The sequence below is a fragment of the Ictidomys tridecemlineatus genome, chromosome 1, assembly GCF_052094955.1.
Source record: "Ictidomys tridecemlineatus isolate mIctTri1 chromosome 1, mIctTri1.hap1, whole genome shotgun sequence".
Classification (NCBI taxonomy): Eukaryota; Metazoa; Chordata; class Mammalia; order Rodentia; family Sciuridae; genus Ictidomys; species Ictidomys tridecemlineatus.
This window is the reverse complement of record NC_135477.1, coordinates 107861350-108005528: the sequence shown is the minus strand read 5'-3', so window position 1 is coordinate 108005528 and position 144179 is coordinate 107861350. Positions and strand designations below refer to the sequence as shown.

General features: G+C 32.7%; 1 protein-coding gene across 1 annotated transcript; it reads left to right on the top strand.

Annotated features, from left to right (window-relative positions):
* Positions 1–37483: 37483 nt before the first annotated feature.
* St8sia4 (ST8 alpha-N-acetyl-neuraminide alpha-2,8-sialyltransferase 4) lies at positions 37484–132919 on the top strand. The gene is made up of 5 exons (XM_005326133.5): positions 37484–38032; positions 43909–44040; positions 50916–51173; positions 84650–84943; positions 128444–132919. Exons 1-5 carry the CDS (start codon positions 37920–37922, stop codon positions 128724–128726), a joined length of 1080 nt encoding a protein of 359 aa, XP_005326190.2. The 5' UTR covers positions 37484–37919; the 3' UTR covers positions 128727–132919.
* The last annotated feature ends 11260 nt before the right edge of the window (positions 132920–144179 follow it).

The following is a 144179-nucleotide window of genomic DNA, read 5'->3' as shown; positions in this document are numbered from 1 at the left end:
ATAAAAATTCCAGTCTGGCTGAGCCCCATGTGATTCCCTGGACCAGTTCTATTGGACTGGAGGGTGGGGGCTGGGGTGGGGATCTCAATAAAGCCTCTTTAGGCAGCTTTTAATCTGCCTCATTTTGGTCACTGATGCCTGACCTTATAGGAGGTAATTAAAGAAATTGGTGATGCACCAGAAAAGAATTCTCAATATTCTTTCACAATAAATGTATTTTGCCTAGTAATAAGGTTTGTAATTACAATAAAATATGCCATCTGGCACAATTGGTACTATGAATTTCCTTTGGGCTGTTTTTAGTACAGTCCCAAACTATAGTATGATATTATAATATGCATTATTATAACCCAAACAAATGCTAGCACTTTATTCAGAAATATTTTTCATATCAAGGTCTAATGTCATTAAATATATTCTATTTCAGTTAAGTGCCATGAACTTTTAAAGATGGCATAATTTTCAGAAAATCATGGCAGAAGTTTATAGATAAAGTAGCTTAAATTTTCAGAAATCAGTACCTGATTCATATAATACAATGAAAAATTAAATGTTATATTAAAATATAGTCTTAATCATAATTTAAGTTATGATTAAGATTATATTTTAATAAAACATTTATATTAAAGTGTTATATTAAAACATTCATTTAGCTTATTAAGGTACATGAAGGTATAATTTTAATATTAATATTCAGCAGAAGTATAGAAATTTTCCTCCCTGTATACTCTGAAAAGATGGGCAACATCTTAAAAGGCATGACCTATTCAATAAGCATGATCTTATTAATTAACTTGAGATTCAGAATGGTACTATAGCCTTAAATTTAAGGCACTAAAAGCAATGAAACAAATATCAAATATACATAATTTTTTCTTATAAGACATGTTACTAAGAGTATTAATTTTTCCAGCTCCCAAATATATTATAATGACTTTTGAACATACAGATGAAAATAAACATCACCAAAATTCTTGCAATCTTAAGATAAAATATAAATAAAATAATACTTAAAGTGTTGAAAAAGTTCAAAGAGTGCTGAATGAAGAAACTCTACTGGTGGTTGATGTAGAGTTTTCTAAATAATAGTAAAAATAGTAACAACACAGCTATGAATGTTTAACTTTGGACAAGCAATTGTTTTTGATCATAGAAAAGGTCATCATTTTATGTTAATAATATTAAAATCTTAAAGAGAAGAATATTTTTCTTGAAAAAGGAACTCAAGAATCAGTGGAAAATTATTGCAAGATTTTAAACGAAGATAAACTTGCAACTGAGATTAATAAATAATTTAAGAACCAATAAACACTTTTATTTTAAATAGTACCTAAAAAATAAAAATAAAACAAACATTGAACTAATTATTTCACTGTCAAGAGTAATAGATAACATTATTCTAAATCACTAATTGCTAAAAATTTTTTAAATGTTTATTATTTTAGAGCAAATACTGTGCTTAATTATATGGGTACAATGTAAATAAGAGAAACTTGATCTCTTTTCTCATGAAAATTACAATTGAATGAAACACATACAGCCTAGCCCTGTACTCTCCTATTGTCTAATATCCTATCCTCTGGCCATGTTTGGCCTCGGAGCACTTACTTTGTGGTGAATCCAAATTTGTATATAACTTTATTAGGTATAAAATGCACAGTGAATATTAAAGACAAAAAAAATAAAAAATCTCAGCAACTGTATGCTAACTCAATTTTTAAATGTACATATTTGGAATATTTTGAATTAAATAAAATATATTAAAATGTATTTTATCTCTTTCAATTTGCCTATTAAAATTAACATTACACATATGCCTTGAACATAAAATGTATACTATATTTCAGTTGGACAACATTGCTGTAGACTATTCATTTTTGTATTATAATGATGATATAACATATTTGTGATGTATAAAGAATAGAATATCCTACAAAGGAGCAACTAAAGAAAATGAGGACTACCAAGCAAATAGAATCCAAGAAGAGAACAAACACTGCAACTATTAATGAGTTAAGCAACACTAGTAACTAAAGATATTTTCTCTATTTTTCATCAGTTTTTAATTTTGTGAATAGGCAAAGTCCACAGGAAGGTTTTTGGAGACCAGTAAGTAAAAAGTAAATCTGGTATTATGGGTTAAACATGAGATGTCCTCCAAAAAGGACTTCCTGTTAATACAGGAAGTAAAATAACAAAAAGAGCTGTGACCTAATCAGTGGATTAGTTGATTTGATGGATTAATAAACTGAAAGGATTACTGTACTGGATGTTAACTGCAGGTAGATGGGGTTTGGAGGAGGTGGGTAACTGGGGGACATGCCTTTGGGGTTTATATTTTGTCCCTGAAGAGTGGAGCCCTTTTTCTCTCTTTTCCTCTCCTCTTCTCTCTTTTGCTGTCATCTCTCTGGCTATCTTGAGGTGAGAAATACCCTCACCCAGGCCCTTCTGCCAGGATGCTTCATTTCACCTAGGGTACAGAACAGCCTATCATGGACTGAACCTTTGAAACCATGATTCAAAAATAATGTTTTCTTCCTCTAAATAGTCACAGCAACTAAAAGCTAATACACCTCTTCAGCACAAAACGAGACATGAAGTCTTCCACCCTTTCAATTTTAAGGAGAAAGCACAGGATCTTTAAAAGCTTGGTACTCTGAAGAGAAATTTCTTCCAACTCTAACTATTAAGCAAAAATTTAAAAAATTAAATGAATACATATATACATACATACAAAAGAACGGACTAGAATCTGGTGTTCCTAAATTTCTGTAGGACATGAGGAAACACAATAAAATGGTAGCAAAGGCTGCAGTGAGATATATAGATGTATTGTTTTATTGTTTTGGTTGGTTGTTTGTTTTTGATACTGGGGATTTAGCCAGGGGAGTTCAACCACTGAGCTATATTCTCATCCCTTTAATTTTTTTTTTTTTTGAAACAAGATCTTGGTGGCTTGGCTACGTTGATAAGGCTGACCTGGAATTTGTGATTATCCTGTTTCAGACTCCCAAGTTACTGGGGCTACAGGCATGTGCCACAGAACCAAGCGAGATGTATTTTTCTTTCAAGTCAAGATCTCACACAGACTTTTTCATCCTTTTTATCAATTCTGTCCTATTCAAGTTTTGTTCTTGTTTTTAATTCCCTCAAAATTGGTATTTGTAAAGTAACAAATACCAATTTTAGCAAAATAAAATAAAAAGAGACGTTTGTTTGATATTGAATATTTCAAACGTCCACATTTCACAAGAGACCAGCAACTAGTATATGAAAAAAACTTTGAACCAAGAATTTCTAGGCTTCTAGAAAACAGATTTTTTTCATGCAATATTTCCCTTTCCAAGGGGCTGATGAATGGATGTTTTATATATAAATTATGTTCTTTTGTCTTTCAACTCCTGGTGAATTGCATTGATTCTTTTCCTTCTCATGTATCTAATACTTGCCATTTAATTTTGCAAGTCTTCTTACCTTCATGGAGTTAAGGAAATGCCCCATCTCTTTACTTTTGGTTTAATCTTTAGGATTTGTTTTGGCCAATGACAGTGAGAAGCATAGTAAATCAAATCCAAGAGTTCTTTTGCACCTCTAACATTGCTGTAAGACTAATTTATTCAAGCAAGCCTATTTTCTCAATAACAATGAGAGATAACAGGTAGCATGTCATTTCAGCTTGTCTCCAGACATACTATGACAAAAAGAACTCATGACAGTCTGCCTAGAAGGACTGACACCCTTAGTTCCTTTCAGGAAAAAAAAAAAAGATAGTATTAACATTTTATTATAAGAGATAAGGCTATTAAGTAATAAACAAAAATGACAATATTTTGCTGATACAATATGTAATGTGCAGAGCTTTTAGGAAGCATGTATATATAATCTTTAGAAAAACTTTAACACCTGACAAACTGTAGTGTTATCTGACTTTCTGAATAAAAACAATTTCCCAATGGATTATAATAATTAAATATGAAAATGCAAACAACAAGATTACTAGAAAAGGGCAGTAAATATTTGACAGACTTCTAGTGCAGTATTTTTCAAGGTTATTATAAGTACCTATGCTAAAATAATTTCAACTCCTCATATTGTAGGTATGTTTCTTTTAGCATTTCTTGTTGGATCAATTATAAGTTGCATATAATTTCTGCATATGTGTTATTTTAAATATATGTACATTATTAAGCATAAAACATTTCACAAAATCAAAAGTTGCTTAAGATGTCTTTAGAAAATATCTGATATTCAATTGTATTCAAGGACGCTATGTATCACAAACTCCCTAGGAGTAAATTTCTTAAAGTTAGATAGCTCATTTAAAAGGAAGGACATTTTAAGTTGGATATAAGTGGCTTAAAACATCATAACCAGAAAAAAGCAACACACTTGGCATTATGTAATTTACAACAACTTTATGTAAAAACCTTTAAACAAAATTAAGACTATAAGAAACAAGTACTAAATTATTAAAAGGAAATATTTCAGAATGTAGCTTGATAGAAGAACCCACATAAATCCATAAAATAATCAATAGAACCTCAATTGTTAAATGGAACCAAAAAATATAAATCAAATATTTAAATGTAGTCATTGTGTCCATTATATACAATTCCTAAGAATGTAGATTAAGGACATGAAATAGAGTCATCCTTCAATATCCTAATAAAACCTGCAGATACTTAATTACCTTGTATAAAATGATATGGTTTATTTATATATCCTACATACATCTCCTTATATACTTCAAATCATACCTAGATTACTCATAATGTAATGTAAAAACCATGTAAATAGTTATATTTTATTGTTTGAGAAATAATGACAAAAATAGTTTTATACATTCAGTACAGATGAAAATGGTTTTCTAAATATTTTCATCTAGACCCCATTAAATGTACCAGATGCATAACCTACAGGCATGGATAGCCAAATGTATAATACTGGCTGTCAAAGTAGCAATTCTAAAAATTGTAATATTAATAGAATTTAAATAGTGTAGTAAGATGAAATGAATAATCCTGCACATTACTAGTGGTGGTAATGTGCAAATTTGGCAAATATTTTTGTCAGGAAGTATTTTACATTCTTACCTACCAATTAAATTCTAAAGCTCTGTTAAGAGGAAACTTATATTTTATAAATTATGCAAAATAACAGCAACGCATAATTATATGTGTGTATTTATACAGTATTATATTACTCACTACTGTATTTTTTGTTGTAAGAAAACCAATACAAATATTAGAATTACAACATGGATGGACATATGTTTAAATGTGTATACTGCATAAGTATATAATTTGTGTGCATCTATATACATTTATATGCGTTCATGCATATATGCATACTGAACATATATATTAAGTAAATACATAAAATATTCCCATAATTATACTATTTGCTTTTTTAACAATACTTGAACATGCTAGGCATGATTATCATAGCTATTTAGGATACATCTTCTATTTATCACCTCATCTCTTTTTTGTTGTTGTTGTTGTCATATCTCTAGGTATACAGCTATTTTCCTACTTCTTATGTGTGTTTGGTGATTTTTGTGTTTTGCACGTCTGGAATCAAACTCAAGACCTTGCACATCCTAAGCAAGCCCTCTATCATTGAGCTACATTCCAAGCCTCTGGTGGTTTTTTATTTGATGAGATATATCATAAATTTCAAACAGTTGATTTCTAGATTGTTTCATATAACTTTTAACAATGTTGAACTTTGTTCTGACAGGCTGTTAACTTACATGAAAGTTCTTTGTTCAGGGCAAGCTAGCAGACAAATCAGAAAACTTTTTCTGTAAAGGACAAAACAGTATGTATTTTAAGCTTCACAGGTCCTATGACTCTTATCACCTACTAATCAACTCTAGTGTTGTAACAGAAAATGCTCCAAAGATAATATGCACACGAGTGAGAAGTGTCATTTGCCCAATGAAACTTTCTCTACTAACAGATTGTAAGTCAGATTTGTTCTTTAATTTTCTGACTCCTATTCTAGAGTAATCTAGTCTACAGGACTAGCTCAGCCCAATTACTTCAGCAAGACCTTTCTTGCATCTCTACTGAATTCCTATGTGTTTAAAGAATTTTCTCCACTTTGGTTGCTGGAATTTGGAAGCACCCATGACACTATTTGAGGTATAGAAATTATTTGTTTTCTGTGTGCCTGAAAATTATTCTGTCCTCTGAAACTGTTCTTTTTCATGAACATTCGCTTTAACAGGAGGATTTGTATTCAAAGACTCCATAGGAACCTTCTGCAGATTCCTACAGCTCTTTCTCTGTTTAACTCTCTCTTGACGGGGCAACCCACTTTTAGTGATTCTAGCTACTTCAACAGGTTCATGCTCTAAATTATGCCTCCTCTATCCTCTACTCAAAGTGTCTGCCATAACTCTTGTGCATTGGCCCTCTCTGCTCCAGGATTTCTACATTGCCTGTAGAAAGCAAGGAGATTGGGGACACCTTTTGATTATCCTATCTAGTGGTCCTGTGTTGACTATTATCCAGTATCTAAAAATTCCCTAGTTATTGATAAAGGGGAGTAAGATTTTACCTGGAAGACAAAGGCCTTTATGTAGTTATTACTTTTTGTGGTACTAGGGATTGAGCCCAGTGGCACTCTATCATTCTATATCTCTGATCCTTCTTATATTTTATTTTGAGGTAGTTTGCCCATACTAGCTGGAAGTTGTCATATCCTCCTGCCTCAGCCTCAACTGCCTGAGCTTCTGAGATTGTAGGATAGACCACCAAGACAAGCCATTTATATAGTTTAAAGGAGAAATTTTGTCATAAACTTTTCTTTACATATACACATTTTCTCTGTGGGGAAAAAAATTGAAATTCGGGGGAAAAATAGCAAAATATACAAACTGCTGTTCCCCTATATAATCTATAGAAGGCCAATGACCTATAAAAGTTCTTAGTATTCACAATACAAAATTTTACAAATGTCTGTGTTTTACAAATAACCTGGGATATAGTTTGCATAGCCAAAGTGTTTTATATGTTGTCTAAATATTGCTTGTCAGAGAATTAGAGCCCACAATTATGTAAAAACAAAAAAAAAAGAATTTAAAACCTGAAACCTTTACATTTGGCTTCTCCAGGTAGAAAGGTGTTAAGACAAAGAATTTAAAAAGCAAATCAAAGTGTTAGCAGTGTCTCTAGGAGATTTTTGCCTAATGCAGTCGTTCTATAGCTACATATTCTTATCTTTTTCTAAAACATGTGATATTAATATTTTTAATCATTTTCAGTTGTCCCTTTCTTTCTTTTCCATTTGTTGTTGTATTCTGGGATTTCAAATATGACATTGCTTTCCTTGTCTTGCTAATGCAATTCTGGAGCTATAATATTCCTTTAAACAATTTCTGCTATCTAAGCAGAGGATATTTAAGACTAGGATATAGGCATAGAGTCAAGCTAACAATCTATCACTGACAATTTCTCACTTAACTTGAACATTCAAGTTATATATGATAGCTACGTTAGTTTTCTCCAGAGAAACAAAACAAATTGTATGAATATACACAGGTGGATAGATAGATAATAGATATAAACATTGATATAGAGTTATTATAATAAATTGGCTTATTAATTACTGGTCAGTTATTGTAGTGTAGGCGGTAAAAGATCTAGAAGAGATAAAAGTGTAGTTCCTGTCCAAGGGATGGCATGATGGGGCTGGGGATGTGGCTCAATCGGTAGCGCGCTTGCCTGTCATGCGTGCGGCCCGGGTTCGATCCTCAGCACCACATACCAACAAAGATGTTGTGTCCACCGAGAACTAAAAAATAAATATTCAAAATTCTCTCTCTCTCTCCTCTCTCACTCTCTCTTTAAAAAAAAAAAAAAAAAAAAAAGGGATGGCATGATGGAGACCCTGTAAAGCCAGATAGATGTACAGGTAAAATATAAAAAGACAAACTGCTGAAGAACTCCCTTCTGCTCACAGAGGTAGGTTATTTGCTGTATTTAAGTATTCAAATGTTTGGATGAAGCCCACCCATATTTACAAGGACAATCTGCTCTATCAAAAGTTAATTAATATAAATGTTAATCTCATACAAAAGCACTCTTGAAATTAACACATAAAAAATAGCATTTATAATAATCTCTTAGGAATTATTAAAATACCCACAACAGGTGGAAAAATATAATTGATATGACTAGCAAACAAAGAAAAGCCTGTTTTATCTGATATAATGGAAAAATGGTGTGGGGAAGAGGAAGGAATATATTATAGAAAATGTGTTAGAATGGGAAACACCGAGAAAATAGAGATAATGGAAAGAAAGTGAATATTTTTGTAGTTTATTATTAAGCCTCTAGGGTTCCTACTATTGTCTCAAAGGAATAACATAAGTGAAATTGTAGAGGCTCATGAGCATTAATGACTTCAGATAGTTCAACGAATGATATCTGAAAGTCCTACAATTTATGTGATAATTAATTAATAGTTTCAACCACTGAAGGAATTAGAAAAATTCAACTTCAGACTTTGGTGTAAAAAAAAAGGCAATATTGCACAAAACAATAATTAAATAATTAAACTCATTAAAATATTTCTGTTCTGGTATCCAATCTATAGAAATCATATTTATTTACTTGTTTAATTTTTATCTTTTTCTGTAGTTCACTTAGTCATTATTAAAACAACAGCCAGAGAATTAGTTTTCCATTTTTTAAAGAAAAATTAGGGTTATTTAGTATTATGTTTTATGACTTTCTTATATATTTGGATATAAATCACTTGTCAGGTGTACTATTCACAAATATCTCCTTTCATTCTGTGGACTCTTTTCACTCCATTGATTTCCTGTGTTCTAAAGAAGCATCTTAGTTTGATGCAAACTCATTAATCTGTTTTTGTTTTTATTACTTGTGATTTTAGTAGAATATCATAAAAGAAAAAAAGAAAGAAAGACTTTTGCCTGAAACAATGTTTCGAAACTTGTCTCTATATTTTCTTTTAGGAGTTTTATAGTCTTTAATTTTATATTTAAGACTTAATCCATTTTGTGATGATTTTAATATATTCTGTGAGATAAATACCCAATCTTTCCACGTACAGATACACAGTTTTTCTAGCAGTATCTGTTGAAGAGACAATCCATTACCCACGTATTTATCAGGACCCTTATCAAAGATCAGTTGATCAGAGATATGTGGATTTATTTAGGACCATTCTGTTTTGTTTCATTGTTTTCTATTTCCTCTTTATTGCAGCACTATAATGTGCTGATTATTATAACCCATAACCTACTTAAAATCAGAAAATGTGATGCCATGGCTAAAAGACCTGAATAGACATTTCTCAAAAGAAGACATACAAATGGCCAGTAAGTGTATGGAAAGGTAATAAACATTACTAGTCTTTAGAGATACGCAAATCAAAACCACAGTGAGAGTATCACTTCACATCTGTTGGGATGGCTATTATCAAAAAGACAAGCAGTAACTAGTGTTAGTGAGGATATGGTTAAAAGGGAACCTTTGTATGCTGTTGACAGTAATATAAATTCACACAGCCATTATGGAAACAAGTGTGGAGGTTCCTAAAATCTACAGACAATCCAACAAACCCACTTCTGTGTATATACATATATGCATGCATTTGAAATGAAATTAGTGTGTCAAAAGAGATATATGTACTCTCACATTTATAAGGCCCATGGACAGAAAAATAGAAAAAGAAAATGTGATATATGTGTGTGTGTTTGTAATGTGTATGTGTATGCACACAGGATATTATTTATCCTTAAGGGAGAAATCCTGTCATTTGTGAAAATGTGAATGAATGTGGAAGCCATAATGCTGAGTAAAATAAGCCTGGCACATAAAGACAAATACTGTGTAATCTCTCTCATATGTGTAATCTAAAATAGACAAACTCAAATAAACAGAGTATAGAACTGTGGTTGTGGTTAAGGGGTACAAGGATATAGTTGCAAATGAATATGTTCTGAAGATCTAACTTGTAGCTCTTTAACCACAGCTAAAATCATATATTTGAAATTTTCTAAAATGGTAGATCTTAAGTATTTTTACACACACAAAAATTGATAACTCTGTGAGGTAATAAACATGTCAAACAGCTTGATTGTCAATTTCACAATTAATGTTTATATCAAAACACCATGTTGCACACCTTATATACACACAACTTTTTACCCTAATAAGGATGAAGGAAAGAATTGGTGTGGTTTTAAGGACTTCTCCTAAGTTACTGTGTTTCCTTTTTTTCTTTCCTCAGACTATCCAGAATGTATAAAATTGCTTGTCACTAATGCCAAACCTCAAAGCAGCTGAGTGTTATGCAGTCTACACTGGGTGAAACTCAGGGAACCAGGAAGCAAAATCCTATGCTTTTCTTGTTTCAAACACAGCTCATAAACAGCAAGGTCAAGGTATTCAAAGGTAAATAAGGCACATCCATTTGCACAGGCTTTCAAAATTCTCTTTAAAAAGTCTGTTATTACATTTCATTAAAATATTAAAAATACTGAAATGATCATAAATTGTTTGTATTTTTACTTTATACTTTTTTAACAATACCCTATAAAGCATTTTTCAAGCTCTCTGATCACATTTTATTTTTATATTTGAAGACAATACAAATATCTATACAAACATTAAAGAGAATAGATGATAGTAGAATAATATTCACTAGGTGTATTTTCATTAATCATACATTCAAATGCGTGCTTTCAGGCTTTGTATATGAATGTGTCTCATAGCAATATGAAAACATTCAGGTAAATGTTACTGAACATTATGTGCAACCATGTGATCATTCGTGAACATTTATATGAATTTTTCATTGCACATCCAAATAAATGCCACATTGAGCATTCAATATGTTTGAATGTGCAATCTCTCACTAAAAAAATACTTTTTTTCAAACCATAATGTTATACATTAACTTACTATGGAGCTTTTAAATATTTTATTAGTGTTTGATTCTGTACATACCATCTTTGGGATTTTGTGCTATGAGCCATATGATGCTTACACAGTGGTGACTGAATCAACAGGCCTGAGTTTTATTACCTAGCTTTCAAGAGATAGTAGAGCAGAGGTGCTTTCCTTTTCCGTGACTATGTCTTATTTGATTGTTTCATTTAGACAATAAATCTCAGTGGCATTAAAGGTGATCTGAAAGTTAAATAGTCCAAAAATAAATTCAAAATTTATGATGGGCTATTTCAAACAGCAAGATGAACAAAATCCATTTAAAACTATGTCGGTAACATTTATTTTTCCTTTACTTCATTTTGTCTTCCTGTAAGGCTCCAAGAATTAATTAAATTGCCCTATTTTTTTAAAATGTATAGAGATATTGTATGTACTGAAGGTAACCTTTGAAAAAGATGCCAGAAATGGACTATCTTTTTGCCATAAAATTCTGGGTTTCTTGAAACAAAGGTATTGTAATTCTCATAAAAATGTTAAATAAAATTCTAGCACATATCTCCTAAAATAGGCAGTACATATGTCAACACTAGTGCCAACAGAGGACTAACATAAAGCTGAATCAACATTCTTACTACTCCCAGAAGCTATTTTGAAAACATGGAAGGAAAAGGCCTGAATTCCTGATGAATATGAAATCATGAAGAGGCAAACACAGTACCACCTTCAATCAATTTATGTAATAGATAACAGAGTGTGTTACCCAGACTCTTCTTACTGAACCACAAAACTAATTTTCTCACCTTTTGGTAATGTCGGGAACTAATTCTTTCTCTAGAAATTTCCTTTAGCTGAAGTTTAGGTCTGTGCTGAGGTTTGGGCTCAGGTCACGCCCTGGTCACTGTCCCGGTAAAGGCCCCTCCCACAGTGGGAGTCTACCCATTGTAGTGTAGGAATATTAAGCTGTGGCTGACTAGTCTCAGTGCAAGACAACTGAAGGGCTATACCAGCTCAAACAAGTCTCATGAAACCATATGAGGCCATGTTTCTAACTGCTTCAAAGTTTAACTCTTTCTTTGCCCAATTCTATTGTTTTTATTTCTAAAACATTGAGGGTACTGAGTAACACATTTCCTATATGCAAATCTCTACTTCAGAGGCAGTTTTCCAGGGCTACAGACATCCTATACTTGCCATCAGTAGTCATCTGATGAAAGAGAATTTTAATATGGAATATGGCAATGCGCACACCATGATTGGCAGAAGGTGGAACACTGGTTTTGTAACAGTGTAATTGTTAAAACTCTCAACTTCTGGAAAATTGGAATGATATGTTGGTACAAGTAAATGCCCTCAAAAGTTCAATATCAGGCTTCTAAAGGGCTAAGGTAAGTATTTTTCAGAAAGAAATCAAATTAGATATTTTTACTGAGTGACACTGATACATTAGAAAAAAAATCAATTGAAGCTTATAGGTGATTAAGAAAACATTTCAAATCTGGCTCAGGAATCCCTTAAAATAGTAGCAGAGTCCAGTGAAGATGAAATTATCAGTATTTCCCAAAAAAGTTCTGCCAATGTCAGTGATAGTTTGGAACCCTTACCACTGAGATGGGGATATTCAAGATGAACTAAAAACCTTTAGATTCCCTGAATATTCTCAGTTTGAAGAAGATGCTCATGTATTCTTAGTAAAGAGTAGCATGCACCCACTGCTTAAAAACAAGGCAATTATTTCTGCCTTATGAGATATCATGAACATTCCCCAACATCTGAACTCAACTCTTTTACTAGCCTTCAGGCAGAGGAAGTGATTGTCATGCAAGGGGAGATAACAGACTACACCCAAAAGCACCTGAGGGAAAATCTCAATGAGCTTTTATTGGGGTCTGTAGAACTTAGTCAATGTATGCAGACACAGATGAGGGATTGTGACCAGCAGTTCTGTATCCTGAAGCTCCTTTATTAAAAAGTTATAGCCAGATTTTGGATAAAGACCAATCTATTGATTTTTAACAATCCCAGGATAAAAAATTTGGATAAAGACCAATCTATTGATTTTTAACAATCCCAGGATAAAAAATTTGGCATCCTGACCTGAATGTCAGTGAATATCGCCAATATACTGACAGAACTCTTGGAAGATTGGAGAAAATGATAGCCCATGGTAAGTAGAGTAGAAATGCAAAACTGACTTTGCATACATGGCAAAAAGAAATTTCAAAATCACAAAAGTGGCCAGACCCTTGGAAATAATACTTGAATCCAAACGTACTAACAATTTTAAAATGTTCTAAGAGAGTCTGAAAGATACCCCATTTACCAAAACAATAAGAAGTGATGAACTAACAAGAGAAATATCTGATGTCATGGCTTCTGACCCAGTTTCAATACTTGAGATAGCTTTCATACCTGGAGCCTATTAGGAGAAAGAAGGAAGGAAAGGAAGGAAGGGAAGGAGAGAGGAAAACCACACCTCCCAAACTTAAGAATTGTTGAATAAATGGCATTCGTGGCTGTCATCTGTGAGTAAAGTCAGGCCAGGAAAGAGCTTGAGAGTATATAAAAGAAAGAAAAAATAAAATTCACATCAACTTGGTAGACCCTATTGTCTTAGAATTTTGAATGATGAGAAAAAAGGGTTTTATGCAACAGTAAAAGAATTATATGATTTATTAAAAAAAAAAAACAACTTTGTTTCTGGTATTTTACCAGGCCCTTGTATAAGGAAAATACAAAAACAAAACACCTAACCAGCGTAAATTAAGTTACAGTATTACCAGACCTAAACTGAGTTGCATCATATTCTATAAGTCATAACCAATGCACGCCTATCAGAAACATATTGTAACATGGGAATGTTACATCAAAGATCAGAAAGGTACAGGACTGAAGGGAAAACATAAGCTGCAGGAATAAGTGGCCAGAGTGCTATAATACCACTGCGTCTGTACCAGCTTCTCCTCCTCTGCCTTCACTTATTATAATATGAGAATTTCTTTTGTCTCTCTGATGGAAGAGGAAAGAGACCTAACTTAGCGTGCCATTGTGTTACAGCCCCAATTAGGAGAGGCCTTGAAAGGTAAAAATGATGGGAATTCCTTCGCATAGTAAAGCTTCAGTTTTAAGACCAATTACAGAAGCAACATTGGTAACTCATCCCACTGTCCTTACACGTCTAAGTTTCTCTTGAATTACCAATGTACAAGAATCATAAAAAATGTTCGAAATAAGGATAGAAGTGGATTAAAGTAGTACAAAGATAGACAATATTAAATATTATAGTGCACACCCCAGAAATCCCTTTAGTTCTCTCAGCAGGTAATGATTTCCTGGTATGTTCTTCTGCAGAAATTGCCTTCCATCAGAGAGCTGCCTGACTGAAGGATATAGCTATTCTGAACTCACTTCTAACAACTGGTCATATAAGGATGTTAATGCCTGATTCACTTGCTTTAAAGCTGAATAATAGTTAAGGGCCTTCTCTGATTCAGAGTTCCCTAATGAACAGGCTGAGTCTTGTTAAGACTGAATGACAGTTCATGTTCTCTCTGCACAAACTCACTTTCTTCACACCAACACAGGTGTCAATTTCAAAGGCAATGACAACTTTTTCACATGCACCCATTCATCTAAGACTCTGTTTCTTCTACTAAATATAGTGTATACTCCTTAATGAAAATCTGAATGTCTTTATTAGCTAACATAAGAATGGAATGCTTATCTTTAGTTCAGCCTAATGCCTGGACCTTAACTGGTCAACAGGATAATTTAACTTGTTCACATCCAGGGAGGCTTGGAGGTTTCTAGCACAACATTAGGAATAGGGTTGAAGCTAGAGTTCTGACCCACTCTAGTGGCACTGCCTCAACCATGTTTCCTGGATACCTAGAGTCTTTCATTTCCAATGGCATATGGCGATCGTAACTAAATGTAAAGCCACATTTCAGGCACATTAATGTAGTTGGTAAGTTTTTATAGTTTCCCAGGATAATGCCTTTTCCTTCCTACTACCCAATTTAGTGACCTATTTCTTACATTTAACTCCAATCATGTATTCACAGCCCATCAAGAACAATAAAGAATTTCTGGTTGTATCATTGTCCATGCTATTCAAATAAAAAGACCATGAACTCTGGATTAATTGATAATATAGTCCTGGGGGCTGGAGATTTCAAGATCAAAGCATTGACACATTCAGTGTAGGGCAGGAAGGGTAAGAGAGCTGTATGGGTCTTTATGTTAGGGCACTGATCTCATTCATGAGGGGCTCACCCTGATGACCAAATCCTCTCCTAAAGTCCCCACCTCCCAATATTATCATATTAGGAGCTGGAATTTCAGCATATGAAATTGCAGGGAACACACACATTTAAACCATAACCACTTCAAAGAAATGTTTGCCACTCTGTAGTTCATTCATAATATTATTCATGGTGATTGTCACTTCTATATTGTTATACCAGATGAATCTTGCTTCTTTTTTTTTTTTAGAGGTAATGGGGATTGAACCCCAGGGGCACTTTACAACTGAGCTAATCTCCAGCCATTTTTATTTTTTTATTTTGAGATAATCTCACTAATTTGCTTAGGACATCACTAAGTTGCTGAGACTGGCCAGGAACTTGCAATCCTCTTGCCTTACCCTTCCAAGTTGCTGGGATAACAAGCATGCATCACTGTGCCTGGCACTTATTTTTTTATTCATATTGTCCTAGCTGAAGATATTAGGATAAGATAGATGAATAAGAAATTTATTGAGAAAAGACTATTAACAAAAAAAAAGGAAAATATTAAAGAGAAGTAGGATGACCTTTTCAATCCTCACTGTGGCCTCTCTGAAGGAGAAATAACTGAATAATTCTAGCTTTGGTTATTAGAAGAATGAGAGAAAAGAAGAGTATGATTTATTACAAATACATATCAGTTCCACAGTAATTATGCTTAGTCAGTTTTCTTGCCGCTGTTACTACAAGATCCACAAGAACAATTGTAGAGAGGGAAAAGTATTTGAGGGTTCAGGGTTTCACAGGTCTCAATCCATAGGAAGCAGGCTACATTCCTTGGGGCTTGAGGTGAGGCAGGACATCATGGTTGAAGAATGTGGAAGAGGGAACCTGTTCACATGCTGATCAGGAAGCAGAGACTCCACTTACCAGATACAAAATATATACCCAAAAGCCACTGCTCCAATGCCCCACTTCCTCCAGCTACACCCTACCAGCCTTCAGTTACCACTCAGTTAATTCCTATCAGGGGATTAATTCACTGATTGGGTTAAGGTTCTTACAACCCAATCATTTCTTCTTTGAACTTTCTTGCATTGTCTCACATGTGAACTTTTGGGGGATACCTCACATCCAAACCACAACAACAACAACCATGGAAATTGTGATTTCCCAGAGTCATGCTAGAACATACATTTGAAGTATCACAAAAGAATATGCACACAAACACTGGAAGATTCCAGTTTCAAGCCATGATGGAGGAACTGGTATCAGAATTGCTTTCCCAAAGGATATATCAATAGAAGTTATTAACAAAACATAAAGCAATCATATTCTGGCATTATAACTAGGCAGAAAAGCACTGTTGCAGCAGCCACAATAATGCACAACTGAGATCTCCTGCTGTAGGAATTATAATTGACTGACAGTCCCAGCTGCTGCATGCAAAGATCAATGTCATATCCACACCGAGGTCATGTTTCTCCAAAGCTGCTCCATAAAAATGACTGGACCTTCACTGTATGTCAAAAGACTTGTCAGACAACAATGGCTGAAGGACTCATCATTATCCTTACCAGAAGTTTATCAGAATGTGTTTCTCCTGAAACACTTACTACCAAACTCTCCATTTTGCTTTTCTCATTCACAGGAGTCCCCCATCAGTCCTGGCTCTTTTTCCATTTCTTCATGACAATCTTTTCTCATTTACAAAAAGAAATCTCATCCTGTCTTGGTGTCTGCCTCTTGAACAATATGAAATAATGCAAATGATTACAAGTTTAGTTCAAAAGCTGGCTTTCTCACCACCCAGCAGGAAAAAAAGAAGTGATCTTGAATAGAAGGTGAGATACCAGTATAAAGAGATTCCACACTTCTGAATGTTTCACCAGTTATATCCCTCAAAAATGTCCTAGTAGAAGAGAATACCATTGCAGGCACAATGATACACATATTATAAAGATAGTGGGAGCAGAAAGGAATGCATGTGGACTCCTGTTACTTGGACACCTCCTGTTACTCTCTCCTCTAACACAATTGGGGATAGATGCATTCAGCAACTCTGTCTTAAGAAGTTTATAATTACTATGGGGTCAGAATTCTCATCAATGAAGGTTTGAGTCACTCCATCAAGGTAAGCTACCAAGCCTACAGAGGTGACAGCTGAGGGTGAAGGAAAAGAGAGGTGATGACTATAGGAAGGCACAGCTCCATTATAAACAATAGTGGCAGGGGCCCTATTTGCTCATTCAACTACTTAGTTTGCTCTCACACATATAGGCATATGGGACTCATATAAAAGCTGCTATTGAATACATATAGCATGGCAGATCTTATAGAGGGGCAAGTGGCAAGGCCATAGTAACAGACCACTCAGATGTCCTGCTACAGAAACAGCATAATTGACAGAGGGTCCTGGAGATATACTCTTCTACTCTCCTTTCCCATCAATGCCAAACTTCATATGGACTGCTCCCACCTATGATGGATCATGGCTTAAAGACTTCTTTCTTGTTATGAGCCATTTTGATTCAAAAGCTCTCTAAATGCTTGAATGAAACATAGAATTGGACTGAAATCTATGATTAAATTTGCCATAATCTCCTTCCTTTCCTCTATCTTTACAGGAATATGACTTGCGTTCCAATCTGATGGTTTTCCCCACATTCTCTGGTTGCTTCCTCTTATTCCTCACAATCATTCCCCCTGAAGCTTATTTTGTATGTGTAAATCTACCTTGGATTTTCTTCTCAGAGGTTATGAACTATCACTTGTGTAAATCCAATAGAAAGGCAATGCTTGAAGTAAGCTTCATGTTCATACAGGTTTCTGAATGCATACACTTAATGGATTGAAATTCTGGAAGTTATAGTCCAAACACAATAAATCTCCTGAGTTTCAAGGCAGATACTGTAATTCTAGACCCATAGATTTGCAGGATACAAAGGAAAAAAGAGAAATATATACAGATTTGCTCCCGAATTCTGTATGGCTCCATACACCTTAGGGATTGAGGGCAGAAGTGCACATGTGCAGTGAGTCTTAACAAGACCTAATAGAGAGAAACTGCTGTAGAGTGAATGCTAATGAAGACACCATAGATCATGTGAGGGTGGTGGCTTGTGGAGTCACAACATATCCAAGACTTTCTTTTTTTTAAGAGGAGGGGTAGGCTACAGGGTATTGAACTCAAAAGCACCAGACCACTAAGTCACATCTCCAGCACTATTTTGTATTTTAATTAGAGACAGGGTTTCACTGAGTTGCTTAGCACCTCACTTTTGCTGAGACTGGTTTTGAACTCACCATCCTCCTGCCTCAGCCTCCAGAGCTGCTGGGATTATAGGTGAGTGCCACATTGCCCTGCATATCCAAGACTTTCTAAAGTGTATTATCTCCAATGGTCAGCATACAAGAAAAAAAAGGGGGAGCCATGAAAAGAATGTGATTTATAATCAAATAAAGTACATTGGAATGTCTCCAAGGTAATCCAGACTTAAGAATTATCCAAAATGACTATAAAACAGCAATAATAAATATAGTAAAATTATTTCAGGGAAAGTTGGACATAAGGAACAAGCAGATGGGAATACTAAAAAGTGATGAAAACATCTGTAAAAGTGAATCAGTGGAGATGCAATGATACAAATTATGGTTTCCAAAGTAAAAATTTTACTGGACAAGATTAATGGGAGACAAGACATGGTATGAGAAAGTGCTACTGATGTTGAACACTACCCAGTATAAATTACTAATTCTAAGGAGTAGAGAGGAAACACATTGATTAGGGAAAAGAAAAAAGAAAAAGCTCAGTGACCAATGTTACTGTGTCAAGTGACATGATTAATGTCATTGAAATTTTGTAGAAAAGGAAAGAAAATAACAGACAAAAAATTTCAAGAGTTATTCCACTAGCTATTCTAGATTTTGTGAAAAATAAAATCTACTTTCCAGAAAGATGATTGAGCATCATTTATATACCTAATAACTAAACTGTTCAAAACAAAAAAAAAAAAAAAGAATATTTAAGAAAGCCAGATTAAAAGGCACAGAGAACAGATGGGGCTGTTGCTCAGAGGTAGAGTATTCACCTTGGATGCATGAGGCACTGGGTTTAATCCTGAGCACCACATAAAATAAAATAAAGTTATGGTGTCCACTTATGATTAAAAAATAAATATTTTTTAAAACACAGAGGAATAAATCTGTGAACCACAGCTGACTTCACATAAAAGATTAAAAATTGAAAAGGGAATAAAGGTATGAAATAAAATCTATGAAGTGATAGAAAAGAAACAACAAATACCATCTAGTCAGTGTTCTATGTCAAGTGAGAATATTTTTCAAAACATAGGGTGAAATGAAGAATATATTACCAGCACAGCTGCATTGTACAATATGTTAAAGCATGTATTTAAAGTAGAAGGAAAATGATCCACCTGAAAATTCAGATCTATACACATAAAGTTGATGCCTGGAGATGGCAAAGATATAAGGGTCAATGTAAGCAAGAACTTTTATTTTGTATTATCCTAAAATTTTAAAAGGCAACTAATGAAAGCAAAACCAATAGTATTATTTTGTGGATTGTCGCGACCCCCTTGCCCGCAAGGAAGACGCGACTCAGGAATCTTCTTTCAGCAGTTTATTCAGGCCCTTGATATTCTTCTAATAATTCTTCTAATCTCCTCGGATGCCCCTCCCAGCCTTAATAAAGCACCGCGAACCCCAATGCGAAGCTGCCACGTGGACCCTTCTCACAGGGTGCTAGAAAACGACACGCCAGCTTTCTCTGATAAGGAGTTGACAATACGCCAACTCTCTCTGATATGGAGTTGTCCTTCACAGACCACAGCGGAGCCAGCGCCATCATGTAATGGCGACCACAGTCCGCAGGAACGGCTCACCACAGTGGATTTATTATGTATACAAAGGACAAATATATGACAACAATGCAAAGCACAAAGCTAATAAGTGAAATTGTATACTTGTAACTTAATTGTATTTTGCATGGAATTTCAAAGCCTTAATTTTTTTAAGTTAAGAATGACTTTTCAAACACATATAGATATCACCGTATAAAAGTAAAATATATAAATATATCTAAAATATGAGAAAAATAAATTGAAATGATTAAAAATTATTGTGCTAGTTCAAAAACAAAAAAAGGATAGGAAAAGCAGGAAAGGAAAAAATTGCAAAAATACTCGATCAGGTAGAAAAGTTATATTAACTTTGTATGCTTAAACAAAAATATAATAATTGCATTAAAACTAAACAGACTAAAGAAATTAAATAAACTTTAAATTCAAATTAAAGTAAAAAATTTATAAAATATGAATTTAAAAAAATCAACACCCAATTATATGCTGTTAAAAAAATTCTCCTAAAGTAGGGAGTGGTAGCACACTCCCAGTGGCTCAGGAGGCTGAGGCAGGAGGATCTTCAGTTCAAAAACAGCCTCAGCAATTTAGTAAGACCCTAAGCAAGTTAATATAACCGTGTCTCAAAATGAAAAAAATATATATAAAGGGCTGGGGATGTGGTTAAGTGGTCAGCCATCCCTGGATTCAATACCTGGTACCAAGAAAAAAAGAAAATCTTCTTAAAGGAAAAGTTAAGTTGAAAATAAAAGAAGAAAAAGGGAATGCTCTGTAAATAGTAATAATAAAAATGCTGGCATTATATATTACATAACAAACTTCAAAAAAAGGAATGTTATCAAAGATGAAAAGAAACGTTTCCAAATGTTAAGGAGACAACTCAATAGAAATATGTAAAAATTGTATATTATGCACCTAATAATTAAGCTGTTAAAATATGTGAAACAAAATTTTAACCTAAATTGAAAAAAAATAAACCTAAATTTGACAGACTTAAAGGAAGAAAGATCAAATTCACAATCATAATTGGATGCTCTAATTCTATTCTTTCAGAACATTTTATTCTTTCACAACAAAACAACAAAAAATATAAGAGACTTGCACAAGCTATTAGTTTGACCTAAATTACATTTATAGAACATTACACAAAATGATTAAAGAAAGCACAATTTTTTTTCAAGTAAACATTAAATGTTAATCATATCATACTACATGTTAGGGAATAAAGTAATTCTCAAATATATTTAAAATCAATACATTATGGAGTATATCATGTATCTGTGATGGAATTGATACGAAAATTAAAAACTATGTATAAAAATGTGTGAGATGTAACTTATAAAGTATTTAACAGGAATTTTATAGTTTTGCCTGCTTATATTAGCAAAAGAAGAAAATCATAAGAATCTATGACTTAAGAATCCATCTTAGCAAGCTGGAAAGAAAAAAATAAACCTAAAAAATATGTGTGTGCCAAAAGTGATCAAAAAAAGAGTAATTATGAATGTTTAATATTAGAGGTGAAATTTTATGCCACTAATACACCCATAGACATTAAGAGCATAATAAAAGAACATCATATATAATTTTGTGCCAATACATTTGGCAGTGTCGAGGGAAAGAGCAAATTCTTTAAAAAAACAAAATTTACCAAATTCATGCAAGAAGAGATAGAAATTTGGAATAACTCCATATTCATTATATCACTGAATGTGTAATGTTAAACACTTCTACAAAGGAAACAAGTGAACTGTATCTACCACATAAGGAAGAAATATCATCAATCTTGCACAAATTCTGTTTAACAAACAGAATTAAAAAAACTCTCTATCCTTTTTATCCAAAACAATCTTAATATCAAAACCTAACAAAAATAGTCCAAAAAATAAAATTTAAAACTAATAATCCTCAAGAATACAGATGTAAAAAATTGAATGAAATTATTAGCAAATCACGCCCAGCAATATATTAAAAGAAAAATATTTCTTAAATAACTAGGATTCTCCAGAAGTTCATAGTTTGACAGCTAAAAATCAATCACCTAATTTACTACATAAATTGAACAAAGAAGACCCAGATGATCTTCTCAGTAAAGGCCAAAAAGCATGTGTTAGAATCAAACATCTGTTCATAATTATTAAAGAAAATAGTTTTCAGCACACTTGGAACAGAAGGAATATCCCTGATGAAATAAGGCTGTTTATAAAACAGAGTAGAATGTAACGGTCCACATGCAATGGTGGACCATTGAATGATTTTTCTGTAGCATTGACAATCAGGCTAGGATATCTAGGGTGTCCATTCTCAGGTCTTTAACACTGTGCATTAGGTCCTAGTCAGTGATACAAAGGGAGTTACAAAAAAAATGTAGATTTGAAATAATGTAGTTAAACAATCTTCACCCATGGACTATAGAATTTTTTTTATGTAGAAATCACAAAAGATGTGTGAAACAATTTCTAAAAATGATTAAGTAATTTTAACAATATTGCCAGTACAAGGTTCATATTTTAAAAGCTTAATTGTATTTCCATATAATAAAGACAAAAAATTTAAAAATAAAAAAGTGGGATTCATTGTTTTAATTTAAAAGTAAAGCATTTAGTCATAATTTAACATAAAATGTGGAAGAACGTTTCATTAAAAATGTCAAAGCATAGTTTAGATAAAGTTTACAAGACCTAAGAGAAAAATGTCATGTTTATGGCTTATAAAATGGGATATTGTTAAGATGTTGCTGTGCGTGAGATAAGAGGTATATTCTGAAGCTCATGTATGAGACTATGTAGCAGTGGTTAAGAAGTGAACATTTTATATTATGAGACTCTAATCTAATCCATGGATTAATCTATTAACAGATTAATAATTTGAGTGGACTATTGGGTTATAACTGCAGACAGGCAGGCTGTGGCTGGAGGAAGTAGTTTACTGGGGCATGCCTTGGGGTGCATATTTTTCCCTGTGCCTCTTTGCATCTCTGCTTCCCCCAGCTGAGCAGCTTTGCTGCACCATGCCTTTCTGCCATTGTGTTCTGCTTCACCTCTGGTTCAGAAATGCAGTCATGGGAACACATAGTGAGACTCTGAAATGTGTCCAAGCAAACCTTTTTGCCTCTAAGTTCTGATGGTTAGGCATTGGTGTCTTTTCTTCTGAAACGAATTTATACATGCAATGTAATCCCAATCAAAATATTTTTAAAATTTTTTTAAGAAACTGACAAACTGATCTAAAATGTATATGTAAATACAAAGAACCTAGGTGGAAAAAATTCTGAAAACAAAACAAAAATAAATAATTTAAGGATTTATTCTACTTACTTAAGTACTTATTATTAAGTTATAGTAATTTAAAAAGTATTTAGTCATAGAATAATAGAAAAAACTATATGAAATAAAATACATATTAGAATATAGTCTCTCTAGAGATCAACTAGATTTTGATAAAAGTGCAAGACAATTCAATGGAGAACAAATTATTGACAAGTTATTGTCAACCAGTCCTGGTGAAATAGCTGGATGTTCATATGGACAAAGTTTGTCTCAATCAACGACTCAGTGAATATCCCCAAATTAATTATATCTTAATACTAAAACTAACACTCTAAAATTTTGGAAAGTAATACTTAAAATTTATGTACAACTGTGCAGAAGTATTTCTAAGGAGGGCCCAAGGAGCAATAAGTATAGAAGGATAATTAATAAATTGCTGTTGTTCAAATTTAAAATGCCTGCTCATCCTTAAGCAGCTCTAACAAAATGACATGAAAAGCTATAGGCTAGGATAAATTACTTATAATATACCAAACAATATTTTTAAATAATGTACTGCCAGTAAGTACAACATTGAACATTCTCAAAACAAGTCATGAAAGAATAGATATGGCATAAGTCCATTTTTATGGAGCTCGTGAATAGGATAAACTGACCAATAGTGAGAAAAAAATAAACAATCATTGCCAGTTACAAACAGGGTTTGACTATAGAGTGGAGCAAAGGACATTTCTGTGATGGTGGAAATATTCTATGCCCTAATCAGAGGGCTAGTTACTGCTTATGGATTTTACCAAACTTATCACACTGTACCCTTAGGAAAAGTGCATTTCACTGAATATAAATTATTGACCCAATGAAAGTAAAAATGACTCTGGCTAAACTTCAGATTGGACAATGAGAAAGGATAGACAAATTGCTCATTATGGCTTCGTGAACCTCTATGCTCATAGCTGCTTGTTCTTTGTTTAAGTTTTTCTAGTTTTATCAGTGAAATATTTTGGATTGTTGACTGGGTATTCAAATTTTTTTAAGTTTATCTTTCAAATATAAACATTATTAATTTGTCGAAGATCTAGGAAAAGTCTTTTTCCAAGTTTAAGATTCAGGAATATGTATACATAATATTTGTTCTCAGGAACTAAAATGAGATAATCCCAAACATTTTAGGAAGGAGTAGGGATAATGGTTGCCTTTATTGAGGGGAATTTTAAAATTAAAGAACTGAGATGCAATATTATATGAAGGATGCAATATAGCTGCAGACTATGAAAACATAAATGCTATTTGAGTGTATAGATTAAGAAAGATAAAGAATAAAAGTGATGGTCATCAAGAGTTAAGATTAAACCAGAAGTCCTAGGCAAAAGAAACTTGAAGATAAAAGTTTTGGCAGCACCTAGATCAGTATAGTCCTGTAGAAAGAGAGATTTGGCCACCAGCTTTCAAATACACTTAGGTTGTTTGTGGAACCTCCCAGGCTGAGAGGAAGAAAATAAGGTATTTGCTTCATGAGTTTAAAGTCTGCCCTTTGACATATTGAACACTTATAGTGATATGAGAAAATCATATTTTCGAGTCAATAAATTTGGTTGCCAGACATTGCTCCACAAAGTTTTACCAAAGAATTACACTTTTTGTTCTAGAGACATGAACTAGCTGACATTACTTTTCTGACAGTGTGGTTGTCATTGTCATTGTACTTGATTTCTATTTTTAAAAGATTTTTGCAAAATAATACTATTGCATGTCTTCTCTCCTTCATTCTTCTATTCTAATAGACCCTAAAGAATATGTCAGCATTTGAAATTTTAGTAATGACAGACTACTGTGAATTTATTCCCTGAGAAGTTGCTTCCTAAAGATTTGTCCATCATGTTTTTCTATCTAGTTGGCAGTATCAGAGTCACCTTCCACACACACACACCCAAACACACACACACACACACACGTTGTGTGTGTCTCTCTCTCTCTCTCTCTCTCTCTCTCTCTCTCTCTCTCTCTGTATGTGTGTGTGTGTGTTTCTATACTCCTCTTTTAAATAAGGGTATTAACATGTGGCATGCAGGAACCTCCTGAGGGAGGCACAACATTGCTGTTGAGGTGATTTCAGGCTTGATAACATTATGAGCTTTGGTCAATGGAGTGTGAGAGAATACAACATAGAGAAACATCGGAGAAGAAAAAACAAAATCAGAAGGCCTTAAATATTACTCAGCTATAAAAAAAGAAAGGCATTATGGCATTTGCAGGTAAATGGATAAAACTGGAGACAATCATGCTAAGTGAAATAAGCCAGACTTCAAAAAGTTAAAGACCAAAATGTTTTTTCTAATATGAAAAAGCTAATCCAAAATGGGGTGGGAGGTACAAAATAAAAGAAAGATCAGTGAAGTAGATGAAAGGGAAGGAGGGTTGGGGAAAGAGAATAGGAAAGCACAGTAGAAAGAATCTGACCTAACTTTTCTATACACACATATGAATATACCACAGAGAATCTTGCCATCATGTACATACATAAGACACTAAGTTTAAAACAAACAAACGAACAAAAAAACCTATAAGTAAATTTCAGAAAGATCAATAGAGTAGAGCAAAGAGAGCAGGAGGAGGGAGGAGGGGAAGAAAAGGGGAAGTTCTGGGGACTGAATTAGAACAAATTATATTCTATGCTTTTATAATTATGCCAAAAGAATTCTATTGTCATGTATAACTAAAAAAAATAAAATATAAAAAGAGATTCTGCTAGTTTTGTGGGGTCTTTTTGTTTGTTTGCTTGCTTGCTTGAATTTGGAATCCAACCCAGCGGAACTTCACTTGTAAGCTACATCCCCAGACTTATTTATTTATTTTCATGAAAGGGTCTCATTAAATTGCTGAGGCTGACCTCCAACTCATGATCCTTCTGTCTCAGCCTCCTGAGTTGCTGTAATTACAGGTATGTGACACCACACCTGGCTTTTTCGATCTTTTTCTGGATATCACAAATGCTTGTTCCTTGAAGCTAAAACCAGGAGAGTGAAGACACATGGAGCAGAGCTACAGAGCTTGATCAACAGCCAGTGACTCTTATCATATTTGTGAATATGAAATTGATGTGTTTTTCAGTAACTACTGTGATATGGGGGATTCTTTATTATTAATTAAGTCATGTAATACCACCCACATTGTAATATTAGAAATAATCAAAATGAAACATATAAACATATGTAAACTGCAAATTTGAATCCCTCTTAGATGATGTGTCAAGAATGAATAAACATGAAAGTACTAAACAAAAAATAAATATAAGAGCAGAGTTGTTAAAAAGTCACATTAAATCAAAAGAAGAAAACAATACCCTGAAATCCCAGGGTACCAAAAAGTCTGAGTTCTTTCCCTTTTTGTTGTAATAATTCGAGATTAAGTAAATAGCTTTCTAGAAAACGTAATTACCACCTCTGAGCATCTAAGGAGAGAGCTCTTGTTCCCAGCAGACTCTCCCAGATGAGGGCCATTTTTTCTTTGATGTGTCAGGTCAGTTATAAAAAGGACATACTTTTGGGTTTCACAACATATAAAATGTCTCTGTCTCCTTTAGCAGTTATGCTCACAATGACATCTCCCCCTACCTCTGCTGCTGTCCTCTATTCACCTGTTCATGCTCAAGAATTCAAAGAGGGTGCATAGGCAAAGGAAAGACAGTGGAAAAAATTTGATATAATTTTCCCATGTACATATATGAAAATAACACAGTGAATACCACCATCGTGTACATTCATAAGAATGGCACTATACCTAGAAAAAGATATATTCCATGTTTGTATAATTATATCAGAATGGATTCTGCTGTTATATATAATCAAAAAGAACCAATCAACTTAAAAAAAGAAAAGATTTCAGGATATGGTCTCTCATGTAATATACACTTGCCCCTGTCATCATTCTTGATGACTTAAAATAATCATATACACTCAGCATCAAAAAAATTACCAAGCTCTTCTTGCTGCTGTACTTCCTCACCTGTAGCATAGTGTTTCATTTAAATTTCTTCTCCCATTCCCACTGAGACACTTTTGCACCATTGTAACTTATATTCACCATAAATTCAAATTGCAAAGCCCCCACTGAGTACCATCTCTCATCTTTTCATCTTAATTGAGATTTTTTTACCCCATTGAGTGGTAAACCTTATGCATTAGTCTTTCTGTTTTCACTCTCCTTTTTACAATCTTACATTTTGATAATTCATCTTTATAATAAGTAGTTTTTTAAGCACTTTCAGTGATGTATTCTCTCCCTTTGCCATACTTGTATGGAAAATTTCAATTGTGGATAAACTTAAGGATATACATTCTTGTCTAAAATCTATATAACTGAATGCTAACTGTAAATAGTCATATATCCTTAAATCTACGAGCTCAGACCTCAAAGAGACAGCATCCCTGCCCCAAAATAATATCTTGTGTCCTAAGTTTTCTTTTCTGGGATTTGATATAAATATTTCATAGCTCTGCTTTCAACAAATCCCTTTTTTACATAGTCTCCTATTTTTCTTAATTTCTTGTGCTGAGTATAATGTCTTCCACTTTGTTCTTAATTTTCTTTTCTTTTTTGGCAGGGTTATTGGAGATTTAACCCAGGATGTTTAAGCACAGAGCCACGTCCCCAACCCTTTTCATTTTTTTTTTTTATTTTGAGACAGGGTCTTGCTCAGTTGCTTAGGGCCTTGACAAATTACTGAGGCTAGCTTCAAACTTGCAATCATTTTGTCTACCTAGTTATTGGGATTACAGGTGTGCATCATCACTCCTGGCTTATTCTAAAATTTCTGGCACTTCTGCCCAGCCATTCCCCACTTCCTGATCTTCTCATTTGCTATCTTCGTGGACAGTAATGCTCATACCCTGGTCATTTCTTCCTTATGCTCTAGATCTAAATTCAGATTACCACCCCTTCAGAGAGCCCTAGCCTGGCCATCTTGCTCAAAGAATTCCTTTATTACTCTGTTAAAATGTTCTGTTGAATCCTTTACAGAATTAATTACAGTGTGTACTTTCATCCTTCTTTCTCTTTTATACCTTTCTTTGTCTAATCAAATTTTTGAAGAAGAAGACACAGCTAGGATTGTAACTCCAAGGCAGACCACTTGCCTGGCATTTATGTGACCCCAAGTTTGATCCCCAGCATTGCAAAACAAACCAACAACAACTAAAAAGAGGAGGTGTTTGCTGTTTTGTGTTCAGCTATTTGCTTATTACCTTGTGCAGTGCCTGCCAAGCACTAAAATATGATTCTGATCATAAAATGATGAACTATAGATGAAAAATTCTTGATAATATTTTAGTCATTTTTATCTGTAAACTAAGAGGATAAAATTGGATGGTTTTCAAATTATTCTTTGGGATTGTGGTCCATTCCTTAACCCAAGTTGTGAATAACCATACCATGAGATCAGGTGGGTAGTTGGATCAACTGGTAACTTGAAAGAATTGTCAATATAAGGCTACATTTGATGCTCACTATAGGTTACTGCATCTTCAAGGAAACTTCAGCATCCTCAACAAGAATCCTCAGTTTACCAAACATTTAAGCTCCCCTTAGAAGAAAATGTTGGGTGGAATAACACTGAAGACACATACTCAAATGTTTTGGAATTCTGGGTCAGTCTCCACATAATTTTACACATAATAAAAATTCTCATAATCCATTTATTCCTGAGAACTAACTGTAAATGTATTCTTTTATCCAAAAGATTAAAGTGAATAAATCCACTCTACTTTCTTCTTCATGTTTCCATGTAAGACATGGGGCCAAGAAGTAAATAATTTGACATTTAGATTATATAATGCTTGTAATAATTCCAATATCTAGTGTCTTTCTGGTAGAATTTTAAAATATATTTATTTGATTTTCTAATGATAGGATTACAATTTCAACTAGCAGGAACTGTCAGAATTTGTAAAAACTATGTTTGTGAACATGCTGTATTTAACCACAATGTATAGCTACCCATACGAATTGATATAAAAATTTCTGTTAGAATGTAGGCATTTATGATCCTGGTAATGCAGTGGACAGATCAATTATTTACATTATGCTGGAAAGACAAAGGTCAGATGTGAATTAAGACAATTTTTTTTCATATTCCCACTGGCTCCCACCAATAAGTGTCATTGATTCATTCTCTCAGAGAAGCTTTCTCCTACTGACAGATCAGGTAGATCTTGAAGTTCAGTGTTCAAAGTTTTAGTTCATAAGGAGTTTGTTCAATTATTCTTTCAATTATTCACTTTATAATAGTTGAGATTAGTATAAAACTAATCCATTAAACAGACATCATAAAGTTTTTACCCCCAAGTATTACTTGGCAATTACAAACTCAAATTAATGTAGGAACCAAGTAGATAAAAGCAATAAATAAAACTTCTGGAATTAACAAAAATTATGTAGAAAATAACATGACTCATCCATACTCAACTTCACCAATACTGCTGTCAGAATAAGTGAATCTGATGTTAATCAGTCTTATGATGTTTTTGAAAGTAAACTTGGATTATTGCTGTATGTATATACATGACTGCATGACCAATGTGATTCTGCAACCTGTACACTCAGAAAAATGAGAAATTATACCCCATCAGATTCAAATGTATGATATTTCAAGATCATTGTACTGTCATGTGTAACTAATTAAAACAAATTTTAAAAAAAGAAAAAAATTAAATTTGGAATACTAGCAACTACATATGTATGTGTTTATATGTATGCATGTGTATATTTTGTTTACACGTGAATTCATTTACCTTTAATCTACTGTTCAGGAAAACATGTCTTCTGATAGCTATATTCATCACTAGTATACTAGCTAATAATGACCATGGCAATTTTTAGTGTCTTCCAATAATAAATACCAAAAAATCATTAGAAATGTTATGTGGTTTATAAAATTCAATTTACAAAAAATTATTTTATATAATAATATGTATATGAACTCTACATATTAAATGTAAAAACTGAAGCAACATGTTTCATATATTAATTGTATGATGCAAGAATTAGATCTCAAAAGATATAAATTAACACAAATGAATTTTAGCCTTGAAAACTCTATGCATTTATTTCTTTTGCTTTGAATATGATGGATTAAAAAGTATAAAAAGAAGGTGGATTGCATTAAATAAATTAAGTTGATGATTAAACTGGGCTATGTGAGAAAAGAAATATAGTAAAAGAGGAAAGAGAAGTAGGCTACACCAGAAACAAGCAAATTCTAGAAAGTCCAAAACATGAAAGAAATTGCAGCCTCGAAAAATGTACTCCCTATTGTTAGCGATACAGAAAATCACCCAGTAAACAACTACTATTCAACGGAAAAACAGGAGGAACAAGTAGAGTGAAGGCTGCTCTGTTCCTACCAGACTGTTCCCCTTATGATGTTTAGTCAGAACATAAAAAGATCTCAGTAGGTAATGAGGAAAGACTTCCCAAAACATGTGTGGAACAGCACATCTGTGTATTTTTAACATTTCGGGGTAGTGCAGTGGAAGATAATGAATAAAAGCTAAGACTATAGAACTAAAGGACATGACGGTTTATAGGCAATTAAAATGCAGACATTGAATAACTAAAATGTATATTACAAACTGGGGTATAAATTATCAGCAGTAGTTAAAAAGAGTCTCTTAAAGAACATTCCAAATGGATATTAGAATTTGAGGAATATTTAACCAATGGTACTTAAGGTACTTATGTCTACTATAAGGGCATTTACATTTAAATAGAAATAATAGGACTAAACTGCAAATAACAATATTTTAAGGGAAATGGGCCAAATAATAGGGGGAAATTGAGACTAGCAATGATGGTATTTTTCTATTGTTTCCAAAATTATACTAAGTTTAGGATTGTGTCTTCTCTGTAGAGTCAAGGCCAATCTTCTATTGAAAATTTATTACATTTGATACTTATAAATGAAAGTGTAACAGAAGTCCAATAAATTCTCATAATGGAAAAAATCTATTAATATTATATGATATTCATATGAGAAAAAATAAATTAACTTAGAAAAAAGTAGATAACTAAATTTTGTCTAGTAAAGGGTAAAAGAGAAAATAAAATTGCCTGGGGTAAAAAGTAGAATTTTCTCATTATTATGATTCTTGCCTTTTCTGGTCATTCGACTTAGAGGTAAAAGGCCAATCGTGAATAATCCTCACTAGGATAAGACCATCTATAAGAACTTCAACCTTCCCATTTGTGATGGGTAACTTTATGTGTCAATTTACCATGGTACCATGATATGTGGTCAAATACTAGTCTGAATATTTCCATGAAGGTATTATTTTTAGTGAAAATAAATTTTAAATCTGTAAATCTCGAATAAAGTATATCACCCTCCAAAATGTTGGTGGAAACTATCAAATCAGTTGAAAGCCTTAATTAAATATAGAATGAAATATCCCAAAGAAGACAAAATCCTGCTCACAAACAATGTTACACTTAATTTTAATATCAAATATTTGCTATGCCCCTATCTGCCAGCCTACCCTCCAGATTTTGGAGCTGCAACTTACACACTTGTGTTTATTCCTTTAAAAAAAAAATCCTTATTTTCCGTCTATACAATTTTCTATTGATTTTTGTATTCTGTTTTTTTTTTTAAAGAGAATTCTAGGTAATACACAATGTAACATTACTGAAACATTTAAACATATACATCATTAGTATAAATGTCATCAGTACAAGTGGATAACAATTGAAATATAAAATTAAATCATTTATATTAGCTTGCAAAGCATTGATATGCTTAAAATGTATAAATCTAACTAGATATTTATAAAATCTACATTAGGTGAGGACAAAACTGTAATTAAAGAAATCAAAGATGAATTAAATGAAGATAGACATTTTTCATGTACAGAAAGATTCAGTATTATCAAGATATTAGTTCTTCCCAACTTGATCTATAGGCTCATTGTAAGCTCAATAAAAATCAAAAAAATCATTTTGTAGGTAAACTTATTACATAGTTTATTCAGAGTCAAAAGACCCTCAGAATTGTGAAAACAACGTAAAAAGAGAAAAAAATATTGGATAAATGATGATACCCTAATTATAGACTTAATATAAAATATAAAAATAAGACAGTGAGGTATTGGTGACAGTACAGAAAAGTAGACCAATAAAGCAAAATATAGAACACTCATCTAAATATATTCAACATACCTTTGACAAAGGAGCAAAGGCACTACTACAAAGAAAAGACAGTGTTTTCAACAAATAGTGTTAGCACACTGGACATAGACAAGTAAAATAGGAAAAAAAAAGGGGGGGGACAAAAAGCCACACAATGTCACACAAAATTGATCCTAGACCTAAATGTAAAATATGAAACAATACAATTTCTAGAAGACAAGAAAATTTGGATGACATTAGGATTGGATTTTGAATGCAACAATAAAGGCACATCAATGAAAAATTAGTTGATTAGCTGAACTTCATTGAAATTAAAACTTTTGCTCTGTGAAGTAAATTGTTAGGAAATGGGAAGACAAACTACAAACTTGGAGAAAATATTTCCAAAAGGTGTATGTGATAAAGGAATACTATCGAAACCTTACAAAGAAATCTTAATTAACAGGAAAAATATGAAAAACTTCTTCAAAAACCTAAGGGAAAAATATCTCAGAAATACTTCTCCAAAGATGATCAGCATAAGAAAGATGTTCAGATTTATATGTTATAGGTAATTGCAAATTAAAACAGCAATGACATAACACCACATGCATCGTCAAAAGCCAAAACACTGACAATCCCAAATGCTGCCAAGGAAGTGGTGAAGCAAGAACTTTCATTTGTTGCCTGTGAAAATGTAAATTTCACAGTCACTTTGGAATGCACTTTGGTAGTTTCTTACAAAACTAAAATTATTTTTATATAATACAAGAATCATGTGTCTTGCTATGTACTCAAATAAGTTGAAGGTTTTATAAACACAAAAAATTTTTTTAAATGTCTTTGTTTTAATTAAGTATATATGACAGCAGAATGCATTATGATTCATTGTAATAGCTTTATTCATGACTGCTGAAATTTGGAAGCAACAAAGATGTCTTTCAGTAATTAAAGCTATATATAAACTGTGGTATGTCCATACAATGTACAGTGTTAAGAAAAAAATGAGTTTTTAAAAATCTATCTATCTATCTATTTATTTATTTATTTCACCATGAGTAAATGACTAATTCAAACCAACCAATCTGGACTCCAATAACATAGCACTCTGGAAAAATCAAAACAATGGACACAATAAAAAAGGTTAGTGGTAGCCAGGGACGGGGGACACAGCACAAGGAATTATTATTGTTATCAATAATTAATATATTATTAATAGTATATTATTAATATATTAATGCATTGATTAACATCTTATTGATATATTATATTATTAATATGATATAATAATATTAATGATATGACAATATTATTGATAAATGCCCTTATTCATTTGTCAATCTGTAGAATGTACATCAAGAATGAAACCTAATGTAAACTGTAGAGTATGGGTGATAATAACATGTCAATCTAGGTTAATTGTTTGTAAAAAAAATAGTACTGCTGTGATGAAGAATGTTAATAGTGAGAGAAGCTCTGAGTGGGCAAGGCACTGGGGTCTAGGGAAGGAATGCTATATTTTCTCCCCAATTTTTCTGTAAACTCGAAATGCTTTAAATGCCATTGGTCATTAAAAGTTCCACTTACGAGACTACAAGTATCTATGTAGTTCTTACCAGCTAAAGTTGAGGACCAAATCAGCAATTAAAATATGAATTTCCATTAAGTTAAAGGAAAAAGTTAGCATCTTAAAGCCAACTGTCATTGCTTGCATTATTTATTCATAGATTAATGTGTAATTGGAGATTTTTGCTGAATAAAGACAAATGCATTTCTTTATTGAAGAACTTACTGTCCAAAGACAGAATGGAAATTTAGAAAAAAAACTGTTTGCTCAGAGACATCAAAATGATCATTATTATAGAATGAGATGATTCCACAAATCTTACCATGTGGACAATACTTCTTATTCAGAGTTATTATACCCAGTTATATATTGAGATGAACCACACTGGCTTAATCGTTGGCTTATCTGCTTTTTTAATTTGAAAATTGGGATGAACACATATCTCATCAATATGATGATATTAAACACATGACATTATATTATACTCCAAATATTAAATTGTTTAAATATGGGAAGCAAATTTCTTGAATCTCAAGGAACCCTTGGTAGTCTTCCCAAATTGTTTAACTCCATATAAAAGCTCTATTCTTTACTTTTTTCCTAAATTTTTATTGGTGCATTATAGTTGTACATAATGATGTGAATTGTTGTTACATATTCATATATGCATGCAATATAACAATATAATTTGTCCAATATCACTCCTAGCACTTTCCCCCTCCCTCCCTATTTCCCACCCCTTTCCTCTCCAGATCTGCACTAACCTTTTTCTTTTTTCCTCTCTAGCTTTTCCATATAAGAGAAAACAAATTAACCTTGACCTTCTGAGTTTGACTTATTTTGCTTAATAGTCTTTAGTTCAACCATTTTCCTAAAAATGACATAATTTCCTTTTTTTTTGTGGCTAAATAAAACTTTATTTTGTATATATCCCACATTTTTTTTAGCTACTCATCTGTCAATGAGCACCTAGGCTGGTTCCATAGTTTGGCTACTATGAATTGTGCTGCTATAAACAGGGGTATGCATGTATCACTGTATTATGATGACTTTGATTCTTCAGGATGAAACTGAGGAGTGGTATAGCTAGTCAAATTCAGAAACAAAATTTCAAAGATCTCGCTGTCTCTTCTTGACATTTAAATTTGTTTCAAGTATTCTCTTAACTAGTTCATAGAGTTCTTTAGTTTTGCTGTTGGGTTTGGTTTGGTTTTCTATTTAGGCCAGGTAAATAGTTTCTCTCAATGTGGTTTAAAGATAAATAGATGTATTAAATCTACTTTTCTCTTTTTTTGTGTGTGTGGTTTTCCATTAGAGAAGACATTTCCTTGTTGGGGAAATGCAGGATATTAAGATCACACTGAAAACTTATGGCTCACCACTCTCCATTCCTACTTCATGTTTCAAAAGTATGGAACTGTTTCAAAGTTCCCTAAGATACTAGCATCTTATTCCTGTCTGAAGTTATGCATACATTTCTTCTTCCCCTTGTAATGTTCTATCCTCTCTTCCTGGGTTACTTCTTAACTTTGAAATCTTCAGTCTGTGTCTCCTCCATCAGGAAGCTCACCTTCCTTATGCTGAAGACCTCCACTGTTTTTACGTGGGAGCTTCCCAGATAACAGATATATATTTCAAATGACACTTCTAGTTCATGGTACCATATTGAAAATTATTTTAAAAGCTATACTCTTCCTAGTGAGTAAACTTCATGTCTGTCTGGTTAGAGGATACTCTTTCTTTCTTTCTTTCTTTCTTTCTTTCTTTCTTTCTTTCTTTCTTTCTTTCTTTCTTCCTTTCTTTCTTTCTTTCTTCCTTTCTACCACTGTGTTCCCATGACCTCATACATTCCCTGACCCATAGTAGTTGTTTAGAAAATATTGGATGAATTTAAAAATTAATTGATGGATATTGCTTCATCTCAATGAAAGAATTATAGTTTTATTTAAAATCCAAAATATATTTATTAACAATCACAATGTAACAGAGAATTTAATGTCCTAACCATGATTCCCTCTCCATCTTTCCAGTTCTCTTTAACTTAAATAAGAACCTGGTTTATGCATGCAGTTTCTACTAGCTGAGGAGTCAGTGTAATAGAAATGCATTAATGCAAGCGGGATTTGCCTAGACATCAATAAACTCAAAAGGCTCCCTGTGGGCTACTTGTAGTGTCAATAAAGGCTAGTAATTACTTGCTCCTTTGAGCATTTTAGATCCAACCCCTTAGTTCATTCTATTGCACAGAAGCAGCTGTAGAACGCAGAGATAATCTTAACTTCCTAAACCCTGGGTGGAGAATGGCAAGCACTGGCTGAAACTTCCTCAGGTTTTAAGAGTTCCCTGCCCCCATCTTACTTCTTCCACCTCACTGCCCTCCCCCACTTGCTAAGCAAGAGCTCTACCACAGATCCATATCACTAAGACCTGGGAATTTTAAATAAGGTGATGGTTATTGTTATTTCAAGCTGCCTGGGAAGGAGTAACTTAGAACATCCTCTCTTACCCCTTGCTGGTAAAGGAGTGGTGGTGGGCCTCACAATTTCCAGTCAGGGAAACATGTAAATTCCAATGACCAAGAATGACCTGCATCTGCCTGACAATACAATAGAATAAGGAAAATGCTAGGAAGGAGAACAGAGTGAAAACCGGAGATCAAATAAGTACCAATGAGACCTTCAGAGAGGATCTTGCCCTTCCTTCTTTCCTTCCTAGCTTTCCTGTTTCCAGAGACTGTGAATGTGTTTGTAGGTGTGCTTGATTTTAAGATAGGTCCGTGGTAGCTACTTTTTCTCATATATCTGTTTCTCCGCAGTGAAGTTTAAGTGGTATTGGAGTTTCCTTGACTTCTTCGTGAGGAGTTTCCAAATGACAATAGGAGAGTCACATAAATATCTGTAAAGTTTCTAATGACAGCTCTGTCATCACTTGTTTCTTGAAGATCTTGAACAGGGTCTTCTTCGTCCACCACTTATTCTGAGTGATCTAATTGAGTCGTTTGTATTTGTGATTTCTACATCGAGCTGTGCATGGAATAATAAGCGTCCGTCCTCCTTGTTCCTCTTTACTGCTGAGTTTCACACTACCTCAAAGGGCGTGTATTGCCAGTGCGAGTGTGTTTAGCAAAGACGCTTGGAAGAAGCTATCCCTCTGGCAAATTCCCCCTCCCCGCCCCCAGCCCAGCTCTATTCACAGCATTCTTGGGCCGGACGATTTCCTAATCTCTTCTCGGTAAAGGTGCTCTCTCCATGTAAATGCCAACACACTAGCATCCGGATCCAGAGAGCTGACGCTTTGGTGTCCTAGGATATAGTGCGCGTATGTGTGTGTGTGTGTGTGTGTGTGTGTGTGTGTGTGTGTGTGTGTGTGTGTGTGTACGAGAGCGCGCGCGCAGACGACAGTGAGCTTCCTCTCCAGGCACAGTGCAGACAGAGCCCGCGACATTACTATCCAAGCAGCCTCCAGCAACGCGAGGCAACTGCAGCCTCCGCCCACTCAGCCCAGTGATTGGCTGGTTTTGCTCATCATTTCCCTGCTTGCAAGAGGGAAGGGCCAGTGACGCCCTCGAACCCAGCTGCAGAAGCGGCCGCCACCTCCAATGCACAAGGTGTCACATCTGAAAAGAAACCTGAGCCCCAGGGAAGCGGGCGCAGAGCGACCCAGGCCGGGCTGGCGCTAACCGCGCGGGAGGGCTCCTGGCAGCGCTGGAGGACCAGAGGCAGCTCCGTCGCAGAGGACCTTAGCGACCTGATCCTAGGATCCCGGCTCCACGCTCTCCTCGCATTTTTCAGACCCCCCCACCACCGGTCTAATTCTCCAAAACGGAGCCTTTATATCGAGAGAAGGTGCGGGAGCTGGGGCAACCAGGACTTTCGCGGGCACCCAAGATGCGCTCCATTAGGAAGAGGTGGACGATCTGCACTATAAGTCTGCTCCTGATCTTTTATAAGACAAAAGAAATAGCAAGAACTGAGGAGCACCAGGAGACGCAACTCATTGGGTAAATTCAAAGCTTCATTTCAGGATATGACTCAAAGTCAAGCCATAAATGAAATGTGCATAGAGTGATGGTTGTGATACTGTGAGTATTTGAGCTTGTGTGTGGCTTCTCTCGTGATTTAAATAACAAAGGCTGTTGTTGAGGTGTGTGTGTGTGCTTCTCTACGCTGTTCCCAGTAGGAGTTCAACTTGCCCTGTGCGGTAGTGACAATTGTTATCCAGTGCCGGTTGTTCGCACGCCAAAGGAGAAGTCACTGCAGAAGTGTCAACAAAGAACGTGCCCTTGTCCTTTTAATCCGTGGGCAAAACTCAAGCGAGATATCTTTATTCACCAAACGGAAGGTTGCCCTTCCTTCTTTCTCTGCCCTGTCACTCTAGGGAGATACTAGAGAAAGCTGGTTTCCTGAAAAGATGAAGTTTAAAGCCCACTAAGGAGGAAATCCGTCTTTTCTTTTTTTTCTTTTTCTTTCTTTTTTTTTTTTTTGACATTGGACAGATTTGTGCATTTTAATTTGAATTAGTAAATCCAGCACCACCATGTAAAACGCATAAGCGTCCTGGATAGAGTTTTAGAAGGAAACTGGGTACTTCATCTTAACAGGCAATATTTCTGTTATTTCTTTAGTTTGTCTCTAATTGAGTTCAGAATCTCCCCACCCCATTAAGTTCTCTAAATATCACACTTCCTTCCTCCCTCCTTCTGGGCTCTGTGCCTTTGAAGTTAACCCAGGGGGTGGTGCAACTTTGTGTTGGGGACATAGCTTGGAAGCGATTTTCTGAGGATGTGAACCTGGTTGTCAACTCTGTTCAAAGTCTTGTTTCGGAAATCCTCCCTAGTCCGGAGGCGTCCACTGTGGGAAACTCTACTCTAGCAGAGATTCCCTTCTGGTTTTTATTTTCTCTGACACTATTGAAACGAAGAATGAGAACTTGCGTGTGTGTGTGTGTGTGTGTGTGTGTGTGTGTGTGTGTGTGTTTATAGCACTGCCAAAATATACTTTTAAACTTCATGCAGCCCATTTAATATTCCTGTTCCTCCCTAATTAACGAGTATTTAAGTGCAAAACGCACATTTATCCTTACAGAAGGCATTGCTATTCCATAAAAACCGGGATAACAGTAGTACAGCCAAAAGAGACTGGAAAAAAAGAAAAGCAAATAAAGAATGGGCTGAATGGTAGTTATACATCAACAAATCTGTTCAGGATCTGTTCATTCGGGGAAAGAAAAAAAATTAAATAAAAGAAACCTCTGAGATCCTTTACACAAGAGTGGGGGGTTTGAAAATTCAGTCATGACAGTTGTCAGAAAGGAGGACTTTGGTGTCTTAGGACTGGGCGGCAGGGTGAGCAATCTCTGGTGACCTGTGCTTGCCAGGCAAACAAAGAGGTCTTTAGCAAGGTGGTGATCCCGCGCGTGGGGGCTCTGATAATAGGCGGAGGCTGGAGTGTGAAGGTCGAGGCTCTTTGTTCGTTTCCACGTTGGTGGGCTCTGAAGATAAGTCTGTGTGGAGACAAAGCGGCCAAGCCCAGCAAGGATTCTGAGGGTTTGGGACCTTGGATGGCAACCCTGGAGAGCAGGAGTGGGAGGGGTGGATGTGGGAAGCGGGGCGCCAGATCCTAAGGAAGCATCCTTTCTGAGCCGCCCTAAACTGCCGGCGGGAAGAAGGAACGCGCTATCAGTCCTTTTAGGGGAATTGATAGACCCATTACCGTTCATATGACACAGGAGACGTTTCTTCTGTGGCACTTTACTGGATGCTGAGGGCAGTGGACGCAGCCCTGGGCGCAGCGGTTGGGCTAGCCGGACTGAGCTCTTCTCCGCACCCTTTCCAAGCAGAGCTGAGGGTTCAGTTCTTTGCGAAGGCATGGGGCGGGCACTTGAGTTAACCAAACAGGAAGAGTGGTGCGCACTGGATCTATCCCCAGTGAGCTAGCAGCCAGGGTAGGAGAATGAGCGAGAAAACGGGGAAATCTGTTTTTTGCAGGGATCAGACTCCCTTCGTTTAAAACAACAACAACAAAATCACTTTCAGTACTTGGCGGCAACCCATTCGGTCCTCCTTTATTAAAACCTGCAATTTCAGTCCCTCGGGGCAAGGCAAAAAGCTGGCCCGCAGGCGTCACTCTCATACCCCAGCCCCTAAGTGTCCCGGCTGCTGTGCCGCCTCGGCTTCCTGCCCCAGACGTAGCTCTGAGCAAGTCCAGAACGGTAGTTAGTGTCCCTGAGCGCCCATTGCCTTTTCCCCAGAATGAAACGTTCAGTAGAAAAGCTCGTGATACAAACTCGTGGTTTTCTTTCAAATCCCAAAGAGTGCTTCTGGTAGCGGAGCTGACTCATCAGACTATCTAATAATGTCTTTGACTCTTTCTACTCAAGCCTTGAGGGGAGGCCGGGCTTTATTTTATTTGATTTTTTTTTTAAATGAGTTTAAACTAAACTGGATGTTGGTGCCAAAAGCTCAGATCCGTACTTAATTTGAAAGTAAAGTAACAGTCAGTTTCTGGCCTTTGGGGGGCACTGCGTCCCTTGCAGGTGGGCAGTAGTTGCAGTTACAGGACTCCCATAGCCCTTTAATATTACAACATCCCACCAAATATATATTTAGGTTTCCTGCTTCCATTCCCCGGCCCCGCCACCCACAGGCAAGCATCTATTTGACCCCTTTCCTCTTTTAACGGAGTCCCATCTAGAGATAACGTAGCATTACTCTCCTTGAGCAGTCATTCTCTGCAGAGGGAAAAAGAAGACCAGCACAACTTTTCGATTAAACATCCACGTTTTCATATGTCCAAAGGAACACTAGGAGTATGTTTTTAATAAGGAATTATTCTAGAATAGGTCAAATGATAAAAGAACTTATGTGATTGATTAACTCAAAGAATTGCAAAGAACTCATGTGATTGTTATAACTTAATAAAGTTTTAAGTCAAAAGGAATTGGTTATATTAGTATTCTAATCTTGACAGGCTTCTATCCCGCCCTCCCCCCACACACACCTTAATGGTACTGAAAGTTGTGGGGTAATATGACTCCCACAGGTAAAATACATGATATGCTCCTTTAATGTGACAAAAACTGTAACAAACTTTAATGTGATATAGATGTTTGATTGTTATACTTACAACTTGCTACACATTATTTTCCTGGTTGACCACAAATGACACTTTAACATGTTTCTTATCTGGAGATTTCCTTTATAATAGGCTTATTACTGAGGTTATATTACTAAGTTATCAAACATATTGTGAAATTGGTGATAAAATTGATGGTGAAGATAAGTATTCAGAGTATTACTATTGTCAGCCAAGGTAGTTTCAATTTATTCTAGGGTAGAATATACTCTTATAAATTAGGAATTCCAGAATTTGCACTTACTTCCCATGTTACATTTGCAATTCTGCCCAAACCCATAAGCAATAAGTTAAAGTAGAACATCTTATCTTTATTTTCAGTTGTTTGGTACCTATGTAATAAATAAAAACCCCAAATTGTCTGCTGTTTGTGTTCAACCTTAGTTTGATGTGAGTTCTTTTCTTTTAAATGACTTTTAAAACTTTAAATTAGGGAGGAAGTTTAGCCTAGCCCTAAGGGAAAATATTCATTTTGAAACCAAGTTATGAAGAGTTTCATCAGGCTTGAATGTAGGGCTTTGGGGATCAAGTTTCCAGAAAAGAATTAAATCATATTTGTTATGAACTGCAGAACGAAAATGGATAAATTGTGGTAAAGCCTGGAAATTCATATCAAAAGAGAAAAAATATTTTAGATCCTAGGTAACAAAATAATGATTAGTTTAATCTTAGACATGACTGTCTTCCTGGGTTTTTTTTCAGTTATAAGCAAGAATAATGTATAATATATTGCTTTATGAGTGATTTATCTGATATGTTTTCTATTTTGCCTTTAAAAGCACATATTAAATATTTTGGTAGATAGTCCTATGCAAAACATGTTTGTGGTGCAGCTGTTCAAAAGTCATGTCCAATCTGGAATACGAAATAAGCAGTGGGTGGTGACATCCTTCATGCCTTACATTCACAGGAAGGAAGTCTTTTCTAAGACAGAATGCTACCAAGGCCACATGTGAAAAATCTCTTGGGACTTATTGAACTTTATACACAAAAAATTTGCCCTAGAATCTCAGACTACACTGAGCTTGGCCATCTCTCACATGAATTCTGTTGACTATAAGGGAAAAGTGTCACTAATTGTAGATAATCCCATTCAAATTTCTTTCCCAGTCACTAACATCTGATGTTTGGCCTATCATTAGTTAAATATACACAATTCAAACAGAGCAAGATGATAACATTTTATTCATATACAACTAATCTGAACTTTTAAAATTGCTCCTGAAATTTTGGTGGTCCTGAAAAGGCTCCATGTAAGTAAGTACCTCCTAACAATCATTGTACAGATAAAAATACATCCACATGTCAATGCAACAGTCTCCTCCTATAGATGTAAAAAGTGCAACCATGTGTATCTGTACTTCTATGAAGATAAGTTAGTATCAGAAATAATTATTATAATCATAGCAAACTATGTAGCATTATTCTTCTTGAGCAGTCATTCTCTGCAGAGGGCAACTGAGAAAGATGATATCGACAGGGTAATTGTTAATGAGGAAGACTGGAAAGATCCCTCCTTCCACAAAAAAAAAAAAATGATAATTTATGCTTATGCTCTTAAAGGCACATCTTCAAAAATGTAAAAGTTAACTTCTGTACATGTTCACATTATCATTTACATGCAATTATTATCATTAAACATGCAATATGAAGACTGACTTCTGGGCGACGGAGTAGTGAAGAAAACACTCCTGTTTCCTTGCATCCTAAATGACCTCTGTAAAATGATTATTATTAGCCATGCTCAGGCATGCAAATGTATCATTTTCATCAGTAGGAGAGTTTAAATATTAATTTTTATAGAGTTCCAAATTTCACAAGGAGTGGCTTTATCTGATGCTTTGAGATGCTTCAAATTTAAACTACATGTTTAAAAAAGAATGCAAACCAAAATACCAAACTATCAGCATCCAATTATGGAATTCATCCAACAGCTGTTACACAAGCAATGTTTCCATTGATAGTAGGAGAGGATTGCCTACATAATAAACACAAATTTAGACTTTGTAATTGAACAAATAGTCATGTTACTTTTTAACTCTGCTTTTGAGATTCTAAGAAATTTTAAAAGTGATATGTAAATAAATAAATTTACATACTGAGTTGGCTATGTCTTTTTTTATGTTCCATAATAATTGGCTTTTTCTCTGAATCTGATACATATATAAAGTGCCAAGAGAATAGCATATTGAAAAATAAGTTGTTTAGCTATGTCTAAATGATATAACTGATAACAGTGCTGTCTCTCACCATTATCATTACCTCCAGATAATCAACACACCATGCCCCATGTGATACTAGCTGACAATACTGATTGAAAGGAGATAGTTTTGGGGTTTTTTTTTTTTTTTGACACAGCAGAAATTATCAAAACTTATGCTTACTGATGGGTTTCTTCCTACTACAATCCCTGTCTTTCATCCATTACCTACTATTAGGAAATTATCTTATTGTTGAGAAAATGTTTTGATACCAATTTTTTAAATTAGCATTTCAATAATGCTTTATAAATTACTTTTTAATACAGAAAACCACATGTTTCTCAGTTATTCTTGTAACATCTTTCATCATGCTTATACTTTCCTTCAAAACTGCAGAAAAAATTATATCTAATTTTTCACCACTATGATTAATCAAATTAAGTACTGTTCGACTTAGACAAAATTCTAACTTTAAATTAGGTATTGTGCAACTTAGACAAAATTCTAACTTTCATAAAACTGTCATTTTTGTTTTGTTTCAGGGATGGTGAATTGTGTTTGAGCCGATCACTTGTGAATAGTTCTGATAAAATCATTCGAAAGGCTGGAACGACAATCTTCCAGCACTCTGTGGAAGGTTGGAAAATCAATTCCTCTTTGGTCCTGGAGATAAGGTGAGTTTCTTTAATAAGGCACAATTTCATATCATGTTCTCAAATAGGTTGGGCTTGCAAACTAATATGAACACTTGATTTATAGTGTAAGTATGACTACTTTAACAAAAGAGTGATACAGCTATATTTAATGCTGTTCATTGAAGAACTTGAAACCATAAAATAAAATAATTAGTCATAAATTTAAAGGTAAATATGTAAGTTTCAAATATATATGTCTTTATATTAATGGAACAAAATAGTCAATAAGGTACAAGTACTTAATATGCTTAATTACTGAGGATGGACATATATTTTGAGAATACTGATCTCTATTTAGACCTCATTTGATCCTGTGTTTTCTCATCAAGATGTGAAAATAGAGACTACTCAATTCCTATTTTGGTGATCATTAAAAATAGATCTGACTTTATCTTTTAAATGGTTACATCTGTATGAGTATAAAATGGATAAAAACCAGAAAATAAACTTATAGATTCTGTTTTTTTTTTAATACATGGTATTTTAGCCAAAATAGACTTGAAATCAAGCTTAGTGCCTACATGTATCCATTAAGTTATTTTATTCTATTATAATCCTGTTACTAGTAAGAAATCTCCTAATTATGGATATTACTTCTCTTTATCTTTTCATTATATTTCTGTTAGATGAAGTCTAAATTAGAGTATTTCAGTAAATCATAACTCTAAAATTTCTAAAGGATGTATCCTTTACATAATAAAACCACTGAATTTTTCTAGTATCAAATGTTTATTACACAATGGCTGAATATTAATGCAAATACTTTGTAAGTGTAGCTTCTTCATTAGAAGAAAATGGGTTGGTTTATCTACCCAGGTTTCTGCCTACTCACTTCTTGGTTCCTAACTACACACAAGGTGGACCGTAAACAAGATTAGGGGAGAGTCTATTACAACTGTCTTGAGAGTATGTATAGCCATTCATATAATGCATTTCAGCAAAGACACTCACTGTACATTGAAATATACTTGAAAGATGTCTGGAAGTTTAAAAAATGATGGCAGGGAAATGCAGAAAAAGTTAGGCAACTTTGTGTTAAAGGTTTGGAAGTGACTGGAAAGGAAATAGGAATCAATCTACAGTACTGCCCAGTGATATAAGTTTGGTTGCTTTTAGTTTAGGGGGAGCTTTGTATATTTTCTTGATCTACTATAAAATGAGGAGATGTATAGAGACTAATGACTTTATTAATTGATGCCCCCTGGTGAGATCATGGCTTTTAAGGACAATTTGTTTTCACTTGGATAGGGAAAGTAATTTCAAGCCAATATTAAAGATTAAGAGATTCCAAGCACCTGCATTCTTCCTGAGAGCTGTTTTGTTGAAGTGGTGAGGAACACGATGCCTACAGCTTGACATATTTATGTCCTTGGCTCTGTTCTCTCGTGATCCCTGCATACTGTTTTCCTTTCTGCCTCAGACCGCCAGGTCCTCTTTGAATTTAGATATTCTGCAACAAGTGAGATATAAATTATGAGAAATGAGGTAGCAGAAGACCATAAGACCAGATATAATAAAAACATTCATATTTCTTGGAGGCACATTGGGAAAAAAACAGAAATATGGTTAAATGAAAAGGAAGAAAACTGATAAATAAGCATATCTGGAAAGAGAACTTTCATTGAACGGTTTAGCAACAAGAAAGCCAACTAGGTTAGACTATACAAATCAGGTAAAGCAAAATAGTGAAAGAAAGTTAAGTAAAATAAGAAAATTATAATAGTTTAATTAACATATATAGCCAAGCTAAATAATGTTGGGTAAATTAAAATCTAGCAAGTGAATTAAAGAGTTGACACTAGTTTGATTAGTACATTCAGCTATGCCTTCCTAATATCTATAAAAAGTGAATCTTATAAATGTTCATATGACACTATAGATTTTGTTCTTATTAAGATATTCAAGGTAAAGGTGTTAAACATAAACTGACCTAAGAAATACACTTATTGCAACTCGACAAATTCATGAGAGTTACATTTATATTTTTGAGTTGCGTTAGATGTTGTGAATGCATCTGTGAACTTTGTACTGAGAGATGATTTATTTGATTATATCCAATTCTTGTGGTTTGACTTTTTTCATATTTTTCTCATTTTTATATATCAAATAAACTCTAAAGAAATACAAATGCCAAATATAGATATGTAGAAATGTATGAGTTTAGTTAATTATGAGAAGAGCTTAGGACTTCAACAATTTATAGAATATTTTAAATTCTTAGTATAATATATATCAAGTTTTCCAAACAGGTAAGGCATATGGGTTAACTAAACATGATAGCAAATTTATATTCGCTTACCTGTCAAAAATAATTTGGAAGTGCATGCATATATTTGCTTTAGGAAAAGGATTATACCATCTTTTTTCTAGTTTTCATATTAAGTGATCTGTATAGGTCATTGTAAGTCATGAAGCATATTAGTAACAAAGTAAAGACTCAAATTCTATCTTGTCTGACAGGTTCATATTGAACCAGTCTTGTTATAAAACATATTTCTAGGAAGTTTATGTTTTGATACTAAAAATATGAACAATTAGCATGCATATTTATGGACAACATCATGGCACTTTTTGTGCTGAAATAATAGAATATTATTTACCCAATATTCTGTGTCAAGTGTAAAAACATGGTCTAGTGTATAAATTAAATAAAAATGCTTTTCTTCAAGGTTTTGGGGACAATTTTACATTTTATTTGCTTGTAATTGTTTATAATATTTCTTTTTATACTGGAATATCTTCCCTATAGCAGCTAGACCTTAAATTCAGAAGTATCAACTATTAACAGAATGTTCTTTTAGACCTCTGAGGCAAATTTTCTTGTAGAAATAATCCTTTGAAAAATGTGTGTTCTAATTATCTTTGTAGGCATAATAAACCATTAATCCTTTTTTAAGTTTTTTTTTTCTTTTTACTGAACTGTTGCATTACCGATTGAATTCATTCAGTGATTTTTATTTCGGGGGCTGGTATGCATGGAGTCACTGGCTAGAGTATACAAAAACTGATTCTTGATATATGTATTATGATATATAATATATATTATTTTCAACTTGTGATGTGTTCCATCTGAAAATTTTGTCAAAAAATACTTTCTGATGGGGTTTATGCCATTTATTCTAAATTTTACATGCTAGAGCATGCATGGTTGTTGACAAGAAACCTACAGAAAAAAAAAAGAATGGCATCTGGTGATAGGTTAGCTATATTTAACATTTCAAAAGTGAAAACAAGGTTTAGTAAATTAATGCTCCAGAACTCTGCAGCTGCTATTTCAATGATGGGTAATGCTGAAAGGGAAGTTCTAGTTGAAAATTCAGTTGAAAAGTTTCAGTATAGAATCTATTCCTGTCAGTTTAACAGTCTAAACCAACCCTTCATCTTTAGCCAACATAGCCTAACGAAAGATACTTTTTATGACTAAGATTTTTAGTCCCACTGAAAGTGAAACATGGTTTCAGATTTTTTTCAGTTATCTTTAACATTAAAACAGTTGCTGAATCTAGATGTTTACTTATCTAAAGAAGTTTCAAAAGTTTCATAAGGATCACCAAATGACCACAGAAGACCTAAGAGGAATCTCCTGTTGTTCTTTGAAGGCCTCCACAGAAAGCACAACCCATGCTTTGAATACCTGATAGTAACTTGACCACATATTAGGAAAACTTGTACTGGTACAGCCTATTAAACATTTTCTTTTCTTTCTTTCTTTTTTTTTTTTTGATTCATGTTTCTTTAATGCTCAGATGTTAATTGAGTTTTCTTTTTTCTTTGCTCTGAAGTAATTTTTGTTTACCCTGCTGTTAAACTCATATCAATTTTGTCTGAACAAAAGCATATATATCTCCTTGGTGATACTTAGAGTGCTGCTTCATTTACCTTAATACAAGAACTTTTAATGCTTCCAATGACATTTAGCTAATACATGTAAATACAAGTTTTATATATTTATTTTTATTTGTCTTTTTTTCTTCTCACATATTTATAGTCTGAACCACAACTCGACTTAGCAAATCCACATAGCTTGTTATGGTCCATTGCATCTATAATCTAAAAAATGCCTTCAGCCTGCTACAGGGAAGAAATAAACTAACCTCTCCTGTTTCTGAAGAGTATTAAGCACTTAAGTCATGATATTACTCAATCCTAGTGATTACTTTAGTCTCTCATACAGTTATATCAGGAATCTATATCAATTTTTTTCTCTGCATTGCTTAAAGCCCTAAAATAAAAAAAGTTAAAAGTGTGGGTCAGTATAAGAACAAGCTGCAGTTATTTAAGGTTTCCTTTCCTTTTTTTTTTTTTTTTTTTGGTTTAAAAAGGTCAATTCTATACCCTTCAAAAATTGTTTTGAATTTTATCTAAGTAACTTTTACATGTTTATTCTTTGATTAATCTATATGAATTGAGTTTTCATTGCTTTGAAAAGCACTTTTACTATTTTTACTGCTATCATTAAGGGAATAAAACACTGCTGACCCTATGATACAAATTGGAAGGATATATTACCACTTGCACTTAATATTTTTTATATCATTAAACACTCTTTTCCTCCAATTGTGAGTTAAAATAATATTTTAACTTTGCTCAACTCTTATAGTCTGATTTTTGTAAAATTTTTTCCAAGATGTTTTATGTTTCCAATAAAACAAAGATGTTTAATTATACTTAATAATTTAAAAGATGTGTACAGTTTTTTTTTTGCTAATATTTTATTTCATGGAAAATGTACCAATATTGGAAAGTCCCTCTTTCTACTACTTGATAGGTATGTGTCAACTTTTTTGATGCAATAAAAAGAATTTTCCCTTTTGGATTTCCATGATAAAGAATTTCTTGTCTGAACTTTTAACCTACTCAACTCAAGCTTGCAAACATGTCAGTACTTGTGCGAATACATCTCCAAATACATCTACAGCAACCTACTTAAGTATCTTCAAAGGAAAATGATAGCATCACCTAGTTAGATGATTTCCCCACATCCGTGTAGTCTTTATTTTAGAGGCTGCCCTGTCGTTTTCACAGGAAATGAGAACATTTTTGTTGAAATCCAGGTGTCAAAGTATTTACTTACTTTTCCAAAAAGACAAATAAATGTTATTTAATAAGTATGTATAAAAGCTTCTTTGTGATTTCACTTTTGGTGTTAGGTGCTAGTTGTTAACATATTTTTTTATCACTTTGAAAATGCAAATTTATAATACTCTCCAATATGCAACATAGGAGTGAAATTTTCTGATACTTTCTTGTTAGTATATGCTTTGTAGTCCATGGATCAAATAATGTCAAATTATTGAAGACCAGGTTCATAATTGTTTTTGACAATAGAATTTTCTAAAAAATTTACTAGAGTCCTATAGTGATTTCTTCTAGTTAGTTTCAGGTATAAATAACTCCAAATATCAGTAGAGTCTGGTTCTTATGCTTTTACTCTCCTCTAATTCTTCTGAACTCTCTCTCCTTTTTCTCAATTTAATGATAGCCATCCTTACTTCATTTGAGTCTATAGTCTTACATGGAAAGGCAATACCCTTTGTGTTGTTGAGATGTCTACAATTTATAGTCACGTCTCTCACTAATTGGGATACAGAAACATTTGGGAGGTCCAAATTACTATACTCTCATATATTTCAGAATACACACCCAGATACATTCCCTTTCATCTCAGCTTCCAACTTAGCTATGACTTAGCCTGACTTTATCTCTTTTAATGCTTTTCTAAAAGCAGAAACCAGCACAGTGCAACAAATAGAGTCTTTTTAATCAGTTTTCCCAGGATAACAAATTTATTAGATATAAAGCACAACTTTCAAATTATGACAGGCAGATGATGCACTGTCTGCTCATGCCAAGGTTTGCCAATTTCTAGGAAGTGATCTGTATGCATTTTTTTCATTTTCTATCTTCTAAATATTTAGCATATACATATAATTTATGTTTGTATAATATCTCACATTGTGACTAATTTATAGATTAGGTATTGGATAAGCTAAGCTTCCAAAAAAAAAAGATTTCCTCAAAATTCAGTGGCCAAACAAATTGGAAGGGAAGTCTCTTTCTCTCTTATATGATCATTTCCATGATCCACTCATATCCTCCTTCTAGGAAACTTAACTCTTAAGACCAAACCAAGCTGTACTTGGATTTAAAAACTTGTAGATGTTCTGGATGACCATCCATGACATGTGAAAGTTTGAAGGTTCAATACTAAAAGGCAGATGGGAGGAAAGGTCAATAAGGAAAAATAAGCTACCTCTGCCATATATAATCCAGTGCTATGTCAATTCATCATCTCCTTTACCCATTTTACTTCTGGGGTCCTGAGCTTAGAAGAAACTTTTCATATAAATTTAGTGCTATAGTTTTAATTTTTCTTCAAATATTGTAAAATATAATTGTCTTGGATAACTACATGTTTACTGTAAAGTTTATTCTTCTTAAGTATGACCTATGATCGCAATAAAAGTACATTCAAGTTATTTCTATTCTTCATAGCCAAACAACATTAAACAAAATAAATTAGTATTTAGAAAAAACTAGTAGAATATCTCATTTTGTAAAATCAAGTGACAGCCATATTTAATAGTTTGTTTTTTTAGCATATTTTGATGAATGAAGTATTTTTTTTTGCTCCACAAATGTGTATAAACCATTGTAAATTTCTGCATGAAGGATTTTAAGAAATGTACTCCACTTCCTATAAAATCTACTTAATTGGTTGGTTTGATTACCACTAATAATTTAAGGTTAGTAGTATACCTTTTGACATTTTCATATGTTACTTTGCAAATGATATAACTAGTTCTTGGATCTGTTGTCATTAATGTTAAATCTTGCTTGCATTTCACATACAGGAAGAATATTCTTCGTTTCTTAGATGCTGAACGAGATGTCTCAGTAGTCAAGAGCAGTTTTAAGCCTGGTGATGTCATTCACTACGTGCTTGACAGGCGCCGGACATTAAATATTTCTCACGATCTACATAGCCTCCTACCTGAAGTTTCGCCAATGAAAAACCGCAGGTTTAAGACTTGTGCAGTTGTTGGAAATTCTGGCATTCTGCTAGACAGTGAATGTGGAAAGGAGATTGACAGTCATGATTTTGTAATAAGGTGAGCATCTTCATTTTACTTAAGAATAAAAAAATGATGAAAAGTTGGAATTTAATATTAAGTATAACTGAGAACTCAAACATTTATCTAAAATATTATTTTGTGTATTGTATCCTAACCTATATTTACCTTGGATAGAATATTAAAATGACTGTACTCATTTTAATATTCAATGAGGTGATCTCATTGTAGCAATGATTCACAACAGCTTGGGGAGACAGGAAGCAAGTAACCATTTTATTAAATTTAAAACTAACATAACAATAATTTCTTAATCACTCATATTTGTATTCATTAGTTTTGTATAAGTTCACTTATTGTATAAAGATTATGAACATTGCTCTGCAGTGATAAGATAGATGTAAGCTGTTTTTACTTTTTTATTTAGCGGATTCTAGGGATATAGTCATTATCAGGTTTATATTTGATATCCAAGTGAAATTGCTTCTTATTCATTATTTGCAGTATTTGTGTATGTTAGCATATTTTAGCTTTTGAGATTTCTCACATAATTGAACATGTCTGTTTGGTCTTCATTGCTGTTTATTAAATATTGGATGAATTATGGTTTACTTTTTATTAGCTGAAAAAGATTAACAGTAGAAAAGTAATTATAATACATCATAACTATTAGTAATTTTTAATTTTCAGTTGTTATATCTGTATGGGTTTTGACTTGTTTTAGTTGTTCATAAAAATTATTGAGGGGCTGAGGTTTTGGCTCAGTGGTACAGTGCTCACCTAGCACATGCAAGGTCCTAGGTTCAATCCTCAGCACCACATAAAAATAAGTAAATAAAATAAAAGTATTGTGTCCAACTACAACTAAAAAATAAATACTTTAAAAAAATTATTTAGTGAAACATATACATATATACAAGAGTGTGGTATAAAGATATATAGTAAAATATGCTGAGCTAACAAATGACAAATATTTGAATCCCTTTAGAAATATGATGTGAAAATATAACTCTTAAAAATTGTATTTTTTTTACTTAAAAATATAGTTATTAATTACATATGCATTGACCATAATTAGGCTACTACTTAAAAAATAAAACAGTAGTAGCTGTGAAACAATCCCATTGAGCATTATCAGGTGAGCACAATTTACAATAACAAACATGGCTGTGAACATTTTATTTTATTGTCTTCTCTGTCAATTGCCTGGTCAGATACTGATTTGTAATGAGTGCAACCTTTAAACATATAGACTCTTAAACTGAGTAGACTCTGAGAAAAATTCCATCAACATGTAAATATGCAAAAAGAAATTGTATACAAAAAGGAGAAAGAATATTAGATGAGGAAATGAAAATGGAAGTAGAACAAATGAGTTTCAAACATACATGTCTTTGTGGTAAGTGACAAAAATGTAAGACTTCTAGATTTCTGAAATGAAGAAAATATCAGGGCAGCTAGAATAAATAAGCAAAATTTTAAGGTACATTAGAAATTGTTGTAAAATAAAGAATGGTATTTTAAAATGTGATTATTACTGGATAAAAATGCTCAAAATGTGGCTCACTTCTTGCTCCTGTGTCTGTTTAAGCTTTGACAATGAGGCCTAGCTAAGCTTTTAGATTCAGCCCTACTTCTGACTCTAGAATGAAGACTCTTATTATCTGTGGGCAATGAGAAGGGCCTGATGGAAGTTATCCTTTAATATCAGTTTATTAATATTATTTTCTACTCAGACTCCTTTACTTCAATTTCTATTGGCTGGGTTCTTTGCATTATTCCAATTCAAAAATTACTGAGTTACCTGTGGTTTTTTTTTTTTTTTTGAGAGAGAGAGAGAAAGAGAGAGAGAATTTTTTAATATTTAGTTTTTAGTTTTTAGTTTTCAGCGGACACAACATCTTTGTTTGTATGTGGTGCTGAGGATCGAACCCGGGCTGCACGCATGCCAGGCGAGCGTGCTACCACTTGAGCCACATCCCCAGCCCAGTTACCTATCTTTCATTTCATTTAAATGTCTAGTGAATGGATTCCTATATTCTTTCTGGAATGCCCTAAGAATCACCAGTAACTGTCCTTAGTTTGTAAGACAGTCTTTCATATTCATTTTTCCTGCATCTGTTTCCTAGAAACTATACATTCTGCACTGTAGCTCACTCTCCTGTAGTTAGCTTTGACCAACTGTAGGTTTGGAGATTCTTGGGCCCTCATCCATCTGTAAATAAAATTCTGATTCCCTGAATCATACAGGCCACTTCTTTTATTCTAAAATTAAGGATTTTTTTTTCTCTTTTGCTGGTAAACAGGAACAGCAGACTACCTGTTATCAAGGTCCTCTATTGTGGACAACTGCAGATTTATATGACTATTAAGCTACTCTAGGGGCTCCTCCAGCAAAATACTGAGGTTCTAGGCACTGGGATAATACAAACATATATATGTGTTCTTCCTTTAATTATCTAGTGTCTTTCTAGGATTAAAAAACCCTATATTCTGCTTTAAATTAATAAACTCCACTCTAATTTTGAAATACTCTTTAATTATTCCTACAGCAATCATGCTCCAGTAAATACTCACTAAACTGATCTACTTATTTTAACTCTACACTCTGTGGCTCCTGTGTCTTTAATCTGCTAACTAGTGGGTTGATGTGAGGGTGTGTTGTTGATACCTGGGTAACTGGTCTCCGTCAACACAGGACACAAGACGAATGCTTTAGAAGGACAAGGTGAAGAATACCTTTACCACTTCCTTTGTGGTAACCTCATTGAATCCACAGTGACATTTCAACACCACACTTTGTATGAAATATATATGCTTTGCCTTCTTTCAGACTCCATGAGTCTACTACTTATATAATCAAACTTTTAAAGGTAAAAATCTTTGCTTGCATAACTAACAAAAATAAAGTAGTATGAAAAAAAACACTTTGAAAACTTCAAGAATAATATTGAAATAGTTGATCAGCTAGTGTCTTTTCTTGCTAGGGGTTTCCAAAAGATTTCTCTTCCAAGAGAAAAAAAAGGCCTACCATGGACTAAAATGATAGTTACTATATATGAATATATGTCACAGGAAATACTTATAGTCTCAATTGATAGTAAACTTATTTTTGTAATTTGTAATAAGAGTTATGAAACCACAGTTTATAAATAAAACATAGCTTTCTTAGAGTTTTAATATATACTTATGGCTTTGGAATATTTTTGTACATTTTCATATGTATTTCTACAAATCTACACTGTACTAGAACCTATATTACATTGTTAATGATTTTGTTGTATAAATCTTAGCTTTACATGAAACTAGAAACTTTAGATCAGAGTAAAAGGTCAAGTGTAAAAAGGCATATTTGGGGGAAGTTAGCACTTAAATTATTATGATGTGGGAAATATCTTATATGGATTTCTTTCATGGTTTATATTAATATACACACCTGCACATCCCAGGCACATATAATATCTTTAGTTATTTTTATGTTAAATATGTATAGAAGAAATTATAATTATCATTAAGATAGACTTGATCCTTTTCTCTGCTGAGTGTCATTGACAATATGTTAGCCAATTGTACAGATGTTACCTTCAAAATATATCCTGAATCCAATGATTTCTCATGAATTCTACTACTGCCCTAACACAACTCTTGCTTGGAACCTTGAAGTAGTCCATTGATCAACCTGGTTGCATACTTGCCTGAAGCCAAAGTTTTCCTTGCCTGCATTATATGAAACAGTCTGCCACCATCACCATCTGTGACCTTCCACTTGATTTTTGGAACTTTTCCATTCCACGATTACCACTTCATTGCTTGCCTCCTCAACTAAAATATAAGAGAAAAAAAAAAAACATTATTTGCATGGCTTCATTTTAGATTCAGTACCTGGAAAAGTACACGACACATTTGTATGTTTTATACCATTTCTTTCTTCTTTATTTTTTTTTTTACTTTTTCACCATTCTTCAAAAATAGAATTTGAGATTTTCTAGAAAAAAGCGTACACTAAGGATATGTAGCCCAAGTTTTGCTGAGTTTTCTTTTATTGGTTCTTTTAGTTATACATGAAAGTAGATTCCATTTTAATGTGATTGTACAAGCATAGCATATATCTTATTTTAATAGGACCCCATTCTTATAGGTGTACACAATGGTGAGATTCACTGTAATGTATTTATATATGTACGTAGGAAAATTTTCAGATTAATTCCACTGTCTTTCCTATTCCCCTCTCCCTTCACCTCATCCCACTTTCTTAAAATATTGAACTTCTGTTCTTCCTCTCCTTACCCTTATTGTGGGTTAGCTTCCACATATCAGTGAAAACATTCAACCTTTGTTTTTTAGGGATTATCTTATTTCAGTTGGCATGGTAATATCCAGATCCATCCATTTACTGGCAAATGTCATAAAAATCACACACACACATACACACACACACATATACACATACTATATTCATTCATTTATTGAAGGGCACCTAGGTTGGAACCACAGCTTAGCTTTGTGAATTGTTCAGCTATAAACATTGATGTGATAGCATCAAAGTAGTATGCTGATTTGAAAATCTTTGGATACATACCGAGGAGTGGTAGAGCATGTTCAAATTGTGGTTCTACACCTAGGTTTTTGAGGAATTTCTGTACTTCTTTGGGGACTACAAATTGGTGCTGATTTTTACCAAGAAAAAAAAATGTGACTTTCTAGAAAATATTTTTGAAAAAATGTTCATTTTTTGAAAAAAAAAAATCTCTGCAGAAATACCATCCTCACTTTTAATAGCTAGTTGGGGAAATCACTCCTTTGGGTTTAATTTTATTATTTGTATTTTGGATCTGTATGATTATTTATTATATCCTATAGTACTAAGTAGTGGACATATTTGGTAGCTTTTCTCAGTATTCATGCCCTGAAAAATTTGTACCTCTTTCCACTGAATGATGTAATAAGCAAAGTCTTAACATTTGGTTATCAATTGGTGTTTTTGGGCAAAATTTAACTAGTACTTAAGAGTTATCATTCTACATGGGGAAAAAATTGAGAAAAAATGCATATCAATCAAAACTTTGTCACCTCTTAATAAAGATTGTCACTTCTTGCCAAAGAGAATGTGACACCACTTCTTTCATTTTATTAATTAGAACACTCCTGTGAATGTAACATCTTTCAAACTAGTGAACCAGAAAATTTGCTGCTGTGTCTGGTAATCTTAATGATAAGCCAAATTCTCCCACTGCCTAAACTAGTTGTTAGTTATATCCTTTGAAAAGATTCATTAACAGACATATGAATATCTGAATTATAATAGGGAAAGACTAAAATAGAATTCAATGTTACCCACATTTTTCCAAGAGAAAAATTAAGCTGATTTCATCCCAGAAATACTAATTTGTAATTGAAAAGTAGGAATCAAGACCATGAGTTATTTAAATATGAGCATGTAAGCAGAGACCAAAGATCCAGTTAGCAATATTTTAATAATAGATAATCCTTCAGATATGTATATGTGTTCAATATATAGATTTTTTTCTTATTTATAACTTTTTCCCTAGTACGATTATTTTCTATTAACCTGGTTCTATTGTGCTCTATTTTAATGATCTGAGGGTTCTGCTAACCCTTGAAAAAATAAAATTCTAATCTTCTTTATGAATATCAACAAATACATCACTAGATTATGGACACAGGTTCTTCGATAACTTATAATCATGCCAGTCTCCCATCCCTCCTAACAATTTTTGCCCTTTCCATTACATTCTGGCTCATAATTTGTGTACCCAATAGTTTTTCCTTGCCTAAATGCATGTGGACTTTGTTGTTTGTTAATTGTTATTTTGGCATATGTCTCCTAGAGACTCAACAGTCCAGAAAGTATTTGCTTTAAAATTTAATCAAAACGTCATGTCATTCTTACTTGAAAAAGTTTCTTATCCACATTGAGCACATTAAAATTATCACATGCTCTTAGTAATAACATTTATAATATTTCAAATATCTTACCTTCTTGGAAATATATTGTTTGTGTTTCTGCTTGGCAATACACAGAGTTGGTTTTCTCAATATTTGTTTATTGTTTGTTCATTGTGTTCCCAGTTTGTTTACTTGTTTCCTACTTTTTCTATTAGAAAAAAAATTTTTTTGATTAAATTGTGTTGGGAGATATAAATTGTGTTGGGTCTGCTTACAGTGACTCCTCTAGGATCAGATTTATCCAGAGACTATGTTCAAGCTAACCTCTAACTTGACAAATGTAATGACTATTTTTAGATAAAATCTTTATTCAACATTAGTTAAATTTTTAGCTTGATTTTTTTGGGGGGGAGATTTAAATAAACACAATGTAATCTTCTTTATAAATATACCAGAATACATTGTTGTTTGTGAATGGGAGTCTCTTGCTCCAAACATTTTTTTTTTCTATTGGGAAAAGGGACATGGGGCATAAGAATTGCACTATTATCTTTTTAAGTGTAGTTTTGAAAACTATTTTTAATATCTTGAAAAAAATATTAAAGATAAGCCTGTGAAAATTGCTTGGATGTTTTTGTAGATGTTCAGACAGCATATGGAAATGCAATTAATTTCCTATAAAAGGAACTCTTTCCGTGATTGCTTGTGTCATTAATGAGTTACATTAAATTGTTGTTTCAGTGGGATATTAAACAAAAGGTATTCCTTATCATATAATTACTTGATTCTTAAAGTTAAAACTGTGAAACAAATCATGAAAATAGGAAAATAAATTAAAACCTAATTTTGACTGTGTAATGACTAACTAAATATTTAACTGGTTTCCAAAATCTAAATCTAATGTATACTGGTACTCAGTAATAAAGAAAGAAGAAATACATATTTCTTAGTAAAAATTTCCAAAATCATAATGCACACAGCAGTATTAAGGAAACAGTGATCAATGTTTTTTAAATATATGCAAACCTCAAGACATCTACATGTGTTTCCTCAGTAAAAAAAAAAAAAAAAAAAAAAAAAAATGCCCTGCAGCATCTAAGGAAGCTCAGATAGGAGAAAAATCAATGACTCAAGTTGAATATATCTTATTTCTTGGCCTGAAATCTTCTCTGATGAGGGTAGTTTACAAAGGATGGTAAAGTTTTTAAGAAGTCAATGATTCTGTGGTATACCTCCAAGAGAAGCAAAATTTTGGCTTAATCTAGCATTAATGTATCAGTTGTATGTAATATCCCACCTGCTTGAGAAAAAGAGGAAATGGAATCATGAGAGGAAATATTATCTTGATTTTATTTCCCTGATCCATTTCTTCAAAAATTGATGAAAATTTTGAATGCTGCAGTTGCACTTCATTGTAACTGTGGGAAACCATGATTTCCTTCTACAAGATGAGATTCCTCATCATGAGAGTAGGCACAGATCATGATCTTTACAGAAGAAGTCAGTGCCATGCACAATTTCATCTTCAATCTTCTCTTTTACCTCTCAGGGATAATCTCTTCTATTCTAAAACAAAATCTGTGTATCTGATATAGTTAAGTACAGAAAAGTGAATTTTAGGCCTGTTAGTTCTTTTTATTTTTAAAAGAAACAAAAATCCATATATTTGGTTGACTGATGTTATACTTCTAACATTAATAAAAATGATGTGTATAGACAAAATAAGCTAAAATATGAATTGTTAAAATTTTAAATGACCAAACACTAACTTTTGTTACTCCTTACATTAGTAAATTTGGCAGTCCCCAGAAACGATTCCATAGTATTTATCTTCCACCCAAGTTCCACATTAACTGAAATTATAAGGACTAAAACACATCACTTTTTTTATTCTTGTAATCATTTAAAGTTAATCTGTTTAAAGATAAATGCTAAATAATTTCATCAAATGCATTAATAGCTTTTTACATTCTACTATTAATACAATAAAACTTCTTGTGTGACAACCAGAATCATGAGAAGGGCCTGAATTCATACCTGAATATCTTTACATTCCTTTTTAAAGGGAGAATGGAGCTGAGTGGGATCTGGAATAATCACTAAAATAATATCTCTGAAAACACACATCGAACTTAAAATATTTGTCTGTGAACAGTTCTGTTACTTCAAATAATGCTGAAGGATTTATAAAATGTTAGGAAAAGAAAGTAAATATGATTTCAGTACAGCACAGGAATCCTGAAAGTCAGAATTTTACCTAGTCTTTTAAGATATTCCAGGATAGCTCTAGATAGATTACTAATTTTTGGATATTACAAGTAATGCATTTCAAGAAGATATCATTGATAACTTTAAAATATTATGATAGTGCCAAAACTGTCCAGCCACATACCAAGCAGAACACAGCATACATATACACAGCTTATAGGAATAGTCAACTACTAACTGTTTAACTTTTAAAATGTACTAAGTAATATTCAATAGAGCCCCAAGTTTATGGTTATTTCTACTCTAGTGGTACTTTAGAATAATTGAGTGTACTTTTAGATTTTTTTAAATTTAGTTTTAGTTTTTTTGAACATTTTATTTTATTTATTTTTAAAAAAATGATTTTATTTTTTTAAATACATGACAATGGGGCTGGGGATGTGGCTCAAGCGGTAGCGCGCTCGCCTGGCATGCGTGCGGCCCGGGTTCGATCCTCAGCACCACATACCAACAAAGATGTTGTGTCCGCCGAGAACTAAGAAATAAATATTAAAAATTCTCTCTCTCCCTCTCCCTCTCTCTCTCTCTCTCTCTCTCTCTCTCTCTCTCTCTCTCTCTCTCTCTCTCTCTCTCTCTCTCTCGTCTCTTAAAAAAAATAAATAAATAAATACATGACAATGGAATGCATTACAATTCTTATTACACATATAGATACACAAAGATTTTCAAATCTTTGTATATAAAGTATGTTCACGCCAATTCATGTCTTTACAGATGTACTTTGTTTTTTGTTTTTTTGCATTATAATTCTTATTACACATATATATGACAATTTTCACATTTCTGTATATAAAGTATGTTGACACTCAATTTGTGTCTTTATACATTACTTCGTTTTTATTGGTTTTATTTTTTAAATACATGACAGCAGAATGAATCACAATTCTTATTACATATATAGAACAAATTTTTTATACAATTTTTGAAAAACTCTGAAGCGTGCCATTTTTGAGCCAAATTTAACTTAAAAATATTTTTAGTGTCATATAAACAAAACTAAAGATAACACTAGAGTGTCATTAAGTTAATAGAAATTAGCAATTTTTAGAAAAATTGTCCAATCAATATTTTTTCCTAAACTTTGTATTTGGATTATCTGATTTGTAAAATATTAGAGTTACATATATGGAGGCAGATAGATGATAGAAGATAAAACATAGTAATAGAAGTAATAGAGAGACAGACAGACAGTATGAGTATCAATGCTGTGCTTGCATAGAAAAATCTTCACTCATTATAAACTCCTGGAGTCTAATCAGGTTTATTTTAGGTGATAATGATGGTGTTTAGTCTTTCTATAGTTTATTTTCTGAATTAGAAACTGAGATGACTGTATGCACTCTTTCTCTTTACTTACATTATTACAATATTCACAGAGATCACAGAATGATAGAATTACACCCCAAAGCCTGATGAATGTTCACCCCATCATGTATACTTATTTATCCAAAAATGTGCTGTGACATTTCACTAATTTGGAGTTTGCAAGGCAGCATATATCATTTATATATCTTGATGGGTAAAGGAAAACAGACTTAGAAGCTTTGTAATCTGTTCAAAGTGCCACTGAGTCCTTTCTTTGGTTATTTTTTCACTTTGTAACACTGTACAACTTCCATGAAAGAATTAATTTCTTTAATTGTAATAAATGTTTTGAATTCTGCAAAAAAAACCTTTAAAATATTTAAAATTTTTCTGTAGCTATTTTTCAAGTTTTTCATATAATTAACTCCAATCTGTATCCACAAAAATGTTATTCTAGTATTTCTGTCTATATTCCAGATTCCACAAGTTTAATAATAATGGTTTTCTGATGAGAAAAAATTATTCATATATTTGCTAATATAGATCCCTGAGAAATGGTAGATAATAAATTTTCATTCTATTTCCCTATTACCTCTTTACAAGAGTTTTTCACAAAGTTATAAATTTTTTATTTTGATATAAAATTATCATTTTTTTCCAAAAGATAATCAATCAAAATACCACTATAAATTATAAAGAATGTTCTTTGCACCACTGAAATGTAATGATTTTGGTCATAAATCAGTAGTCCACACTAATGTACATTTCTTTCTTGATTTTCTTCTGTTTCCTTGTGTATTGTTTTACTAATACCACAATTTAAACTTTGAACCGATAATAAGGATAGTACCCATTTTCACATTGTTATCTTTAAGAATGTGACCAGGAACAGGAACAAATATAGTATTAGCCCTCAGAATTCCCTGCCTTGCTCCCTTTCTTTCATTATATACTTTCCCAAGCAGTGTAATTTACATTTGTTGGTATTTTTACTTTATGCAAGTGAAATCATTCTAGTCTGATTTCACCCACTTTTTTGTTTTTTTGAAAGTGTAGTGTGGGTTCTTTCCCATCTAGGGACTAACTGGAGATTATAGGAAATATCAAGCAGCATTTCAATGCTGGCTTTTCATAAAAAATAAATGTCTAGACTCTGTCACAAGTGAATCTAGTCCTGCAGTGTGCTGATTTTGCATCATGTGGTGTATTCTGGGGTAGAGGATAATTAACTATTGCAGTTAGTAACTAATATTCTGTGGCCATCAAATATCACTTCTCACACTCCTCATGTTGTCTTAACAGATATTTTAAAAATAGTGAGTCTGATGTAATTAACTCAGAAATTGTCAATGAAAAGCTTCAGAACACTTTCATGTATCTATTCTGGATAATTAGTCAGATTTTTCTATTTAGTTTTATTAACTTCTTTTTATTTCTTCTTCCATCATTCTACCTTTTCTGCATCTTCCCTCTGTCCTAAAACACTTTCTTTCTTCTACTCATTCATTTTTTTAATTGTTTAGGATTTTTACTGAGGGCCATATATGTGCTAGGCTAGCTCTCTACTACTGAATTACCTCCCCATCTTTCCCTTTTTCATTTCATAGTATGTCTGATTTACTTACCCTGTAACTTTAGGACTGAACAAGATTGATACACTGAAGTATATAGCATTTATAAGTTGAATGAATAAATGACTGAAGGAATTAACGTAGGATTTGATACAAATTGGATTGTGTTCATGTATTTCTTGTCTTAGACTTTATAGTTTACTGAATTCCAAAATTAAAATGTAAAAGGAGTCAGATATAAATGTAATTCAAACCCTTGCCAGAAAATACACAAATTTAAATACTAATATAGTAAAATGTTTCAGATATTGGGAATCAAAACTTGGATTCCTAACAATGACTAGAAATATAATATTAAATAAATATGATTTTTCCTTTAAAATGAGGTTAATATTAACAATCCTATCAATAACATAGTGTATTCATAAGGTATCAAGTAGAATATATAAAGGATATAAATATAAATCATATAGCACATACTCATATAAACACATAAAGCGTAAACTATAAATCTAAGCGAATGATGAATCATATTAAAACATATATTTTCATTGACTATATTTAGCTATACATAACAGTAGGATTCATTTTGACATAAGTTTAAAATCATGAAATATAATTTGTTCTTATTCAGACCCAGAACTTCTTTTGTCCCTCCTTTCCTGTCTCTCCCTCTCCCCCCACCCCACTCTACTGACATTTGTGCTACTTATAGTTTCTTTTTCTTTCTTTTTTTTAATTAGTGTCTTGTGGATGTACAAGCTCGTGAGATTCACAGTGGTATATTCATATATTTCATATATCCACAGGAAAGTTAGGTCAGATGGATTCATTTCTTCCCTCTTCCCTTCATTTCCCTTTGTCTACTCCACTATTCTTGCTTCTATTCTTTTCTTTAATCCATCCTTTGTTTTGGATTAATTTCTGCCTCTCAGAGAAAACATTTGACTAAAGCATATATTTTTTGAATTAATTATAGGTGAAAATGAAATTCAATGCTACATTGCCCAGTAGTCATGGCAAAAGGGAAGTCCATTGATAAGATATGCAAATCCTCATCTAATACAAATAAAAAAGAAAAACTTTCCCCAAATTTATGACATGTGTATCAACTTCTTGCAAAATGACTGAATATATGTAAATCTGAATAACATATGAAGCAACATGATACACAAAGACAAAAACAATGTTGCTCAAATGATAGCGGTATCTATAAAATCTGAGTATATAAAATTAGATATAAATGTAGTGAAGATATATATGTCTTTGGAAACTAAAGTAATATGGTAAAGATGTATTATTTTATGATGATCTATAGTCCTATGATAAGGGATGATATGTTTCACAAAAGAAAAAGATGGAGGAATCGACTATCCTTGACTGATACAACACATTTTTATAACTCAAATAAAATTTTTATTCTACACAGGTGGATAATTTATGCCAAACTTTAAATCATAATTTTGACTTATGAATGCTAGCTGTTTTACAACAAAACAGATTCTTTTCTGGGAGATGGTGAAAATAACCTTTTTCCTATGTGTTCTTAAGATTGTCTTTAATTCTTTCCCTTATGCTTTCACAGAGAATATATATATATATATATATATATATATATATATATATATTAAATTTGAATAGTAGATAACAAACAATGAAGTTTTTTCATAGAGAGATAGGCACCAGACATGAGAAATATTTTTCATTTTTTTATTAATTTTAATACCAACTTTATATTTTAGGAATAGTAATATTACTTATAATATATGTTGTGCACGGTTTTGCTTAACAGTTTGTTCATTATTTTGATCTATGAAATTCTGTAAGCTTTAAAAAATTAATTATATTGTTATTGTCTATTGACTTTAACAATAAAACTTATGTCCTATGTACAAACCAGAATTTAAATTTTATTCTGATAATTCTTGGCTACTAAAATTTAACTTGAAGATAAATACAAAAAATTATTATGAATTTTGATGTTATACACAGCTAGTATTTTTTCTGACATGTCATTCCTTAGATAAGAAAAGTTTTTATCTATGAGATAACTATAAAAATGGCCAAAAAGGACTAAACTATTTAAAAATTTAAAATATTGTTCTCTCATTTCCAAATAAATATAAATAGACAATTTTTCCATTTGTCAATCCAGCAAGAAGTTTTAAAAATTTTTAATGTCCAGCACAGAGTTGAATTGATATCCACACATCAGTGAAATGCTTTAAAATGCAGATTAATAAACTTTTTCTAAAAATCAAGTTGATGCTACCTATTAAGAACATTAACAATCAATAATTCTGTTGGTTTACTCATAATTTCCAGTTATATATGTGGTATATATATATATAACTTGACTGAATAATATTGTGTATATATATGTATATATGTATATATATATATATATCCATTTGTATGCACATGTATAAAAGCATTGCACAACAAGAAAGTGACAGTTTACTGATGTTCTTCAGAGTGATTATTCAATATAAGAAGAATAGAAATATGAGGCATTGTAACCAGTAAACACAAAGACAAATTTTAATGCAAATGGTTTCCATGGTCTTAGGATAAGACAAAGTTTGGGACCACATTACTATTTGGGTCCTATGAAAGAACAACCTGGGAAAGGAAATGGCAAGTTATGGTGAATATGGAAGATGAAGAATTATTATGGATGTTAAGAATTTGTATGGCATTTGTAGTAATCATCTATCTATCTATCTATATACATATATATATTTTTTTCCAAGTGCGCTCGTGAGCATGCTCTCTTTCTCTCTCTCCCTGTGTGTGTGTGTGTATGTGTGTGTTTGTGTGTGTACATAGCTTGGAAGATATATATACATACATATATGTATATATACATGTGTGTGTATATATATATATGTATATGTATATGCACATGTATTGAATATGTGTGTATGCTTTTATTTTTTTTAGAATTTTCTTGCATTTCAATGTACCAAGAAGTAGTGATACAATTATAGAGAGCAAGTCTCTTCTTTTGAGGTGCTCATATCCAGGGAAGGAGAAAAACTAATGAACAGAGAATATACAAATTGCAATATTAGAGACATTTATAGAACTAGTACTGTGTGATGAGGCAAAGAGGAAACCTAACCTGTATAGCAAGGATGGTTTCTTTGGGAGAAGCAGTGCTTGAATTATACAATGAAGACTGAGAAGATGAATGTAGAAAGGAAAGAAGAATTAAGTGAAGCATATTAAAAATTGTAGTTATGATGTGTGCAGGGACCAGGGCATGGGTACAAGTAGTTTTTCTAGGTCCAAAGACATGAAGAATAGTTTCAGCATGCTAGAATAGAAGAGTACATGGGTTAGTGGAAGCAAGTGAGTTTGTAGAGGTAGGTCAATCCATTGTGCTTACTATTTGTTTCTTATATTCAAATGCTCCAACTGCTCACTAAAAGTTCTATGAACATCATCAATGTGTTACATAACAGTTTATGTTGTGATTTTCTTGGTAACTAACATTAAAGTGTTAATTATTAATCACAAAAAGAAGGCTGCATTTAATTTTTCAATTACTGTGGGTGCCATTAAGTAGAGAACTGGTATGATTAAACTTGAATTTCCAGGCAATCTTTGAGGCAATAGATTAAAGAGAGGGAGACTAGGTGGTACAGATTGAATATCTATTATGCAAAACATGTGGGATTTGAAGTGTTTGGGATTTTTTATTGGGTTTTGGAGGTTTGCATATTCATAATGACATACTTTTGGGATGGGACCCAAGTCTAAGCAAGACATTCACTCATGTTTCATATACACCTTACAGACATGGTCTGAAAGGAATTAATGTTAGACAATATTTTCATACACCTGCATTTTGATTGTGACTCATCACTTGGGGCATCATGTTGGCACTCAAAAATCTGCAGACTTCGGAATGTTTCAGATTTGTGTTTGCATTTGTATTACGATTGACCAACCTATATTACCTAAAACAGCTGAAATGTGATGATAATGAAGGGTAAACTAAGATAGTGATGGTGGGAATGGGACTTGAAAGACAAGTAGAAGTCAAGAAGGCAGAAGTGATATGATTTAGTATGGTACATGGAACATGCAAATGGCCATGTGTATGATATGCTGCTTTGAAAAACACTGACATATTGTTTTACAGACAATAAACAGAAAATTACTTTTGAATAATCCACATTGGTTCTACTTGTTTTCTCTAAGGTAGCTATGCTTAGGCAAATCTAATGCATTGTTCCACAGAACAGGATTTCGTATGCGCTCCTTCAGTGTACCCAGTAATCTGGTGAAAGAATGACAAAACAGTGTTCTTCTCCCCAACTGAAAATCCAATATTTTATTTTCAAATAAAAATTAAAAAGCACTTATGTCTTTCATTTATAAAGAAAAAAGTTTTGTTTTTTTTTCAATTGAGAGGCTTTTTGTTGTACAATGACTCTGAAACAGAAAATAAAGCAAGAATTTTCTCAGGCTATATTTCAAATTTGTTTTTTAAAAAATTTTTTAAATTGTAGATGGACACAATACCTTTATTTTTATATTTATGTGATGTTGAAGATGAACATCACATAACTATAAAACCCAGTACCTCAACCCAATACCTCCCATGTGCAAGGCAAGCACTCTACCACTGAGCTACAACCTCAGCCCTATTCCAAATTTTAATAGCTTATCATGAAAGAAGAGGCAATACCAATGTAACATCTGATAATTTAAGGAGGTACCAGTAATTCTCCAAAGTGTAGGCTAATAAACCAAATGTGAAAGAATCAAAGGAAGATAAAGTCCAAAAACCACGCTGAAAGTTATAATGTTGAACAATTTCTCCAGTTGTGGTCTCTGGACTATTATATGTGAACTTCTTTTGTCCAGCGAGTTTGTACTGTGCATCAAAAACACATCAGAACATCCTAAAGATGAATAAGAAGGAAATTTATGACCTTTACCTTATCACATCATACCTTAATCAAAAGGTATGATAAAAAATTAAATCTGTTGTTTAAGTGCTAGCTATTTCATTTAATATGAATTCAATCTTAAATGGATAACACTTGCTCTAAGCCCCAAATTCATCTCTTATAATATGATGAAAGTGATGGATATCTTCTATTTGTGTTTGTGTGTTTGTGTGTGTGTGTGTGTGTGCGTTTGTGTAGTTTGTAGTGTTAAAAACGAGATAATATGAGTGAAGGAGTCTAATAAAAACAGCAGAATTTTATTATTCAGTAAAAACAAATCTCCCTTCTGCTATTTAGGATTAACTTTCAGTATATTCAGAGTGTGGCAATTATATTTCTAATTTGAGCACAGAGGAGATGCAAATAACTAAATGGCCGTCATCCCCATGATGTATAGTCAAAAAACAGTAGTCATTTGATAGTTAAGGAACCTTATTCTCCTGTTAGTATTGCAGGTAAGTATAGTTATCTTTGAACAAAAGATGTAAAGCACTTTGGATTTCAGTTTCCCAGTCTGATCTCCCAAATAAGGCAGTTGAACTAAATGGTCTTATAAATAAATACCTTTTTGACTCTGAAACTCTATGATTCTATTTTCTTATAATTTCATAAATGCCTTTGGACTGGGTACTGTCAGCTTCAATTGCTATTTGATATATTTTCCCTTTTGGTTGCCATATTTTATGAATAAATTTCCTTCTCATCAGTGAACTTGTGGAAATAACATTTTCCACTTAGTTCTATGTCCTGTAGCCTGGCCTTTTGTTTCCTTTGGTCCAGGAGTATTTCCCTTCCTCCTAATGAGAGTAAGCAAGTGTTAAGATGTAAATCAGGCCAAGAGTATCAATGCTTAGCCAAAGAAAAGCAAACCTATTTTTAAGTGAGTCATAGAGTTGCCTGGAAATATGATAAGGCCAGAGCCTTGTGAAGTCACAGGATGTACAAGAGATTTAAAGGAGAAACAGTAAGTGCAAATATCAAAAGAGAGAAACTGTTTTACATCAACCTCATTCAGTATAGCTTTGGAGGAAAGACCCTGACATTTTTCTGGGAGTTAAGACCTCCCAGTTCCTATATCTACTTTACTGGTAACCCCGCAAATTCCTGGAAGTACAGAATATGATCTTTAAATATTATATGACTGATGTTATTACAGGAAACATATGTATGTATTTATGTTATTATGTGTAATGTGTTATATATGTATATATACATATATATATATAAATTTGCTTTATATATGTGTATATAGCTCCACATACACCACATGCACACATACACACATAAAAAACCTGAAAGTACACACATATGCAGTCTCATGGTGCCAAGTATTAACAGTGATTATCTTATCCTTCAAAAGAATATTACAAGAGTTTTATATTTAAAAAATTAACTTATCTTGTTTTGGGGATAGGCTTCTTTTCAACGTGTGTGTGAGTGTGTGTGCGTGTGTGTGCGCGCACACACACACACATCTGCACACCCACGTGACTCTTATAGAGTGAATACTCAGAGTGTTTTAAGATAGAGGATGAAAGCAAATTAATTAACTTTTTAAATTTAAAAATATGAAGAATGGGGAGTGTGACATTATTCTGACTATAAAGAGAATTTTGTTTATCTTCCAGCTACAAGACTGAGTGAAATTTAGCATGTCATTCTAAAACACAAAAACACTTAATTTGTGAGATTTTGTAACCTGTAGGTTTCCATAGTCCCTCCTAAGTGCTGACATTGGAGTTGCTGCTACTGTTTTTATTTTATTTTAATTTTATGAGGGAAAATCTATATCTTGAATACTCAATAATTTGAAAAGGCAATTGTGCCTGATCAGTTTTGGGTTCAGTATTTTGATTCAAAGTATGTTTCAATCCCAGCTCTAAAGATTTGTAATCTGAAGGGGTTTTCTTCTTCATTAGTGAAATGTGACTACTAATATTTGATTATACAAATATTCCTTAAAATTTGAATAATTCAGACATGTGTAGTACCTGGCACAAGGTAGTGATTAAGTAATAATCCTCATACTTACTAAGTTACACGAATTATAAGAATAAGCATCATAGTCAAGTAAAAATGTGGTGACTGTATAGGGATTTGAGGTTAAATGTTGTACTAGGATTCATAAATTTTTTGGAAAAATATTCAAAATTATTTTATAATTACTTTTTAAGTAGTGATCTCACATTTGACATAAATGTTTAGCCTCTAAATAAGGAATTGTAAAACATTAAAAATCATTTACTTGAAGTTTTAAAATAGAATCATAAGTTCTATTAATTATTTATTACATTAATTCAACAAGTATTTCATCCATTCAATGAACAGTCATGAACAGCCAGCAGGGAAGCAACTTCTGGCCAACGTCAGTAGGTAATAGGGATAGAAAGGTAAATTATATGTTCTATTTACTTGTAGTTTGTAGCTTGAAGGAGGAAACAGACATATAAAGAAGAATAACAATATAGTATAGTGACAGTAGTAATAGAAATAGGAGAAAACATTGTTGGCAGTGACACAGAAGGAATTCATTACAAAACTGAATTAAACTAAGTGCAAAGGTAGTTCTATTACGGAAGAGAAAAGTCATTCCCTTTCAAGAATGTTCTCGATTTATGCTGGTCCCTGCCTTCATTTTTTATGCATATCATCTTAACCCAATATTGTGGGCATGTGCATTTCAAGAATTTTAACCTCAAAGATTAAGATCATTAGCAATATATCAAAACTGTTAGGGTTTAACTCACTTTATTTTTAAACACATGGCTTGCCCTTTACTTTCTCGGATTCTTCAGACCTGATCATCTACAAGTAAATTAAAAAATATATTAATATTAGAACATTTAATTTTGCACTTTTTATATTAAAGCTATTTTTGTTCTACTCTTTAATTATCTGATGAGAAGTTTTCCAAATCTCAGGCAATTTTATTATATAATAAACATTTAAGCATATCTCCAGATTTTATGTGATATTTGACATAAAAAAGAATACTACATTGATTAAGTAAAAATTCAGTTTTTTAATATGAATTTCAAGTTAAAGCTGTTAGAGTTTGATGAATAGTGGACAGTCATTCTAACAATTGGAGGAGATTTTAATATCATAGTTTCTTTTGCCCATTTATCATCCTTACGTGCCAATTCTTATGAGTAAATTTTATATTACGGTTGTTTGTGAAAAACAGAGTAATTTTCTTCAAAATTTCTTTAGTCTCTAGCTTGTTATGAATGGTCCTGTGCCTGCTTAAGGAAAACACCATTTGTCTAAAATGTTTACATCAGTTCAAGCAATTACATTGTATATTTAAATTTAAATAATTCCATCATCACATACTTGTTTTTTTTTTAATTTTAGTCCATTTTAGTTAGTGTAACTTCTGAAGCAGTTTAAAAGCTATTTTCAGCTTAAGACCCATTTATTTACCTTTGGTGGTTTTCTTAGCTTACCTCCTCAAACACACAATACAATAGTGGTTTTCCTAAAGAAATACCTTTAACATTTTTTAAAGAACCAACATGTTAAAAATAAAAATAAAAATTGAAGCAATTGTACATAGAACCAGAAGACAGTTCAAAGCTTACCAGATTCAGCCTTGGGACCCAGTCCTGGTGATAGCTTTGTTTTCTTTGGTATTTTTTTTTTTTTATCACAAACCCAAAAAAGACTGGTGTTTCTTTAAAATCGGGCCCATCCATGCAAAATTATACATTTTGTATAGTTGTGTTACCCTCTGGTCCAGGGACCTGAGTATTTCTAAGACTTGGTTAGGAGCATCAGTAGTACTCCTGAAAGACTGAGAGATCAAATTACTATGAACAGATTTCCAATTCACACACCCACACACATACAGAAACACAGGATAACTCCAAATCTGGTTATATTTAACTCTTAATTTTTTACAGATATCAAGTCTATCCATGTAACTAAATTTGCCAGTATGTTTTACTTTGTAGAATAAAGATATAAGTAAGTATTTTACACTAGAGCAATGTAAGCAATTAGATCTTCCTGAGAATAAATAAAAAGTGTAGTAATAATAGATTTTAATTTTTGATGTTTAAAAACAAATATTTTTCAGGTTAATGGTTACAGTATATTAGGTCATTTCAGACACACACAATGGAATAGATTTTTAAAAATTCATGGAATAGGGGCTGGGGATGTGGCTCAAGCGGTAGCGCGCTCGCCTAGCATGCGTGCGGCCCGGGTTCGATCCTCAGCAGCACCACATACCAACAAAGATGTTGTGTCCGCCAAGAACTAAGAAAAAATAAATAAATGTTAAAATTCTCTCTCTCTCTCTCTCTCTGTCCCCCTCTCTCTCTCACTCTCTCTTTAAAAAAAAAAAATTCATGGAATAATCTAATGTCATTTGAATTTAAGATAAGCAATGGATGTATAGAGAAGAAATTATGGGATGGACAGGGACAAGTTATGAGTTTTGATTAGGAGTCTTAACTGAAGCTGCTTAAGATTTTTGGTAAGAATAACATGATCAACTGTAAATTTTAACAACCCAATGCCATCTCTGAAATAGAGAATTGATAAAGGGTTCTTGAGATAATGAACTGAAAACTCAATGTCTTTAAATGTTTGAACAAAGATACATAGTAAAAATGTATTTTTATATCATTATCAACCTCTGTTACTGCTTCCACTACTATTATTACTCTCTTCAGAAACACACATAGACAGGTGAAGCAAATTTTCTTAAAATTATATGAAGAGAATATTGCCATTTTCTATTCTTTTTCATCCTTTCAAAATCGGACCTATGAGTCCCCAAATAATCCATAGTCCATCAATGGGTCTAGCTAATTGTTGGAAAATTAATTAGGGAAATATTGTAAGAATATTTCAAAGAAATATGGGTACATTTCAAGTCAGCAGAGAAAATAGAAAGAGAGAGAATATATACAGGTGAATTCCTAAAATAATTTTTCAGTAGAGAAAATAGAAAGAGAGAGAATATATACAGGTGAATTCCTAAAATAATTTTTCAGATGTCTCTAATAAGTCAGTGTGGAGGATAGACAGTTCTGGGAATCAAGGCCTTTCAACCAGGTTAATGTGTGACAGTTTAAAACAGAGATTGAGGATGATCTCATTAGAATAAGTTCAAGGCAATTAATTTGAAGTTGCCATGGCCTACCTTGTGATATCAGAAATTGAAGTCTTCATTTTTATACACTTATGATAATTTTCTGAAAGCTTGATTGGTATCAGAATGCCAAATCTTCTGAGCAGTGTACTTTCTTTGCAAGACTCATTGTTAAACAAATCACACATACTAAGTTAGACAACATTTCTTAACTTTGATTTGTACTTTCAAAAAGAATAAAAGTTTATTTTTAAGAATGGCAAACCAAAACAGTTTTATGTTTTTAAAAATTTTCTTAAATAAGAAAATTAAATGGCAAAACAATGTTGCTGTGACATCATTGAAGGTATAATTGCTATAAATTATAGAACTCAAAAATATCTTTCTTATAAGCCCTGCAATGACCCCATTACATAATTTCTTAATATCATGATTTACAAAAGGAAAAATTACAGATTTTCTGCCTTTTTTTCTAGCATGGGTGATTAAAGTACCAATCATAATATCGTATTCATTTTGTTTCTTGCTTTTTAATGTAAAATATATTTTAAAATACATATATTTAGTTGTAGATGAACACAGTACCTTTATTCATTTATTTATTTTTTAGGTGGTGCTGAGGTTTGAACACAGTGCCTCATATGTGCTAGGCAAGTGCACTACCACTGAGCTACAACCCCAGCCCTTAATGTACAACATAATTTTTAAGGATATAAATTTTGTACTGAATCAGTTCTTCCTTTTGTGAAACAGTAGTAACTGCTCAGAAAGGACAGATCAAGGAGTGGTCCAGTTAAACGACACAATTATTGCAAAAGTATATCAAAATATATCCTGAGAATCCCTAGTTTTCTATATCCCAATCATGAAACATTGCCTGAGACAATAAACAAGGATTTCTCAAAAACTTCCATAGTTTTCTCTTGCACCTCTTCAGAAAAATAAAAATGATTCTAATTTGTGATTACCAAGGAAGAATTCACTCGATTCAATTGATATTAATACTATATGCTATTTCAAGGAACATGATACATGTAATGATTCAAATAAATATTGGTCTTGCTACCATATATATCCATATTGACTTTTGTGGAAAAGAAGACAGTCAACCACATTTTAGTTTTTAATGGCCTGAGGTAAATGGTGAATTTAATAGATCATAGTTAATTATTTTTAGAATAAATTATTTTATGTTTTTAGCTACATTTGCAAATAATTTTGTTATTATATGTATTAACTTATGTTAATTGTACAAATTAATGGTTTTCACTGATAGTTCAAAATGTGCATATATTATGCTTTATTCATGTCATATTCCCTACTACCCTCCTATCCCTTTCATCTTATCCAGCCCCAGTCCACTTTCTCTTCCCTAAAACTTACTCTTCTAGTACTAGATCATCTTCACCCTTCCCTGTCCCAAGTGTGATACTTGTTTTTCTATGTCTCGTTTATCTTGCTTAATATGATGACTTCCAGTTTCATTCATTTTTATGTGAATACATGATTTTGTTCTTTTTAAATTGCTATATAGTATCCCATTGTGTTTATAGACTGTAGTTTTTTTGATAACTCATTCAGCATAGTGAAAAATTTCTGACAATGCTTAGGAAAATTATGAAGTTCAAGACATACAAAATAAAACACGTTTTGTTTATATCTACATATTTATTTGGTTATTTATTCCAGGTGTTAAAAATGCTTGAGTGTAGAATCATGAATTAGACTGCTTGGTTTTGAGCTCCAGCTATGTCGCACATGTGTACAACATTTTTAACACATTGGTTTGTACCAAATGACCTTGGACTCTCATCCATCCTGCATATATTGAGCCTTAATTTACTCATTTGTAAAATATTGATGATGGTTTTACTCTATTGTGGTGACATGAGGATTAAATAATTTTGTGTGTGTGGGTGTGTGTGTGTGTGGTGTGCATGTATGTCCTTGTGAGTATACACAATCATCCCTCAGCATCTATGAGGTGTTGACTCTGGGACTGTCTGTGGATACCAAACTCTCTACTTTCTCATTTCCCTTATATAAAGTAACATGGCATTTGCATGAAAACCGTGTACATTTTCCTATATGCTTTAAATCATTTCTATATTATTTATAGTATGTAATACAATGGAATTCCAGATAAATAGTTATAATGTGATATTTTAGAAATAGTAATGATGAGAAGTCTGTACATGTTCAATACAGATTTAACTTTTAAAAAATATATTATACCTGAAGTTGACTGAATAATTGATATTGGGGGCAACTCTGTATATATATTCGTGTGTGTGTATGCATGTGTTTGTACAAATTTTTTAAAATATATAGTTCATTTTCATGTTCTGCAGATGTAGTTCAGTGATAAATTGCTTGTCTGGTATGCACAAAGCCCTAGGTTTGATCTCCCAGCCACATACAAAAGATGCATTTCATATTCATTAATTTAAACTATGCCAATATTTTTCAGTTACTCCTTTTTTGTTGTTGTTGTACAGGAGATTGAACTTGGGAGAAATCAACCACTGAGCTACATGCCTAGCCCTTGTTTGTATTTTATTTAGAGTCAGGGTATCACTGAGTTGCTTAGTTCCTCACTAAGTTGCTAAGGTTGGCTTTGAACTTGCAATCATCCTGACTCAGCCTCCTGAGCCCAAAGGATTACAGGTGTGTGCCACTGCACCAGGCTCAGTTTACTCTTTAAAAGTAAATTTAGGTGCAATATATGATAGAAATTGTGAAAAATTAACCCTAAATTAATAAAAAAACATTCATTTTGACAAATATTTTAATTACCTTAATGTTTTAGTCAGCTTTTTTGCTTCTATGACTAAAAAGCCCAACCAGAACACTTATAGAGGAGGAAAGTTTATTTTGGGGCTCAGAGTTTCAGAGGTCTTGGTTCATAGATAGACAGCTTGCGATTCCTTGTGGCCTGAGGTGAAGCTGAACATTATGGCTAAAGAGTGTGGCAGAGGGAAGAAGCTCACATGATAGGCAGCAGAGTGAGAGAATCCACTTGCCAGATACAAAATATATACCTCAAAACCACATCTCCAATGCTCACCTCCTTCAGCCAAAACCCTACCCACCTTCTGTTACCACTCAGTTAATCCTCATTGGGGGATGAATTCACTGATTGGGTTAAGAGCTTCATAACCCAGTCATTTCTCCTCTACACCTTCTTGCATTGTCTCACACATGAGCTTTTAAGGGACACCTCACAACCAAACATAACATTACTAGTATACACTAGATCTGAACGGTCAGGGATTGGAGACATGAAAAGAAAGTAGATATGGTCTAAGGAAACTGCAGTCTATTAGGAGAAACTGACATACCATGTAACTAATATACAATGTGATAAATGCAATGGCAGAGATAAATATACATTGTGTTATCATTGTGTCAATGAAGGCAAGACAGCATCTTGTAAAAAAAGAGCTGTGTTTACATTCTGTATTCTGAGATTGGGTACTTGGCTCTGAAGGTCCAAAGAATTACTGTTGACCATGCTAGGGGATGTTCAACCTTAAAACATGCATATATTACAAAGCAGACTGAGGTATATCCTGAAATATCAGATTTAAAATTTCATTATCTTTCAATCTTATGGACCATAATGCTCATAAGCAGCAATGTTCATGACTGAATAGAGGACTATGTGATTACAGATTGTAAAACAATTTAGATTATAGAAAAATGTAGGTAAGATGTTATTAAAATGAAACAATGTCAATGAGACCAAGTAAAATGGCTCCTATTTGAGTGGAGGGAAGGGGAACATGAGACAGAATGTGGTGACCAGTAGGTATGAGGAATAAAAGGTGAAGTATAAGAAATCTCGCAAATGTTTCAATTCTGTTGACAGCAGAGATGACAGTTGACACAGAGTTAGAAAATAAAAAATAAATAGGGGATTTATGGAAGAGAACAGAGAACACTACAGATATTGTTTCTAGTGTGGACTTGCTGTTTTGAAATATCTTTGGAGCAATTATTGAGTTCAGTAACTTACTGGATCTAAGGTAAAAGAGCACAGTTGGAGACAGAGGGTTTCTTAACCATGATGACTGAAGGCAAGGGAGTAGGTGAACTTGCCAAGAGGCAAGGTATGGACTGAGAGAGAAGGAATGGCTGCTAACTGAAACTCAAGCAAACATCAGCATCTTAAAATCGAGGATAACTAATGATTAACTGAACATTTCTGCCTTTTTTGGCTATTTGACAACTGACTGATCAATCATAATTGTTATTTGAGCAGAATCCACAAACACTGGGAAGGAACACTTTTGCCCATTGCAAAAGAAAAAAAAATGGAACAGATATTTTCTCCTTCTTGTCTAGGCAACAAGGGAATGGAATGTGGCTAATTGTAGTCCAACAAGATGTTCCTGTTTATGGCCTTAGATAGTGAGAGAAAGGTTCAGGGACAGCAAGACCTAACAGCGTCCTAGACATAGGGAAATGACAGAGTCAACCACATCCACACCTAAAAATGGTTTGTTAGTGTGATCACTTTAGTGATTTCTTTTGTGCAACCACCCTTACAACAAATCACTTTTCTTTCAAACTAGCCAGAGTTGATTTTTGACTATTGGTTACAAGCATACAGAAGAGCTAAGAATAGAAACAGGAGAAATATACAGCACTGAAATTTAAGAAAGAGAATACAAATTAAATAAAGAACAGTTTAATAATTGATCAATTTTGGAATAAAAATTTGACATTGAAGCTTTCAGGTTTTACTTATTAGGTTTCATTGATATTGCTGATTATGATTTTTTTTGTACTGGAGATTGAACCCACAGATATATAACCACTGATACACATTCCCATCCCTTTTTTTTGTTTTTTAATTTTAAGATAGACTTTCACTAATTTGCATAGAGTCTCACTAAGTTGCTGAGGCTGACCTCGTACTTGCAATCCTTCTGTCTCAGCCTCCCCAGCTGCTAGGAATCCACATATGAGTCACTACCCTCAGGGGCTTATGGAATTTAATAAACAAGGAAGTTAACTCACTCAAAATTATTATTGAATAATTGCATAATGTTCTTGGGCAATGAGACTACAATAGTGAATTAGAAAAAGTAGCTGCCTGCACTATTAGGACCTTCATTTTGTTGTCATTTCAGAATTTTCTGTTATCTTCTATGTTGTCTGAGAACAAAAGTTAGAGCTCTATTTTCTACATTGCTTAGTGCATGTAATCATGTGTTGATTGCCAGAGGCTGTTAAACTCTACTTTTAATTGAGAGGAAAAATACTTTGTGAATTGTTGTCTTTATGATGTCTTACATTTTCCACATTCACTCCTCCGGTGTTTCCTTTTGCCTAGTCCTCTATTTTTTTTTTTTATCCTTTCCTGAAAAATAAGTCCTGACTTGTAATTAGTCAACCAATCAAAACTAAGTAGGCTCCAAGGAGAAAGCTGATAAAAGTGAAGCTTGAGCTTGATTAAAAATGTGAATTAGCAATGAAACAATCCAACTGTAATGATTTTCCCTCATCCCCAGATTCTTGTCTGTTGGTGTGCTGGAGTTAGTAGTGATCATATAGGAAAGAAGGTTTTGTTGTTTTTGGAAAACTGATAAATTTAGACCTTACTTAATCCCTTGCTTTATATAATAGAAGATACTTGTATTCGATATTACATTGAAGTTAATTAAAACTACTAATGATCTTCTAGCATCCTTTTATCAAGATAAAACTTACAGTAGCCTCATTGTTTTTAGAAATATCTGAGTTCCAATAGTAAAGGAATTACCCTCCAGCAGTAACATTTGCTCATCTGTAGTTTTTCATGATGGACACACTTTTAATAACAGAAATCTTAAGAAGACAAAGAAAAAGGAGGACATATTCCAATCTGTTTGCTTTAATATTAAACTTAATGGGCAGTCTTCTCTCCTCAGTCTTACTTAACATATTTCCCATCCAACACCCCAACTTTGGGGATGCGTGCTTATAGGAAAGTGAGGAAGGATAACCTTCACCTTTACCAACCAGGCTTTCAAAGCAGATGTTAGAATCCATAAGGTGATAGAATTTATAGCCACATATTTGGGGCCATATTCTGTATATTTTTGCTCTGGCACTTCCTCTTCATTCCCATTGATTGATACACAAGGCTTAAAAATATGGACTTAAAAATCATCCTGTAGTACTTACAAGCTATGTAATCTTGTGTAATTTTCCTGCAACTCAGCTTTCTCATCAGTTGTAAAGTATAACAACAATACTTCTCTCATGGGTTTTGTAAGAAGTATATGTGATGCTGCTTGCAAAGGCACATAATAAGGGCTCAAGAAAACTTGGCTACAATTCTTTTTGCAATCATAACAAAACATTTTAGTTGTTTTATATGTGAATCATTACATTGTGAAGATTTAATTGTATGGCTTTATTCTCCTGAACACTTGAGCCACATTCTTCTTTTTTAAATGCAGTTTACCATGTCAAAGAATTATTAAAATTTCCATACTGCCTATGGAGTAAAATTTGCCTTGTTTAATAATTAAGATATTTGCAGTTAAGCTCCATCACCTACTAAAGTCCCAATTTCTAGGAGACTGAAACTAAATTCCACTAAAATGGCTTACTAAATGTCATAAAGGCTGGGCTTTCTCATACTGTATCTCAAAATGATCTTCTTTGACATGCGTTTTAACATTCCTTCATGCATTTCAAAGATTTACAATCAAGATAGATTATAAAAGAAAAAGCATGATGTAAAAAGGATCACTTTATTCTAGCAAGCACTATTAACACAGGGAAAGGAAATTTGAGGGGAAATTCACTATTACATTTAAATTTTTTTTTCTATAGCATTTCAGTGTTAGTCTCACTTAAAGCAAAAAAAATTCCAAGAAATATTTTATTTTTCAATTATATCCCAATAAACAGAAAAGAAGAATTATAATCTCAGGTAAGAAATTTACCTGATGTCACAAATATATGGATGGCAACATAGGTGACCCAAATGTTGCTACTAGAGATGACTAAGGACAGAAATGTAATCGGACACTTTTTATTCCTAAAAGTTGTACTCAAGGTTGGATAAAATTCTAAGTGTATATTTAACACTTTTATTTAATTTAAACACCTTATACCACTCATTGGTATACTTCCCCCCATTTCCCACTCCCCTGAAATCTAAGTAACTTTGCTGCTGTAGTGTATTTGACCATTAATTCCACTTCTGTTTTGACCTAAGTCTGTAATGACATAGTCTGACATATTTCTCAGCACAAGATCTGTTTTGTAAAATGAGTTTGACTGTTTTTCATTCTGTGGATTTCCCTAGAAATTATCTCACAGTATTCTTCCCACCCTTGCCTGTAATGTAAACAAACCTGGGTTTGTGGAAAAATTTCCTCTTCTGTTAAGTCACATCATTATTTTCACAAAATGTGGTGTTTGTATTCAATTATAACACTGAGGATTTTATCAATGTTTAAGCAGTCATAATATATGGGGTGTGTGTGTGTGTGTGTGTGTGTGTGTGTGTGTGTGTGTGTCCTTGTTCATCTGGTATACTGAGAATGTAAATCTTCAACATGATTCGCATCTTTATTTCTTGTAATTTGTTTACTACCTAATGCCAGACTACATGTAAATCAACTTCTATTCCTGTTCTTTATGTGTCAAACAGTCTTATCAAGTAGTTAGTTAACATTTTGGTAACCTATTCCATCAAAAGATCTGATGTACAGACATTAATCTAATATTGTAGGTATTTAAAACCCTTTTGTTTAGTAACTGTTTAGAATTGGGGACAGTCATGACAGAATGGCTTAGTATAACCTGGCCTTGCTTTAATGTGGGGTGTTTGAGACTAAAACCTAGGTAAGAAAGACAAAGCAGACTTTCTTCTATATGAAGGTTTGTGTGAAGATGACTATATAGACATTTTCCCTCATTTCTAAAGAAATCAAATGTACAAACAAAGCCAGTTAAAACTCCAGTCCTAGAGCCATTCCAAACCTGATTGTCCTTTTCTTTCATAATCTCCATGCCCTTGGGCATGTTTCCTAATCACCTTTACTGCGGTTCATCTTTAAATATATAGATAATTCTATTCCAAAAATGGTTGGTTTCAGGATGATTGGAGCCCTACTACCTTTCACCTCAAGAAGTCAGAGATGAACAGATCGCATATTCCAGCTTCTTTTCTGAGCGTGTAACCATAAAGCTTTAAAAAAAAAAAAAAGTAACAGAGCTTATTCTCTTGGCTCTTGAAGCCAAGAAGCAAGAAGAGAGTAAGCTTCCAGAAGTTTCCTCTGTGAATAGAAGAGACTCTCCTATTTTTCAGTGTACTGGCAAATGTGGTCCCATTGATAATAATAGTTTAGGTTGAAAGATTTCAGTTTTAGTACAAGGAAAGACACAGTGGATTGGCCAAAAGAGGAAAAAGGAAATATGATAATTATGTGGTTAGGACTTGTCTGAATATTAACCAAAAAGTGGGTGTAACCCACTTAGAATTGTTTTCTTCTAATTTAATTTAATCTACATTGAATATGTAAGAATGTACAAATTGCAAAATTTTCAGTGTACCATCTATACTTTACATCAGAAACTTGGTAACTAGTTCAAAAATATGTGAAACATACCATAGAATGAATAAGCAGATGGCTAAATGAATGAGCCTTATCTCATCAATATTATTAGGAATATCTGTGATTACACTTGGGACAGATTTCTGTCACTGTAAGGTAGCATGAATTACAAAATAACTAGAAAAGACATTCTATCCACTAGTGTCATGCACAATGAACTGTGCATGGCTGTTATGTAAATAATAGGGAGACCTCCTACTTGCTTCGACCTTGGAATTATAACTTAAGAGAAATGCAGAGAACATTGACAAATCCTAGAAATGTTTTTTTGTAAGGAACTTCTGTGATCTTGTAGTATCCATACATGAAGTAAACATTACTTTCCACATGAATTTTAAAATAAGTGTTGTATATTGCCTTAAATTTAAAGGAAATGTCTTCATTTCTGCATGTAAAGAATGCTGAGAAGTGATGATATGCAGTGTGATATTCTATGGTGTGTGCAGAAGAAAATTCGGAGGTCTAGAATACAAGGGGACCTAGCTTTGTTCTTGTGAGCAATCAATCAACATTGAGAAATCAACCTCAATAAATAGAGTCCTGAACAGTTTAGAATAAGTAGAAGGTTTGCTCACCACATCTAATTTTGCATGTACATTATCCTGATTCTGATTTGTCAAATAGTTTGACAGTACAAAAAACAATTGATTTGGCTGAAAACAATAGAGCTTGAGTCTATTAAATGCACTCAGCAGCTCTGGATCACAAAAATCCACCATTTAAAAACTGGACACTCATCTATTTTATGAGGTTAACATTAATATGAGTAATCATGTATCACTTCATAAATCCTTGAAACATTTCAGTTACTTTTGAATATTACAACCTCTAAAATTTTTAAAAAGATGAAAGCGTTGAGATTGAGAATGCATTTAGAATCTTACTGAATCAGCAATATTGCTCCAAGTAATGTTCTCTAGTTCTTGAGTTTACTGAGTACAGCACAGCTGGTTGTTTATTTTGGCTTTCTTGAGTTCTATTCCTTGATTATGTGACATTCAGCTAATTATATGACAAAATATCTGACTCAACCACAGAGCAATTTACTGACCACATGTGCACCAGGGTATTACTCTTTCTTTCCAGTGAGAAATTACACGTACTCCTTCCCACGAACATGACAAGTGGACTCCCAGAGCTGGCACAGTGTATATTGTATGATTTGTCACTGTCTTTCAGTTTTCCCTACCTCAGTTACCATAACTCACAAGACCTGATTTGGCTTGCTCAAATCCCCTCTGCTCCATGTCCTATGTATATAAGCATGGATTTAATACCATTTGATATCCAGTTTCTCCTCCTTGTCATTAAACTCATTTATCATTGTTTAGTTGCATCAAATGTGCTTGTCTCCTAGATCGATCCTGTTCACCAAAAATATTTGATAAACTTCCTTTTGTTTCCAAAGTGAAAAGCACCCGAGTTTAGCCCTCAGCTCTAACTGATGAACATTTTGTCATTTCTTAGAAGATGAATGCCCAGACAAACATGTGTCGGAAATATATGTAATCAATCTTGAAAGAGTAGGTGTTGACAAACATGACATAAGACAGGATGTTTAAGCATGAGGTGAGGAAAAACAACTAAAAATATAATGTACTTAAGTAAGGTTTTTCTTAACAATATTCAACAGAATATAATTTTCATTCTCTTCAAGAGGGTTGCTCTAATTACTTTTATGTTATGGAGAAAGTAGAGTTTAGATACTGTTTTTCTACAGTGAGCACCCTCTGAAAGCAATTGCTAAGCATTGCTGTGTAGCAGAAAAATATGTATGCTTTCATCTCCCCTGGCAGGAACATGCTAACTGCAATGTTAACAAGGGTTCTTGACATTTTACATCAAAAAGGAGAAGTGACTGAAATAATGATATTCAGAATTTATCTCCTTACACAGTATCCAAATTCATGTTATAATCAGTTTGATTAAAATTTTAGATTTTTTAACTTTTGTGTGCAACACATTTTTAGAATTTCAAAAATACAAAATCTTAATCTCCTATGAAATTCACAATAGAATGTTCACTTTGGTATCTGTTCATGGGTAACAACTATTTTTCTGGGCAGTCCTGTTTCTAATATCATTATCAGGATGGAAATGAACAATATCCAATCTCAAGTAGTGGTGAAAGCAAATACTCTGTCATACAATATAGTGGGTATAAAGACATATAAACTGAAAGATAATCATTAATCTATAATTTACAGATAATATCTTGACATTAACATTTTTTTCTCTTTTAATAGCTCACTGTAGAATTTTCTTAACAGTGTGAGATGAAAGAGATTTGTTCAATAGCTAAGTGTTATACAAGATCTGGGAAGAAATAAAATGTATTAATTAAGAGATATAAGAACAATATACAATACAATGTTTTTAATAAAACATATGCTTATTTTTTAATTAAAATTTAGCTGTTGGCAAAATGTAATTAACGCAGTGCAATATATGAGAAAGAGAAATGTGAGATGCTTTCATAAATGAAATCAAATCTGTAAAAATACTGAAAAAGAAAATCTATTAATGTTTCTTTCCCTTAAAAGGTTGATAAAAGGAAAGGGGGTGGGGGAGAGAAGGGGTGGGGGAAAGAAGTTCTATTTATGTGTGTGTATGCATGTGGATGTGTGTGTGTGAGGGGTATATTTATATTTTGTGATGATTTAGATTGCATAAATTCAAATGAATTTTTTCTTAGTAAATTCATGTTTGTTAAAAATCTAGTTTTTCATTCATCATTTGATTTTAGCCTTCTTTTTTAGCAGATTAAACATAGTGAGTCTTTAAAAGGCTATAGTTTACATCAAATACCCCCAAATTAATATGATGGAATCAAGAAAGCATCACAAATGAATTATAGACATTCAAGGTGCTTTCCAAAGTTGTCTTATAATACAAGAATAGAATCTAGTTACATGAATAAAATCAGGTCAGGCACTTTTCAAGACCTTTTGGCTCAGAACCACAAGTTCTTTCTCTTTCTAACTTGAACATTTCCTAGGGATGAAGAAGTCCTAACAGGGAAAGAAGGTACCTTTAAGGTGTCCTCAAAAGAAACCTAATGGAGGATACTTGACCCTTACATCAAAGGGTTTTTTGTTTGTTTGTTTGTTTGTTGTTGTTGTTTGCTTTTTGTTTTTACTTCAAATCTCAGAAAGACTTAATAAATATTATGTCTACATTTTTCTTTCTTTTCTTCCCTACTTGACCCACAGATGAAAAAATATGTTTGTGCAAAATGCTGTAAGGAAATGTACAATTCCCTTTAACTCAGAGCATACAGAAGTTGAATTCATTCGGTTATATATATGAAGTTGTTGAAAAGATGTAAGCTTGACAACACGTATAAATTGAGATACCAAGTCCAATGTGTTTTACATACTTACACAAACAGCATATGGATTATATTGCCTACTGCATGGCAACAGAGCCATAGTGAATTTGTCATCATAAATTCACTTACTGTGAATTCTATCATATAGTTTAATGAAAATAACAGTAAAAATATTCTTAGACAACAGATTGAATACAAGTGGCAATTTGAGTCTTATAATGGTAGTGTACATGCTTATTGGTAGCAATATTTTTGAAAGTATGGTGACTTACTGAAAACATAATTTTACCACCTTCACCTGTTGAAAAAAGAAGAGGAAAAGAAAAAAAATAACAAAAAATAACATTCTTGTTCCTCATTCTTCTTTTCATGTATGTCATTTTATGAGTGAATGTTTCATATTTATTTGTCATTTGTCCATTATTTTTTTTTCCTCTTCAGGTGTAACCTAGCTCCTGTGGTGGAGTTTGCTGCAGATGTGGGAACTAAATCAGATTTTATTACCATGAATCCATCAGTTGTGCAAAGAGCATTTGGAGGCTTTCGGAATGAGAGTGACAGAGAAAAATTTGTACATAGACTTTCCATGCTGAATGACAGTGTCCTTTGGATTCCTGCTTTCATGGTCAAAGGAGGAGAGAAGCATGTGGAATGGGTTAATGCATTAATCCTTAAGAATAAACTGAAAGTGCGAACTGCCTATCCATCATTGAGACTTATTCACGCTGTCAGAGGGTAAGTGACTGGAAAGGACTAGTCTGTCCTTGGCACAATGAAACACATAACTAAACATTTTTGCTAGACAGGAAGGAGACTCAGTAAAATCTCCAAATTAATATATGTTTCCATTATTTTATAACGGTTACCCTGTTCACACTCATGAATTTTTGTTTGTGTACTTACTATTTTAACTCATTCTTTTCTCATAAAAGCAAGCTGTTGAACCTGGCACTTATTTATGTCTACTCATGAATAAACTACAGATTTTTATATTTTTCTGAGCTAGAGTAATAAGAATTCATAGTAAAATTGATGACTTTAGGATAACAAAGCTACAACAGAAGTGCTAAATGACTAGTGGATAATATCATCGAAATATAAATGTTAAACATATTTAAGGAGCAATTAAGTCCCATCTGTAGACCAACAGGCCTACTACTAAGAGAAAAGACTGACTGAGGTAATACGGCTTAACACTTTACCCCAAAGTCACAGATGCCAACTTCATGAATTAAGTCAACATTTCCCTTTTATTATCATAGGCTTTTTATTCTCAAGGAAAAAGTATAAGAAAGGATCTCTTGCTTAGAAGTGACAAGTGACCAGAAGGCCAAATTCAGTCATAAAACCCACAAGCAGATAAGCAGTTCTGTTTATTTACTGAATGTATGTATGCTGAGTGTCAGATACTGTCAGCACAAAAGTGAAAATCTCACTACTTAGATGCATAGGCTTCATGGTAGAAACAGAGGTGTATACAATTCTAGCAGTAAAGTAAAGGGGTGAATTGTCCCTCTAGTGGGCTTAGCATTTTGAACTGAACTTAAAAACAGCATAGCATTGTTGGGCAAAAAAAGGAGAAAGTGAAAGTGAGAGAGGGAACCAAACAGAAGGAAATATTATTGCCTCATTAGGGGAAATTGACACAAGGAAATGATTAGGTGCACAGTAAAGGTATGGAAAAATGGAGTCCATTGTGGAGAATTGGAATATGAAGTTGGAAAACTAAGTGGGAATATGGTTGGGCAGGGAATTAGTTTTATCCTATATAAACACAGTATCAATTTGAGAAGTTACACTTTTAACTGCAGATTCTTTTAAGAGAAGTAAAACACTAAAATTGCAAAGGCAAACTAACCTTTTTGATTAATTTACTCATAGGTTAATGGAGAGGTAGTGCAGAAGCACTGAGCATGACAGGTTCAGGGGATCAATTAAATATAATAGAAAGAATTCCTTAAAAAAGACAGTGTTCCAAGCCTAGAGTTAAAAATAACTTCCTTTATGTACTGTAATACAGGAGGCTAAGGTGTTTTGTTTCATTTGTTTTGGTATTGAGATCCTTTCCTGCAAGGATTTTCCCTTTCCTGATTAAACCTGCAGATAATTTTTTGTGTTGTATTATACTTCACACAATCAAAGTCCATTTTTATAATAAGATCATGGTTATTCAACATTTATCTCTTTGTGTTTGAAAATTTCAACAAAATAAGAATGTGTACATTTGGAGGACAAGTAACTGTCATTTTTTAAATTAAAATGTTTTATATTTAAATTTTGACTCTAAATATGATATATTCAAAGAACAACTTTACAAGTGCATGTATTAAGAACACTTTTTTGAGATGACAAAGTTGAGTATTATTTGGTTCTGAAAACAAACTTGGAGAAATTACTTTTCAATTTTAGAAACACACATTACAGAGATAGATGCATAAGTTTAAAAACAAATGCTATGAGTAAGTAACCCCTAACCATGGAAAACCAAAGAAATACTTTAACAGTATGCTGAATTAATATTTTAGTTTGCTAGATTCTGGTTAATGTTTCACAATTCAAAAATAAAAATAAAAAAGCAATTAAGCATGAAATCAGAGTCATGGTTGAAATAGTGTACTTTCAATAAGGTAAGATCCAGGTAGAATTAATAATGATGAACAGTGGATTTATATAGGCTTTTACAGATGTTTTGTTTTGCTTTGCTTGGCTTTGCTTTTTTGAGAGCCTATGTTGCCCAAGCTCCCCTTGAACTCCTATGCCCAAGCAGTTCTTCAGCTTCAGCCAATGGAGTACCTGGCATACAGGCACATCCCACCACACCTGGCTTAGACATTTTGAACAGTAAAACTTGGGGATTCTTTGAGTAATTTTCCAATACTCTTCTCTTATGCTTTATGTTATCTGCTTTTCTTCCATAATCATTTACATATAAAGTACAGTGCTGATCCTTTAGTGTTGTATCCCAGAGAAAAATAGTGTCAGACTCTGACTACTGGTGAAGTTAATAGCATGCTTTGTTTTGGTTAGTTTGTTTAGTTTTTTTGAACAGACTACTACTATTACTACTACTACTACTACTACTACTTCTTCTTCTTCTTCTTCTTCTTCTTCTTCTTCTTCTCATTATTATTATTATTATTGTCTTTAATGTGGTGCTGGGGATCAAACCCAGTGCCTCATGTGTGCTAGGCAAGCACTTTACCACTGAGCCACAACCCCACCTCTGACCAGACTTATTTTGAATTCTCCAGAAAAAAAACATTTGTAGGTAAATGGATGGAGTTAGAGAAGATAATGCTAAGTGAAGTTAGCCAATCCCAAAAAAACAAATGCCAAATGTTTTCTTTGATATGAGGGGATTGATTCATAATGGGATAAAGAGAGGGAATATTGGAGGAATAGATTAACTCTAGATAGGGCAGAGGTGTTGCAAGGGAAGGGAGGAGGCATGGAGTCATATATGATGATGGAATGTGATAATTATTATTCAAAGTACAGGTATGAAGACACGAATTGGTGTGAATATACTTTGTATACAACCAGAGATATGAAAAACTGTGCTCTATATGTGTAATAAGAATCATAATGCATTCCACTGTCATATATAACTAAAAAAGAACTCATTCCACTACTTTCTTCCTTTTATATATACATACCCTTCCTTGAAGTGAAGGGATAGAGTTCTGAAGTATAGCCTAATGTATAAAAGTAGCTCCAGAGTGGCCTATCCCTTTTCAAATGAGATAGAATTAAGTACTTATGTGCATGTGAGAGGCTATTTTATTTATGAAATTATTGAAACTAATACTTTTATGCATACAAGGTAGTATTTCAATGTAATATGTGTATGCTAAAAAGCTATTAGAACTCTAAAAAATCATAGGATGTGTGAACACCAATGTAAAAGAAAATTTAGATGAAACGAAAGCAAGGGCGAACTCCCATTAGACTGTTTTTTAAGTATTTGTTTCATATCTCTTGATTTATCACTCTGAAGCCTTGTGGTTAATACTGTTAAGAAAAAGTTTCATATCCTCTGTTGATTACTGGGAGTTTTTTTGATTCTCATGAAAGGTTAGAATACCAACTCACGCATTTCAGGGTGGGCATGATGACAGTGCTTGAATGTCAAGACCTTTCCAAGTACTGCAACTGCAAGTGGAAAGTTTAGGTGATAATGAACATCAAGATTCCCAAACACCACAAGGATCATTTAGGTTATTATCACATGGTCCAGTTTCATTATTTCAACTTTTTCCTCTTAGAATTGCAAATGCTTACTAACTTTAAACACTCATTTTATTTTTTTAAAGCTCTAAAAATGAAACCATAAAGTGTAATGCATTATTGGATTAAGATTAAATGTATAATTCTTTGAAAGTCATATTAAGGGAAATAGGAGGAAAACTATATAGATAATTTGTGATTTAAGAACAGTCTTGCAAAATGGTGAAAATGTAATTTAATGGACACAAATAAAATATATATTCACGAGTTTAAGAGAACACATTAAATCCATGATGGCATGGGACCTTTTTATAGTTTCTTCTTTGAAAGCCCCCTGTGGTTATGGTTTTTATAGCATTTTGTGAAGAATGAATAATTACAAGATTTAAGAATACAGAGGGCACTTTGAAACTTCATAATTACTCTTACATGCAACAAAAAGAATATGTTGTACATTTATAATAAAATAGTCAATGTACAACTCAAAATCTCCTTTAAAAAACTTTTAACTGGGTCTGCAGATGTAGCTCAGTGGTAAGCCTTGAGTTTAATTCCCAGCATCACAAAGAAAACAAAACAACAACAACAAACTTTTAACATAGAAACAGTTTTATATGATGTTAAATTACTATTGAAAACATACTTCAAATGAAAATATATTTTAAAAAATATTTCATTATGTAAAATTTATATTTTTGTAATTCCTATATTTTATTTATAATATCCAAGTAGTTGTGAGTTTTTTAAGTGGAATTATTATTCTTTGTTTTCTAATTTGCAACATGTTAAAACAAAACACAAAAGCAAGCATTACACAAAGTGGAGCCTCAGTTGTACTACCAAACAATCAGAATTAATTTCTTAAGGATTTTTCTAGCAGTTAGATGGATAGACTGATAAGAATATTTTAAATTTCTATATTTATAAAAGTAAACATAGAGTTATGCTAGTAGTTGCACAAGTATATTCATATGTACTCTTCCTCACTTTGTTTATATAAATTGATTTGTTGTTTTCTCAACACTTAAAGATACAGCCCAATCTTTACAATGGAAAGTTTACCCCATTGCTTATTTTTCTGTATTTAGCCAGCCAGTTTTGATAAACTCTTATATTAAACCCTATTTTGTTGTTGTTGTTGTTTATTATGATTTATTTTTTTTTTGTAATAAACATTTAACGAGAAAGAGAGCTTAAATATACAATTGTGGTTTTATCAAATTTATACAATAACAGTATTTTTTAAAATATAAAATTCAAGTATACTCATTATAATAACTCTAAACAAAAATATATATACATATATGTATATCTGTATACATATATATGTGTGTGTGTATATATAATACATAAATATATATATATAATGTCATATGTTATAATTCCTTTTCAATTACAATTCCCTGAGCTAATGATAGTTAAAATTTGCACTATATTTTTCTATTCTTGTTGTCTGTGCTTATGTACACATATGCCTTTACACATATGTATCTACAAATACATTTACAGAATTTTTTTTTCATTTCACAAATAAAAAGACTTTAATAAATGTAGAGGGAGATTTTTTTTGCCTATAATCAAATATTTAACTTTAAGAGATCAATTGGTTTTAACTTTGATCTCTTTGTCATAAGTTTTGTAAAAAATATGTTAAAACACTTATATTTGAATCTTTTTGCTCCTGGCAATTATTTTAGTTATTATTAATTATATAAATTAAAATGAAATATTTAACTCAATTATTTCCTAAGCATGCATGTCCCCTAGTTCATTTAATACTAATATAATTGTCCTATTTTGTAACAACATTATATATATTAATTTGTTTTAATATAATAGGGCTTATGTTATCATTGAACAGAGAAACTGCTGCTGTGTATTAAACAGGATAAACACTTGGAATGAGAACTTCCATGTGATTAGCATTTATTCCTATCGGCATGCAATGTCCTGAAATGTCATGACCATTAAATGATTTTAAAGATGTCCAATATTTTTGCAAACAAACATCTTCACCAGAATGACTTCCAGCAGGGCACAGTGACGCACACTGGTAAGCCGAGCAGCTCCAGGAGGTTGAGGCAGGAGGATCACAAGTCCAAGTCCAATGCCAGCCTCCAGAAAAGTGAGGCACTGAGCAATTCACTGAGACCGTGTCTCTAAATAAAATACATTATAGGACTGGGCATGTGGCTCTGTGATAGAGTCCCTGAGTTCAATACCAGGTACCAAAAAAAAAAAAAAATAGAAAAAAGATTTACAACAAACATAATAATTCACTGCATATTCAATTCAGTTCACAGCTAGTTTTTAAATTTTTATTCTATAGAAATTTATTGAACATAGTTTACTTATTCAAAATAAGTCTTATTTATTCAATACAGACTTTATTCTCTGTGTGTGTGTGTATGAGGCACTGGGGATAGAACCCAAGGCTCACGTATCTTTATCTTTTTGTGGAGAATATATGTAACTCTTTCAAAAATCTTACAATCTTATCAAGTTGAACTGAATGACTACAAAAATAATGTTCAAGTATATGAAATCAATTGTACAACTTTTTTATATTTTCTTGGAATTAAGAATTTTCATTTGAAATACTTGTTAACCACATAATTACAATTACCTATAGCAGTGTTTTCTAATTTGGGGTTCATATATACATTTTGAAGATTCTCAGAAAACTTAATTTTTATATAATTCTTTACAAATAATTCATATTTTTGCATACTACATATTCCACCAACATGCACATATTTTGCATACTACATATTCCACATACATGCACATAATTAGAACATTTAATTTTTATGTCATTTTTTACAAATACATTATATTTTTGGATATTAAAGCATTAAACTCTTTGCAGTTTTATGATTAACACAAAAACACCATTTCTCAGAATTTCAGTTGAGTTCATCTTTCAATGTAAAACTCTGTTTTAAATTAAGATGTTTTCCCCATGCCAAACTAACTTCATTGAATGCCATGGACTTGCAGAAGAATTTGAATCAGACTATTCCCCAGTAGAGTCCCCAGTGAAAATATAAGCCAATACATATCATCAGTAGACTTCAGGGAATTGAGTTCATTATAGTCATTCAAATAGATTATTTTGGAGTATTGAATCAACTCAAAGACACATATGGAAAAGCAATTTTAAAAACAACTTTGAAAATGGAAATATTCACTCCAAGTGTTTTCTGAAAATGGCTTACTTGCTTTAAAATTAGTCTTTTGCTAAAAACATTTCCGTATAGTTTCTATTTTGACCTATGAGCAACACAGCTGTAAAACTTCTTCATAAAGCATGTGTCCTAGTTAAATGTTTTTGACTATTGAGACACTACATAGTAGGTGTTTTATGCCCAATGGCATAAAATACTGTACCAGAAACACTGCTACTGTATTTCTTTCCCTAACAAGAGGACTCCTATAGGTGCACTCTGGCTCTCTGCCATTCTAACCTACAGGGTCAAACTTGGTTACCCTCAGACACAGTAGTATTTCTTGCTAATCCCTCTTGTTTGAATTCCATTGTAGAATGTGATCCTGTAAAGGACCTTGTACCTGAGAAGACATTCATACACATATGACTTTTACATGAATTCCTGTACAACAGCTTGCATGCAGGATGTCTTTGTCCAATACACCTTCCAATTGTTGGTTATCTCCACTGAGTTGAAAACTCTTTACAAAGCTCCCAGAATTTCTTTGTAGGAATGATAAAGCCTAAGGGCACTTCTGTGACACTGGCATATTGGCTTCTTCCTTCTCTACGTATATCATTTTTATTCACTCCTCAATTTCAGTTTGAAAGTATTTTCCAATTGGGCCCAATTTCTCACTCTTTGTATTTTCTCTTAGATTGACTTGGCTGTTCTTATATTCTTTTCACAAGTGATACATGATTCTCTTAGAGCAGTGATCAAAATATGTCATTGTTGCTCATATTCTTCCCCATGGGTAAATTTCATGAGAGCAAAGACTGATTTATTCCTATCTGCATAAACCTAATAAAAAGTATAAATTTTCTGAATATGCTATGTTGAAATCTGTGCAAAGGATGGAGATTAGAGTTGTTCAAAAGGACAAAGCTATGATAAAGTAAGACTGTGATGTTTAGCTCAGAGTTAGTCTATTTGATCTATTAATTTTTAATTAATCTAAGAATCAGGTTTTAAACAATATTAATTTAACATGGTGCTTTCTAGAGGAAAGTGATTACTTCAAACACACTAGCCAGGGAAAGAACTTGATTTTTCACTACTTTTTTTTTTTTAAATTTCAAGGCTGAAATTTAGCAAGTAGGACAAAGGTTTATACTGCTATATTCAAGAGCTACAGGAAAAAATCATGAATTCTTACCATGAGTTATATTCACTATATGCTTTTGTTCTATGATCTTTATGCTTTTAAGACTCACTTTTCTAATGAGTGGCAGAAAATACATAGTAAACCTCAGAAAACCCCTTATATCTCTGACCTTTCAGGAAAAAAGGGGAAGACTGATCAATAAGAACATTTTCTATTGAGTTAATCTGCATAAAACAGTTGTAAGTCCAGCTATTCAGAGACTTTTCACATATATTAAAATAATTAATTGTGAAGTTAAAGTAAATGGCAAATATATTTAATGCAGTTTTAGACAGCAAGCATGAGAAAATACTTGAGTTGCTGAGAAAGGTTATTGAATCAGGAATCTCATAAATCTTTAAAAATTTACAGTTTCTTGTCTCCTAGAAATAATTTAGATGTGGTTTAGCTTGACAGAAATAGTTTAGATTAGGTGTTTCCTTGTGATTGATCATAATCAATCAGCCCCTGATGTGGTTGACAATACGGTCATAGCCTCAGGCCACAGCTTCCAAATTATGGCTACTGATAGTTATAATGCCAGCTCAATAGGCCAGTAATAAATAAAAGAATAATGGAAAAGACTTTAGGCTAGAACACTAGAATTATCATGTAGGTAACAAGCTATTTATTGTTGCCTGTATCAAAGACCACTATGCCAGCATATCATGTTTCTTGTTGGAAAGAGAAAAGGTAGGAAATACCTCTGTTTCTCCTTTTTCTCTCTCCTCTAAAACCTTACTCCAAACCATTAAAAAATCTGGGTAAAAGTACATTGTAGCAAAAATAAGTTTGAAGAATTTGGCTACAAAAATATTTTTAATTTTAATTTAGTCCCTTATGTTTTCACAATCCATGGATGAATTAAGTGAAGACAATCATTCAGCAAGGCAAGAAAATAATCACAATGTGAAGCCTTGGTCAACACCAGGTTCATTGATAAGAAAAGAAAACATGCTTCTGAGGTCTGATACGACGCCCTGGTGAGAGTACCCTAATCTACGTGTGTGCCCAACAGGATTATTCTGCATTCCATACAAATATACCAAATGACAATATTTGTTTGTGTCTTAAAAGGCAACTGTGCACTCACTTCAACTTAGGGCATTTGTAATTTAAACTGGTTTTCTGGAGTTGATACTTAAATATAGTATGTGATGATTTATATATATATATATATATATATATACATATACACACACACATACATGTATGTATATGGAAAATATTGTTCAATGGAATCAGATTATATAAAATTTGAATTCTTATACATTTTCTTCAGATCAGTGGTCATTGTTAAAATCCAGTGATTTTTCTTCCTATGATCTTATGTTGGGGTTGTCACTTGTGGGGTCAAAATAAAAATAAAATTCTAAGATAATTTTCTCATTGAGAAAATTATCTTAGAATGGTCCTTGCCATTACAAGGGAATGGTCCTTGCCATTACAACTTAGAAGCTGTGGCCTTATAGTTATTACTATTTGTGGATAAATTAGACATACAGTAGAATATTGTACATGTCATGAAGGATTCTTCAGACCTCAAAAGAATCACCACCTAAACTTCAGATATATGAGAGAGGTAACAAAACAACTTAAATATGCTTTAGGTGTAAATAACTGATAGCTAATTCTTACTTAAAAGTAAACAAATTTGGATTAAAAGAAAGGAATCATAAAGTCCCTATTAATCAATTTTGAGCAGTTAGGAGCAAGAAGGGGGAAATATATGAAGCTTCATCATCTTTGCCTTCTGTTGCACATGTGATCCTGGGCTCTGGGCATCTTTAGGCAGCTGGTTTCCAGTTAGGCATCACAGTGAAGCTCAGTACCAAAAAGTGGTAGAAGAGGAAACATTGTTCTGTATTGGGCGTACACTTGTTGCTTTTATGTTTGCACATGAGTTTTCAACAAAAGAATTCATTTCTCCAGCAATGGTATTGTTTACCTGTTTCCTAGATACCTTTACTTGGTGAGAAAATCAAACAAATGTCAATATCTTATGAATTTGATGCTGCTTTCACTTTTATCCTCCACACCATCATTCAGTGACCATGTGGCTACTACTCCAATGCAGTATATAGTAGAGAGATTGGGCTGGTAATTGCTACCTTCTTAGTACTTTTTTCTCCAAGACTAAACTGGTTTTGTTTCAATCAGTATACATTTTCATTGTGAGCATCAAATTGTTCTCATAATAAAAGAAAAGATTTTTTTTTTACTTGTCCCATCATTAAAGCACACTCCTGAAGAAAATATAAATCTTCGATGTCATCCCAGAGATGATAAAATAAAGGAAGGGTGAGAAATCTCTTTCTGCAAAATAATAAATAAAATCATAAGGAGATAGCATACTAACTACATATTCTTAAGCCCATACCTTATATAGATTTCTGTTCACAACATTTCTTAACTGAGGTTCCTTGGTCTTTAAAACAATTTTAGTGAAAGTTGCCAGAATTAATTAATCTGCATCAACAAGCAACTGAGTTTAGATTTAGAACTTCCTAGCTTTAGATAATGATATTTTGACCAATAACACATTCAAATGACATTTAATAGCTACAGAAATCATGCAAATACCTCTTATGTATTAGCAAAATATAAAATGCCAGGAATTCTGTGCTATGTTATTGATATTTTTGATAATTTAGTCTAGTAGAAACCCACTTTTCTCTTTCTCTTTCATCTTCTCTGGTGGATCTTAGTTAAAGTAAGATTATCATTTGCAGCTAAAGAACTGAGTTTGCATTTTTTTTTCACTGATAACTTATTGCTCAAAGTAGAATTCTAAAAGATTTAATCAAAATGGTTCTATAGCAACATGTAAAATATTTACAATATGATACAATAATCTTACACCAATATACCAGTTTCTCAACAGCACTTGGGAAAATACTATAGTCATTAGAAATGACTTACTTTTACCAGATATCTTATTTTTGTTTTTGCTTCTTAGTCGTCAGAATTTTTTTTTAGGGAAAAAGTAGTTTGTGGAAGTCACCTATAGATGCTATAATCAAATAATCCAACCACAGATCTCTACTAATAACTGTCACTATAAGGAAGAATAAGAGCTGCTGGCAAATATTTTCATTTTCTTTATTTTTTCTGAATCACATGCCTACAACAGAATTGTTGTCAGTATCAAAATCAGTAAACTTATTATTTTACAGGAAATAATTAGCTCAGAATATATTCATACAAATAGTTTAGTAGTGCACAAAATATGGTTTGCTTATCAGATTGGATAAAAAATGAAATGCAGATTTTTTCATTAAAACATTTTTATTGAAGCAACAAAATACTTGAAATCACATAATTCCACAACATTTGGAAAACATGAATAGACCCACTTCTGCTACAGCACATTCATTCTTTTGCTGAACATTTATAGAATGCTGTTCTATGCCAGGAGTTGGGCTCAGCCAGGAGCTGCCTAGAAGAATAACAAAAACTTGTGCTTCATCAAGTGACAGAATTCACAGCCTGATATTCCAAAGGTTTCCATAAAGAAGCTGCAAGATAATTTGGGAATGGGTATCCCAAGGTATTTGGCAAGCACTTGGCATATCTTCAGTGAGATATTGCTGTTACCAATTAGAAATTCGCAGAAGAGATTCCAGGAAGCATTAATGGTCAGCTAATAGTATACACCAAGAATGTACAGTGGTGTCCATCCCTGTGTTGGGTCATAACTGTATATTACATAACAGTCTTCTTTAGAAAGAATGAAACATGATTCTAGTACCTTATGACCTGAATACAAAGGTATTATTGTCAAGGTCCCTTTGGAAAAAAAAAAAAAAAAGATTCAGGATCCAAATCATATAATCCTGCATGCTGAAATTTATGATACAAAGGTTAGAAGAAAATAAGAGTAAATAGTTATAGGATGACTGCAGTGACTAACCTTTTAAGAAATAATTCAAAATGACAAAAGTATGCTCTAAATAGATTTATGAATGTCTTTTCTCTCTCTACTACAAAGTACTGTACATTTGGCATTTCCCTTACTCTGGTTTTCTCATTTAACTTGGTGTACACAGGAAATAAGTTCTTGGGTTTCTCACTGTGACAGCCTGTGTGATAATGAGGAAGCATACTGTGATCACAAAGATTAAGTGGGAGCCAAGGAAAGGGACCCTTACTGAAGAATAGAGAAAAAACAAAACAAAAAAAATTAAAAGGATAAACTAAGAAGAAACAAAAAACAAAAAGAATGAACTATCTTTATTTGTTGTATTCTTTAAGATATCCATAACAAGAAAATTTTGATAATTATATATATATATATATTTAAGTAACCAGGAGTCTGAAATGTTAGATGAGCAAACATAGGCTGAGGAAAAAAATAGGAAAGAAATTTTTCCAGATGAAACATAAGAAAGAGATTTTTCCCAATGAAAAACTAGTAAAATGATATTTTGTCTGTACTGAGAAACAGATGATGTTGACATCCAGCTTCCTCTCCAGTGGTTCACATATTTGAAAATGACTTTGCATTATCCAAGCATTGTGACTCATGACTAAATGAACTGCTTGGGGGAATTTTGGATGCTTCTGAATGCTCTAGACCTTTTGATTGTTAATATGTATGGTTGACTGGGGACTTTCTGGCCAAGCTGTTGTTTGATGATATTAGAAAAAAATTAAAGAGCTTGTTCTTTATTCCATTATAGCAATACATTGAAAATTAGTTTCATAGTCTTTTAGAACTTCCCCCATTTTCACCCTAAAGAAAAGTCTGGAATTGATCGTGTGTGTGTGTGTGTGTGTGTGTGTGTGTGTGTGTGTGTGTGAGTGTTTGATTAAATAACTGAACTGCACTGTACTTCAGAGAGCAGTAAAACACTACAATACTCCATAAAATAAGTAGAAAATGTTGAAAAATGTTGAAAAGTTGAAAGAAAACTTCTGACTTCTTGAAGCAATCTAAGTCACTTGAGATGAGTCACTTGGAAAGCATTGGAGATTTTCATTTCAAGTATTAGGCAAGTATACTCTGTCTCCCTGGTGAGACCAAATATGATATGATATGATATAGAAGTTTAGGATGAGGAGTTAATATTTAAAAAAAAAAATATATATATATATATATATAATAGTAAAATGATATAACTATCATACAAATATAGGTATATATTATGCATAGCTAATAAATATTTATGAAAATAATTCAGTGATATCTTATATAATCTATTAATTTTCTCATTTTATGTAGGGCACTTTTGAAGCCCAGACTCATTCAAGAATAAACACTCATTTAGTGGCACAACCAGAGTTGCTGATTCCAGGTTATCTTTCCAGCAATCCTTCTGTAGAACAGTGCAGCTTTATATTGGGATAACAATGTCTGTGCCATTTTATCATTCTTTTTTTATATATGATTTTTCAATATAATAGTATTGATTTATATACCCTTTTATTCTTTCAAAGTAATATTTAGAAACTGAATGCATTTCAGTTTATAAGTTTTCACATATCTGAAGCTGTTTCTGGCTTGTGTTTCCTGGACAAATTTAAAAGAAAGATTATTTTTCACAGACTAGAAGAGGAAAAAAAAATTTAAAAAATGCTTATGTAGCTATGGATTTATAGCCCAAACTGCAAGTCTAAGTTTTAAATAATTCTAAAATAGAATTCCAATTTTTTTTCAACTCTATAAAAGACAGCACAAATTCTATAGCTGGGTTCGGAAGCATTTCATTTAATTTAAGTTCATTTATCTACTCAGGCTTTCAGCTGACATCTGCAGAGCAAAATCAAGATCTCTTCTGGAAAATTGATTGATGGTGCACCATATTATTTGTAAAACTCAAACCATCTACATTTGAAATATTTTATGCTAATTGAAATTTGAAACAAAATCAGAGACCTTAATGTATGTATTTGGCCAAAGAACAAATGGAATTTATTTTAAAACTAAATATCAAGTTGTACATATTCAAAGTTGGTAAAGGGTTATAGGAATAAAAGAAAAAAACTTTAGTTTTTAGGGCATGCTTTGTCAACAGTTTTACTTTATTTTACTAGAAGGTTTAATGTGGGTCACATGGTGTTAGCAAAACAATTTTGTGGCATACTGACACTGTCTATTGATAATTTTGTTTTTTATTATACATATTTATTATTCTTTTCAAAGCAGGTATTGTCAAGGATATACTTGAAGAACTACCAGAGAATATATTTATATTCTATGTGTCTACAATGTTGAGAGTTGATTGTCTGGAACACAAGATGGTGGGGTAGGAGGGACTTCATTTTAAAAATTCAAATTGAATGAATTGCATTCTCATTAATAAATAAGGAAATACATGTGGTGTTGAACTTTTAATATTTAATATAGCATGTTCTTTTTAATCAGTTTACTAATGTATGGAACTAGTTACAAAAGTATAAATTGAATACTGCTTATGAACAAGACAGATTTTTATAATGCTATTATTCAACGTTCATTTGATGTTACCACTTTGTGTAATATAACATTGTTCCTTATTTAAATTCCCTGATTTCTCTCATTTCTCTTGTAGGACACCCTACTGCCATTTCCGTTCCTATTTCTGATTATAGAATAGGAGTCGCAAACTAATGACTCACAGTTTATTTCAAGTCTACTGACCTACTTAGGGACACATAACTAAAAATTAAATTGGATGCCAACATTTAAAAATAGTGAGATTTCAAAAGAAATTCCAAATTGCAAGAATTTATTTTAAAATTGAAAATCTATCTAAAATAGATCTTTCTTTCCTTGTAATAACAGCTAACTGTGCTTTTGTTTGTGGCCTGGGTATTGCCATCCAGTCCTTTACAACCCAGGTACCCTTTTGTCTCTCCCACACTGACACCAGATCATTAACCCTTAGTTTCATTCTTCTGCCTTTGAGGAGTAGGAAAAGGTATAAACTTGTATGATAATTGATTCAGACACTCATAGAAGTAGAGAAGACTTTGCATAACATCAATCAAGATTTCATATTAAAATAATCACCTTAAGATATTCTTGAGCCAGTTAAGTGACTTAGTAAGAATATATATGCAATAGCTTGGTCTCAAATGCACATATTTTGTCACCAGTTTAAGAAACCAAATGTTAAATAGTTGCAGAAAGTTAGGCAGCATCTTACCAATGAGAAGTTTCTTTCAGGCAATGTATGCTAGTGAATGTTTAACAATGAGCTGTCTAGGTAAACAAAATAATCTGAATTCATATTTGCTGATTTTCATAGTTTCTATACTCCCAACATATCCATTTTCAAGTTAATGATAAAATATTAACTAGATTGCAAATTTTCAGACAATTTGACAAGCCTTGTGTATTAATAAGCTCCAGCTATAGTACACCCAAATATGTACGTAGTTAAAGGAAATTTTTGTCTGTATTGAGTAAATAAAAAATGAATCCACTTACATTCAGCCTTATTAGATGAAATCCTTTCTATCACATAGAGAGCTCTATCAGAAATAGTATCTCATTTATCAGAATGTTTTCTTTTTATTGTATCTGTCATCATAGTTCAGATTGGCTAATGCAAATGCACTGACAACAGTGATATTTATAAAAACAAATCAATAGCTTTTATTTAATTACCTCTTCTGGTTTATTATTCTAATTAAATATAAGCATGCATAATGTACATTTTATATAATAATCCTTAAAGTGGAGTGTCTAAATGTTATTGACTAAAGAAGAAGAACTTAAATTCTTCCCTCTACTATTGAGCTAGGTCTGACTAAATACTATTGAATAGCATTCAAATTTCATAGTATCTGTCAGAGATGGATATTTATTCTAAACCTGTTATTATTTACTGAAATATTCATCATTTTTCTAAAATGTAAAAAATTATGAGATAATTAGTAATATTTATGACAGCGCAATTCATTTACTCTATTTTCTCTATTAAAAATGCTTGTGATAAATTTAACAGGATTTAAATTTTTCTATTTGTGACATTGATTCCCACAGTAAAATACACATTTACTTTAATAATTGGGAAAATTAGATTTCTTAACCACTTTAAGTGAAATCCAAAAGGAAATTAGTAAAAGTAATCACAGCTTATCTGATAAAGTAAAATTACACTGTAATTTCCTTTAATCGCAATTAAATATATAGCGTGAGATATAATTTATGAAAAAATTTTCACTTAAAAATAAGTCTTATCTGGGTGTAGTAACACACACTATAATCCCAATGGCTCAGAAGGCTGAGGCAGGAGGATCGAAATTCAAAGCCAGCCTTAGCAACTTAGCAAGTCCCTGTTTTAAAATGAAAAATATAAATAAAAAAATATGGCTCAGGTTAAGGGACTTGGGATCAAGCTCTGGTATAAAAATTAGTAATAATAATGATAATAATAATATTTATTTAATTGTACACATTTGTGTGCATGCATATATATTACAGTTTATATACTTATAGAAATATCATATATAATAAACACATCAATTATTATGCCTTCAATTCAGTTTCTAATTTCAGAACCCTAAGATTTTATTGAACTAATTGTTAATAAAGGTTAAGATTCATTTATAAATAGAAACAAAAACACTGTCTGCAATGTAGCAGCTCAACTTTCACCTGTGATATTTTATTATCCACTGTCAATTCAGAAAAAAAATAAGGTTAAGAATTAAAATAGTATTTCTTCCGTTTTCCATAATAAAAAGAATCTGACAAAGTGAATTGGAAATATTTGCAACAATAGTCAAGACCATATTCTGGTTTCTACCAGTATTAATATTATAATAAAATAAAATGGTTTGATCAAAAATTGATTTTGTGAGGATGAACAGGCAAAGTAAATTAGTGGTTATGCAATCTAAAAGCTTTTAAATTCATTCTTATGGTTGAATGTGGTTCCATTTGCAACCATTTCATCAAAAATATTTTACCTTTCTTTTATGAAGATTTTCCCAAAGTTCCAGAATTATTACAGATAGAGAATCTGCCCCTTTTGCTTCCATTAACTTCCCTCTATTGAAAGAAAGAATAAGGTAATAGAAAATGTGACAATTAATTTAGCAAAAGCAAGAAAAATAGAATATCCTGAAAAACAGAATATCCTGAAAATTATTCCAATACTAGTATCAGGTTGCTGATGCTCTCAGGATATATGAACTGTGAAGACTGGCAAAATGAAAAAAAAAAATGTGTGTATGTGTGTCTGTGTGTGTGTCTGTGTGTATTGGGAGACTCACTTAAAGCAGTTTTGTTCCTTACCCATAATATCAGTGAAAATGTTATTTTTATTTGTTTATTTATTTTTTTCAATGAGTTGGAGAAAGTTAGTACCTTGAGTTTGGAACAAACAGAACACCAACAAAGAAAAGAAAAAATATGAAAGAAAAGTAAAATAGTCTGTATGCAAGTTTCTAGCATTATTCTTGAGAAGGAATTTGGCAATAGCTGCATGAGAGCAACATATAAATTGGCTTCTCATTTCTTTATTTTTGCCCAAAAACTTACAGAAATTGCAATAGGGGAAATAAAATGTGAGGAATCAATTTGTTCCCTCATCTTTCTTGTTTTCTTTTATAAACCAATTCAAAACTGCTTTCCTGAAGCATCTCTGACCAATTTAGATTTTATAAGTGGAAAGTAGAACTAAAAATCAGAATGGTTTTGTATTTCCCTTGTGTAATAAAGTGTGTGTGTGGGGGGGGGGAGGGCATGCACATGTGTGTGAGCGCCAATGAGAAAATTTCCCAGGCTTCCTTTAAGGCAGCTTCCTTTAAAGCTCCTGTGAGTAAAGTCAGTAGTGATAATAAGTGACATGGGAATATTTCTAGCCGAAAATTGGAAAGTTGAATCTCCAAAGTATTCCGTTTTAATGTCAGCACAAAATGGTAGCAATTTCCTTTGAGGGATCTTGTTATTTCCCAGGTATAAACATATTCTTCCAAATATAAGTAAAAATGGAATCTGAAAGTAATAAAGTAATTTTTTAATAACAGTTCAAGTTGAATATTTAAATTAATTTTTATTTCTAAAACTCATTTGTGCCCTTTGGAAAAAAACAATGATCACTTTGGATCAAGTAAAGATGTGCACATTTGCAGTAGAAAAGAGAAAGCTGCTCAATTATAGGTTACATTTATTAAGGAGTACTATATATTTAATGAGGCAAGCATATTAATGTTGTATCCATTAGATTTTAGGAGTATTTGTGCTTCTGTGTGTGTTTTTATCAGTAGGGTAAATCACCTAATGACTCATCTCAGACTACCACAAAAAGAAAACTATAAAACATAGACCCTCAATAATCTTAGTAATTTTACTTTTGAATTTAAATTTAATGTAATCCAATATAGCCAAAATAATATTATTGCAGAGCTCCAGCTAAACCTGGTGTTAGGGCACTGACACTGGAACCAGATTGCTTTTTAATCCACACTTTTGCAGTTTGCCCACTCTGTTACTTTGAGCCAGTTACTTGCTATCATGGATTTTCTGTTTCCTCATCTGTAGTTTTTGAGAGCTTTACTTCATAGGGTTCTTGAGAAGATCACTTGAACTACTTGTAAAGCGCTTAGAACAGAGTCTGGCACATCACAAATGCTAAACAAGGCTTAACTCCTATTAGTGCGTCACTGAAAAGCAGATTCAGTAAATTCTCCTTTGGGTAATTAGGAAAAGCTCATTTCTCTCTCAAGGTATTTTCTCCTTTCCAGACACCACTTCCCTTTCTACTATTTTGTTTAAATTAATCACAGTTGTTTCTAATAAAGTATCTTGAAGTAAATTTAAAAAAGAGTTTGGGTTAGGACAACAAATAAGAAAATCGATGATTACATCTGCCATACCTTGATTTCAGAAATCCGTCTAATTCAGGTGGATAATTTTCTTTTCTTCTCCACTTCCATCTCTCTCTCTCAATTTGGATTGAAGTCAATTGATATTTATCTTTTCATTCAGGTGGATATTAATAATAGATGAATACATCCAATGTGTTTCCCAAAGGAATACATATATTTCAAACCTGGCAGATGCAATGACCCTACATTATTTGATGTTAAAATCTCTATTGTCTTTAACCATGAAATTTATGAAATACTAATTGACAACCACAGCATCCATAAAAGCCTTTTCTTTTTATAATTTTAAAATTCATATTAAGCTTTTCATATGAATGACAATTACAACTTCTGAGTACCAAGTAACCTGCCATGAGAGAATATGAATTTGTAGAAAAGTTTATTTCAACTATCAGTAATCTCAATACTACATAAATTTTCCAATGTTTATGTTTTATAGACTTTGGACATTTTAAGATTTCAAGTAGCCACATTGATTTTTAGCTGGAAAGGAGGATTTTAGAAATATTTTCTACACCTTTATCTATATTTATATGATTATGTTATAGTTTGCTTATGTTTCAGAAAATGGCAATGTCTTACAAATAAATAGAGGACAAAGCTTGGCTGTCAGAATATGTCACATTTCCATGAATAATTTTTTCTTCCCCATATGGTAATGAAATATTCCTTTGCATAGTTAATGAAATGCTATTTGATAATAGATCTGAACCTAGGAGTATCTTTAGAATTTGTGATTGACAACTTTGTGTACAATAGAAAAAGAGTCTTGGTTTCATGCTTGGGATATAAAAACACTACATCTGAAAAGCAAGAATATAAGTTGAAAGACTTCTGCACCCTAGTTCTTTCTCTTTTTCCCCCATTCCATTCTTGTCTTGAAGCTTTGAGAAAAAATAATCTACAAAGAATATGTTAATTTGATCAAGGATTACAATTTAAGAACAAGAGAGGAAATAACTAAAAGAAAAATACTAAAGCATCTGGAAACTCAAATCCACCTAAATCCCATGATAATATTTCCTTTTAATGCCACTTTAGATACCGAATTGCAATCATTGTCACAAATAAAATTATTTCTTTTTTATTTGACATAATCATAAAATCACTTCATTTAATATTGAAATGAAATTTTATACAATGCTAATTCCTAAGTACTCTCTTCATTTTCCATGCCCAACAAAACAAAGTTTGATCCTTTTATTGTCACTGAAGGATTACATATTTTATTTTCATTTACCTTTCCAATATTTCTAATTCTAGTAAAAATAAATCTCAAAAGTCAAGTGCAGACACATACCTACAGTTCCCACTACAAAGGAGGCTGGGGCAGGAGGATAGTGTTAGCCCAAGAGTTTGAGGCTAACATGACCAATAGAGAGAGACCCTATCTCAGGGGGGAAAAAAAAAAGAAAGAATGAAAGGAAGGAAGGAAGGAAGGAAGGAAGGAAGGAAGGAAGGAAGGAAGGAAGGAAGGAAGGAAGGAAGGAAGGGAGGGAATGAAAAAAAATAAAAAAGAAAATAAAGAAAGACAGGAAGGAAGAGGAAAAGAAAGAAAGGAAGAAATGAAAGAAATAGAGAAAGAAAGAAAAAAAAGAGGAAACAAAGGGAAAAGGAGTCCTGAATATCAATACACTATATATTGTATATTTGATTTGTATTTTTTAGTAAGTAACAACATTTGGCTATTATTTCAAGAACTTGATTAAGATGATTTCCCAGTCTTTTCAATATTTAAATTCTTTCATCTACTCACTTAGCATACATTAATTGAACATATGCCGTGTTCCAGGGACTTTGCTAGATCTGGGGTACACAAATCTGCATTAAGTAGCTATGGTTCTGACCTCACTTGATGATTTTATCAGCACCAGGAAATGACAGTGAAGTGTGATAAGTGCAAGATGGGGGAGAAATGGATGCTCTCTAGAGGGACCCTTCTGGCAGAACTGAGGTGGGAACTGATTAAAAGAAAAAGACCTGCTGAAACAACTGATGTTTTAATTTATGCCAGGAATAGGAAGTGTTTCAAATGAAAAGTGTGAAACCAGGTGCTTTTGTGTAACCATTTCATTGTGTAATATCAGCTAACACTCTTATAACATTATGTGCCAGTCATTATTAGAGTGATTTTCACATTATGTAAACAACTTTGCAAGCTAGTTGTGGTATTAATCTCATTTTCCACATGAAGAAACTGAGAAATGCATTAGTTAAGTAACTTGCTCATGTACACAACTAGTAAAAGGCAAAGCCAAGATCCAAGCCAAGCAGCTTGTTTCTATCGTCTGAAGTCTTTCTCTCAATCCCATGCCACTTTTAACAGTGGGAATGCACTGGAGTGAAAAAGTCCGTTTATTATACAAGGTATTCATTTTGCAGTCCAATAAAGTTGGTAAACTTATAATAGACACCAATGGACAAATGCCAAAATAACACAATTCACCAAAAAGCTTGTGTGTCATTTACCATAAATCAGAAATCAGCAATGAGATGGAATTCACTTCAATTCTTCACAGAGAGTCATGGTCTTCTTCCTCTACAAGGTTCTTTGCTAGTAATTAGGTATATGAAGATAATTTAGTTTTATCTCTGCCTACAATGAGGTGACAATATTCCTTGCAAGTGATGTGTAAATGAATAAGAATATATAATACCTAAGGCAAATACAACTGAGAACACACCTGTGTGTGCTGTGCAGGCATAGAGTTGGCCTTATTCACTTTAAAATTCATTTTACAGTTTCTAAAACCTGCCTAAACATGTAATGAATAACTGAACATAAGGATGCAATATAAAGCAGAGAATCACTTCCATCAGGGTAAATCATGAAATATTTCATTAAAAGAGGCATTTGGGGCCCTGAATTGTAGGTTGGATTTCTATTGTGGAAGGTGGCATAGGGGCAGAGCAAAATGAAATAAGATACAGAAGGGAGGAAGAAAAAAAAGCACTGGAGTAGAAAAGTCAGAGGCCTAATTGAGTACAAATGAGTACAGTGGGAGGATTTGCTGAAGAGCTTTATTGATACTCAGTTCTCAAAAGCCTTGAATGGTGTAGGAAGTAACTCGATTCTTTTGAAAATGGAGACTCAGTAGACATTTTTTTGAGCAAGAAATAATAGGATCAGAGCTGTACTTTTACAAAACTCATGTTTTATTGATTAAATGGAGCCCATGAAGATATTTTAGAGGCCAGTCTGCTAAACTTTATGCAAATCAATGATAATCTAAAGCAAACCAATAAAAGTAAGAAAAAGGAAGTCAACCAGGGGTGTATTAAGTTTTTAGAATTCTGTAACACATTTTAGGGTACCAACCTGCATTAGCTGAAAGAGGGAAAGTCACACCTTGAAAATAAGAACAATTGCCCTCATTTCACTGAAGGGGATAGGAAATCTTTCTTCCTATTATTGCACTTTTTGTGGTCCAAAGCATGTTTGAAAATGAAACATCTGTGATACTGAAATATCTTCAATAATGAAACATCTGTGATACAAAAATATCTTCAATATTTTGTAAGTATTGGGAAGGCTTCCCTCAGGCATATGTCCCAGATATGCAGTTTCATATTTTAGTTATAATTGAAAAAACTGTGATGCCCCAACAGAGCCCCAAAAGAAAAACTAGACCATGTGGAATTAACTAAATAAAAAGATAAAACCTAAAATTTGAACTGATTTGTATTAAATTTCCTGTTCTAAATATAAAAGAACATGACACATTCACTCTACCTAAATATTAATTCTATCACTGCAACTGACATCTATTTAAACAAAGAGTAAAAAGTGTTTAAACTAGCTTAGGTTTACAATTGATTAATAAGTATTGATAAGTATTTTCCAGAATCAATGTTTTAAATAAGATTATGGTTCTTGACTCTGGGAACATACTCAAAATATTTTTCACTTTGGCATAGAGATTCCTATTGGGTCCTAATTTTTAAAACACCTATTTATCCTTCCCCCTCCCCGAAATTGTTCAAAAGTTAGATCAGTAGTCAAATGGGGAAAATTATTAAATGAAGTTTTTGTTTTGAACCCTGTTCAGAGACGATCAGGTGTGACTTCTCTGGGGACTCTGGAGCTGAGAACAGGATGCCAGCTACAGTGGAATGCTGACCAGTGCAGTCGGGGGCACTGAGGGAGAAAGGGCTGTGAAGTGGGCAGAGGTGGGAAGATGGGTTGGAAAAGAGGTGTTTGTCTGCCTGGGCGGAAGTACCTTGCCAATAACAGTTCCAGTTATTGCCCATGTATTTTGTCATGGAGTTAACATAAAAGTAGGTTTGATAAGTCTCTTTTTAAGATTAGAATTGAGGTTTGCAGGGGTTTGTTAGAGATAGGAAGTATATAGAATGAAAAGTGTTTTATTTCTTAAGATGCAATCCTGGTATTACTGTAGTTATTTTTTGGAGCTTTTCTTGATCTGGGACATCAAGGCAGTCCATACAGTATCTTTTTAGCTTATGATCAGCTCGCTGAATCCTCAGTTCCAGGGTGGAGTTTGTCGTAACTATGTCTCTCAGAACTGTGTCTGTCTAGGTCTTTGCTTATTCACCAGCAGACCTGAAAAATTCCAGACTCTCAAAACTATAGTGGTTGCTGCAGGACTGAAACAATAAATGAAAAAAAAGAAATCATTCTAAAATTAATTTATATACTTAAATACAATATTATAATGTAACTAATGATTCACTGGTAAACCAGCAATTTCAATTTCAATCAGTACTGATAAAGAGAATTGTCATTAGACACTTAATACAAGTCCTATATATACAGAGTCAGATTTGTTCTGAGAAACTACAGGTCTAAATTTTAAGAACTAATACACTACACTGGTCATAATATATTTTAGTAATTTGTTACTAAAACATTGTACATATTTACAACCTAAGCAATCTTAATAAAATAGAATATTTATATTAGAAGTCATATGCAAGCATAGTTCTATAGATATGACTATTTGCTTAATCCTCTTAGAAAAAAAATTGCATGTATCTTTTTGTTTGCTTTTTTTTTTTGTACTGAAGATCAAACCCAGGGACACTTAAACACTGAGCTATTTCTCCAACCCTTCTTATTTTTTATTTTGAGATATGGTCTCCCTAAGTTGCTGAAAGTCCCATTAAATTATTAGCGTTGACTTCAGATTTGTGATCCTCCTGCCTCAGTCTCCTGAATTGCTGGGATTATAGACATGCACCACCATTCCCAGCCTTGTATCTTTTGTGAGAATAATTTTAGCTGTATTTGTGCATGTATGTCTCAGATATCTATGCACCTATACACACACGTGCACTCACACAAACAAAATGCACATTCAGAGTTGTCTAAATAGCACAATACTGAGTTGCCATGTCATTTTTGACTATTTGACTGAATTTCCAAGCTTTTTATAATATATTCCCATCCAGAGATACTATAAGTCATAAAATAGGTCCGCTAAAGCTTTGGAGACATATACTGAATTCATAATAATCAAATAGGTTTTACATAGTTATTTGTTTCATATGCTTAGTTTATAAGTTAGAAATGAATTGGGCTTAAAAAATGTGATGCTGAAATGGGACAGCACAGGCTGTTATAGTCATTAATAAATACTATATTGCTAACTATGCTCCAGGCAGTATTTGAAGAACTATGACAATTTTAACTTCGTCTCCATGACAATTGTTTTAGTTAAATTCTATCCCAATGTTATTGATGATGGGATGAAGTACAATAAAGTTAAATACCTTGTCAAAACTCACACAATAAATAATGGTAGTGGCTTTGAACCCCATCAGTCTGGCTCCAGTAAGAGTACCCATAACTACTGTGCAAGAATCCATCTTGCTGAGCTTCATTGCCTTTTACTTGTTTGCTTCTTAGAAAAGGTCTTCTAAAATAACAATTTTAGAAATAGTAGCATAGCTTTGAGACTGGGACACATGAACACTTTATCTTCATTTTGGCATGTTTGTGGAAAAAATTGGATGACTGTACTGATAAAAAATATAACATAAATAATAAAAAATGCAACATAATAGTACTTTTTTATCTTGTTTAATTGTGCTTTAGCAAAGTCAGTTTTCCTTAGAGAAAAATAGGTTGCAGATAGAAATGTTGTTTTAATTGTAAAAGATATTCTGGGTATGTCAAAAACTTTAGAGGTTAAGGGCACAAGAATTCATTATGTCTGTTTTCTTATTCACTTATGACTTTTTTCCTTCACTATAAATGGATCACTGTCAATATCCTTTATTTTTTTTTAACCTTTCTTTATTACTGCCAAATAGAATCTAGGCTAAAAAGAAAGTTCAAATAAATTAAAAGATTTACCAAAGTATTTAGTCAATAGTTTGGAGGAAACAAGGAATAAGTGGATCAAAGAGGATATATTTGTTTATATTTGAAAAAGAATTGTGTTTACATTTCTAAGCCATGTGATGAAAAAAAAAAAGAAAAAAAACAAGGACCACGCCTAAAGATAGTTGGTTTCTTTCTTTAGTTCTTTTTTGGGGGGTTAGGGGGTTAAAAGAGGGAAGATTGCTCTACTTGGAGTTCCACAGAGGCTCATGAGCTCTATCATGCCCTAGGATTCCTTGGGCTTTTATCCTCAGAGATCAGAGCACAGTGGTGAGGCGAGAGCAAGTGCACATGCCCACTGAGGATCTTTGTGCAGAACATTAACCATTTCATAGGTAAAGGTGTATGACATAGGAATACCCATGAACATACAGATGCCTACTCCAATACCCTTTATAATGGTCACTGGACTATATTTTGGGCTCAAATATTGTCTGTATCAAAATTCATAGTCATTTTCTTGTTCACTTGGCAGAGCTTGTTCTTTTCCTAACTATTGTAATTCGGCCATTAAAAAAATTCTTCTCAGTCTCAGACCTGATAAGAAAGTGTCACAGGGAACTGGGCCTTTGAAGAAGCTGAATACTTTATTTGCTCAATTAATTCAGCAGTATGTTGCCTTTCTCGAACCATTTATTATGGACTAAGAATTTACCAGATCCTATGTAAACCACTGACTCCTCTAGAGTTCTGGAAACTTTCTGCTTAAATTGTCAATAGTCACAGTATAGGTTTAACCAGTGAAAGTGATCCTAGATGTCTCTGGAATCCTGCAGACACAGGATCCTAGGACACAATCTATACTTTTGGTCTGAGAGGAGCCTTTTTGCAAAGATGTACTTAAACTCAACCTGTTTCCATCTAACACAAAAAGATTTGATGCCACTATGAGCAGCTTTCAGAGAGGTTTTCAAAAAAGTATTGCTTTTTAAGATCTCAAAAGAAAAGTGGAGACTTAGGTGCTGCAAAATCTCAGGCACTCTGAGTGAACCGCTTCAAAAGCTGCTTGCCAGGCACCAAGTAGGAACCCTGAAAGAGTGAGGGAAATACTCCTCAAGTCAACACATATCAATTTATTACCCATCTCCTCATTAGAGATTTGCAAGGCACTTGGCTTATGCAGACCTCAGTGGACAATGTACTGTTTCCATGACATGAAAACTAACAGCCACAATGTACCAGGAATCAAAGGTTCTCCTAGTATAGGTAATTTTCTTACTAGTAAATGGAAGTAGACTAAAGTTTTATAGTTGCAAGCACAGATTTGCTTTGATTGGTGAGGTTTCTGAGAACCATTAGATGGTTTATTTGTGCTTCAATTTATACATTTTTGTATATGCATGCATAAAAGCAGACAAATGCATTATTTGAATTTGAAACTTGAATAACTTAGCCAGTGCTTATCAACTGTGTACATGATGCTGTTACTGAATCTAGTATCAGGGTCATGTACTACAATAAAACACAGGTAGCGTAGAGTACTACAATAAAACTGTGATCTTAAAAGACACTCAAGGCTGTTCTTACAGACCTGAAGAGATTGCTGTAATGAATGTCACTGCTATTTAGGGACTAGGTAGAGAGATAAAGGGATATCCTGGACTTCTTGCAGTTACTTGTGGCTGTACATGCAGATTGTCTCTGAGGCCAGAGAGGGACTTATTAAATGCAGAGCCAACCCACTGTGAGAAACTCTCTGGCATCCCCCAGCTGCCATTCAGAATGTGAAATCCAGGATATGACCTGTCAAGATGAGCCACTTCAGCATATTGTGGCAATGCAGCTGCCACTGATACATAAGTCTCCAGAGAAAAACATTCAAACTGTTTCCATGGTGGAATGAATACAAATGCACAGCTCCTAACATATTTCAATGTGATTTTTTTTCAACATTAGGTTCTATATTAAATATGCAGATGAGTGGAAATGACCCCAGTTTCTCCTCAAGTCATTCATTGCCACACATTTTCTGGAGGCATATTTTTTCTACTCTATATTTGAGAAGGATAGGGAACATTTGAAAGACAAACAGATTGAAGATATGCAGTTCTATCCTCTTCCCTCAATGAAGGAAAAAATTTTATAGATCCTTCAAGCTATTTTAATGAACATCTCAAAAAGAGAGATTATTTATTGATATTGAGCTTATTGTTTCCATACTATTATCAATTTATAGCACAAGCACAAAATTTATAATAAAGTTTTAAAACTCCTAATTTGTATTGTCAATGTCAAAATAATGAGTGAATAAAATTAGGATTCATATGAACTATTCTCCCCAACAAAGAACTAATACTCAGGTTTTCACAGATGCACCCAGATTAGTAGTAATGAAGCAATTTGGGTGGCAATTTCTTACTTTTTAAGATTTATATTAAAAGTTCCTGAAATGTAAAAGCATATTCTTGATAAAACTATTTCTAATAGCTCTCAAATAAAAATTACTCATCTTAGCTAGGGTTTTCTCTAGAATTTTGCATACCTACATTGTCAACCAATAGATACAATAAAATAGGATGAGAGAACATTTGATTCAGCTAACACTACAAATAAAAATATTTCAGTGTTCCAAACTATTTTTTATTTTAACTAAATTAACTAATTATCGTCGACTACATAGCTTATAATATGCATAAGAGATATGTGTGTATATATACATTTATATAGTAAACTGTAGACATATAGTTATCTTTTTATATCTACTTACATGTCATTCTGTGAACTATTTTATTATGCATATTTATTTATGTAAAAATAATATATAATATACTACATATTTTATAATCAGTTAAAAGAAAACCTGTAATATATATTTATCCATTTTATTAATTTAAATGAAATGTCCTAATGCCTAAGGATAATATGTAGCCATTTCATTCACTTATCTCCTAAATCTTAAATCGATAATTCATTAATTTATTTAAAAGTATTTTTTAAATTTTTTATGTTATGATTAGTTAACTATTCAGTACAAAAGTGCTTGTAGTTTGTGTGAATTTAAATGTAGAAATTGCATATCCCAAAATACCTGAAAGCCATCACTGAACTCTTGAATAACATTGAGGTCTTTACACATGCTATTTCTTCAATGCAGTGTGACAGATTTTTTTCCCCTTAACACCTATCATATTCCCCAGATGGTTTAGCCATCATCACTGGCAGATCATGAATAATATTTTAGGTTGAACAGATGTAAGCAATTTGTAATTTTTCCCCTTTCTGAACTAGCTGTGTTTTGATGAATCAACTGAAATTTGAAACTTATGTGGAACTTCTGATGTAAAGGACCAGTGTTTTCCCACATTGGAATATGCAGTCAGCTCTTAAGATAGAAAGGAAACAGAAAACAGGGATACTGGCCAGGGTGTATGACAATAAAAAAACTGGAAGATCACCATTTAGTTTTTTAATAGGCTCCATATTTCTTTAGTTTATACTACATATAAAAAAAAGTTTAGATTTCCCCTAGCCTTTAGTCGGATAGCCTGTGTTTTACTCTGGTGAGAATAGTCTCCCAAAACACTAGAGTGCTGAAAATGCAGGAAGTGCTGGTGAAATGGTGAGTGAAAAACAAATGGACTATTATCCTGGAAGAGATGTTTATATTTCTGAACTATATTTTATATAATTATCCGAATTATTTGACCCAAATACAGTAAGTCCTATTGAGGCTTTGGGGGAATTCAGGATTGAAGAATGCTCTTTACAAGCTACAAATTAGGTAAAGTATATTTTTAAAAAAATACAAAATACAAAAATTACAGAAAAGCCAGGTGTGGAGATATATACCAATAGTGCCAGCTACTTTGGAAGGTAAAGTAAGAGGATCACTTGAGTCCATGAGGTCCAGACCAGCCTGAGAAACATGGCGGGACCCCTTTTCCAAATATAAAACATACAAAGTGACAAAAGTATCCACCTAAGACAGATCTTAATTCTGTAGTTGGAAAATGTATATTTATTCATAAATTGAAACCTCATTTATAAACAGCATAATTTTCTTGACAATAATCAGTTCCCAAGCTTAAAGACCCTTTAATGTCTAGAGTTTAGTAACTGTCCTGCACTTCTAGAATCTGTTACTGACCTAGTTTTTCTTGATTTGAAAAGAAGTGTCATAGTAAGTATTCTTAGCTTTCCTACGAGTCGAATCCAATTGCTGATTGGCCTAGAAGAGATAACTGAATTATAGGGCACTTGAGAATTTGGAAACTCCATGTGCTACATAAAAAAATTTAATAGCCAAAATGTGAATGATTAAAGATAGCCATTAATGCACTCCTTATTTCTATGTTTGTTATTTCAACAGCACTGGTTTAGAAAGTCTAATGTAAATATTACAAAATGAGTTTATGTAGAATTCATAAACCATCTTCAAAGTTATTCTAAGCCTTTTCCTCTTCGGAAAACATAAAACCTCATGTCTTTCTTTAATAATATTTGGAATTTTAAGGTAAGTTAAATAGTATAACTTGAACCTAATCAAAACAACCATATTTATCATGCTGCTTCACTTCTACTCTAGAAAGTCATATGTTTAATCCTTTTTCAGGGAATAATCACTGGCTCTAAAAAGCTGAATAATGATAGTATTTGCAAAATCTCTCATATACATGCTATTTTGAGAAACTCTTTGTGTGCATTCTTCTAGTTAATGAAGGAACTGAATGGGGTGGCCTACCTTCATTTTGTTATTTGCCTCAGATTCTATAATATTGCTCAGATACATAAATTATTCCCTGAATTTCTGAGTTAGCTTTGATATACAATTATGAGCCCAGAAATGAAAAGGCTTTCTTCATTGCACAAAATGAAAGACTTTCTGGACTGTTCTTAGAGTTCCCACTAATGTTAAGTTTTTTCAGTCTTCTGTGGTGTTGAATTTCATTTATCCTTTTTATTTGAAAAGGAGAGATATTAAGACAGCAATAAAAAGATTTTAGCGATGTTTTATTAGTTAAGCAATGCTATTAGAGATTCAACATGACATTTCTTAATATTTTAAATTTACTCTCTTTTTCTAATGATTAAATGAAATTTATTCTCTGACAGTCTATTTTTTTCCCTGAACCTCTTTATTCTACAGATTCATCTCTTGTTTTCTGCACTCTATGCATGTTGCATGCACAGTGGAAGTTTATACAATAAATTTGAGTCAGCATACAAAACAATATTACATGAATGTACTAACAGAGGGAAACAGATGGTCAAGAGTACTGTACACACACTTTGTAAGACAACTCCCACAGATTGCCTGCCTTCAGATTTTTTCCCCTTACATAGAACCAATCATCAAATAAGTGATTTGAGATGCTTTATTATGGAAATATTCCTCTTGAACAATAAAAATAACAAAAAGCAATTTCAATCACATTTTCATTTTGAAGAAAGTTGTGTTTCACCCTTGTTAAGTTTATTGTTATAAAGTCCAAGCTAATTATCTCCATCAACTTATATTCTTATTCAAAGAGTCTGAGAAAAAACTTTGTGGCTCTCATTGCTGAATTTCTATTATATCAGTGTAGCTGAAAGAAAACAAATTGTATGAAATAGATGGTTGTCTTAGTACTCCAAGTTTATATGAATTTCATGATTGCTAGAGTAAGTGAAATTGTAGTTCACATTCAAGATAGATACTTCATGATCATGTCTCCCTGCCTTTTAAAATTCATCAAGTCTAAAAGAAGTAACTATTGGTTTTTTTGTTGTTTCATTTGTTTTGTTTTGTTTTGCCAGCTGATTTTCAAGCTCTAGTTGTATAATGTAGGCGGTAATTCATTAAAATTTTTAAACAAAACAAGAGCTACACTAAGCTAAACTCAGATTCACTGGTTGAATATTCTATGAACATTTACATAGCTAACAGGCTTGAATTTCCTTAATGTAGTAATAGTAACACGACATATTAAATTTCATTTGTATATTGATAATTCACTGAACTATTATTTATATGCTAACTTTTGATTCCTCCAGCATTTCAGAAGGTAAGATGTTTTAACCAAAATTTATAGCTCAGGAACCTCACACACACATAAGAAGGACCAGCCAAGTCTCTGACGATAAACAAGAGGTTCAGTTTGGATTCTAACAGCTGAATTCATTTTGAGTTCTAGGGTTTTTCATGCACAAAAGCTGGCAAGTAATACAGTACAATAGGGTCAATTTCATTCATACTTCTGAGTTAATCTTTCCATTTCTCATTTTAAAAAATGTTCTAATATTAAATAAACCATACATATAACATGTATGTAATATATAGAGAGAAATAATTGAAAGATGGATAATCTCAATTTTAGCACTATTTATTGTTCAGTTTCTTAAGGATTATAATTCCCTATAAGCAATTTCTGAAATTTGTAATGCATTTAATAACATTAAGAGAAAATAATGCTTGATCCAGTAATTTATCTCCTTACCAATATGAGGTTTATATATTCAATATTGAAGTTTTACAATAAACTTATTTATTGTAAAGTTATAAATTTATAAATTAACTTTATTTATAAATTAATTTTATAAATTAACTTTATTCACATACAATTCACATACCATACAATTCATTCATTTTAATTGTATAATTAAATAGTTTTTAGTTTAATGATAGAGTTGTTTAACTATCATCATAATGAATTTTAGAACATTTTATTTACAAAAAGGAAAAGACTGTATTCATCAACAATCATGTCCCATTTTTCCTGAGCTTCAACTCCAGTTCTTAGCCACCAGTAATTAACTTTCTGTTTGTATGAACTATTTTATTTCAGATATTTCATATAAATGGATTCTTATGAGGTGGGTTCTTCACTTTGGTGGGGGGGGGGCGGGGGGTACTGGGGATTGAATTCAAGAGCACTTAACCACTGAGCCATATCCCCAGCCCTATTTTTTATCATATTTAGAGACAGGGTCTCACTGAGTTGCTTAGGGCCTCGCTAAGTTGCTGAACTTATGATCCTCCTGCCTCAATGTCCCGAGCCACTGGAATTACAGGAATGCACCACCATACCTGGCTAGGTGTTCTTTTGTAGCTGACTCTTTTCATTTGCTATCATATTTTCAAGATTTGTATGGTTCTTAGCAGGGCTGAGTACTTCATTGTAATCATCATATAATATTATATCTTAGGGATATACCACAATTTATTTATTCATTCATCAGTTAATTAAAAATTGGATTTTTTTCTATTAATAGTAATTTTATATAAGTATTTGAGTGTATAATTTTGGCTGGACTTGAGTTTTCAATTTTCTTGAGACTTGTGAAGGAGGAAAAAAATTTCAAAATAACAGGAGAAAAGATTAGTTAAATATAACTGGGCTCACTTTCATGTGTTAGAAGGAAAAGTGGGGATTTTTAGCCAAGGAATAGAAAGAGGGATAAAAAAAATCACTAAGAGGAGACATGGAGGGCAGGGAGATTCTTAATAAACAGGCCTAATAGAATTCTTTCTAAAAACAGGTAAAGGATTTCGACAAGAAATGAGTAACTGGACAGTAGATCAGTCATGTTCAGTTATCAAGAGTAGAAGAGTTCTCACTATATAAGTTTAGCAAGATTTTTGCTACAACTGGACTCAGCAAAGGATGGAGCTGGAAGGCCAATGTTGAGATTTAGTTAAGAAGGGGCTTATAGGAGCATAATTAGAGTTTGGATAATGGGAGAAATTTTGCTTAGGAATTCAATTGCTGCATCATATTTTAACTCTATTTTTAATCATCTGAGGAACTTCTAGACCATTTTCCAAAAGGGCTTTTACCATTTCACCTTCCCACCAAGCAATGTATGAGGGTTTCAATTCCATTATATCCTTATCAACACATTATTTGAATATTTTTATTATAGCCACTCTAGACAGCATGAAATAGTATCTCATTGTGTTTTTTTTCTTTCTTTATTTAATTTTTTGATTTGTTCTTTTAAGATATAAATGACAGTAGAATGTATTTTGACATATTATATATATATATATATATATATGGTATAATTTATTTCAATTAGGATTGCATTCTTGTGGTTGAACGTGATGTGGAGTAACTAGGGTTGTTTTTGATTTATACTTCCTTGATGCTGATAGGTGGAATATCTTTTGATGTTCATATTGGCCATTTATTTATTATAATCTTGGTAAACATATATTCAGATTCCATTTCATTTTACATTTGTGTTTTTATATCTTCTTATTATTTATTTTCAAAAGTCATCTGTGTTTTTTGGAGGCAAGTTTCTTACAAGATGTGTTTACTGATGTTTTCTCCTTTTTATAATAGCATGCAAATCTTTTTTTAATTTTGAATATTCCAATTTATCATTTTTCTTTTGTTGTTTGATCTTTTATTGTCAAATTTAGGAAGATTTTGCCTAAAGACAAAATGCTTCAATCCTGCATTTTCCTGTTAGAGTTTTAACCCTTAAATTTAGGTCTATGATCTATTTTAGCTTTTGTAAATAGCATGATAAAAGTGCCAAACTTTATTTTTCAACAATACATTTTAACTGAATATTTTGAGAAATGTAATAATGGGAAAAATAATAGTGTTACATAGTGTCTGATTGTTACATAGTGTCTGATTGTTGCAGTATTATTTTCATTTTTGTTATTTTTCATTGTAAAACATAGCATATTCCATAATGCAATTGTATTTTCAGCTGCATGTTTAATTTTTTTCTTCAGAAGAACATTACTTTCAAAAAAATTCTCTATATTCTTTTATTCAGATACGATTTTAGAAATGTTATTTATAAATTAAATGATTCTATATAAAATATGTCAAAGATACCAGCATTGACTAAAAAGGAGAAATGAAAGAAAGATTAATATTGGTTCTATTAGATTGACATAACATGAAATAAAGATTGACTTGGGGGCAGGAAAATATGTCTTTACTAATATTTGACTTGCTGAGTCATATTTTATATGAAAGATTTTTGTAATGACAACTTAAACTATCCTCTAATAAATTTGTGGATCAGAATTTACTGTATTTCTAGTGACAGGCAGCTTTGTAATATAATTTAGTTCTCAAGACCTGCATCCCTGGCCTCAGCATCATTCCTTTAAGGGATTTTTCCTCAGCTGGAAGCCCCTTTCTCAAGTTATATGTTCATGGAAAGCCCTGAAATTGAGTCATAAAATTGTGCAAATGACAAGACAATTGTCTAAATAGGCAGTCCCTTCAGCACCTGATCCTTTATGGTCGGAAAGAAATAGAGAATAATGTCTACATTTATCTATCCTCTCAAATGCTATTAGTCTTACACTTGCTGGAAAGCCATAAGGAATTGACTTAGAATTTGCTTATGGCTATCATAATTCTGTTCTTTTACTTGGTTTTGATAACTCTGTGTTTGGCTGATATTTAGTTTGCACAGTTTGTTAGCAAGAATTTTGCATTATTGACTATAATATAGATCACACTTGTTGGCCTTTTACAACTTTTGAAATGATTTTAGCATATTCCTATCTGAGAGGTTAATGTAAACTGACTTATTAATGTAAATTGGGCAGGTCTATTTGTAAGCAGTCAAAACTGAACAAAAAAAAGAAATCATCAGGCCATTGGAAGAGTTGTTTATACTTTGTTTTCATAATAAAATAGACTTTTATTAAGACACTATCCTTTTGTTAACGGATAATGTGGAAGTGTAATCTCAAAGTTTGATATGTGTAAATTTTTGTAAGAAAAGTTTACTTTCTGAATTTCTTGTCCAAAATTTGTAATGCTAAGAGTCAGGAAGGAGCAAGATTTCCTATCTCTTTACTGACAGGGGTTTGCTGGAGCTGGCTGTACTGGTTTGCTACAGTTTATTTTGCCTCTCTTCTCAAGGAAGTGTGCACTGAGGTCAGTTTAGTAGCTTGAAATCAGCAGCGTGGACTAAATGTTAATGTAAGGAACAGGGTGCATGCGTATATACACATCTCCATCATTTCCAGCTTCCACTGTCTAATCTATTTTTTAAGCTTCTGGGTTTCCTAGATCTCAATCCCCCCCCCCTTTTTTTTGTCTTTGTAGGCCTCCATGCCCTATGAGGAATGACTACACGATTTCCTTTCAATCTTAATAGGAAAAATATAAAGTCTCCAGAATCTCTGATTTTTAAAAAGTGAACCTATATCACAAGAGTCATGTGCACAAGACACTTTTAGTGTGAGTCCCATTTAACTCCCTCAACATGCTCTAAAAAATCCTGCCCATTCTGTTTCCAGAAGTTCTTTTTTTTTTGTAGGTCACTACTTCCTTATTCTGGTAGTTTAGATTATGAGTTTTAGTTTTCTCTTAAGATTAAACTGGGCTAAAAGAGAAGGTCATTAAAACTTGTGGTTTTGACATCTATTTTATGTTTTGCTGGAGCTGCCATTTACCAGTTTCGTCTTTTTGAAATTATCTTTGAGAATTCCCCAAAGATATTTTCTTAAATACAGTTAGAATCTATCTGTGGATGATGACTATTGAAAAAAAAAACTTTTATCAAAATCTAGCCAAAATATGATAACTTAAGTCATTTATGTAGTTTGGAGAGATTCATTTTAGTTCCCTTCAGGATTCTGACATGTAAATGAAGTATAGAGGATTCCCTGTGGGTATTTTTATTTAACTTCTCTCACTTCTCAAAAAGATTCAATAGTCCTGTGACATCAGTCTCTCTCATTATCTTTATACTTGAAGTTATAATGAAACATTTTTCAAGTTTTAGAAAAATAAAAATTTAATTTTCATGAATTTTTGAGTGGAGAATATTTAATGACCTTTAGTTACAAGCGCTATAAGAAGCTGGAAACACTGTTGAAAGTTTTTCAGTAGGAATGATTTTATCAAATACCTATATAATGTGACTGAGGAAAAATATTGCACATTATGTCAGATGAAATAGGAGTAATTACGTAGTAGGAGCAATATATAAATATTAGACTCCTGGGATTGAGGTTGTGGCTCTGTGGTAGAGTGCTTGCCTAGCATGTGTGAGGCACTGGGTTGGAGTCTTAGCACCACATATAAATAAATAAAATAAAAGTCTATAGACATCTAAAAAAATATTTAAAGAAAAAGATTAGACTCCTGCTGCAGTTGGATAAACTCCAAACTCCCACAATTTAAATTTGGATTCCTTATGACTCTTTATAAATGAAAGTTTTAGATGTGGTGACACCATACTAAGAAACTCATCTTATTTTGGGGTAAAATGGAACTGAATATGCTTTGAAGACTTGATCAACATTACATGTTTAGTTACAACTAGAGCCAGCCCAGACTCTACCTTTTCCAATGTTTTACCACAACTGAATATTGTATGTGTTCCATTTTACTAACACTATAAATCTCTAAAATGTCAACTAGAATAAATAATTGTATATTAAGTACCTCCTGTGTGCTAACCATTATCAGAAAAACAAAACAAAACAAAACAGAAATGTCATGCATCTCCTCCATTTACTTTAGGTGATAATATTAAAACTTTCTATTAATATATAGTAAAAATATGCTTATAAACAAGATAGTTATACCATCCACCTCATTTTCTCTCTTTATAAATGAAGTAAACAACTAATACGTGGAAATTTTTTGTAAGGAAAATTTACTTAATGTTGATTTTTTTTTTCTTTTTGTAATGGTTCAAAATTTGTAGCGCTATGGGTCGGAAGCAAGATTTCCTGTCTCTTTCCTGTCAGTGGTGGGCTAAAGCTGACTTGTACTAGTTTGCTACAGTTGATTGTGTATCTCTTCCCAAGGAAGTGTGCACTGAGGTCAGGTTAGTAGTTTGAAATCAGCAGTGTGAGGCATACACACACCACAGAAACCAAAATGTTACAAATTGGTAACCCTTTCTTCCCACTACCCAGTGTCTGCTCTTAAGTCCTTTGCAGCTTGTCAATATATTTAGTGACAGAACAGATTGATAAGTGATTCCACTTCTTGAGCAACAAATTTACTCTCTATGAAGTACAGAGAATATATGTGTATACTATAGCGTACATCAAAACATTTTATGAGGATCATGTAAAGGTACTTTGAAACTATGATAAAGAAAAAATTATTAATATCACAAACATGAGAATTATGTGTTAACTAATAAAATATGAGGCACTTTGTAAAACCAGTAGACTATAGGCCTATCTGATATTTCTTAACCCTTTATCTGCTGTCAACCTGACAATGTTCACAGTAACATCAAAAAAAAAAAAAAGGATTGTTATCAGAGCTAAGAGCAAAGCTTGGTTCCTTATGGTAAACATCAAATAGCTTACATATTTACCAAATACAATGTAGAGATTGTCTATGAATAGACTTCTATAGAATTCACATTCTCATATAGACTATATACAGATTACTGGGTGTAAAATAATATCCCTAGTCCTTTCTCCATGACTCCTCTACTTTTGATGAATCTGGCTTCTAAAGTTTGATAAAACTTTGTGTAGATTATATGGAGGGCTTCTGCCTATTTTCTTTTTATCTCCTAATTAATACAGAGCTCTGCATACAAACGGCATACAGGAAAAATATTGATAAATGACTTGTGAGGTTACAAATGTCTGCTTTCATTTCAATGACACTTCAAAATACTTTAAGGAACACTATTCATATCTGCAGGGAAATTCTTATGCTTTGATACAATGTCACTGCCCCTGGCATTTGCAATGTGGTTAAGCAAATTATATGTTGAAACCAAAAAATCCTCATCTGACTTCAAACACTTTCTGAGTGTGTACATTGGGAAAAACGGGTCCTATGTATTAGTCAGGTCATATTTACCTTTGAAATAAAAATGTCAAAAAAGTCCTATGTATAAAAAGCATTACTATTGATGCTGGTCTCTTAATCATCATAATGCTACACAGATCTTTATTATTTACCCAATGAACTGTATGTGAAAATGGTAGCAAAAGACTTGCTATTTCAAACTGAATGTTCTCAAGAAGCTGAAGAGTCCAAATTCTTGTTAATGAAAATTGAAACCATTGCAAGCAGGTAGGTGTAAACTTACATTCTGATCCTGTGACTTGCAATTTCTAGAAGCATATTCTGCTTATTTAACCTTCCCTGTCCACCAACCCTCAGGGTCCTCCTCTGTGAAATAACAGCTACTCATGACTTTGTGCAGAGAAGTAAATGTAAAAGAAAAGAAAGGAAAGGGACATATGTACAGAGGAAATATATCTGGTACACTTCAATTAATTATTATTATCATCACTGACTCTGAGTGAATTGCTTATCATTTTATCCCTGAGTTTACTGTTAGTTTTCCAAGTCACAATAAATATACCATTTTCCTTTGTTTCCTTACATCAGAAAAATATTTTGGATGTATCTATTATTGCTTTTCAGGCATAATGTAAGGATTAATTCATGATTGATTGAATTATTCTTAGTAAACAGTTTACTGGAGCTTCTATCTTTCTTAAAGAACTGATTGTCAACCTATTTTTGTTTTTTTGTGGTAGCATGGCCATCTAATAATACTTAAATATATCATGAATTTTACCAAAATAATTTACAAATAGTATTATTTTATGGACTTAAAATTTCATTCATCTTGTCTAGTATACTGTAGACTAGGAATGTAATAAATGGCTACTTATTTACTTATTAGATGCTAGGGACTGAACTGAAAAAGCACTGATCCAATGAGCCACATGGCCAGCCCTTTTAATTTTTTATTTTGAGACAGGATCTCCCTAAGTTGCTTAGGGCCTTGCAAAGTTGCTGAGACTGGCTGTATTTGTAATCCTCCTGTCTCAGTCTCTCAAGCTTCTAGGATTACACCATTTGCCCAGTGGCAAATGGTGCAGTACCCAACTAAATGGTTATTTTAACAGATAGCAGAGACATTGCATTTCAGTATATTGAGGATTGACTGACTTACATTTTATTTTATAGAATTTATCCACTTATACTCCTTATATGAAAAAATATATTGGCAAATAAAAAAGGTGAAATCTCACAGAATTATTTTTTTTTTTTAGTTTGTTTCTCCATGATGCCATTCTTAATGAGAAGGGACATGAAATGGATGAAACCTGTTAGCTTTCTGGAGGTGGGGAGTTGTGGGAGATAAACACAAGAAGGGAAATAAAGGAGACACCTATGAATTAAAAACACACATATTTATTATGTTTTTTGCTTCATCTCATATACCAGAAAGAATTTCTGAGCTCATGAAGAAAAACTTACATGTAATATAACATTAAATTACAACTGCTAGCATGGTAAGATATCTTTCTCTATATTTTGAATTTTCTTAGGAATTATCAAATTTTGAAGAACATTTATATTTTACAAGGCAAATTACCTTATTTATAAAGTTTTAGGCTTCATTATATAAATACAAATTCAAATTAATTGTTCATTCTTACCAATATTTTGAGTATAAATTCTCACCAATCTAATTGGTACTGTTAAATGTAACATTTTTTTGCTTTTCTTTCTAAAATTGTGTTTGCTTGAAACCATCTGATACTTTGACTCATCAGGTGATTACCACCTAATTTTATGATGAGATACAGTCTGTCTTTAAAAATCAAGATTTATTACATTTATTAAGATTAAGATTTATTAAGTACCTTCTTGGCTTTGCCTAAAAGAAAATAAAGAAACAGCAGGATGAGGTGGAAGCAGAAGAGGAATAAGACTCTTTTACAGTTTTGTGAAGAAAGGAGATTTTAAACTACAATATATATATATATATATATATATATATATATATATATATATATATTTTTTTTGGTGGCACACACCTGTAATACCAATGGCTTGAGAAGCTGGGGCAAGAAGATTTCAAGTTCAAAGTCAGCCTCAGCAATTTAGGAAGGCCCTAAGCAACTTACTGTGACCCTGTCTCAAATTTAAAAAAAAAAAAAAAGACAGAAAAAGAAAAAAGAGGGGCCTGGGGATGTGGTTCAGTGACAAATCACCTCTGGGTTCAATCCCCAGTTGAAAAAAAAAATCTTATAGCTGGAGGAAACCCCAAGACATAGAAACAAATGCTTATGTTTCTGAACAAAGGAAACATGTTCTTTCAGGTTCAGTGGTATCACCACAATTCTCTACCAAGATATACTTCCAAGGAAGAAGTGGGATTTATGTGTGGGATTGATTAATGGGTTGTTATAGGACATGTTGGAACTCAACTGTCACTACATGTCAAGTTTATGCTATATTTATTCACATTTACTATGTCTTTTACATTATTGCAAAAATCTTCCACATAAAATGCCACTGACTGAGGTTCAAGGAAGTAAAGCAACTTTTCCAAGAACCAATAACCATCACAGAACAGATCCAAACCCATGTTTTCTGACCATAAACAGTGATCTGGTAGGTAGAGGCATTCCAAGTTTTGAGTTTGTTTGAAGTATGAGCTGGGATTATCCCATTGGAGGAAGATTAGATAAGACATCTGGCTTAGCAAGGACAGAGATTCCATGCTGGGAATAATAAGATCTATGGAGGATATCACATTTTTAAAAAAGTTGTAAGTGTTCTATTTACACACAGAATTCAAAGCAAATTGGTTTCATCCATCAGGAGAGACTATTATAATAATAAAGCAAAAGAAAAGAAGGGAGGGAACAAAGGAAGGAAAGAAGAAAGAAGAGAAGAAGGGGCAGGGGAAAAGGGAGAAGGAAAAGGAAGGCAATAATAGCAGAAATAAAACAGCCTAGTTGATGGAAAAACATCCTGTATATATCTGTGAATGACTAAAACACATAGTAAGAGTCAAATCAGCTGGAGAAGTGAAATGACAGAGATGCTGTAGCAGCAATTATCTCTAAGTAGTTGTATTATAGTTGTATTTTCTTCTTCATACATTTCTTCTTTAAATTATCCACAGGGAACCTATATTGTTTTAATAGTTCCAAAACCAATTTACATAACATAAATACATATATGGCTACATTATTTGCTGAAATATTTCTAAATTTTAAACCATGTAAAAGATATAAAATTGAGATTAAAACTAGAACACATTGTATTGAATTAGTGATTTACATTGAAATTATACAAAGTGCTGTAAGCCAAGCATCATAAAATTTGCTTTCTTCTTATGTTAGTGTGTCTAAAGCTAAATTAATAATCTCCTGTAATAAATGTACAGATCAATATATTTGGAACAATACTCCAAGTTTATAAAGCCCCTCTACTTGTTATTTTAAAATAGCGTACTTTGCCACTAGAGTTTCATTTTCAAGACACTTTTCTGGCTTTCTGATTGTGATATCTCATGAGATGCCATGGATCCAAAAAGTCTGAGTGATTGTACATTTCTGACACTGGTGTGAAGAATTTAAATGGATACTTTGCCTTGAATATTTCTGTGTGACATTGTAGTTACCATCTTGTATTCCACATAAAAATTGCTTTGGTGTTTGTCAATATCTATCCATAGTTACAAGGACTTCTAGGAAATTTCCACAATTAAGAAATGGAAAGAATCTAATGATAATAAGACCTTACAGTTCCATATAAATAGTAAGGCACCATGTTATTTCCTGCTAATGGTTTTTTTCCCCCTTGGAAATAATTTAGCATAATTATAATACTGCAGATTATCTCCAACATTGACATTCCATGATGGTAATAATCAATTTTATTTTTCTGCATTTGAAATGACTTAGCTTACCTTTCAAATTTATAAATGGATGCATTTTTTAATTAACCAACTTCATCACTGGACATTTGTAACCATACACAAATCACTGGTAAAACTTTTCTATAAGGATTTCATGTTAAGAACACCAACATTTTAGTGCCAGAGGATCTTCTGACCACATTGGTCTCTTCAAAGTCTTCAAACTAGACCTTCACTATGCTCCTTGCATGGAATTTTTGTCTGTAATTTCTTCATTCATTTAATCTTCAACATATAATATACTTTATTTACTCAGCTACCTTTTGATAAGAAAATTTTCAGTTGTTCCTCTCTAAACATTTCTTATGAATCTTTACTGAGAACAGACTTTCTCAAAACAATTTTGTGATAAAAATGTTTATAATAAATTTTTCACAGCTCAAAATATTTAGCCCATTGCATTCTCAAAAGACAAAAAAAAAATAGAAAACATATAAGTTCAATCCTGGTTGGAAAAAAAGGGGTGATAACACAAAGTATCATAATAACTAAATATGGTTTCTCTGTTTGGGATGTTTCTGGTGAAGTTTGAAAGTAATTTATTTTTTTTATTAAAAAAATTGATGTAAAATAACATTTCAAAATTGTTCTTATTTAATACTCAAGATATATTTGATTTCTCTTGTAAGCTTCATAAGAATGTTTATAAGTTGTATATGAACACAATATATTTATCTATCCTTCGATTTATTTGTTTTTATGTGGTGCTGAGAATTGAACCCAGGTGGGCCTCACACCTGCAAGGCGAGCAGTCTACCACTGAGCTACAGCCCCAGCCCCAAGAAGTTTTTTTAAAACCAGAAAAAGATTATTTTGTGAAATCAATGTCAAGTATATGAAATATAACAATTACAGGATCTAATGTATTCTTCCATTTACATTTGTATGCAGGATATGTATTTCTCCACTTAAGACACAATAATGAAAACAAAAATTTAACAAATTGTTTATTAAGTTTGTTGTATTTATAGGTAGTCAACTTTTGAAGTAAGAGAAAACCTACACTCTTTCCCTTTCAGCTGTTTTCACAGTAGACACTGTCTTTAAGAAAATGAATACACCAAGAAATACTGGAAACCCCCTGCCTTCCAGAAGTACTGATTAATTTGAGAGTTTGCATTTTTTTTCAGGCCAATAAAGTTTGATGTGAGTGATGGATATGAATATTTTGAATACTTTTCCTCCATAAGTTGGTACTATAAAATATTTATCAACACTGAAATACATTTTACCTACATTTACACTTACAAGATGTTAAACTGCCTAAGTGATATTTATCAGTGATTCTACTACTATATTTTATTTGTGTTTTTTGATATTCTTACTTCCATTAAGAAAATACTTTTAATTTGCTTTAGTATGCTTTACTAAAGTATGATTTTTATAATTGGAGTTGAAAAAATCAGTTGGCATAGTGCAGATAAAGTATTTATTTGATTGGATTTTTAGATATTTTGAAATCTATAGGTGATTGTTTTAAATTATTTTTCCTAAAAGGATAATTCTCTATCCAAAAATTGTGCCTATTCCCAGCAATATTTAACCTTTTCTGACAAAATTCTATTCAGTATATTGTTTGCTAGTAGTTACTTTTGAATGTGTGATTCTAGAATAATAGTTACCTAGATTATAGGTTCTCTAGCTAGAAGAGGGGCATCAAGAATAAGCAAGAAAATAAAGAAACCATAGAATAAAAGTATAAGTTTCTAAATACATAAATGCTACTTTTTTCAGTAATAATTCAAAATATTGGCAAATGAGGGGCTTTTAAAATTTTCTATATAGAAAGTACTTGCTTGAGAATATGTTATCGTTTCTCTAAACTTTTCTATTGTTTTTTTTTTTTTTTCTTCCAGTTACTGGCTAACAAACAAAGTTCCCATCAAAAGACCCAGCACAGGTCTCCTCATGTATACACTTGCCACAAGATTCTGTGATGAAATTCACCTGTATGGATTCTGGCCATTCCCTAAGGATTTAAATGGAAAAGCTGTCAAATATCATTACTATGATGACTTAAAATATAGGTACTTTTCCAATGCAAGTCCTCACAGAATGCCATTAGAATTCAAAACGTTAAATGTGCTACATAATAGAGGAGCTCTAAAATTGACAACAGGAAAGTGTATAAAGCAATAAAGCACATTTTAAAACATACAAACAAACCGAATATGCACTTCTGTTCTGAAGATGCTTCTGAAGATTTGAAAACAGGATCCAAAACAAGGCTGGGTTTCAGCATTCACGAATTAACTGAAAGGTTGATAAAGGAAGTTCATGTGAAATCCACTACCAGCTGATGAAATACCTGCAAAGTGCTCTAAAAATTAAATATTTTGACTTCAAGGGTCCTAGTAAGTGCCACTTCCACTAAGAATACAGTTTGAATGTATAATCAGTAGTGTTTACAAGATCAAACAATGCATTTGTCATTAATTAGCAAAGCAAATATGTTCGTCAATTTTGGGCTGCCGCTGCAAAGCAAAGCACATGAGAAGAGGAACCCAGGAACACAACTCAGCCCTTGGGAAATTAAATCATCCTTATCAGCAGAAATCAAGATGGAACAATTTGAGCAGTGAAATCCATAAGATTAGACAACTCAAGTAAATGCCTTCAGTCAGGACTCTGAGTCTGATCATGAATGTTATGTTTTTGTTTGTGTTTTTTAATTTTTGGGGGGATGGGGGGATGTCTTCTGAAGTCTCTTTTGATTTAGATACTGCGATGCTCAGAAATCATTTCTGAGATAAAGAAATAGGAAATACAAATGAATGAGAAAAATAAATGTCAAGTAATCATTACTAAAGTTCTCACAATTTTCAAAAACAATCACACTGTTTCTATTTTTAAGTTTTGTTTTGCACAACTCTAAACCTCCAGATTAATTTCCAGTGGTGTAGAAGGTACCAGCTAAACTGTACCACTTAGTAATAGTGGACCATTTTAAAGGAAAGACGTTCCAGATCATCTAAAATGGTAAAATTAACAGGAAAAAAAGGCACTTTAGGTACCAAAGATTATGCTCATTTTTCTATACAACATACCATTCTCCTCTTATGAAAGTAATACATTATCAAAATGAATATAGTATTATGCTATTAACGTGAAAGTTGTTTCTAAATATTTTTAAATTTCCAAAGTCAAATTTTATTTTTATTGGAGGGAAATCCTCCATATTCTCTTCATTTCATAATGATTCTGTGGAAACATTTTGCTCTTTAGAATAAAGAGGGGCATCAAGAGTAAGCAAGAAAATAAAAATATATATAATAAAAGAATAAGTTTAGAATAAAGTTTGATATAGAAGAAATGTAACTTCTAGTGGTTTAATATTCCCCTGTGATTCAAAGGTAAAGATTGTTATGCTCTTTGTATCATACTTAGTGCAAAAATATCATGATTAATATCAGAGATGATTAAGAGGTTTAACAATGAAACTGTGTCAGTGTTATGTACTTAACGTGAATTCAATTGACCAATAGTTTTCTGTAAATTTAATCACATTACCCCTAAATGTGTTTTTAAAGAAACTAAAGTTTTTCATAAGGTGATTTTTTTTAAAGTATAAAATATAACAGATTGGGTCAGTAAGTTAGTTTTCTTATAATTTATACTGCAGCAGTAGGTAATTCTGTTGGTAAATTGTTTCTTCAGAAAGCAGAAGCACTTTTTTCTCACTTCTTCTTTGGCATGAACCAACTTACATGACTTCTTGTTTCTTGGGGAAGGTGTCTAAGGAAAGAAGAAATAGCATGAGGAATAGATTTGTTTTGTTTCTTTCTTAGAGAAGGCAATGTGAGAGATGAATAAAAGCATGAATAATATATATATATATATACACAAATATATATATGTATATTCATGTTATCATGGTATAGATATTCAGAATAGTATGATTTTTAATATTTTTAATGATATGTGCTATTATTTTAAAAAATAAGGTAGATCATTGGGATACAGAAGACTATATTTTCCTAGTATTCTTGTGTCCCTAAGAAAGCAAAATGGAATACATATGGGAGATTCATAGCTAAAAATGAATAGAACTTTAATGTACTTTTATCATTAAACCTCTTATCTATTGAAAATTTTTTTAAAAATTGCAAACGCTTTGAAGTTAAACTTGAAAAGTATGATTTATCTAACATGAAAAGTAGAATCTTTTCATAAAGTATGATTTATTTAATAAATGAAAAGTAAAATTGTATCTCAGTTTGGACTGTTTGCACATAATAAATTGTTACAGTAGCCTTTATCTTGAATTCAGTAGAAATGTAGAAGTCACAAGTAAATCTTCCAACTTGATATTCAAAGTTTGTCTTTAAAAGCAACAGCAAGGTACCTTGCCATTTTTACTGCATTTTGAACAAATGTACTTAAACAATTTTAAGGCCACAGTAAACACATGTCAGCCATTCACTGTTTCTGTGCATTGATGTTTATCTCATAGATGTATTGGGTAGTGCCTTTTTAGCTTCTTCGCTCTGCTTTATTATCCTACACTTTCTGTTCTCTAAATACTTGCCCAGTTCTGAAAATGTTCAGCATAAAAAAAGGGCTTCAGTATTGACTGAGACTATTTTTGTTCATCTCAGGGAACTTTCAATACTCAAGAATGAATTCAATTAAGGTATTCAGTGTTCAAACAAGGCAACTGTACAACTGTACAAGTCTATTTCATTCCCTATTGTATATACCTATCCATCTGTCTTCCCCCTACTGTGGCCTTCTTATAAGGATAGGGCAAGGAGATCATTGAAGGCTAACAGCAAGACTAACAAAGAGTTGACATTTAACCAACAAGGGGGCAAATGGGATCAGAGCAAAATCAAATTATAAATACATACTTGAAGTATAAGGGTTTTTCTTTCTTTTGAAACTGTCTTACACTTACAGCTTTTTTTTTTTTTTTTTTTTTTTTTTTGCTTATTTTTCATGATTTAACCATGTACCTGGCAATGCTCAGGCAGCTGATTGTGAAATATTCCTGTTTAGGTAACATAATGTTACTGTGCTGTTAACATGGATAGGCCATGGAAACATTTCATCATTATTACCCCGCCTGTTCTATGGTTAATGTTATATTGCTGAAATAAAAAGTGAATCAGTAACAGATTTTCTGGGCAAATCTAAATGATTCAGCTCACAAGACTGATGAAACTACTGTGGAAGTTTTCCTAACTGAAAGAAGGTGCTGGGCATTCAAATGTCTTCATGTATTGTATATCATATGAATTGTATATCAATTATTAATGGGAATTTCTACATATATGCTTATATAAGTGATTAATTTAAATAATGCTAGGGGTAGTGTACATACCGACTAGTTACTAAGCTATTACACAGGAAAAGGGTGAACAAAGTAATTTATTTCTAATTGAGCCAGTTAGTCATAATGCACATAATGTTGTATTTGGTTCATAAAAGAATTGTTTTCATGTGGTTATTATAAGGACTATCTGTAATTGTGGAAGGGGTGTGGGAAGAGTTATGTATAGTTAGTGGTTATCTCGTCAAGTTTGGAAGTTTCCCCATCAAACATTATTAATATACAAATGTTTTAAAAAAAATGAGTGAGGGTTGTTGTTTGTATTTGATTTTTTAAAAAATCCAAATAAAGCCCACCTAGAAATAGATATTTTATTATATATGTGCTATAGATATATCTATATAGTACAAATAGACATGTGTGTAACATATATACAATGTTATATATGTGTATCCGTATGTATACACACTGAGTCTGTAAAATGTACACACTAGATTTGTGTTATGTTAACATCTTCAGGGTCTGCACTGTGAACTACCCTGGAGATATTAGACCACTTGGGAATAAAGAAGTTCTTTTGAAACTTCAGTGACTAAACTGCTTTAAGAGAGACCTACTTTAAAACTGAATTCTATGTTCATACTTAGAGTTAAAATAAAGGACTAGTATGTCCACATTTTCTTAAAATGAAAAAAAAATAATAAAAGTCTTCAAGCTGGCAGTGTATTTGAATTGCAGTTTTCAGATTGTGACTCCAGGCCTGCGTGTCTCATTTAAGTAGCACCTTTTAATAAATACTGTTTCTTTGTGTAGGCAAAAGCACAAGTGTTTCAAATGTATATAGCAGGAAAAAAGTCAGTTTACAGAGATAGCATTGCTGCACAGGATAATTGCTACTGAGAATTTCTTATATCATTTACTTGTGGAATTAAGAGATGAGGGTTTTTTCTGTCAGGTTCATTCTGTTAAACACTGTTTCCCTATCATTTGTGTATAGCAAGTGGGTATTATTGTTCCATCATTTGTAAAATTGTAAAATAAATTAAATTCCTTTTTTCAATTTTTTTCTCTTGCTTTTATATCAAAGACCTTGGTTCTACTTAATATGTCAATATTGGGTGGTCATTTTAGTAATTTTTTGTTGATGTTTTTGTCTTCCTTTCCCTTTAGCCCCAGTCATTGAAAATTAGGCTAACCATTTTATTTCAAAGTGTCTGCATAGAAATATGAATAAGATCAGTAGAAACAAGAACATGAGAAAATCATTAACAATTTATTGTATAGTACATTTTGGTTTTGGTTTTTGGAGGAGCATTACAGAGATGATGGTCATTTATATCCAAATTATACTCCCACTGACTAAAGTAACTGAGTCATTTCAGCTTTAGGGCTGAAGAGGACAATAACTCCTTATACATATATATTCAAGGACTGCCTCTTGACTTGTGATTTCATCTGCAAATTGCTATTCTTTGCAGGTGGCCTTCCAGGGGATGATTTTGAAAGACTATATACTTAAATCTTCTTTCATGACTTTTCATATGTGCCAATCCATGTTTTCATTTACTTCAATATTTTCTAAAGAAAATTTTAACTATAAATTCATGAGGTCTCTGTCAGCATTCTGTGATTTTGAAATTTTCTGTAGACCAATAAGTAACTGTTAACAAAGAAAAATTAGCAGAGATGCTATTTTTATACTTGTGTTATTATATTTTACCTTCAAAGATCCATAAACAGTGGATTGTTCCTCTCTGTTCTTGGAGTATAATCATATCTCCTCATGTAGAACTCCATTGTCTGATGTTACAGAGTATCTTTCAGGATTTTGGTGAGTTATGGTGACTTTCAGCTATTTTTCAAAAAGGCAATATTAAGCCAAGTATGCTGGCACATGTTTGTAATCCCAGCTACTTGAAAGAATGAGGCAAGAGTATCACAAGTTCAAAGCCAGCCTCAGCAATTTAACAAGAGCCTGTTTCAAAATAAATAAAAAAGAATAAGGAAGGGGATATAGCTGAGTAGGAAAGTGCCCCTGAGTTCCATTCTCAATACTCCCCAAAAAAGGCAATATTAATTTTTTTTCCTACCATCAAATATTGTATACAACATTTATTTATTTATTTATTTTCAAAATCTATTTATTTTTGTGGTGTCAGAGATTAAACTCAGTGCTTCATGCATGCTAGGAAAACACTCTACTGCTGAGTCACCCCAGCAATCACTAAATATTTATTCTTTTGAATAGATGTAGGTATGTTGTTCTCTGAAATTGTGATTAGACTTTCTGTGATTTTTCTCTATAGTGTGCTGTTGTTCAACAGGCTTTCCAAAGGAATGATATTTTCTCACACAATTCCAATTTATCTTCAGGGATTAAAAAGGCACTATAGCATACTGCAAAATTTGAGAAGTAGGGCAATTACAAAATTAATTTTTCTAAGTAAGAATGACCAAACAAATTCAACTTTTACATCTTCAATGCATGTTTTAAGAAGTGTAATTATATAGTATTTTTTGCAGTTTTTTTTCCTGGAATTAAAAACTAGGCAAACACTTTCCTTATAATATATTTATTGTTAGTGTATTGTATAAAACTAAATGTCTTTGTTCTTGTATTTGCTAGTATTAATGTAAAATACAGGTATTAAAATACAAAATAATTTGTGCTCATTTGATTAGGCACAAATTCTGCCTAATTTATTGAAATAAGTTTTTCTAAATTTTTGAAGAAATTTTTTTAGCTCTAAGTAACTGAATCAAACTAATTCAATGTATTAATGTTTATACTCTTAGTGTAAAATAGACTGACCACATGCTCATAATAATCCAACAATTTATGAGACCAATGTACATCTTTCTCTTCTATGTTAACAAAACTGAAATTGTCCACATTCTGATCAGATTCTGAATTTTGTACATATAGTAACAGATTTAATTTCAATAACAAAACTATGACAGGAATGCTGCAGGTATCCCAATTTTATAAGAGGTTGTGTGATTCTTTCAAGGTCACACAGCTCAAAAGGGAGACAACCAAAACTGGAGCCCACTAACTTCAGGACCCACTCTCTTAACAGCCACATTTGATGCTGCCTCCTCTTAACTGGCAAGAATTTCCTTGACAAACTAAGTTACCCAATAGATTATTATTTAATGAGCAGAAACAAGAAGTAAAGGTACATATATAGAGAGAATATGTAACTTAGACTTGGGAAAGTATTAATGATCACTGCCTCAAAACAGCACAATTATTTTTAATGATAAGAATATCTATGCCTGCCAGGTCAGTGTTTCTTCCCTAAACAGTGTTAAATAAATATCGTCATTTCTTGATTCAAACTTGTGGTATATGTTTTTCATGCACACTGTATTTTCCTTATGTGAAATCTTATTTATGTATCAAAAATTCATTAGAGTCATGTTAAAGTTGAAGTTCCTATCAAACATTTTGATTGAATTTGAGAGTTTCATTCATTTCCACTAGAAATTTTTTTTTATAGAAATGTCTTAAGGTTTGACTTCTGAAGATAGCTAAGTTCATCATTTAATACTGATTTCTTTTTAAACTGGGGTTTCTTTTTCTTTCTTGGCATGGGGGATGCCGAATCTTCAAATTAAGAGGATAGTTTAATGATTTCCCCTATATAAGAGAGAAAAGATTTCAGTCACTTAGTTGCTTAATTTCTAGAACACCAGTAACCCACACTGTGAAAAAATTAAATACCAATGTAAATATATGGTAATTTGTTTATTTATTTATATATTTACTGTTTCCAAATTGTTGATTTCTGTCTCAATTGCTATTGCAATTTTTCAAGTAAAAGAAAAAAATATAGCAATCCACGATGTGTTCCAGGAAAAAAAATTAAAAATGTGTTCAGTAAATGACAACTGTAGATTTCTCTTGAAAATTTCTCTAAGTAACGTTTCTGTTAGCTATGAAAATATGTTTTAAAGAACATGCTTTGGATAATATTTAAGATAACAAAAATACAAGAGAGCAAAATAAGAGTTTCACTTACAAAAACTGACACTTATTTCACTCAGTGTTTTCTTTTCCCATAGACGGTATACTTTATAAATATTAAAACTGACATTTACTCTCCAAATTTTTAATATTTTTATAGAAACAATTATTCACTTTTCTAAAATATTGATCTCACCATGGCTACCCTTCTAATAGAGGTCCCACTGCTAAACACTATTGCTCATTCTAGGCAATACACATAAATCAGTTAGCTTTAAGCCATTGGCACAGGAAGAAAAAAATTGCTCTAAGGTACTAATTTTCACTTTCTGGAACATCAACGTAATTTGAGCTAGTGTTCTTGTGTGTTGTTCTAAAAATTATCTATATTTGTAGTTCTGGGTCCTCATATTTATCAAAATACTAGGCATTTACATGTGTATTCATTGTATTTCATTCTATAGACCCTATGGCATGTTTCTCTTATGTGAGTTTATAAACTAATGTTGTAAACTAATGTTGTATGTATGTATTGGCAAATCTTGATGACATGCAAAATTTAGAAATTATTCATCTTAAAAAATATTTACATTTACTTAATATATAAAGTAACAAGTAATATTACCTAAAAAATATTAAACATTTGGAATACCTTGTATCATGGTTGTCAAAATTTGAACGATGAGACATACAAGAAATTTTAAAAATATTATTTGGTGACAAGTACTTTACTCTAGTGTGCCCAGAGATCCAGGAACACAGAAGATACTGGTGGATAGAATCAATGTCCTTTAGAAATGTATAGTTGAAAAGCATCTTCGGACCAGTGGCTACTGAACTGAATGTTAAAGGACATTTTTAATATAATTCAGCGAGTATTCATTAATGACTGATGACATGTACTCACTAGGAGCAAGCAATATTTACATCTATGAGCTTTAGTTCAGTTGCTGGAATAACAAGCGACATAAGACCTCTGATCATCCATGAATGAATTCAGCCACAGACTTGTCAAGACATAAAACAGAAATATTTCAGGAAAGATCTCAGTCTGGTGGAAAGATGCCCCTTTTTCCTGATAAACTACAATGGTACCTCCTCTGCAATCTTGAAATATCCTGACAGAGGACATGGGCCAAGCAGAGCATGTTTGTAGTTGGATGATAAAATCAAGAAAAACCATATCCTGGTAATAAGAAAAACAGTTTTTTATTAACATAAAAATCCAAATATTAGAAACCAGATATATTTATTTATTAATTAATTTAAACAGTAGAGTCTGAAAAGTTTTATTATCCAAGAAAATTAAATACCTTACAATTTTACTTATGGAAATCACCACTACCCATCCTGACCATAATTTCTCAGATTCATTACTGAATTATAAGTTTAAATAAAACTGAAGCCTACCCTAAGCCAAGGACTTTGTACCAAAACCAACTAAATGAATACTTCTGAAATTAACCATTGTGTAATACCTCTAATGCCAAATATACTGTCTTAATATTTACTTTGTGTTACTAGCTTGAAGAAATGAACCATAAAAGAAAATGTCTTGTACTTGATTCTAAATAACAAGTTGATTAAATGGTTTCTTTTCATCACTTTCACAGCAATTTCTAAATCATTATTATTTTTTAAAGTTTTCTTTTAGTCTGACTCCAGAACCTGCAAATCAAACCGACAAAATGTTCAAAATATTATTTGAAACCTTTTAATATTACTTGTCTCTCCTCTGTAGGTTTCTCTTTTTAGATTCTTCTCCAAAATGTGTTTCTGGAAGATTTTTCTTTAATATTTTTCTCCTCTCTTTTCCACTCTAAAGGTCTTATTTATTTTGATCTTTTGTAAATCTTGGTAGATATATGGAAATCTGAAGAAGACAGAAAAATCAAGCAATCTATTCATAGAAAAGTGTGCATTCTTATACTATAGGTTACTCTTAAAACTCAGTTTGAATGGGTTTACATGGAAATTATTTGGCAGTGAGGAACTAGACAAAGTATAACAGGAAAGGATAGAAAGCCTACATAAAAATATATTTCCAAATTGACTATTTCTCTAAATAATGGGTATTCAATCTCACCTGAACTTCAGTTCAGAGTGTGATACAGACCTTAGGATACAAGGGATGAAAGATTGAAAATATTATCCATTAAACCATATCTTCAATTAAGAATTTCCCCACAAGTCATTCAGTCTCTCAATTTCTGTACATGTAAATTCTTAGTTAGTTCCCAGAATGTATCACTTACCATGTGTCAAAAAATCATCCGAGCATTGCTAAGAGAGGCAATGAATGCTTGACATGAAGCCCTGTCTACACAATCTTGTTCAGTGAGTTAATGATTGCACTCATTGGTGAGCTTGAGGAAAGCAAAGTGTTGTATGAGGTGTTTGAAATTATCCTTCTATTACATTACTTACCTAAGCATAGTCTCATCATTAATTCCAATTTATAACAAATTCACAACTTTCTAGAAGTCAGTCAAATTTCCAGATGACTAAATTAGTTAGTTTTATAACTGTAGTTTGTCCATTTAGTAATGGTAGCAGATAATCAGCTTCAATAAAAGGGAACCCATACTATTGAGTCGATGCATACACCCTGCCACCTTACACAGCCTGTTTCTGAACCCATTGAAAAGACAGCATATTAGCTGAGATGTAAGCTGACTGATATCTTGCAGAATAAGTGATCTTGTCCACTCAGTGGTTAAAATTTCCCTTCTTATTAAAATTTCTCTATAAGACATTCTCGTGAAACAAAAAATAATCCAATTTTTTTAGTTCTATCTCTTATACATCTGCATATAATACTCCAAAATAAGGTCACCCTGATTTTTGTCTCTTTATACCCCTATACAAGTAACCAGTAAAAATAATTTGCCACTTCAATATAAAATTAATGACCAAAAATACCACTAATTCTGTTTACTGTGAAGATTTCCCATAGCTCCTATCCCACAGGACTGTATCTGGGTCATGTTAAAGACTAATCAGTGTTGATACTGAGAATTCTAGAAGAATGAAGACATCAAGATGATAGTTGGAGGGGCTAGGGTTGGGGCTCAGGGGTACAGCACTCACCTAGCACATGTGAGGCATTGAGTTCAATCCTCAGCACCACATACAAATAAATAAATAAAATAAAGGTACTGTATCTGACTACAATTGAAAAAATATATTTAAAAAGATGATAGTTGGAAATATGAGTCTGGAATTAAAAAGAATGGCAGAACTGAATAATCAGCCCAGGACATGGGATGTGTTATCTCAGCTATACTAGACAGATTTAGTAATCAATACTTCTGATTTACCTCAGCTGAAAAGATCTGCCTTATTCAGAGCCACTCCAACATCAGAACATCTCACATTAAAGAACTAATTGAGGTAAGAATATAAAAGTTCCACTATCTTGAGATGATATGAGACCACTATGTTAGATGATAGTTCTAGAGTTACCTTTCTGTTTCCACAGTGTTAGTTGAGGATCTCTGATAGAATTTGACTTTTGCTTCTGTTATAGTTTGAATCTGAAATGTCCCACAAAGTGTCATGTGTTGAAGGCTTAGTACTCAAAGCACAAATTGTCAGAGATGGGATTTTGGGAAATGATATGACCTCATTAGTGGATTAACCCACTGATAAATTAGTGGAATACTGGGGGGAGTTAAAAACTATGTAGTAAAGTGTGGCTGGGAAAAATATGTTACTGGGGGTATGCCCTAGAAGGGTATTGTTGTTTCTCGTTCTTTCCTCCTGCTCCCTTCTGTCTCTCTCCATCTTTCTCTGCTTTGTGGCTGCTTTGAGGTCAGCAGCTTTCCTTCACATACCCTCTTCCATGACCAAAGCAATAGAATCTGTTAACAGTGGACTGAAACTTCTGGAACCATAACCCAAAATAAAATTTGTCTCCCTCGTCTATGTCTGATATTTGAGTCACAGAGATGAGAAGATGACCAACACAGAAAACTCGTACTGAGAAGTAAGGTTTTTGCTGGGATGATATATAAGCATGTGGTTCACAAGTCTGGAACTGGTTTGCAGGAAGAGTTTAGAGAAGTTTGGATCTTCAGGCTAGATAATCCTTAGAATTCTGAAAGTGGAGCTTAATGGACAATTCTGCTGGGGCTCAGAAGACCAGAATGCTGATAGGAATGCAGATAGCTAAGACTGTACTTTTAGATTTGAGAATGAGAACTCTACCTGGAATTGGACTAGAAGCCACATGTGCTCATTCTGGTAAAGAACTTGTCCTCATTTTATCCATATCCTGAGACTTTGCATGAGGGAAAATTTAAAGGTTATAGATTAATTAATTTGGTGGAACACATGTTAAGGAAGTATAGCTTTCAAATTGTGGCTTGGGTATTGCTGGCAGTGTTTAGTGAAGTTTATAGTGAGAATTCGGAGTAAGAATAAGAGCACAAATATTTGAAAGATTTGCAGTTTGACCAGAATCGTGCTTGTAAATTTGGGGCCAAGGAAGGTATGATTGCTGAAAAAAATTAGTACCATTAAAGAAAAAATAAGTACTATTTTTTTTAACAAAGACAATAGGAAAGATGTCTTGAGGACTTCTCAGAAATTGAGAAATTGGTCCAACTCTTCCAACCTCAGGCTCAAGTGTGTGAAAGTATAAACTCATTTGTAAGACTTTTCTTTGAGAAGAAAACAGCTGGTGGGGCACCCTGCTCACATAGGTTCATCTTAAAAGTTGTTTCTCAGGATTTTTTCAAAACACTCCATTATACAGGAACTCAGAGGTTGCTGTAGTCATGGTCCAACTAGGTCAAGTTACTATTACTGCTAGCAGTAGACCAAGGCATTATCTATGTGGTGCTAGTTTTGTAGGCACAAGGAATGAATGTTATTTAGTCAGATTCTTGCACCAATATTTTAAAGGCAGTCCTGTCAAGTAAGGCAATAGGTATCACAGCTAGAAGCATGCAGGCCCTGAGCATGTGATACATGAAGCTGTGAGAGTGTAACTAAAGCTGCATTGAAGACTCAAAGATGTTAGAGATGCCAGGAACATGGAACATCTGCTCAGGAATGCTGCAGGTAGTGAGCAGAGTCAGCCCAAGAGAGAGCCCATGGGTGCTGCCACCAGCCAGTCCATGGGGGCAGGGCTGCCTCAGCCCTTTGGAGCCCACGTCTTACCAACACATACCCTAGATGAAAAGCTGACTGCCACACATTTTGCCCAGTCATTCTTCCTCTCCACCTAGTTCCCAGATATTAGTCTCTAATAAAAACCCAACTTAACAAATTTTCTTACAGTGTGTGTTTCAATAGAATTAAACCTGTGGCAATGCTGAAGGTGGCAGAAAAATTAAACAATATGATGTCACCTAGTTGGAAATGGGGAATCCATTTAACCAATGTTGCTGGACAAAACAGACACCTGGTAGCTTAAATTGGTGTTGTGTCAATACAAATAATAACCGTAAATTCAGATGGTACAGGTCATTGACGTAGAGAAAAGAGTAATTAGAAGGATCGTAGGACTGAATGCCTACTATTAGGCACAATAATTGATGCACTAGAAAAAGATAAAGGTAAAAAATTAAATGTGACTTAATAGGCAATTGAAGAGTAGCAGGAAAGATAAAAGGACACTCAGAGAGTTAATACTGACAACACAGACATTCTTCTGCACTGAGAAGGCAGAGAAAGCTGAGTAAGCCCTCATTTAACCATCTAAATAGAAGAAAGCTTAGCTTCAAAAAAGATAAAACTCTCAACCAAATGGACTTGTTATGTCAAATCATAACTTTAAAAGTGGGAGGGTATTAAAAAATGAGATTCTGTTACATGCCTTCCAAATATTGAATTCCTAAATTTTCCTGAACTAGATTTAGAATGTTCTATAGCAATATAAGACAACTTGGTGACACAATTCCACATATTCCTTCTTTGATAAATTGTAGGATAAGTTTCACATCTTGTAACCCTGGTTAAAGGTTTATGTTAATGTAGGCCAAAGATGATGGCTATAAGGCAAAAGGCTTGGTCTTGGTCCCCTTTCCCATTTAAGGCAAAATCTCTGATTTTTATTGCATCTGATAACTGTAGAGAATAACAATATCCTCACAGATTCTGAGAGAAATGATGAGTTATAACAATTTATAGAAAATAATTTTAATTTTGAAAAAAATTGTAATATGCAGAGAATGCTAGATATTAAAAATTGTTGAAAGAAACTTGTTTCCCAAAACAAATAGAATACAGAAATATAATATATTTATAGAGCGCACGTGAATTTTCTATAAAATCTTTAAAAACATATTTTGTATTATTAAATGATATGTGTTTTATTTTGAATGGTTTTAAGCTCAATAAAGTAGAATTATACCATATTATTTAAGCAATGGATTTCTCTTAGCATTATATGTGTGGCCAATTTTTATATTGATGCATGTATCACCATTTATACATTTTCACTATTATTTAGTATCCAATTTTATGAATATAAATTTTAAAGTGTTTTCTTTTAAATATTCAAATAAAGAATAATTCTCAGACAAGAACCAAGCTCCAGCAAAGCTAGTTTCTCTGTATGTAGCAAGACGTACTTCATGTGCACACCTGTATATCTCTCAAGTCAAAAAGTTCTCTTAATTACAGGTTGATCCTCTAGGTAAACATTTTCCCTCACCACAAACATTTCAATCCATTGCCTGTAAATAAAATAGGGTATTTTAGGAGAAAATGCTCTCAGGGTGACAAGAACTCTGACTGTATTAAATGATAGCTATTATAGATCTAAATGTAGTTTTCTCCTATTCTGTGCTCATCAATCTTTCAGGTATTCATGTCTTCTCATATATTTTAGCGCATTTCTTGATGCTTAAACTTATGGGCTAGAGGAGAATAAAAGAGTACATTCCCCCATTCATTGGTAAGTTTATGGCCAAGACCACTATAAGAAAAAGGCAAATTAACAAGAGAAAAACTGTATACAAATTGTTTAATAATAGTTTTATATGCCATAAGAGGCTTTAGAAATAAATACTCAAAGAAACAGGAAAATATGTGCATTTTTATACTCAGGTTTAATGATGTGTGATCAGTCAGGGGAAGCATGATTATACAAAGTGTGTGTTTTAATGGAGGTAGAGAGCAGGGATAAGAAGACCTAGCACAATCTACTGGTTCAGATTCTTCTCTATAGCCCTGGATTTTCAGAAGTAAGGCGGTTCCTTTCCTCTGAGTACAGAGAGGGTATCTCTTGAAAGAAAGTTTTATGACCTGCCTCAAGAGAAAAAGTCAGGAGAAATCAGAATGACTTTCCTAGATTTTATAGCCTGATTCAAGCAAAAAAAAAAAAAAAAAGTGAGAGAAAGGAGAGCTGCTTTCCTGCTTCTACTGTTTTCTCCAATGTCAAGGTGCCATATTTTGGCATAGGGTTCCATTAACTTTATCAGGGACAAACATATGTTTTAGCCATAGAGTTTTTTTTCAGACTATTAAGTGCACCATCCTGGTCTATTTCTATTAGAACATCGCTCTTGATTCCCTATTCCCATGTTATCTGGATAACATCTATTTGAGTTTTAGCTGAACTATTAGGCTACATTACCTCATCAGAATTCTGTGAAAATTTTTATCATTATCACTTATTTAATTGTATATTTCATAGTTTTTAATAGCTTAGGGTCATAGGTTGGATTTTATTAGTTCAAGACTTTATGACCAGACTGCTTATCACAATACCTAGCATACAGTAGGTTCTCAATATCTTTATGTGGATAAATAATTTAATTACTGTGTTTTGCCAACTCCAAGACATACATATTCAAAAAATTTAAAATCAGAGGTGTTCAATCAGACATTGATCAACAACATAGGACTGTTTGGAATGTTTGTTTTTGTTTCCATTTCACCCAAATGATAGTGTCTGACAATTGATGATGTCTTTGGTTCTAAAAAAAAAAAAAAAAAAAAAAAGGTCATTAATGTTGAAAGTGCTTGAAGTTTGAAATCAGTTTTTGCTTATTGTATTTGAAATTTAATAAATAGTATAATAATAAGGTGAAATGCCCTAATTATTAACTGTCAAGTTGTATTGACCAGAGCCTTTATGTTGGTCAGATCTATATTCTCAATGCAAGTTGCTGAACTATTTCTTTAGTGCACCATCAACTTGTTGGAATAACACAAATTACTACAACCCAAAATTTGATCAAAGAAATTTAAAATACTTTGATTATAAGCCCAATCAGTAAATCATACCAGATATTCCACAAAGAAAATCTTTGTAGTTAGAGACAAGAAAACAAGTTAGCTCTAGTCAGGCAATAAGTAAAATTTTTAGACACCTCGGCCACAAAATATGATATCA

What these genes read in the sequence shown, in the direction of transcription:
- St8sia4 (XM_005326133.5), top strand. Translation starts at nt 37,920, where the DNA reads ATGCGCTCCATTAGGAAGAGGTGGACGATCTGCACTATAAGTCTGCTC. An exon ending in CAGGAGACGCAACTCATTGG is followed by an intron (nt 38,033 to 43,908) that starts GTAAATTCAAAG and finishes GTTTTGTTTCAG; the next exon opens with GGATGGTGAATTGTGTTTGA. An exon ending in AGTCATGATTTTGTAATAAG is followed by an intron (nt 51,174 to 84,649) that starts GTGAGCATCTTC and finishes TTTCCTCTTCAG; the next exon opens with GTGTAACCTAGCTCCTGTGG.